The sequence below is a fragment of the Chenopodium album genome, chromosome 24 (genome assembly GCF_948465745.1).
Source record: "Chenopodium album chromosome 24, dcCheAlbu1.1, whole genome shotgun sequence".
NCBI classification, from domain to species: Eukaryota; Viridiplantae; Streptophyta; class Magnoliopsida; order Caryophyllales; family Amaranthaceae; genus Chenopodium; species Chenopodium album.
This window is the reverse complement of record NC_137857.1, coordinates 8,469,933-8,580,677: the sequence shown is the minus strand read 5'-3', so window position 1 is coordinate 8,580,677 and position 110,745 is coordinate 8,469,933. Positions and strand designations below refer to the sequence as shown.

Below are 110,745 nucleotides of genomic sequence, written 5' to 3'. Positions count from 1 at the left end.
ATAAAAATATTTTCAGTTCAATAAAATCAGCAAATTTAAAGAAGAAGAAGAAAATTAATTTTTATCAAAAAAAAAAAAGAAGAAAATTAATTTTTATCAAAAAAAAAAAAGAAGAAAAACAATAGAAAATCAGTAAAAAAAAAATAATTTCATTTTTCAGCAAAAATAATTTTAGTTCTGTAAAATTAATTTCAGTTCAGCAAAAATAATTTAAGTTTAGCAAAAATAATTTCAGTTCAGCAAAAATAAGGTAAAGTGAATGGGACCGTATCCAATAGTATTTTTATTTTCCAAGCAAAAAAATTAAAAATATGGGTTTTATTCAAATTTTTTTCGTTAGTATCACTGATACTAATCCTGGCCTATTAGAGTTGTATCCGACGATCCATGTGGGTTTCAATTCTCTGGGGTATACATGAACCAAGCCGATCAATAAACTATTCAGGTTCGAGCTCGGTTGAAGCTCGTTAATGTTCGTTTATTTAATAAATGAGTTGAGGTCAGATCAAATTTTGAGCTTGTTTAATAAATGAGCTTGAACATGAACATAGATATGTTCGTTCAGATAAGTTCATGAACAATTCGTTTATTTATGTTCATGAATCATTGACTTATTCACATCTGTTAATTTAATTTTTAGGTTTATAATTAAGATTTAATTATTATGTTACTTTTGAGATTTTCAAATATCAAATATATAAAGCTCGTTTTTTATTATTAAGCTTGTTCATGATTAAACATCATTTATCAACTCGTTTAATAAACGAACTGTTCGTGAACATATATATATTGCATTAAATGAGTTGGGTTTGAACAAATTTTTGAGCTTGCTTGAAATCTCGAATCATGCTCAAACTCGCCTAAATTAAATGAATTGAACATGAACAAGGTAGTACTCGGGTCGGGTCGGGTCATTTACACCCCTACCTCTGATGCTTTCTCCATCATTGATGACATCCATGATTATGACGCTGCTTGAATTTTCCTAGGGTTCTTATTTAATTCTCTACTAATGCGATGTATAGAAATATTTGCTTGTTTTTAGGTTTACACAAATTCTTGGTTAAGGCAGACTGTCATTAAATTATTATAAGACGAGTTAAAATTACTCTAAAAGTATTTAAAATTACCCTTATATACTATAATAGTTACCATTTTTCTAACATAAATTTTACACTTAAAAAATACTTGTAATGTATTAGATCAATCATATTATCCATTTAAAGTTACCCTTATATACTATAATAATAGTGGTTATTTTCCTAATATAAATTTTACCTTTAAAATACACTTATAATATACTATAATAAATTAATCATATTAGCCTTTATATAGCATGTATCCATTAGAAATTACACATTAAAATACAATCAAACTCTTTACACATTAAAAGTTACCCTTAAATTATGTGTCAAAGTGATGTGTAACATGTGTTACAAGTAAATAAAAAATAAAGGAGAAAATATATGAACATTGAAAAAAATTAAGTTAGAAGTGTGTTAATTATCAACAACACGGACGGATTATATAGATATCAAATTCTATATTTCTTTTATTTAATTAGGTGGAAAATGATGTGGAAAATATATTAATTAAAATGGGGGTTATAGATTTTTAGCAATATGTGAGCCGAGTCATCTTAACCTTGCTTAAATGGGTTGATAATGTTATTGTTTACTGGTTTTAATTATTTTCTACTCACATTTTGATGATTTTCATTCTTATGTAATGCATGCATTTTAAAGAACACCTTTTGATACATGAAAAACCACCTTATAAGTATGCAAGGATATATGGGCAAATAATTTATTCATTTATTGTACATGTGGTTGCTTAATGTTTTACTCTCGTATGACTTTTTCTAGCGAAGTTGGTGAGTTTTTGAACTAACTTGTATCAAAGGTCAATGTTAATTGCTTTCTTGATTAGAGTGATGTTGATGGACTAAACGAGGGTCATGGGAGTATTTTAAATCAAATAGTGGATGAGGATCCTAGATAGATCATATGGAGAGATCATATGTTTATCTAATAATACCTACTCGTATTTCGCAAGTTAAAATGAACATTAGTTCTTTTGTGACCGATCTTGAGATTATATATGAGTACAAGCCTTGATGAAAAAAAATTTAATGGGCAAGGTCAACGACTTACATGATTCAATTCTCTCAAGCTTGAATTGGTGTTGAATTATTTGGTGTATTCTCTTTAACTACTAACTTTGTCTTTATTATATTGTTCAGTTACATACTTAAATTGTATGATAGAGTATATAAACCAATTCTCGGCTTCAACCATATAAATCAATCTTAGGCTTCAACCAAAAGCTTATGCTGGTGGTTGAAGCCCAGGATTGGTTTATATACTCTATCATTAGCATATTTTCATATTAGATTACGCATTAAATTGATCATATTAACTATACGTTACATTGATTTGATTGCCACAAAATTTAATTTATTTTTTACTCTGTAAAAGTCATTTTTTTTTCATAAAAGTATTGCAAGACTTTCAATTAATTTTGAACGTTATTAAAAAAAAATACAAAATATATAATACAATATTAAAATACTTGCACTACAAATCAAATCATGAACACATATGCACGATGATCAGGTCGTTAATTGTACACCAACCTAAGAAAAAAAATAGTTGTGCGATCCCATCAATAAATAATTGTTAGTGGGCCTCGCCTCGTCATAGCCGAAAGATCTCACAACCTTCTTTTCCCAATCTCCCATACTTTGGTTGTTAAACTTTGTCACCCATTATTCTGTTATTGGCCCAACGGCATCCCAACGCTACTAATTTCAAACTAAATAATTACTAACTTTTCATAATTTGTTGAATTTATTTAATTTATATATCTTTCTTCAATTATTTTCCACCCAAAAATAGAAACTTTCAATGGGTGGTCGCACCACCTACCTTCCCTTCATCGTAGCAGCAGCTCTGATCTTCTGCTACGCTACGGTGTCGTTACCGTCCACCTTCACCGATGATAATCCGATCAGAGTCGTATCGGACGGTCTACAACGCTCGGATTCCAGGTACATCTTTTACAAATTTGTGTTTTATGTAATGTTCAAATTTTGTTATATGGTATGTGACTATGTTCATATATTGCATATTTGCCGATCCATTTGTTGATTAGTGAAGTTACTATTAGATTGTTAGTGCTAAATGGGTTTGACTTTTATGTGGTGATGCTTGAAAGTATGAAAACAATGCGTTGACTCACGGGTGTACCTTAATTGAGGTGCACTCAAATTGAAAGTGAAGTTTATGCTCTAGGATAAATGACTTTTAGTGGTCTTAGGTTCTGTCAATAAGGTATACGAGATATCTAAAACTCTGTCGATACTTTAAATATTGTATGTATAGTCGTATGCATATAGGTACTTAGTATAAAATTAGTGATACAATATATAATGATCCAAATAATGCAACTTATTTTTGATGTTTTTGTCACCTTTAATGATTATGTTGTTTGGTTTATATTAGTAGTGCTTAGATGAAAAGAGAAAATTAGTGATTTGAGTGAACAGAAATGGAACTACTTTTCGGTGCAAAAGAGGAGCTAGCTTTAGAAGAAATGAGATCGAATTTAATTAAAACGAGCCAACTTTGAGATATTATTGAGGAGTTTATGTATTTGAGAAAAAAAATAAATAAAAATCAAGACCCTTTTAAAACATACTTTTCTCTCAAAATTCAAATTAGTGGAATTACGCCTTTTCATGTTGTTCTTTTCTTCTCTCTTCAATTTCTACCTCAAACAAATTGAAGAATGGACACTTTAACACAAATGCTTTATAATCAGTATTAGTAACAATCATGAAATTAAATAAGATAAGCTCAATTGCATAACAAGTTAATTATAAAAAAAAAAAAAAAAAAAATAATAATAATAATAATAATAAAATCGAAAATAGGTCCCTTGTATGAAACTATGAATCATGATACAAGGCTTGCAAGATGAACTGCAAGCTCTCGAGGATCCCTTGGGAGGAGCCTTCCGACACTCGAGATAGAATCAAGTATTGTATTTAATTCAAAGGTCAATGGGTCGGAATTCAGTAAAATATTATGTTAATGGGTTTTTTTCAGGGAATTAACCATTACATAAAGTAGAATACAAATAGTAGAAGTAAAAATTGAGAGACTAGAGAGCAAAATACTATCTCGTTTCATATTTTATGTAATTTTGGAATATTTATATTTTTTTTTTTTTTTAAAAACTAATATTTATATCTTATAAAAATACCCTAAGTTGCAAATAATATCAAACATATGTAGTAATAAACAAAATAATAAGAGTGGGGACAAACGTATGCGTGGATTATTGAAAAACTACGACTATGTAGTTTCCTCAAAGCTACATGTGATTCCATAGCTGGTAGCTCTAACTATTATTTAACTGCAAGTTAGGAGCCTAGGACTTAGGGCCTGTTCGTTTCAGTTTGGTTTAGCTCCAATCAGTTCACTTCAGCTCTTAACTTCCTTCTCTCATAAAAAAATTATATCAGTTCAGCTTCAATCAGTTCAGTTTAGTTAAGTAAATCAAAATATGCCATCCGATGTGAGTGCTCTAACTACTCATTGGTATCACTTAAGATGTTTTGCATAATCCCGTTTATGAGTATTTTAATTGACCCATTGGGCTTATATGTGAGCCGTGAGCACATGATTACTTTCTTACGAGAAAACACTTACGAATAGTGTAAGAACAATTATATCCTTAAAGATAAATTTTTTTTTGTGCGTGATATAATGATTTAACTTTTATTAATAGTATTTAGACAATTATACCGTGTAAATTATTTATAAGCCCACATTAATGTTAATTGTTTTTTTAAAAAAATCTTAAGAATAGTGCTTGGACAATTATACCCCTAATTATTTGTTTATATGTTTTTCCTTATCAATATTGCCAACAACTGAAAAGACTCTCTAAATATAGTTAACTATGATGCGCGCATTAGGGTTGTCTATTCGGTTTTCGGTTTGGATTTTGGCCAAATCCAATCCGATCCGAAATAAAATTCGGTTTTTGATTTTCAAATCCAATTCGATCCGAATTTCTCATGAATCCAATCCGATCCAATCCGAATTAAAATTCATTTATTTGGATCCGATCCGAAAATCCGAATTAAATTACATTGCAAATTTTTAGGGTCATACATGATTAATACAAATATTAAAATAAAATTGCAATTATAAAAAGTTTAATCTTAAATACATAGATGTACATGATTAATACAAATATTAAAAACATAGTTTTACATAATATATATCAACGTAATCATCAGCATAATTTTACATGATTAATATAAACAATCCTTATTTGTAAAATCATGGTTTCATATTTCGGTTAATTTGGTTTTTTGTATCCAAACAAGGTCATTTCGAACCGATCCGAAAATCCGAATTCTCAAAAAATCTCAATCTAATCCAATCCGATCCGATTTAAAGTTTGGATCCGATCCGAATTAATAATTCGGTTTGGATTGGATTGGATTTCAGTTTTTATCCGAATAATGGACACCCCTAGTGCGCATCGCGAATGTTAATCACCCTAATTAGAATTAAATGAGTTAGTTACTTCTAACACCCTAAAACTTTATCCTTGTTTTTTCTATTTAGAATTATATTAGTTACATACTTTTTTTTTTGGTTGATATTTTATACCTACAGGCTAAGGTACGCACGTGCGTGCGTATGCAATATAAGTATTCTATCAAGCTGGGTTCTTGTGTTTATTCCAGAATTTGATCATATTTTAATAAAAAAAATATTAGTGGGCTATAAAATTGTTGATAAAATATTGTTAATAATGAAAAAAAATTGTTTTTTTTTTTTTTTTTTTTTTTGTGGTTTTAATTAAGATGGTAGTTTCGGTAGTTTTTATTTATAAAGAATGGTAGTTTTTTTTAAAAAAAGATGGTAATTCTTTTTTTTTTTAAAAAAAAAAATTGAAATAGTAAATTTGGAAATGGAGAAAGACATTTTGGAGAAAAAGTCAAATTTATCAACCAAGATACTATAGATACGGAGTAGAAACTAAACCCAATTGTTGGTGATCAATTTTTTTTTTTTCATTTATCTATGTTTACTATTCCATATATTCACAATTTATGCATTAAACAGAACAATTGAAGCCATTTATCAATTTGGAGATTCAATTTCAGATACGGGTAACTATATACGTGAAGATCCACGGTCTTCCTTTGCAAAATTACCGTATGGAGAAACTTTCTTCCACAAGCCAACAGGTCGTTGTTCAGATGGACTTCTTATGATTGACTATTTTGGTAAGAATTGCCTTGTTATTGAATCGATCACAAGTATTTAATTAACTACCTCCGTTTCTTATTATTTGCAACAAATAAATTGAAGAATATTTTGTTTTACAAATAATACCCCTTTATTGCAAAAAAATAAGAAAAACGGAGAAACTGAGGTAGTGTTAAGATTTATTTAGTTGTGCCATCACATGAAGACTTCTTTCATTTCATTAAGTTTAATTTTAAAGTTAAAAAAATAAACTATAAGTATTGCGATTCTAGTGAAACAAAGTATATTATAGGATAACAAGCCGAGTTTTTCATATATTGTTGGTTGTTATTGATGCAGCCGAGTTCTTTAAGCTGCCATATCTTGATCCGTATCTTAACGAAGACGGTAACTTTAGTCATGGGGTTAACTTTGCTGTTGCTGGATCGACTGCACTCAACACCTCTACTTTAGCTACGTACAATATTAGTTATCACTCCACAAATAACTCCTTATTTGTGCAGCTTGATTGGTTTAAGTCTCATCTTCATTCCATTTGCTCTAGTCCTTCAGGTACATTATGCTCAACATTTTTTTTTTTTCTAATTATAGCTATAGAATTGCATGCTCATTAAATCTATGAAACTTGTGTATGCAATTTTATGGCTATCATTAAGATAGGGAAAATTGTGTATGCAACAAATGTAAGTAATATAGCTTAGTATTCCTTATGTGAGTTTGCATGAGAAATATATGATTCGTTTTATTTACTTGAGTTTACTTAAAAACTAAATTTAACTGAGCTTAGTTGAAACTTAGGGCCTGTTCTGATTGACTGAATTGAGCTGAACCAAACTAAATTGAAAATAATCGATCTGTAGTGAACAGGCCCTTACTATACATTAAGGTGCGTTCTATTCACCCGATTTTTACTTATCTGAACTTATTAGCCTTTATTTTAGTTATAAATTGAACTTAGGTATCCCTGATTAACCCTTATCACAACTTATCTGAATTTTTTTTTTCCTAAACTTATCTTATCTAAACTTATTAACCCTGATATGAACTTATCTGAAATTATTTTTCCCGAAATAAGTGAAAATAAGGTGAACATAACAGGCCTAAATATGTTTGAATTTCTAATTTGAAACCTATCAAAATTTGATATATTTGTAAATTAAATTTGAATAGTGCTTTTATGAGCTTAATTTTTCTTGAATTTATAATTTGAATAGTCAGAACTTATGGAAGATCTCCTAATGCTAACCTTTCTCATTACCATTTAGAAAAAAATGGTGTTAATACACTAGTTCAATTCATATTAGGAGTATCTCTCATGAGAAAGGTTTCCTAATATTTTCCTGTTGTTTTATTTATCTGAACTTATTAGACCTTATTTTAGTTGTAGTTTGTACTTGAAAAAACCCTTATTAGAACTTATTTTTCCTAATTTGAACTTATCTAAACTTATTACACTTGAAATAAGTGAAAATAAGGTGAACAGAAGAGACTCTCTTGATAAAAATACCTTACTTTAGACCTTAAAGGTATAGTAATCGAATCTAATCAAGTGAGGATACTTGGAGCCTTGGAGGTATTGATCTCGTTACTCCACTTCCCCTACTTTCATGTATTCCTTTGAACCTCAATGTGATAAACTGATAACTGATAACTGATAACTGCATATGCGGACTATAATTTATAGGAAGTATTTTTATTTTGTGTCAAGTCTTAAGAATATTACTCCTAATATATTTATTTGATCACTAACATATCTGATTTCATTTATATACTTTAGAATGCAAGGGAAAACTCTCAAAGGCACTTATTATGATGGGTGAAATTGGAGGAAATGATTATAATTGGGCCTTTTTTCAAAAAATGTCAATAACAGAAATCTATAAACTAGTGCCTGAAGTTGTGCAAGCTATAAAATTGGCCATAAAGGTGATCATCTACTTACCCTTTTATAAGTACTCAATATTTATTACTCGAGAATATACACTTAGTTCCGTTTCTTTTTAGTTGCAACAAAGGTATTCCTTACTCGTTTATCCTTATCTGTTAAGTCATTGTTATTGTTCTTGTAGGAGGTGATTAAGCTCGGTGCCATTCGAATTGTTGTCCCGGGAAACTTTCCCATTGGTTGCATGACAGTCTACCTTAACATGTTTAAAACAAACGATGAAAGCATGTATGACGATCTCCAATGTCTAAAAGATTTGAATTCTTTTGCGGAATTTCATAACAATAAGTTGCAAGATGCTATTAAAGAAGTTCACGAGGATCACCCAGATGTAACAATTGTGTACGCCGACTATGTTTTAGCCTTACAAGAACTTCTCCAACATGCTACTTCCTACGGTTAGTACCTATATCCTTTCAATTACTACCTCCGTTAATTGTTATGTGCAACTTTGGAACTTTTAATATCTCACAAATAATATAATACCCCAAAGTTGCAGATAACAATTAACGGAGGTAGTGTATCGCTTATACACGTATATTAGAGTGTAATTAACTAAAAACAATGTGATTGATTACATGTAGGGTTTGACAAGGATGTTATGCTCACTGCTTGTTGTGATCATTGTGGAAATAAAGGAGTTCCTGTTTGCAATGATCCTTACAAACGCGTTAGTTGGGATGGAGTGCATTTGACTCAACATGCTTATCAAGTTATGTCACAATGGTTGATAAAACATACTAGTGTTTTCAATGACAACTCTAGTGTTAAACGTTTGAAATCTTCTTTTCTATTCTTAATTTTCTCTTCACTAAGTACATTTATAAGTTTGGGATAAAAGAAAGTTATACAACATATTTTCATTTTTTTTAGAAGGTTCCATATAGTTCTAGAGAATGATAGTATAAACATTTCTTTAGTTATTTTATTTTATTTTTCCTAATTTTTTTTTTTGACACATCCTAATATTATTGTCAGATAATATAAACTCCTTAATTAGAGTGATTTTCATTGATCAATATTTATAGGGTTACAATGAGAAACCTAATCATATTAGGTAACTATAAGATATGTACAGATATCAAAGATAATCTTATACAAAATATATCCTAAACCTAAGATGAGAATATTCTATGGATATTCTCTATCACACCCCCGCAGTCAGAGCGGGAGAAAATCGGATGCTCAGACTGGATCTGAATCACGCATCAGCGGTAAGGATAGTATGGTAACCCATGATCAAAAGAGAAGTAGTAAACATGTGTCGGTGATGACGATGAGAAGCAACAGCCACGACCTACATAGAGTAGAGATAAGCACTGCTAGGCCGGAGGAGAAGGAGAAGAGCCGTACACAGACTTGGGCTAAGTTGCAGATCCAGAGAAGAAGAAGCTAAGGGATCAAACCATCATCAGGGAGAAGACACTACACTACTACGTGAAATCACAGTTGAATAAAAACAAATAAAATAGTGCTAGAAAAGATTAAATTTCACCGCTTGAAATTAATCTCAAAAGAGAAACCAGGTAGCAAGAATCAATACTCCACAAAGATTCCAAGTGCTGCAACAATAAGAGGAGCCAACTTGATAGCAAAAGAGATGTGCAAAAGTAGTTGACCTTATTCTGATATACGACCACCAAAACAAAATCTATGTGATTATGTATAGAAAAACCAATGGGGCAATGTAAGAATCATTGTTGGTCATGAGGAGGTGGAAATAGAGTGCGGCACATGGAGAAGGTTGGCAGATGTGGTTACTGCCAGTAGTGGGAGGCGGTAGTGTATGCGATTGCCACCAATGATGGAGGTGGCTTTCGCAGTTGCTACTGTCGGTGGGAGACGCAAGGTTACATAAAGATTCTAAAAAAAACTTTGAGAAAAGGAAAAAAAAATCTATATGTGTGTGTTTGCGGAAGCATAAAAAATTTGTGTATATCCCGCCGGTGGGTTTAATTTTCCAACCCACCGGTAGGAGGGTGAGAATTTTTATATATGATCCCAAGATCTCACCTAAGCTCTGATACCATGTCAGATAATATAAACTCCTTAATTAGAGTGATTTTCATTGATCAATATTTATAGGGTTACAATGAGAAACCTAATCATATTAGGTAACTATAAGATATGTACAGATATCAAAGATAATCTTATACAAAATATATCCTAAACCTAAGATGAGAATATTCTATGGATATTCCCTATCAATTATTATCTCTTGTATTGCCTAATGAAGTTGATAATATCTTTGACAAGATCATGTAGGAGTATTTACAAATTTGTTGTAATACGTAATTATATCAGATCAGTACCTATTAAGGCCATTGTATTCCTTTGAATCCTAATGTTTCTGTGTATTACTATATGAATATGAATACATCAAAAGTGACCATAATATAGATATATCATACCCACTTTGGGGGCTAGTTGTACGAGATTTACAAATAACAAACCCAAGTTACCCAACCCATTAATAAGATAGCCTACAATAAATATATGAGGCCCAAAGGACACAACAATGCTTAAATTGCTACTCTCTTACTATATACTTGTACATGGCAAGATGTCAACTAACTTGAGTTTTGGAGACTCCATCTTTGGGACTGTACCCATCTTGTGGATTGGAGGGTTGGAGGTCACCGGATCTGAGGGTACCGGACCCAAGACCGCAAATTTTAAGATGCACCATGGTGCACTTAGAAATAGGTGCACCACGCCTATATTTTTGTACATTTTGTAAAAAAATCTGAACAATTGTAAATTTTAAACATGTAATAAAAACATCTGAACATCGCAAATTTTGAACATTTAGTTAAAAATCTGAACAATCGCAATGGATCAAGCCTATACTTTTGAACATCCCTACCTTATAAAAAGTAGAAAACTACTCTTATGAATAGTGTAATGCCAATTATACCCTTTAAAATGTGTATTTACATACATACCCTCATTAATATGTACAAGCTACTTTTAATGAATAGTGTTTAGACAACTATACCCTCTAAAATATTTATTTACTTTTATGCTTTCATGAATGTTAGTTATCTTGAACATTTATACCACCTAAATATAGTTGTTTATATATTTGTGATTTAAAATCCAAAGCAAAAAAAACCTTCTAGATATGGCTAGCTATGACGCGCGCGTTAGCTGCCCTATTTTAGTAAAAAAAATTGAACATTTAGTAAAAATATCTGAACATCGCAAAGTTTGAACATTTAGTAAAAAAATCTGAACAATTGTAATTCACCACGCCTATACTTTTGAACATTTAGTAAAAATATATGAACAATAACAAATTTTTTAACATTTAGTAAAAAAATCTGAACAATCGTAAATTTTGAATAATTAACAAAAATTTTCTGACTCGTAATAATTCAATAGTTTTGTAATATAAACTGTACAACTGTATATAAAATGAACATTTATATATAAAATATGAACATAAAAAATGCATATTTATGTTCAGTTTTTGTGACGTGTTCATATCTATATCTATAACCATTATAAAACATGCAAAAGAATTACTGTAGCTGGTGAATAGTACTTTGTGGTGCTATTACAGCCTTGCCCCCAACATTAATAAATTGCCCATTCTGCCCCTTATTCCTACTGTTTGTTGCCTGCTGTTTACTTGGCCTTCACTCCCTCACCGACTTCCTCAGTAGTTCCTTAATCCCCCTCTGTATTTTTATCTCAGAAGGAAAAAGGGGAAACAAGGAGAGAGAAACTTAGAGAGAGAAACTTTAGCAACTCAAGACCAACGATGGTGCTTCGATTGTTCTCAGCGTTTCGATTTTTCGACTCTGAGGTTGTGGAAGACGATTTTCCGATCGTTACATTTATCAGGTTCGATCTCGTTTCTCTTTCTCGATTTAGTTTCAAATTTTTGGGCTTTGCTTGTTCGATTTGTCGTGGATTTTTTTGCATATATGTTCCTGTTGTTTTCGAATTTTTCGGGTTGAATCTTTGTGGGTGTATTTGTGCGAAATCGTTTCGTTTTTAATGGGGTTTATTTGATCGATTTGTTTTCGATTTTTTGGGTTTATTTGTTTGATTGATTTTCGATTTTTAAAGGATTATTTGTTCTATTTATTTTCGTTTTTTGGGTTGAATTTTAGTGCTTTCTTCGATTGTGTGGTGGTTTTTTTGGGTTGAATTTGAGTGATTTATCTTTTTTTAGGTTAATTTTTTATATTTTTAGTAGCATTATTGTCTGATTTGTAACAGAATTGTTGATCTCCAGGTACAATTCTATCTCTCCTTTATCTTCCTTGTTCAAATTGGTTCAATTTTTATCTAACCTTTAATATGAACGTTGACTGTTTTTTTGTTTTTTTTTTGGTTTATTTCTCCTCTTTTTTCTTTTTTTTTTTTCCTTTCTTTTCTCATCCTCCAGTTTCTCTGTTTTCTTTCTAAAATAGGCGGAAGGAGTAAGACAGAGCAAGGTTTGGTGGATTCGAGTTTGAGGTGAAGAAACTCATATATTATTGTATGGTCGATTTGTTATTTAAATATTTAATTTCTAGAATGTAATGATTTATTTATGATCTGTGTGCTGTGATTTGTGTGTTGTTGTTGATGTTTGTTTGTGTTTTGTGGAATTGATGGAATTTTAATTTGATTGATTGAGAAACAAGCTCAGTTGATATTAGGCTATTTTTTTGTCAAATCTAAAGTGTTTTTAGTAGATTGGTAAATAAATTGGTGAGAGTTATGAGCTCCAACTATTGGAAAAGTCGAGAACCCTCATCGTTACCATCCTGGAAACAAAAAGCATTAATGTGTAAGATCTGAGTTTAGTGTGATTATGCCTAATTTATAATTGTAATAGGATTGAATTAATGATGCTTGAGTTTAATTAGATTTCTCGCTTATAGTCAATAGTATTGTTAAATAGTGGCCTGTGTCTGAATATGGGTAAAAATTTTCTATTTATTTTATTACCTCTTGTTCTGCGTAGTTTGCGGTATTAGGTGGTTTGTATAGAGCAAGGCCGAACGCGTCGTCGCCTGAGAGTACCCCTGTGGAGTATGAGGTTCATATGGTGGAAAAGAAGGTGGTTGGTGAGGAGGGGAAGTCGGAACAGCAAGGTTAAGGCGATGGAAGACCGAGTTTTAAGAATGTTTTCGAGGTTGTGAGGGAAATTCAGGTGCAATTTGAGAGGCCTGCCACTTCTGGGGGTGAGATTGCTAAGGTGCTGGAGGTGGGTAAACTTTGGCATCAAAGAAAGAATGCAGCTTACCAGGGGTTAGGAGATTGCATTTTACATCAATTTGTTGTGTTTGTGAGTTATTTTTGTTTCTTGATTGCTTAAACTGTTTGATTGTTACCAGGGGATAGGATTATTAATTTATTTTAATCCTGTAAGATTTTTTGTTTTACTGATTATAGTTGCTTGTTTTATCTACTTGAATGTGCTTAATGGCTTAATATCTTGTAATTTTCTTGTAGGAACATGGAGATGACTTTGCTGCAAGGGATGTGAGACAGGTGAAATCCTATTTCGTGTTATGTGCCTCTTGTGCTTTGATTTTGTTCAGGGGTTATATATTATGGTAATTGGCTATTGAAGGAAGCTTTTATGCGAAAACTATAATTCTTTTCGTGTTTCTAATTTTACTTGTGTTGTGCTTCTCTCCCTTGCTTTTGCATGTGCATGTGGTGGTAGCATGGCAAAGATCCTATTTTGCTAAGCTGTTGTAAACTTGTAATTATGTACAAACTTTAATTTGTACTTTATATGCCTTTTGGTTTTAGGGTCAATGTAGATTGTTTTAACAATGATGCTTACACTTGTTGCTTTACAAGGTTTATTTATTTCTATTTTATTTATTTATTTTTTGGTTCAATTGAAGAGGGAGATATGAATTGTCTTGTCTTTAATTTTGAGTATATCCTAGCAGATATTGGTTATTTGGTTGTAAGTAATTAATACTCTCTACGCGTCAGATTACTTACAAATCAAGTGCATGCTAGCCAAAAATGGATTGTGCATGCTAGCCAAATTACTTACTCATCTGCTTGAGCTTGCTATTATGCTTGACTGCTTGCTGTATCGTACTAGCTAGCTTGATTTTTTACCTTGCCAACTCAATGAGATGATGTACGTGATTATTAGTATCGTTCATCAAATACAAAGACTATTTGCATGCAATGAAGCATTTGTATCCTATTTCCCTGCATCATGTATAGTAGAGAATCGTTTCTGAATCTGTCGGATCTTTACTGTAAGGTGTATAGTCAGATTGGAGTTAAAGTAACTTCAATCCATTTGGGAATGGATTTGCACCCACTACTTATTGGTATATTAGCAGATGATTTGTCAGAATTTTTTTTTTAGTTTCATAGGTATGAGACACATTATTCCCTTTTTTTCCCTTTTCTACATTTTAGTGCCTTATGGGGTAAGATGGATCTTATGATTTTTGCAATGAAATTTTTCTGTCATCTTCTGAGAAGTTGTGTAGTAGAGGGGTGAGATTGAACTGTTGATGTTGGTAAGATAAGTGAGTTTGATTTTCACTACTTGTAGTTTGATTGGGTTATCATTGAGGTGTTGATAAGACAATCTTATTGCCAGTGTTCAGTGTTCTGCCACTGTATGCCTTTTTTGGGCAACTTTGGACTCAATTTACACATCTCTTTACAGTTCCATAGTGCATCAGCACCATGGCTCCACCTTGTTTGAATTTGATTTTCCTGTTTAGTACTCTCACCATCCCTTTATCTTTGCAATGATTTGATTTTTGTTAGTCTAAATTATATTTCGTATGATCTTGCAATTTTGAAGAATACCATCATTATTATCTTAAAAATGGTTTCAAAATTTTGTCTATTTTGTAGTTTCCTCTTAAGCCTCTAAGAATGAAATGTCCATATATTGATTGTCCGTCGTAGTTTTGTACTTGTTAGGTGTCTGAGAGTTCAATAGTGTAATTATGTCTCAATCAAGAATAACAATTTAACATTTACATTGATGATGCTTTTTTAATGTTGTTCTAGACTGTTTCGGAAGGATTTAATTGAGCTTCTTTGCTGGCGTCTTTGATATGATTTTTTTGTTAACCTGAATCTCACCATCATCAAATTAAGTTAATATTATATTGATGGTGCAGGTATTGAAACAAATACGGAAGGAGGTCCTCAAAGATTGTAAGATAGTATTCAGTAGAGTTATTCCAACAAAATATCAAGCTGCAAACCACCATCTGTGGAAGATGGCTGAACAGTTAGGAGCGAAGTGCTCCACTGAAGTTGATTCCTCCGTTACACATGTTGTTTCAACTGATGCCGGTACAGATAAGTCGCGTTGGGCACTTCAGCATGGCAAATTTTTAGTCCATCCAAGGTGGCTTGAAGCTGCAAACTATATGTGGAATAGAAAATCAGAAGATGAGTTTCCTGTCAGTTTAACAAAGAGCAAATGACATTTGTAGCTGTTTGTAGGACTTGAGGTTGTTTAATATGTGGTGTACATGTAATAGGTTTTGCTGGCTGACATAGGATTTTCTATTTCTTGAATTTTGTTATGAGATGTGAAGGAATCATCCATACAGTGATATGAGTATTTAGAAGATCTTTGTATGTTGACAAATTAAGATTAAGTCAAATGAAGTGTGCCTACCTAAGCATGTGGTGAATATGTTTGACAATCATAGAAAAGGAGATTTCACATATTACGATTAAAGACAAAAAAGTAGAGAACAGTCAACAAGTTTTTTAAGAATGTGTAAACTATTTATGTATTTGGTCCACAAAGAATTCAGGGTTTAGGGTTCGGAGTTCGGGTGTCCTAACTTTTTACGGTTTTTTAGTGTAAATTTAATGCTTATACATAACCCTAAGGGCTATTTATAGCATTTTCCTAAATAATGACCATGAGGGTCTTTAAAATTATTGCTTTTTCCTTTAACAAAAATGGATGATTTTTTTTAAAACTTATGAGAAATAATTAGGGGTTTTTAAAGCTTTGGATGATCTAATGTGATGGTGTGTTCTATGTATTTCTTGATAATTAATTCTCTCTCAATTTATGTGTCCGAAAATCATTTTGGTTAAATGTCGAATAAGTTATTCGGTAAAGATTTTGGGAATCATCTTCGCCGTCAAGAGTTTACGTTTTAGTAAAAAATGACATAAAATTAACAAAAAAAACTTTAATTTGCGTGTAAAAAAAATGGCTCATACCATAAATTGTTCTATACATTAAGAGTTAGATGGAAGGTAAGGGTGATAAACTCATAAATATAAGTTTAAAATTGGCTTTATAAAAGTAGGAAATTTTTCTTAAAATGAGAAAAATATTAATTAGAGAAATCATAAAATTGAATAGAAGTAGGAATCCTAACTAGAGAAATCATAAAGCAAACGGAAGCAGAAACAGAGTAAGCAAGAAGCTGGAAGAAGATTTCAACAATTAGATCTCAACAAACTCCTTTCATCAAAAAAATGTTGTGATTAACCCTACATGGATTTGTGACAATTATGAGGAACTCAACTAATCAAAAACACCTTTTATAATGAAAATTTCAACGTTATGGTAGAATCGTGCTAGATTAAAATATAAGTGTTTTTAATTATGTTTATACAACCATAGTAATAGATACCTTTAGAAAAAGAGATGGTGGAATTGAAGCATGGGAGAGAGGGAGGAAGAGAGAGAGAGAGAGAGAGAGAGAGAGAGAGAGAGAGAGAGCAAATGGGATTAGAATAAGAACAATGTTTTGAGAGAGGGAGGGAGGGAGGGAGAGAGAAGTAGAGAGAGAAAGAGGGGGAATATGTGAAAGGAAGATGCTTTGAGAGTTGGAAGGTCAAGAGAGCGGAAAAAGAGAGCATGAGAGAAAAAAGGTCAGGGAGAGAGGAGCCGAGAGAAGAGAAAGAGAGAGAGAACGAAGAGCTAGAAAGAACTTAAGAGATAGAGAAGGAGAGTGAGAGAAGGAGAGTGAGAGAAGGAGGGTCAGGAAAGAGAAATAGACGGGGATTAGAAGAGAGACAAATATATCGATAAAAATAGTAAGAGATAAAGTGAAACTGATAAAGAGAGAGAGGGGGGGCTGAACGAATGAGCGGAAGAGAAGTCGGGTGAGATAGAAGGGTCAGGGGGAGAGTAAGGCTAGGGGAGAGGGAGCAAATACAACCTATTAATTTTCACAGCCTTTTAGAGGATGGAACAAGGACAAGAAAGATTAGGAAACAAGAGTGAGAGAAAGAGTTTAGGTCAATAAAAGAAGGAATGAGTGAGAGAGGAGCAAGTCGACCAATAACTTTCAAATCCATAGAAAAAGATTAATTAAGACAAGGCAAGGGGAAAAGAAAAGGAAAAAGAGAGAATGACAATATAGGGCAACAAAGAAATGAAAAGGTTGGACTTGTTCCTCTATCACTTGCTTCTTACCACCCTTTTCAAAATATCCTCTTTTTCCACTCATTTCCAATTTACTATACTATTCGAAACTAATAAGACACTTTGTAGAAAACGAGTGAGTAGTTATACTCTACTTAATACTTTAGAGATACATATTTAATTAATTACCAAATTCTAGATAACTTTTATTAAAATTGTTTTTCCATAGATATTTCTCCATAGCAACCTTATCACTACTCCTTATTACTAATTGCTATTACAAAACCCGAATATAGCCACGAATATCATAAAAACCAAACACAACTTAACCACGAATTTTATTTATCTTGCCGTCAGGGAGGGGGGCACGGAAGAGAGAGAGAGACGATCACTCAATAAGTGCAAATTTGTGCTAAAAGAGGAGAGCGCATCCTAAAAGAGGAGAGACCTTGCTAAGAGTGGAGAGAACGGCTGGAAGAGAGAGAGAGAGAGAGAGGGTAGGCTTAGAGAGGAGATATGGAAGAGAGAGAGAGAGAGAGTCATTCAATAAGTGCATTTAAGTGCTAAGAGAGGAGAGAGCATCCTAGGAGAGGAGAGACCTTGGTAGGAGTGGAGAGAATGGCTGGAAGAGAGAGAGAGAGGGCAAACTAAGAGAGAAGAGCTAGAGCATGCTAGGAGAGGAAAGGTTTCGGGAAAGAGAATAAAAGGAGAGGAAAAAGGGTTGGGAGAAGAGAGAGAGAACAAGGGGTAGGAAGAGAAAGAAAGAGAGAAAGACAAGGGTCGAAAGAGAAACAAGGGTCGGAAGAGAAAGAGAGAGAAATAGATAGAGTGATAGAGAGAGAGAGAGAGAGAGAAGCTAAGAAAGATAAAAGGGTCGGGGGGATCGATTATAAACTTTAGTGCTAGCTACAGTTTTCAATAGAAAAACAACATTATACACATAGTCACTCGAAATTTTTTTAATCTTACAGAGTCTCACTAACAACAATATAATTCTTTCATATCTTTTACGTTTAATCCATTTTACATAACCTTAACCTTTAATATTGCATTTTTTTTTATTACTACTCATTATTATCACAATCATTTTAATACAGAGCTATTTGAAAATTATTTAAGTAATAAGAAATTGTATTGCGTTTTAAAATATATAATGGCGTTCTAGATTACCTCACTTTTAATAATTGTTTATTCATAGATATATGTCCATAGCAACTTTTTCACTACTTATTACTACCTACAAATTCATGTATCCTTGCTATTACAAAACCCGAACACAACTGCGAATATCACAAAAAAAAGAACACAAACACGAATTGTACTTATCTTGCCGTCGGGGGGGCACGCGCAACGCGCGTGCTCCAACGACTAGTATTTACTAAATGTTCATTTTTTGTAAAGTGTTCAATTTTTTTTACTAAATGTTCAAATGTGTAGACGTGTGTAGGGAATATTTCAAGCATTATGATCCCAAGCTTGAACCCCACCGTGATCATACACTTAAGTATGGTGGCGTTCCAAAGGGAAAGAAAAGAGAGCAAAAAAGTCGCCAACAAGTTTTAGGAACTTGTAAACCCAAAAACGATCCAAGAGATCGTCATCTCCATAAGGTCTTGAACCAAATAGGGTTCGGGGGTGAGGGTACGAATCCAATCTACAAAAGAAAGGACCCGCCCTATAAAATAGGCCTCTACTTTGTTCTGCTCGTATTCATGTGCGCTTTCTGACTAACATGCAAACATTATATTAACCCTAAACCTGTTTATCTATGTTGGTTGAATATTAATGCACAAATAAATCTATTATTGGCGATCACTTGAATTAAAATCATATTAGCCTAAACCAAATTATTTATTATCTTATTAAGCGTGATTTCAAGTACAAATTCCCTTTAACAAGCATAAACGGCGTGATCAAGCAATAACAATAAAATATATAATATCAAGCAACATAATAATAATCAACATAATAATAATGATAAATAAGCATAATGATAATCATGATAAGGCATAATAAAGCTTAAATATAATAGCAAGATCCTAGGCATGACACTAACAAGATTAATAACAAATCCTAGCATGTCACTAAGCATTAAAGATCAAAGCTTTAATTTAATCCTAACATGATACTAACATGATAACATGATATTAGAAAAGAGTAAAGGCACCCTAAACATGATACTAGAAAGCAATAATAACATCCTAACATGATACTAGGAAGCATTAAACAATAATAAACATGCTTTCTACATTGTGAAAGAAATAGGGAGTAAGCTAGTCTACTTACTTTGAAGCCTCGTACCTCTTTCTAATAACAAAATACACAAGTTAGTAAACTTCAAGGAAAATAATAAAGAATTAAAGGAATTAAATTAGAATCAAATTAAATAAGGTTTTGACTAGATTTGGACCAAACCCTCAGAAAATATTAAACCTTGCACGTCTAGGGCGAAGGCAACTTCGAACTTGGCTAGATGATTCTAAGTCTTGTGAATGCGGAATTGTGTTTGTAAAAAGCTAGCTTAGAAAGAGAGAAAGAAAGAAAGAATATATTGCTCAAGAGAGAATAGAGAGAATTGGGTGATTGTGAATGAATGAAAACGGAGTTTCGGGACCCTATTTATAAGGAAAATAATCCGAAAAAGTATAGAATTTGATAAGGAATAAAACTACACGCTGTAGTCAGAAATACACGCTGTCGCGAGGCGACAATGTCTGTCGCCAAGCGACAGACTTGTCGTTTGGCGACAGTCTGACTTGGACGCGTTTTTCCACGCGGAATCCGATCTTTAATCAACTTGATCTACGGAATCCGTACAGAAGATAAAACGTATTTTCAAAAATAATAATATAATAATAAAATAATAATATTTTATTCCAAATAAAAATCCATCTTAAAATAATTATTAAATCTAATAATATTAAAATTAAAAGGAACCTTCTAGAAACTTCTAGAAAGTTATAATTAATCCTAATAATTTTAGGAATAGTAATTAACATTGGGCCCTCCTCTAGATCATTGGGCCGTATGTAAATAATTAACCGGGCCCAGTTTAGTATTTTGGCCATAACTTCCTCAATATTCATCGGAATTGGGCTTATAATATATCGTTGGAAAGGTCTCTTCGAGCCCCATCCAACTACACTATTATTGGACCTTAATTATGGACCAAACTAAACTGGTTTGGTTATTTCTAATAAATAGAGTTATTTTCAAAAACAGAGAGGAGAGAATTTTAAATAAAACTAAACCGCAACACTTGGCTTTTCCACACTCTCACCTCATTCGATTATGGTTTGACGCGAAAGGCATTCATCACTGGGTTTGGTTTTGGGGAGACACAAATGAGTGTCTACAACGTGGTGTATGCACATAATACTAATTGATCTTCATCATCTTTGATTCTATATTACTAGGACAATTTAGAAAAATGTCAAATTATTGTTTTTATATTTTGATAGTTGAGTTGCTCTTTGTCAAGCATAGCATTGAGGCTCGTAAGATCAACTCCTTAGGGTCTGTTTTGATTGACTGAACTGAAAATAATCTGAAAAGAACATGCTCTTAGTCTTAGATGTACAACTATATCTGTTTTTCGTAAAATAATTTCTTATCCAAAAGATCTACTCATTTTGTTCCATACAAAAATTCATGTAAATTTTAATTTCACATTTCAAGCAACATATATTAATGTAGACGAGTCTACTTTTTTTACTTTTAGGATAGGAAAAAAAGATGTGTTTAGAGAGATAAGTTAGATGAGTATCATCAATAAGTAAACCCATATGGTGGATTGAGGGAGGATAAAAGAGAATTTCATTATTATATAACAAATAAAGTATATACCAATTACCAACTTACAACGGAGTATAATGGAAGGGAGAGAAAATAGGTTCAAAATTTTCTTCATTTTGCCTTTTATATTGGGTATTATATCCTTTTATAAATCAGATCAGGTTATTTGCAAGCTTAGTAATAACTGTATAAGTTTTTTTTTTTTTTTTTTTTTTAATGTCGGTATAATAGCATAATTAGAGTACTAAGTATCAATTACTAAGTTTAGTGGATCATCTCATTTTGGATTTTCTACTCCATCATGGATAACAATCAAAACATTTTTTTAATATAGAAAAAGCCAATTGAATAAAATTTAGGAAAAGTCACACCAATTTATCAATAATATGATATGTTAGAGAAATAGGGAACATGAAATTCATGCAATCTGTCTTAGAGTTATCTTGCATTTCTGGTTGTTGCTTTGCAATTATTTACGGCCTAACAGTGAATAGATGAAAGAAGAAGAATGTAGCTAATTGGACATTGTGCACAAATCATACACACATTCTAATGCCAATTAGGTCAATTATAATTGCTTTGTGATCCACAACAAATCCATTGCACAAATCCAATTGCATATGTCCATTACATTCTGTGCAAGATTTGGAGTTTGCTTATGCCTTTACCTACAAAGCCTTTTTGTGTGTGCAATGTTTCCATACGCTACGAGGGCTGCCTAAAATAAATATTTTAAATGCCTAATAATAACTATAATATTACGGGAGAATAAAGTATGAAGTATCATTAAACCTACAAGATAGATATTGATAATTTTTTTTATAAAAATTGATATAACTACAATGTTATTTTTTTCAAGTTCAATCTTATAATGATTTCAAGCCTTTTTGCTAAATATAACCATAATAGAACAATGTTTCTTGTCATATGATATGATGGAAGTATTTGAAGGCTAACTGGCTAAGTAATATCCCTATAAGATTAAATGGAATACATTAGTTTGTTTTGTCATAAATTAGTAGCTAATTAGCCACTGGATTAATAATGTATGTTCTTATGTGGTGTAAACAATGCATATGTATGAGTAATATAAAATATTTTTACATACATGGATAATATTGGAAGAGTGTTATAAGAAAACAACTCCAAATGAGAATTGATCTTATGTCCCACCCTAAGTGAGCTAAGACTTCAAACATGTAATTTTATATAAGACGATAAATTCAGCTCTATTCTCTTCACCTAAAAAAATAATATTTTAGTTCAGTAAAAAAACAATCTTTGAAAAGAAGAAATATAATAGAGAATTAGTTAAAATAATTTTCATTTAGTAAAAGTGGAAAGAGCATGACCTTCATCTCTTTTTTTTTTTTGGCTACATTGAACTTTGTTAGCAATCTATAGCTAGGTGAAGTTGATAAGAAAGAAAATTCAAGGAATCTAATAATATAGTGAATGTGAGAGTAAAGTGTTAATCCTCATATCTTACGACAAACTCAATAAAACAAACTAAAATAAAACTAGAAAAAACATAAAGGAACAGAGAGAGCAACATAGTCGATAAATGAAAATGATCAAACATTTGAGTAACCTTTTGCTTTTTTAGATTTTACCTTTAACTTTAGACAATATAAATTTCTAGATTTCTAGCAAAAGGCCTTTGATATGGACTGTGGGTGTATGCAAAAGAGTCAAAGTAAGAAATTCCTCTGGCCCATACAAACTACAAAAATGTGTATAAAAATGCCCCCACAAATCATCAATTCCTTAATTTACAAAACTTCTCTTCTCCACTAAAAAAGTTGATGATCATATTTCTCCCAATCTCAAAAGAATCCTATACTATACTCAACTATGGCTGACCAATTCACAACAACAACCGAGTCCATTATCATGGCTGCCCTCTCCTCACTCACCTCTTCTCAACTAAACTCATTGTCTCATTCCCTTTCCTCCACCTTTCGCCGCCACAACCACCACCTTGTGTCCCTCCTCACCTCGCCCGCCCTCTTCACTCACACCATCAACCATCTCTACTCCCTCTCCCTCTCTGAAAAATCCCTCCTCGTCGCCCGCCACCTCCTCTCCTTCCTCCACCTCCTTACACCCTTCTTGTTCCCTTCATTGTCCCCAAAGTACATATCCTCCTCCAGTAGGGTTCGCCTTCGTGACCTTGACTCCGTCCTCTTACTCTTATTCTTCTGTGAAGTCCGCCAGCACCAGTCGGCAACCCTAGAGTCAGTATCCCCTGCACACTGGCAGGGAATCCTGAAACTGTATGGCTCTGATACCATGTTAAATAACTTATCCACTGGGTTTGCAATGTCCCTAACACCATACCAGGTGCTAGGGGCATTTGTAGACCTGATAGTAAAGTGCAGGAGATTTGTTAGCACCAAAGGGTGTGGCAACGTGATCGAGGCCGGGAAGGAGGTAGCCGCCTCAGTCGACGCAGTGGTGGCATTGCCATCGATCGAGAGCGGTGGTGGAGTAGAGTGTGTGATATGCAAAGAGGAAATGATAAAAGGGAGAGATGTGTGTGTATTACCATGTGAGCATATATTCCATTGGAAGTGTGTGTTGCCTTGGCTTACTAAAAGAAACACTTGTCCTTGTTGCAGATTTCAGCTGCCCACTGATGATGTGTACGGAGAGATTCAAAGGTTGTGGGATGCCATTGTTAAACTTGGTTTAAGTACAGAATGATATATCTTCATATTATAATTAGTGGATGTTAATTTAAGTTTAGGATCAAATATTAACAATTAAGTAGATAGAATTACTGGTAAATTGGTAATATGTATGTCCCATGTACAGCTTGTTTTCCTAGCTGTTTATACAACTATAATTCGGTGTAGAATTTTTGTTTTATTCTGATTTTTCTTTTTTTTTTTTTTTGTTTATAAATATATATTTGTGTGTGTTTGAGGGGGGGTTTTAGGATAGAATTTCCTTGGATAGTAGTAATCCTGCAATTGTTGTTATGTTCCGTATATGACAGGTTATTTGTTTGGAGAGTGCTGTATAACAGTAATAGCTTAGACATCCAAAATTCCAAATCACATGAAATTTCACTCTTAGCCAAAATTGTACATGAATTTTGCCAAACTTGCAAATACATGTGTTTTTTTTTTTTAATCTTATACGGGTCATTGTAAAGTTTCGACTTCTACCTTTGTTACATATTATTTGCACCGATTTGACATAAAGTAGAGTGAAAAAATATCTAATCGTTGCAAATAATATGAAATAGAAGTAGTATTAATATTTGTATAAAATTATAACACTGAAACACCGAACACCTACATAATGTATTTTTCATTCTTATAAATTACACACGATGGTCGAAGTGAAGATCAATTAAGAGGTCCTTTTTTGCTAAAATGTAGTAACAGTTTTTTTTTTTTTTTTTTTTTTTTTTTTTTTTTTTTTTTTTTTTTTTTTTTTTTTTTTTAAATAATAGAATGAGCTTGATCTAAACACCATTTAAATTTGTCAAGATATAATTGGGCTAAAATAGAGTGGTAGATGACAAGGAATTTTTATGTGCCGCATGTTGATGTGTGTAAGTGTATGCATGTGACGTAGAGTATAATAAATGGCCACAAAAATGCTTTCTACTTTTGTTATATTTTTTTTTTTTTTTGAGAAATTCTACTTTTGTTATTTTACGCCACCGAAAGGCACTTAATTAAGGCAGGCAGATAACAATGCTAGAATATCTTTTGTGAGAATTGTGACTGTATAATGTACTAATAATGCATAAAATTAACAAAAGATATAACCTACAGCCTCTTTTCTTTGCCTTTAATTTTTTATATATACAAGTATACATTAGTAAAAAGATATATTGGAGAGTAAATGTATGATCAAAATTAGTACTTTTATATAAATTAAATAGTACAGTAGAAAACTCAAACTGTTACATCTAAGAGAGACGTAAGTACTGTGCCATTACAATAATTTAGGATTGGCTCACAACCATTGATTCTATAACAAGTGTCGTTTACTTCCTATTTATACACGATTAAAAGACATAAATGCAAACATAATTGGAGTCGACGAAAAAATGATCTCACATCACGGTTATCACCATAGCTAAACCTGCATGTATCCTCTCTATGCTTGATCAGAGTATATAGGCAGGAGTTTAGACGAAGGGCAGGCCAAAAACATTACATTGTTCATTTAAATGAGAATTAAAGGTCATCTATAACACCAGCTAAAGTCAATCATTGAAAAAAAAAAACTGTCAAGTTTGCTGTGCGTCTGTAGAAGCTGGGTTCTCGAGAGGCATGGAACTATCAAGCTGGGGCTGGGCTTCAACAGGTTGCACTTCTATTTTTTTCTTCTTCTCCTTCATAATCACCTGTCTTGGCATCACTTCTAGCACAAAGCTTCCTCCATTCCAGACAGCAGCAGAGACCTTCAGAATTTGGAAGATCACAGACACCTCATATGACAGGAAGATGGGAACAGTGAGTGCCATGGTTGCCACAGTAAACAGAGCCTGAAAAACTATATACATCCACATTCGATTCTGGTCCCCGAGCAAGCCACTCAGTCGCCACAATATACTGTTTGCTTTTTGAGCTTTCTTTGAAAGTTCCCTACATTATTCAATAAATAATTCAGAAAGTGGACAGCCAAACCAATTTAAGTCTTGGAGTATAAAATGGGTGCCCAAATACTCCTTCAATCATTCTAGTCACCGTAGGAATCTACACTAAGTTACAGGCTTCCAGTCACTGTCTCTTTCAATAACACAGTTCATAGTAATATCATTAATTATCAATACCTGTAAGAGGTCATGACTTCTGGATCTCGCATAAGCCTCTGTCTACGCAGCACATTAACTATCAGAAAATAGAGAACTTGCCAAAGGGTGTAAGCAACCAATGGGACTAGAAATAGCCATGTCCACAGGTATGATTGGTTTTCTACATAAGGCCATGAGACTCTACGATCAGTTCCTTCAGGATGCATGGCTGCAAAGGTGGCTGGATTCCACCACCGAATCGTAAAGAAAACCAAACCTGAAAAACAACCACATAAGATATTCAAGTTCTGAGCAGCTCAAGAAATAGGCTCTACCCTCTCTGTAATAGATTAGACAATCAAAGGGAAAAAGAAAAGAAAAAAAATTGAGGAAGAAGAAGATGACCTTAGGGGAAAATTGATAAATAATTGTATTAGCAATGCAATCAAATCTATACTAAGAAAATAACAACCCCTTTGAGTGGCTGGACACTCCCATAACAAACTAAACAAAAGTAAAACTTAATTGCAATATTTTCATTTTCCCATCTTCGTCTAATCTCTTCAATATATATAGAAGCTCCCCTTCCTTTCCTTCTACTAACTCATTTATTTCCTCCCCAAGCTAATCCTAACAGAATTATTATGCACTACCAATATTACCCCATTCCCTATACCCTATGTATTACACTCTCCCTTGTGATCATGAAAAAAATTGTAACCTTCAAACATATTTCTGCAATCACAAACTGCAAATAAACATTCCACTCTACCTTAAAGCTCTTAGAAACTCCATGCATCATGCATAAAAATTACTTACAACTACCAGATAATTAGATATGGTATTGGTGGTTTTATGGCTCTAAAGTTAATGTATTCTGAAATATCTCTGAATTGTTCATCGACCTGTCAATTTGCTGAAGCTCTAGAATTATCATAGCTTACTGATACCAACCAACCTAATTGCACAAGCACAATACCCTCCCAAAATGTTAATGTTACCAAAAAATGCCTCAGCAACCAAGTTATTTTAAGATTTAGAACAACAGATAAGCTCTAAGGTGCAGGTTTCTGATTTCAGAGCCAAAAAGAAGGAACAAGCAAAAAAGACATGCAGAAAGAAGACTATGTAGCTCATACATTTCCGATTCAACTAGGCATAGATAGCCATGACATATATACAGCAAATTGACACATCACATGAACATATGTTATTAGTTGTTACATTTCGAACATTCTTATACAAATCTGTACACACGGCCCATATATAAAGTAAGTTTCTGAGAGCTAAGACTTCCCACAAGGAATTAAGAGGATAGAGTAGAAAAATGACTGATAAAAAAACAATTCATCAGTCCATTTGAACTCTTAACTTACCAGGTAATAGGTGTATAAGGACACTTGTAATTTTGTCAATGGAATTAAAAACCAAGCTACATCTCCACACAATAATTGCCCATGCTAAAGGTCCCTGCAGTTGCAAGTCAGGAACAGATTAAGATGGATGAAAGGATCTCCCCAACCAAATCTAAAGTAGCACAAAATAATATAAAATACTACGTAAAAAAAATCACGTACCTCAGCAAATGAAAAGCAAACCATAAAGAGCTTTTCATTTTTCGGATACATGAGAAGTGTAACCAAGAATATTGTATTTGCATAGTAGCAAAAATCCTGTTAAAATATGAACAATCCATAATGAGGCATTTCTTCATATCTTTCATTAAATAGTAAATTGAAAAGAGATATGACAGCGCCTATCAGATATTTCCAATGAAAGCTAATCTGTACTGTTTCTCGTGTTCATCAAGTGTCAAGATACAATAAAGAATCAAATATAAAATAAACTTATTGGCCTCAATAAGCAGCAACGTGAAGTAAACTAGCAGTCCAGCAACTGCATTGTGATACAGTCTTGTATAATGCACTAGTCTCAAAAGAAATATTCAAACTTCAAAGATAGTATATAGGCATAAAGCTCAATTCATATACCTCCATTATTAAACTGTTGCCCAAGATAGTTTCAAAGATCAATTATCACCACCCTTTCCTTGTAATAGAATTCTAATAATAGTGGAAGGTCCAGATGAGAACATTATTTACCTAGATTCTAAGAATACAGTCCTATTTTGTCCATATATTCTTTCAACCTTACCACATCTAAAATGACTCAAGTAACTGGTATATTCATAGTTCAAGAAGAATTTCTCTTCCATCTCATAGTGTATTCAACTTACGCCTCAGTATCCCTTTACAAATTCAAGGCATCAAGCTTTGCAGTGTAATTCTTCAGAAACAATTAGAACGCTGACACAAGTTCAACTTATGGGTAAAAACTTAGTCACGAGGTTATACTATATAAAATGAATCCATGAATTTCAAAATGTAAAATAAAAAAATTATCCCACATGCAAAATAAGAACGGATAAATAATGTCAGAAGTCAACCTGGTACAGAATTTAGACAGTACAAATCAAAATGGTAAAAAGCATAGTATATAAACCTATAAGGCCATTACAACATTCACAGTGAGCTCAGGGAAAGTAGCTGACATGGAGAAGGTATATGTAAAAATAGAATCCATTAAGCCCTTAGGTTCCAAGTTTCCTTCTATAACAAAGTCGTTATCTAATCTCCTTTCTCTGTATGTGAGTCAAGTCTTAAGTGGATCGGGGAAGAAGAAAACAAAAAAGCACAATTTGATGCATGGAATCATTTTCTAATTAAATGGTAAGAAAAGTAAACAAAGGTATGTCCTCTGAAAATATATAGCCTCTCAATCGAAAATTTTCTATTCATTACCACTACTCACTTGATATGGGTAACCTTCTTAAAGAGAAGGCTAATAAGACCTTGCCATACATATCTTGTCTGCCTTGAGTCATTCATTTCTTGAAAGTTATTTCAGGGTAAATCTAGAAGGGAAAAAAAATGCTTTATACGGAGTATTTATTGTCCTTTTTATCAAAATTGGACAATGACTTATCATTAAATTATGTCTTTTGAGTTCCAACTTTTCTTCTACTTCCATTATCTCAAGAACGATCATTGGTCATAAGATCTCAACAAATATGGACATATAATGATACCATACAACATATAGAACAGAAATTTTTATATAATTAAATGCAATTTCATCATCAAACATTGATGTTTTTTTCATTACCATCCATTACCACTTGGGAGGAGGTATTAGGTGGAAATGAAAATTTCTAAAGAAAAATGGTCAATTTAAGGGTGAGCTAGCATTACCATGGGAATAAACCTTGATTTTTCTTACAATTTACAAACAAATTCACTCCCATTGCCATCATTTATGGCCACCTACCAAACGAGCAGATCAGAGACGCACAAATCCCTTGGATCTCCAAACCACAATCTATGAGTCAAACATTACTCTGAATTGCCACAATGATTTTGAGATGCTTACTTTGCACTTTGTTCCTTGGAAAAATAAATCTGCTTTAAGGATAACAGGTTTAATGTTACCCACAACAAATTAAGCACAACAGCACCTCCACCTACAGCCTTACACGGTCACATCGATATTATTCACCAATGCATCATGTACTGCTCCCATAGTCCCGTCCAAGTTGAAAACACCAATTCAAAGTACATAATTTTGGATTTGGTTGCATGAAATTACTTAGCTAGCCTTTTTCAATAACTATATGTAATTTTGTTGGCAGAACTTCAAATTACATTTACTTGAAAATGAAGCTCTTAATACATAAACTTTTCATTAAAGAAAACTGAGTCTGTCACATTTGTTACAAGGATGTTCATACCACTCTCAAGTCCCTCCCCCCCCCCCCCCCCCCCCCCCAAAAAAAAAAAAAAAAAAAAAAAAGAAAAAAAAAAGGTTTCATATGGGTTTGATTTCGTTGTTAAGGTTTCAATTTCTCCTCGTGCAATTCACAGCCTACGTATGGACATAAACAACACTAACTCACCTCTCTCTAAAATAATATAAAAAATCAGAGAAAGAATTGCTATTTCAAAGAATTCAAACTAACAAAACAGATCAGGGGAAAGGCCAAGGGATTCTCAACTTTTATAGTTTATGCACAGTGATACTTGGTTAAGCTCCCATTCACTCCACAATACTTCTCCTCCCCACACGAAGATTTAATAGACAAAAATAACACAGCAGGTCTATCCTGAGGTGACAAGCAAGTAAAAACTTTTTGAGGGGGCAGGATATTTTTTGAAGTGCTTCTAAAACAATGCACTTTTATCAAAATAAGCCTAGGATATTCAACATTTTCCAAAATAACAGTTTGTTAGAAAAGCCAATTCTCTCAGACAAATGTCTAACACCAACAGTACTGCTTTGAAAATGACAATTCTAACCACATTTTGAAACTTGAGAAGGTTGGGATAAAAGGGGTTTTGAAGTAAGAGAAGTAAGGGATGTAAATTCTCTTTATGTTTAAACTAGATGATTGCAGCATATATGAACCGCTAAGATATGAAATTTTCTTCAGTGTCAATAACTTAAGGTTGCCTATCTAAAGTATTCCAGTACTAGGGGAAGTGAATTAGCAAGCTTCACGACCCATCAATTTGTACTTCTTGTACAAAAATAACTAAATATTATTTAGAGAAGAAAAAAAGAAAAAAAAAACAAAGAGTATTGCTTCCTTTCTTCTTTCAACTTAAATATGTTCTACCAACTTCAGTATGTGTTTTCAAAAAGCACCAAAAAAAGAAAAGATTTCTTGATCACTTCATCAGTTATTAAAGTACTATAATTCAGTAAATGTCAAAGATAGGGGTTTCTATGAAGCACCCTTCCATTCATTAAACAACTTTGGGACCACTAATGACTAACTAATGGCTGAATTGATTGATCTTAGAGAACATTGCTCAATTAGGGTACACAACACATATTAGAGTTAAACTTCACATTAAAAACTGCAATTGGAAAACCAACAAGATTTTAGGCCCGGCGTACTGAATTTAAGTTGTTTAACCTACCAATAGAAGCCATGTTTTATCATCCATATTAAGAAGTCCAATTTTGATCAATAAGTTTCAAGCATAATTTGCCCGATTTCTCCTTCATTATTTATTGAAATTTTAATGAGAAATGCCACCATGCATTCATAAAATGGACTACAATTGTTCAATGGCATTTAGAGAATGCAAACTCACAAAATTATAGACTAGACAATGCCTTTCAACATACTTTACTACTCCCTTAAACATACCTTTAATGTGCAATGAAAGTATTTAATTGTAGGTAGTTGAGACCAGACTTACCAAAAGATAGTAATGCCACTTCTTATACCGATAGTAAATCCATCTCAGTGGAACAAATATGACATAAAATAGACAATACACAATAGGAACATCTTGTGGCCCTGAAAATTAAAAATTAGACAATAAGTACTACGATTCAACAACCTAAATCTACACCTAAAACAAAATAAATGCTGCAAAACCAAAATTCCAGATTGGTAAGAAATTTAAGACTCACTTGCCCCAAGTAGAAAGCAAAATCCTCCAAACCCAAGTACACCACACAGATAAGTAACCTGAGATCAAACAATAAATCACAAAAAACCCCACAAAACTTCAGCTGCGCATTTAAACAAACATCTTACATACATTCAATAAATCAAAACTATAAAACCAAAACCCAAATGCCAAAACAACTCAAAATCTATAAATAACCATTAAAAATACCTTATTGATGAATCTTTCGTGTTCTTCAGCTTGTTTGGCAATCCTTTCTGCATGTTCAGAGATAATCTTCTTCGTTTTCTCTCTAGTTTCAGCAACTTTCTTCAATAATTTAACATACCCATTTCAGAATCAATCACAAAAATCACAAAAAACCAATCAAATTTGAAAATAATCAAAGAAAAAACCAGAAAAATTAATGGGGTTACCTTAGATCGATCCTTTAACCTCTGTTTAACTTTCTCAAATGAATGTTCATATTCATTTGTTTCTTCAAATCCCTCATCACTGCTGGGCATTTTGATTCCTTTACTTCCAAATAAGGTTGCTCAATTGCTCAAAATTGTTCAATCGATCAATAAGATTTCATAAATTTCTAAATTTGGAAGTTTTAGATGCAATATTTGATATCGAGAATATTCAATTAAGTGAGTTTTGGGATTTTTGACAAGATTATTGTTAGCAATACACGTCAAAATAAAATATGTAAAATGAAATTATAAAGGTGGTAAATAAAAAAATTATCTATCGATTGAATCTGTTCATACGTGGAGTCGTGGACAGTTAGATACTGTCCACGTATGAATCTTGGAACTTACTGTTATTTTTTGCCAAATTATTGCAGATTTTTCTAGAAAGAATATATTGTTTTAACTTTGAAGTATGGTCTCATTTTGATTTGTCCCCTTTTTTTGTTGAATTTGGGTAGACTCACCCATCGGGTTGGGCTAATTCGGGTCAGTCGAACTGGGTTTTAAGTCTGATCGTGTCAATGCGAGTTTTGGTTTTAATTTGATTCTATGTATTATATTCGGTTTTATAGATTATCAAGTGGGTCAAGCATCGGGTCAATATTTTGGGTTTATATCAAATCGAATCAGTTCGGATCAGATTGATCTTTGAAAACTGGTCAACATAATGTTATACATAAACTTCTTGGAGATAATTTGTGCATTTGATCATGCTGACTAAAATTATACAATGTCACAACTTTTATAGGAAGTAAAGATTGTTTCTTGTTATAGGCCGAATACTCTAGTTAGTAGTAAGTCGTTATTCTGACCCCTGAAAGTTATCAACAATATTCTCATTATAATATTTTATTTCAAGTCTACTATGTATGAAAACAACTTCAGCATTGCAATTGGATTAATGACTTCCATGTTTTGAGAAGTATCCTTTGTTCAACATAATTTAGACAATTTAATCATCAATGAATGATTTGTACTGGTATATACATAGTTACCAATCTTAACATTTTTGAACCAACAATAATAAAACCCAAAAAAGAAAGTTTTTCTCACAAAGAATGTTCTACTGATGCCCTGTTCACTTCACCTTTAGAAAATAATATTCGGTAATAATAATTTTAGTTTAGTAAAAATAAGGAAATTTCATATCAGTAATAATAGAAAATCGGTAAAAATAATTTCAGTTTAGCAAAAATAATTTCAGTTCAGTAAAAGTAAGGTGAAGTGAACGGGGCCTAATTTAAACAAAATACAAGTATTAGATTCTTACGTATCCTTATAAGATCATGACTTTGTTAAAAGCAAAAAGAGTTCTCTTTGCATCTTAAACTTGCATCTTTCTGATTCTATTCACTTAGTCTTGGTCTCTTGGAAATTCATAAACAAACCCAAAGCGCACCACTTCAGTGTTTTTAAAGGTTCATAGTTCCTGTTGTAAAGTCTACAGGTTGTGCTTGGTTGGTGGATGTTAGCATGAAGGTAAACCGTAGCCTAAAAAAATGGCAAATTGCTCTGTCATGAAATACTAGACTTCACAACTTTACATACATCGTACATCGTTGTCAAATGTCAAGTTGCCTCTTACCTACCGAAGTTACTTCTGTAGCAGTTAGGGCATAGCTTGTCGTCAATGTCAGATTACAGGAAGGATAACAGGATCAGACACCAAGCATTGGAGCAATCCCAACCACATATTGTTAAAACAACTTGGGGCTGCATTCTGCCAGCTTGAAATTTGGTAATTTGCTCTTCACTATGTCATGGTGAAATAAGGCTTATATGTAATGCAGGCTAGATCGTGGAGACACCAATTTTGCTGAAGTGCATGCTTAGCTGCATTAGCTGATGAACTCAGAAAATTCTGTTGGGCTATGACAGTCTCTCAATCCCACGAATACCATTCGAGTTTAGAGTCCTGTCCTAACATGTAAAAAAGGTAATATGCTGTCTACCTAGATCACAGCCTGAACAGGGTTAGAAGCACAAGGGTAGCAATTTGGAGTACATGGATTCATTACACAACCACTCCCAATTTTCAAACAATAAGAATCGAATCAGAGCAGAAACATGCACATACAGAACAGCAACTTGAAAATTCTCAATTGCAGGTTTGGTGCTCCAGTTGTTCTCAAGGTCAACTGGGGTTTGACCAACTTTCTTACCTGCCTGGGAAAATCCATAAAATAGCACAGAAAATACCAACACTTAAGAAACAGGAAGCAAATTAAAGAACTCTGGACACACAATAAATTGCATTCTTCTGAAAATCAACAACTGATTTCAGAATAGTGGAAAATAGTTAGTCACCGAGTACTTCCCTACGACGTAGATTACAAATCTGAATGCACAGTTGATAAGATAACACAGCGATCTGCAAGCTAGCTGATAGAATTAACATAATTCTAGACACACGTCTGGACATGAATATAACACCTGATAACGCATGACACTAAGAGCTACCACCTACACAATTAGCAGAATAACCACAAACGAGTGGAGTACAACAGAAGTGATGTAGATTGCCAACTTGAAACAAAAACATCAAGGCCTTGCTCTTTTGTTGCTGCATGATGGGCACTTGTACTGCTTGATATGCTCAGCCCTAGCTGGAGTGATCTTTACACATTTCCCATGGAACCATCTCTCACATATATCACAGCAAATCCAGAACTCATCAGAAGCATAATTATCTCCACAAGCCCCGCAAAGCGTATCTCCATGTTCCTCTTCAAATTCTTCATCCAAACCATCTTCTTCATCCTTTTGTGGTTGTGGTCCTTTTGAAGAATACTTAGCCTGCGATTCAAAGTCTCTCATTCAATAACACAAATGAAAAGGGCAATTGAAAATTTTGATCACAGCATTTGGTAACAATGTAATTTCAAATATTGCTACACCTTATGACCTCATGACCTGTTCAATACACGACTATTGAATGTATAGAGGTAAAATGCAAGTATGCAACAATATACTCCAAGACCATTCATTGACAGGCATGACAGCTACATAGCGTAGTCATGCAATACAATCAGACTTAAACATTGATATCAGCCACAGATTTTCCGAAAGATAATGCCCCATGTGACTATAATAACAAGCACTGCAAAATGAGCCTTTTACAGAACCCGATGGCCCCACTAGCAGATGCAAAAAAGGTTTAAACATGAACTGATGAACACAGAAAGCAGGTTCTTCATGAGCAGACCTAACCTTCACTACCCACCATTCTTTTCTACCAGTGGAATAGCAAAAAATTACCAAGTCCATAAGTGCATAGTGAGGCTTTACTAAATAAATTAGGTGCTTGTCACTTCACCTTGTTTTTTACTGAAAAACTGATTTTTATTCAATAAAATTTTAACATTCTTTTGATTAAAACTGATGATATTGATGAAACCTAATTTTAACGAATTAATGTGATCAAACTTGAGTTTTGCAAATAAGCTAATTCAGTGGTGCTTTTATCACATGACCAAAACTGTTAAACTAGTTTTTTCTAATGAAAACTAATTTAACTTATCATAAAAAAAATTTAATGAATTTGAATTTCTAAAGTCCAAAAGCACCAACGCCACCAAGCCTTACTATATCATTATCAGAAGACCAATTTGCTAATTACAGACAAGAATCCAATAAAAGATAGCAGTGACACGTCACATTATCCAACCAAGCAACAATAACTTATATCCCAAGTTCTAGAAAAACAAAAATCACATCAATGGTGATTTACTCCAGAATAAGTGGTTTTAATCAAAAAAATCAAGCAAATAGTCTAAAGACACAAAAGATGCTTCGATAATAATACATTTAGACCAGTATTTATTATCAATTAGAGGTTGTGAGCCAGCACAGCACAAGCATGACATAGTATAGAACTTTTCTCATTGCAATAATGCCCCTTACTCCCACAAAAGAAAACATGGAAGAATATAAAACTTACAAGGGAAGGTTACATCAACGAAAAAAATGTAGTTACTACCTAATCCCAAAGTTCAGTTGAGAACTTGATTTGTTATTTCTGAAAAACTATATAAAAAGAATGGATTTGCCCAAAATAGTATAAAAGTATCACCAGGAAATAACTCTTAAGCATGGGTCTACCTGGCTAGTATCATCAGGAACAAGAATAGGTCTACCCAAGTACCCAGCTAGCCATGGGATGAAAATTAATAAAGCAACAATGATATGGAGTTATGGACACAACACAGCATAGTGTGATAATTCCATTCAAGAAGCTTTGACTAAGTAATGCAACATTCCCCCAAATGGAAGGAATACCATATACAAAAAGATGACTAAAAATCTGAAACAATACTCATATACTTTGTGTATAACACTACAGCATACAGTTGAGATAATATCATGTGGAAATATAAGATTTAAAAAACCCACATAATGATATCTAAGATAAATAAGATAAAGTAGTATTCGAGCTTTTCTACAGCTGCCTGGTACTAGAAATCTACATGACACAAATAACAAGATATGGAGGTTCCATTCTCCAATACTCCAACTGCAGACAGATTATATCATTCACACAAAAGAATCACTAAGGATATACTCATCCATGACATATTCTATCCCATAGACATAGTAGTATAGTACCAACATAATAATTACCCTAGGATGATTAACTTATTAATTCTCCAATAGACATACATCAGTTATCTCCAATTCTAATTGCACATATCAATTTCTGTAATTAATGCAACCTCCCATACAGTCATGTACAGTTTGGAAATATAACTAACAAATATCCATGACTTACTGATTTCGAATTTGACTTGGATTTGGTGCTGCTGTTGTTTGAAACTGATGTCTTCTCTTTTGAATTTGATTGCTTCTTTGCATTTCCACTTACAACCTCAAATATTGTAGGCAAGTCATTGATCATACTAAACAGACGCTTCCTGCAATATAGATGAGAAAATAAAAAATTGATATTGATGATAGGTTGATAGCAGTCCAATATTATCTATAATAATAACAGAAACAATAACAGCAATAAGCACAAAGATAAAACCCATCTGACCAAAAAAAATTAATACAATTGAAACTACGCATAATAATGTCCCAAAATTGAGAAAACTTTTTTTATAATGATGAAATAAAATATTGCAAAGCTGAAAGGCAAGGGGGAGATGAAGAAATCATCTGCGTTCAATAATAATGGCTGCATACTGATAATGCTTACCAAACCAGCAAGTTACCGTCAAAGAAGAGGCCACTTGCAGCTGATAACAATGCTAATTGTACAGAACTACAGAGTTTTCAATGTAAAATATATTGATACAATTGGTATGCTCTATCATGGGAACTTCCCAATAAACCCCGAATCAGGTATAGCAATAAATTCTGGCATTACATAATTTGCGTAGCAAGGAGAAAATTAAATACCTATCAGATTTTTCAAAACCAAATCTGGCACCAAAGTAGAAGGCAACAGAAAGCAACCATGCATCACTATGAACAGCAACAAGTGACAGCCAGTCCTTCGATTGCATGCCATCTCTGGCGAAGTTAATACCCAAAGCAGGCTCAGGGAGTTCTGGAGGCACCTCTTCTGCTGGCAAGTTCACTTCCCACTGCTCATTTGGAAATCCATATAGACAAAGGTTCTCCTTCTCTGCAAAATGCACTAGTTAAGCAAGCCAAACAAAGAATTTGCTGCCAACCTGCTGCAACAATTATTAAAGCAGGCAAACCAATTGGTGCTAGGTAAAGAAAGAAGGAACGGGGTGGGGGGGAAGCAAAGAGCACAGCAACTACCACTACTTGGACAGCAGAAAAATTTATTACTCAAATCGCAGGTGTAGATAGAAACTTATATACTCGGTAACAGATACAAAAACTGTACAATTTTTTCAGAGTTACCAAACCTGAACAGAAATCAGAACTAACTCATCAGAATTCACAACCTTTGACCACCAAATCTTTCTACACAAAATGAACGCTGAACACCTTTTCATACCATAAATGGATAAAAGCTTGACAGCATAGGATCATTAGTTAGACTAAAATAGCTCAAATATGCATAAATCATACTCCCTCTGTTTCTCAATAGATGTATCGCTTTAACTTATTACATAGTTTATATACTTACTTTGACCACCAATAACTTTAATTATATATTAGTAAAAAAACTGAAATTACAAACAACAACAACAACAACAACAACAACAACAACAACAAAAAAAAGTGTTAATTTGAAAATATTGTGATTAACCTAACAACAGTTAAAATGATGTAATTAATTTTAAACGAAGTATATTAGTAAAAATTAACATGGTTAAAGTAAATATATAAATAGGGTATAAATTCAAAGTGATGCATCTATTAAGAAACACAGGAAGTACTAAACAAACATGGACATCCACTCATAGTGTATAGCTGATTAAGAAATCTTACCGTAATATAAGAAGCAAGCAAAACCCGAAAATGAAAACGATGCAAAGAAGGAAACATAAAGGAAAGGTAGTTTTCTAAGGCCAAACAGCAGCAAAACAACCAATCTACCAATCCCAATTTCCTCATAGTAGAGTTACTCTTGAACCCAAAATTCTCTACTGTTAGAATGCAGCTTGTAAAAGCTACTCTAATTCTCTAAACATGAAAGACCAAAGCTACTCTAATTCTCTAAACATGAAAGACCAATCATTCAAGAGCTCATAAAAACTAACATGACAAACCCAAAGTATCAAGTTCGAAAGCTACTAAACCAATAAAATTGCGAAAATGTAATCGAAAATTCCAGCGAAGCATAGACAATAGAGTAATCGCTACAGTTTACTGAGACAACACAACAAGTCTTATTTATATACACTAAAACAGAAATAATCAAACAGTAATCAACTGCTAAAAAAAACAATATATATAGCATTATCATTAAAAAAACAAAAAGATTAATTCCTTTTCTTAATTTCGGGACCCAAAAAGCGAAAAGAATAATCAATTGAACAAACATTACATGCTAAATCTACACATTAATCAACATTCAACAAAATCTAGTGCACACTATAATAATAATTAACTCCCAGAAAATTTCAAAAATTAAGCAGAAATTCAAAATCAAATTCCAAAAAAAATTATAAGAACCCTAACCTGGGTCACATTGCTGGTAAAATTCTTCAACATCTGCAACAAAAAAACCCAGAAAATTCAACTATTATCAAACACAAAATCAAAGAACCCTAAAAAATTACTGCGCTGAAAAACAAAAATCAATAAAAGGGGTTGAAAAATCTCGAGTAATACCAGTAGTAAGAGCTTTGATCATGCCAGCTCTTCGACCCTTGAAATCTCTGAAAACCTCTTCAACGGTTCGAGGATTGTACTGCGTATTTCCGTCCATATTTTTTGATTTTCCCTCGAAATCTAAAGAGGGGTTTTGGTTCAAATTTGAGTAGAAAGTAGAGAGAGAAAGATAGCAAGGAGGAGAGAGAAAGAGAGAAGAAGAAGAGAGAGAGTATTCAAAGTGTGTGTTCTGAGAAATTTAATTAGCAGAGAAGACCAGAAATTATTAACATTCGGTTTATTTTAAACGGAAGCAGGAGCAGCAGCAAGGTACCTGAAGCTGAGAGGAGAGAGAGAAAAAAGTTAATTTCGGCCTCCGCCTTGGATGTGGATGTCAACTAGCTGTAGTGCCGTGAAAGGCGCCGATACGGAGTAGTACTGTAGAGGTTGGGTGTAGGGTTGTATTATACGGATTGTGGCTCGTATTTGAGTCTTGTGTAGACTCTAGACCATTGTTTTTTGTGGCTTTTTAAACACGGAAAAAAAATTACTCGTAAGATTATGATAATCGTTTAAAAAAGGATTAGGAGTTGGAAGTGGGGATTAAAAATTTTGAAAAATAAAAATAAAATAATTGATGAATCAAAGATGGGGGCTGGATTGACTGACGTGGATGGTTAGGATTTAGGTATGGGATTTTGATTATTTTAATGTAAGTTTCAATAAAATTTATGAATGAAAAAAATAAAATGTGTGAACAACCTCTTCTTCCTTTTAGGGAAGACTTTGAGAATTGACCCGTGATGGCCCATTGAAAATTGGCCAATTGACCTTATTTTTTTTTAAATTCTATTACTGTAATGTTTAGCATTTCTAGCTAAAATTCACAAGTTATATCAAAAAAAAAAGTATGAGATCTTCCACTGTACTAAAAAGTTGAACATCCTCCTCTTTTTGTTAGAAGCTTTCCAAGTTAGGTCTCGTACCATGCACGATAATTTTTTATAACTATTATATACAAATACCAATTGGTTGTGGGTATAGTGGTAATTGAGACTGCACTTGGTAGGAAAGATGTAGTGTTCGATCCAGCAACAACAATTAGGAGGGGTTGAAACCTAACCACCTAGAACCAAAATGGTGTATCGGGTGGAACACCAAAAAAAAAAAATCACCTACAAATTTATATTATTTTCTTCTTATTAACCAAATGAATATCTAGGTAATTTGTATTTAACCCGTAAATAGATTTATTTTTTTACACACTATTATTCATTCTCTCTTATGCGATATTTCTTTTCAAAGCCAAGCTTTTCGTACATAATTAAATACAAAATTTTTTAAAAAAAAAACTTTTTTGTGATAATTTACTTAAGTGTATAGTATAAAGAAGGATACACTAAATCTTTTTTATTCTTTTATTTATGAAATAGATTTCCTTCCTAAATAGATTTTTTTTTTTAAAAAAAAAAAAACACCAGAAAATTGCATGTGTCTTTTAGTATATAATTATTGATTATTAATTGATTGATGGATGGTTTTGTTTCTTACGAGGATAGTTTATCAGTATAAAATTATACTTCGTAACTTTCATTTCGACGGAACATAAATAAGAGCAACTCCAATGACAAGCTAATTATTAAACTAGTTTGTCATGTCACATAAGCTTTTAAGCTAATCATCATTTTAGCTAATTTGAGCCCTAATGGCTAGCTAATAGCTTACGATTTAAATGAACCACACCTCCTTAATTCACGTGTTAAAATTTTATTTTAAAAATGATAAAGTATTGTGTAGAACGGACTCATGTGAGTCCGGTTATACAAATAGAAAATAAAAAGTTAAAAAAAAATGTCATAAATTAGATAATAATAGACATGGATTAAATTATAAATATTAGATATTAGGTTATAAGTGTCAGGAATTAGATAATAATAGTCAGATATTATATTATAATTATCAGGTATCATATTATAATTGTCAGATATTAGGTCTTAATTGTCAGATACTCCGTATTACATTATAATGGTCAGATATTATATTATAAATATCAGAAATTATATTTTAATTGTCAGAAATTAGGTTATATATATATCAGATGATAGGCTAAATTTGTCAGAAATTAGCTATTATAGTCATCTATCAGATCGCCGAAAAATTTTGAACCTGGCTGGAACTTCACGTAAGATTAGTTCAGTATTTTGAGGAATCTATCCTTTCTACGATGTACAAGAGTTCAAGTTGCCTCTGAAAGATGGCTTATACTGCATCGATCAGGATCAAAGATTCTTCGTATTCAGTTTTTCCTCCTTGTATGACAATTCTATGAGCTATAGTGATACGAGGAGTAAAGACGGTGAAATCTTGATTAGTGCAAGGATGAGAGATCATTATCTAGGGAGTTAAAAACGGTAGATGATTTGCAATATGAGATTTATTAAGAAAGCTCTTTAAAGTTTAAATGCTTCCACAAAACAATTATTATTGACATCAAAAGGCAATAATCGAGAAGAAGACGAAAACCCATTGATAGTACCACCATCGACATGCTGCTTTTGAGATTCGCGATTAAGACAACAATCTTTATTCATCTCGTCGTGGAATGAGTGGGAGAGGGTCGCCAGCGCCGGAGGATGGGAGGGGGAGGGTGGTCGCCGGCCACCGACAAGTAGCTAGGTAGTGGTAGTGGCAGTAGAAGTGATAGTGGCAGTGAGTGGGGGATGGGTGTGTGCATTATAAACCGGACTCACGTGAAACTGTCTCACGCAAAACCTTCACTTTAAAAAATGCAATTAAGATTCTCAATTACTACATAGAATTTTCAATAGTCTTTCAATTTCAAACTATAGGATCTAACTATCTAAGAGTAGTCACACAAATCTCATCCACAATTTCCTTTTATCTTACTTGATCCTCTTCCCCATGAATTTAGCCTCTTACATTTATGATTCCATAAGGTTATTCCTTTTGTTGTTATAATGGAGTAGTCTCACACTCTCACAAAAATTTCACATTTGACATTACACAACTTTTATTATTATTTACAAAATATTCCCTTAATCTCCAATACATGTTTCTATTTTTATATTTAAACTTTAAAACTTTGACCACAATTCTCACTCATAAATACAATAACCATAGTCATGTGAAATATCATTGGATACCTTAATGTATGGACGTATGGTAATAGCGACTTTTTATAAATTATTTTAATTTTTAATTAAAGATATTAATAAACAAAAACGAGTCTTGAATTCTTATTAAAAAATAAAAAATTAAATCCAATAATGTCCTTATAAATGCTTTTATGGTGCAACTAGATGAAGCCCGTGCAATGCACGGTTTGTTTGATTTTTTTTATTATTTTTTTTATGAGCTAATATTTGTTATATATTTAGATAAAATTCCTAATATTAAAAGATAATATTTAATATTTTATTAATTTAAACTTAAAAATCTCATTCGCCAATTTTGCTTACGTGGCATTTGAATTATTTAATTTTAAAAGAAATTAATAATCTCTTATTTAATTGGCTACTCCTAAGATTTGGAATCCTACATGGCGCGCTGAGAAAATTAGATCCTACGTGGCTCTCTAAAAACTCGGGAAAAAACTCCTCTTTATATATACTAGGGGAGCCAACGCGCGCGATGCGCGCAGAGCGGTTTGCCTTTTTTGTTTAGATTGTGTTTTGTTTATGAGGTTATGGTAGTTGTTTTTTGGGTTAATTATTTTTTATTTGAGTTGTTTGTGGGTTGTTGTTTTGTAAAGGGAATTGTGATTTACGTGGCTATCATATTGGAGTGGTGCTATTAGCTTGAAATGTACAGTAATTGAAATTTGTAATTGCAATGAGTTGGTGTTGTGACTATCAATTGGAGTGGTTCAATGATCTTTAAACTTGCCATTTATTATTTGATTTCAATAAAAGAGTATTTACATGGCACATAATTTAAGATTAATCCTAGTAGTACGGAGTACTTAGATAGATATAATGATATGCAGAAAGTGTTCTTATATGGTAGTACTAAATTATTGTAAATATGTAGCTAAGTATAAGGTGTCGTTTTAGGACAAACGACTACTTCTTGTTTTTTGTTGCAGCACTTTCATGTGTCGTCAAATCTCAACGTATTTGATAGCCCATTTGAGCACCCCGATTCCAGTTAGAGAAGTTGTTGGTGCTATTTGGAATTTGATGGTCCTCACCTGTAGGTTGCTAGCTATATCTTCAAATTCTGGCCAATTACCCTGCCCAATAATGCACAAAATAAAATCAGAAAGCGGGATTCGAAGGACTGTTTTTGTTGAGTTTTTATTTGAATTATATGGCCTTTCCCCCTTTTTTTTCCGTTCTTACCGCCATTTTCTTCTCATATATCTCTGAAGTAGGGAGACCAATGAGCTTTTCACAGTCTTCAGCAAAAGCAGTGAGTCTTAGTGTCCCAGTGGCGTCACTCACATCGATTGTGAAATTTACCCTGTGTGTAAAGGGACATTAGTATTTTGGTTATTGTAGTTGTTGCATTTGTTGATTTGAATTGATTCTTACCTGACTGCGGCAGTACTGTTTTTTTTTTTTAGCAGTGTAGGCATTTGAAAGTTGCGTCCTTTGCTTCTTGGCAGCGCTTTCCACAGTTGTTACATCCTAGGTAAGCAAGCAGATTTTCCAACTGAGCATCAGGGACAGTGGCTTGTATCCAATGGCGTTCTTCTTGAATTGTGTTTGCAGCCTGCGATTTATGAAAATGCATCAGTCCTCTGTTAATAGGTAGGTATTTGTTATGTAGCGGGGTGTGGGTTGTTGTCCTTACATTTTTTTGCTCAATTTCATTGATAGTTTTCGCTGCTGTAGTTCTTGATGGTGTTCTGATGTGGAGTATTTTTGTTTCCTGGTCAAGAAGCATTTCTTGTTTTTCTTTCATCCTAGGATGTTTTGAACGAATTTAGTACAGTTGATTAGCATTAGATATTGTAAGTATATCGTGTTTTTCATTGCTTACCATGTTCGAAGAGCATGTGCTTCCTCCCCCGTAGGATCTGAGATGATAGTAGTTGACATTGAGCTTGCAAGGGAGAACCCTACATGTTTTTAAGGTTTTGAATTAGGCAGTGTGTTAAGGTATTTTAACAATTTGAGAAGATATGATAGGCTACCTTTATATGTGGTTGGTCGTAAGTGAGTGAAGGCTGCAACTATTGGGCTTAGCACCCAACCTGCAAGCTTCTCAGTGTCAATAATAGCAAGGCCTCCCCACATTGAGATGGTGAGCGGCTGTTCAGTGCTGTTTATCATGGCATATAGAGTCATGGATACTTTTGTAGTTTTGTATAAATGGTGGATTACATTGTTATAATAGGTTATTATCGTCATTGTTTACGTACCTTTGGTCAGTGACTATGATTTCACGTACATCCATCATGTTTCCTCCTGATGTTGGTACTTTCCTGACCTCTTCTATGTAAAGGACAACAGCAAGCAAATCTGTGTGACATGTTACATACGGTTAGTGACTGCTACATAAAGTGTTGTTACCAATATAGTTGATGTTGGTTAGCACTGTACTTACCAAAGCGTTCATTTTTTAAGCTTGTTTTTGGAATTGAGTTGATGGAGACATAATTTGGCAGAACTGGACCTGTAGTTGGGTCTAGTGGTTCAATGATCGTTTGTCCGCCGAATGTCATCTGGCACTCATCTTCTCTTTTTTGGTACTTTGGATCTATTGGTTTCAGTGGAGCATTTGCGATCTCATATTCTTTCCCTAGTTGCAGGACGTCCTTGAAAGTGTCTATTTCATCACCAAAAAGAGTACCTCCAAGATGGTTACCCTGCATAGCACAGTTCAAGTGAATATATGTGCCATAAAAATCCAATCGACCTGATCATATCTAAAGTGACCCTGCTTCTTTAAGTCTTTTTACTGCATGGCAATGTAAATTATAGTGTTTAACTCATAGATTTGTTTGCTCGGCAATCATGACATTTTGTATAAACTAATTTAATAAATGTCATGTTGAATATGTAAGTGATTTTTAGGTGTTGAAGTTGTGAGTTTCCTTTTTTTTTTTTGGTAATTTGGTTGTTGATTAAATCTGTGAATGAGATCTGTATTTTCCTCATGTTTTTTGGTTTTATGGCCGATAGCAGAATTACAAGCAGTTGTAAATTTTATATTACTGTTTTTAGTGCCTAGTAAGAAAGTGAACATACCTCAGTATCCTCAAATACAAGGCGTTGGTAGCGCTTCTTGTTTGGTGATTGTTGTGGCTGAGATTTTTCTATCACTTTGGCTCTGACTTTGTAAGCTTTGGTGCTTGGAGTTAGTTTCCCGAGTGAAGTTTGTTCTGGCTTCATGGTTAAACTCTGCAGCAATATATATGTACAATGCAAAACAGAAAGGGTAAGTTAAGAAACGATATGGATATGACCAATGTGATATAATACTTGTTTACTGAACAATACTGACCTTTTTTAAAAGTGAAGGATACTTTGGATGGCGTTGGTGGAAATGACAGAGAATAAACCACATATATATAGATATATATTGTTGTTTAAGACCAATATTTCAGTTTCAAACTTTTGCATTTCCTGTGCTTGGTTTTAATTAGAGTTTAATTGTATTGATAATAAGATCTAAATGCAAAGAATTTGAAAAGAATTATACTGTAGTTATTTGTAATTAGGAGTAATTATTGCTAATTATTTCTAAGTAGTATTTGAAGCTTCCTGTGACTGTTTGTTAACAGAAGATGCTGCGCAATAAATGTACTATAACCTCTCAATTTAACAGCCTAATGAATATTATGTGGAATGCCAACCAAAGAATCATATGGAAGTGAAGTTTGTTCTGACTGAAGAAATGGTAGTCTATAGAGTAGAAATGTCAAAATGAATGAACCAAATTATTAAAGACCCAGTATATTTTCTGTCATAATCTGCCATTACTAAGTTAAAAAGAATGTATCAGCAACTCAAAAAATCAAAATTACAGAAAATAATAGAGTTAATCAAAGCAAAACAGCAAGATTGTAATAACAAGAGTAGGAAATGTCAAATTCTTTCAGCAGAGTTGGTGGGTTTATAAATCACAGTAAATTATTATTATAAAAGAAAAGTCGCTTAGGACAAAAATTGGAGTTAAGAGTGGTAAGAATTGCAGTTTCCCCATTGTAAATTAGTGATTGGCAATTAGCAGTATTTATTAACCAAAGACAAAATATTAAACCTCAACCTGCTGAAAGTTGCTATCTAGTGAATTAGACCAAACCTTAGCCCACCACCTTAAGTTGGTTCACCTACTCAACTCTAACCAATATGCCAAGCAAACAGATTTGGGTTGGAAGTGACAAGTATTGATTCGTGAAACCAAAAAAAGAATGCAGACTATTATATAGCAGTAATACAGAGTATTGGAACTCACTCTTCTCTGATCTGGAGAGATAAGAGTAAACCTCAAGATATTCTCATTATGCATATAAATGCATCTGTCAATGGATGAACCTTTATTGGGCTGGCACAAATTATGGAATCTAAACCAAAGGAAAAAAAAAAAGTTAGCGCATGTACAAAATAATGTGATTCTCATTTCATCAATAATATGCATGAGCTGAAAAAAGAATAATAGATTATATCAGAAAACTATGATGTCAGAGATAAAACAGAGAAGCATTCAGAAATTAAAGTATCTCGATAATTAAATAAATTAATGCAGGCAAGAAATTCAAACACACAACTGCCAATCCTTAACTCAGCATAACTTTACCAAAAGAAGAGAACAAACAAAATCAGTGCACAACAGCTACTTGACATGAAATACCTGTAGTTTTTTATTATCACTAATAATAAGAGGTCTTTGATTGACTCCCAAGTAAAACATGAACTCACGACAGTTGGCAATACAAAGTCGTTTTGCTGCAGAGATGACATGAACTTGGTCACAGTGTTCTACTCTTAGAGCCTGTTGACATGATCATTGTCATAACAACTGTGCTGCCAGTTTCACATCTAACTTAGAATTTACATTTATGCATGCTCGAAGAACTATAGTTTCATCAGAGCAGCCATATATGGTGGGTACCGTCCTTGCACCAAAATCTTATACTCTTGTTATGTTTAAATGATTTTGAAAGAAATAAAGGGGTAATTTTGAAGCAAGACAACATTCATATAATGTAGATATCATTCCAAGTAGAAATCTTAACAAAAGACACAGTAATTAGGAAGTAGTTGCTTGTCATTTTCAGAAGAAGAAGTAATAGATTGTTTCAAGAAACAACAACATTTTGTTAAATTTAAAGATGAACTAAGTTTATTGAAATATTCTCCTTCATTTGGAATTTTAAATTGGCTGAAATTTTGGTTACGGGACATCGTGAAGATAAGCAGACCGAAGTTCCTGTTTCAGTTGTTCCTGTCATAAAAGAATGGTTTTGACTTTAGCAGCTACACATTGTGAGCGGCATACATTATTAAAAATAAATCAAGAGGTTGTAATTATACTGACCTTGAAGGAGATTGTTGTGTAACACCTGATCGTAGTAAGATCTCAAACGAAATAACATTTTTTGCACTGTATACATGCTGATCTTCAGTTGTAGGCTTGGTCAGTACCCTTACATGTTTAGAATTCCGGGCCCGAGAAAGGGCAACATATAGTTGTCCATGAGAGAAGCAAGGTCGTCTAAGGTATATCCCTACTTGAGTGAGTGTTTGTCCCTGGGCTTTGTTGATTGTCATAGCAAAAAAAAGCTTGATTGGGAATTGTTTTCGCTGGAACTGGAACGGGTAATTAGCTGAGGCAGAGGGCCGCAAGTCAATGCGTGGCAGAAATACATATTCACCAGTATGATGGCCAGTTGCAATTACACACTCAATCATGTTGGGTAGAATCTTTTGCATATGAGTCGTGTCCCATTGCATAAGCCAGAGGCTGGAGCAAGGTTCCTCAGCAGAATAACGGGGCAATTTTCCTTTAGAACCAATTCATGTGGACTCATTCCTCCGGGGCATAAAGTGTTTAGGAATTCAGTTGTGTAAATTTTGCAATCTTCATCAATCAACACATCAAAACTCTTGTAGGTTACAGCCTGACCTGGGTGTTTTGCAATTAGCAGAGTATTTATCTCATCAACATCATCGTTGAGGGGAGTCAAGATTGCACGTTCAGCGAAGATGCTGGAACTGAAACTACCTGCGGTCAGTTCCGGGAATATTTGGCTGAGAAGCTAGTCCAGAGAGTAGTTTTCATCCTCAAATGGCACAACCAGTTGTCTTGGTAGATGAATGTCAGCTATCTCTTCTGTTTGCATACGGTCGTCCCCTAAAGCAAGCAAGAAATCAGAGAATGCAGGATCTGTCCGTGCTCGCATGTTTTGACTAAGGCGTATTCGTTTGAAACCATGCCATAGATAAGAAGAGACTAAGCTCGCTTGTACGACTTCTTTTTGTGATTTTTTGGGTACCACAGGCAATACTTGCCGAAATTCCCCACCGAAGACGACAACCTTGCCACCAAAAGCTGTACGGCTATCACATAAATCCCTAAGAAGCAAGTCTAATGACTCTACGTTTTCCTTGATTGCCATTGATGCTTCATCCCAAATAATCAAGGAGCTTTCTCGTAGAAGACCAGCTAAGCTGCTTTGTTTAGATACATTGCAAGACATGGAAGCTGTATGATCAAGGGGGATTTTAAAACGTGAATGGGCTGTCCTCCCAGTCACTATGTTTGAGGCAGCAATTCCGGACGTAGCTGTTGGAAGAACTATTTTGCCCATTTTTCTAACAGCAGCATACAATGCACAGTAAAGGTATGTCTTGCCAGTGCCTCCCGGACCGTCAACGAAAAATGAACCGGGTTTGTTAAGCTGCACATGTTTAATGATGCAATCAAAGGCATTGCGTTGGGCAAGGTTGAGCTTGTCAATGGCTTCAATGTATTCAACCGGTATTGTGGCATTGAGTGCATCAGCAATATCCTTTGTTTGTCGTAGTCCGGAGTGTGCATTGCTTATCAACACCCCTAGGCCAAATTCTTCCAAAGTTTTCCCCATTTCTTCTAAGAAACGCTCAACCCCTTGCACAGTAAGGGCCTTCACTTTGTCTTCCATTCCTGGATTTTGGTGTCTGATATCTTCAGACAAATGAATGTAGTACTTCTGCCAAAGGGCTAGGGGATCTCTTGGCATTCCGAAAATCAATATTGTAGCAAATAATTTACGCAAAGCTGTTGGCATATGTGCAGTAACAGCCTCTGCCATACATTTATCAACGGCGTCATCTTCTGCCAGGAGGCCAAGTTTCAAGGCTGCTTCCTGAAATGTTGCACAAAGGTGGTCGTTGACTGTTCGTAAATCTTCAAATGATTTTGGTCCCCTTACATTGATTAGTAGCAGCCTGAGAAAATATCTTTCCCCTTCAGATGGAGCCACAAAAGTCAGACGCCCTATTGCAGTTCGCACATTAGCCCGCTTAGACCATGTTTTTGTACCATGATTCCACACATAATGCTCACAAAATTCTGCATATGTGTATTTTGGTATGTTTGGGACAGTGTTGTTCATTTTGAAGAACTCGGTTAATGAAGTACGGGCTCGGCGCCTATCTGAAACAACAGAGGCTAGTTCTTCATTGGGAGAGAACCTCACACTGTGCTGATTAGGCAGGTGAATTTGCAATGTTACTACTGGTGGGCTCATTTCAAACAGGTCAAACCCAAAGATTCTCCATGCGGCTTCACAAGGGGATATCCAACGGCCTGCTTGGAATTGCTCAATCTCATTTACAGGGCCTGATGAAGCTTGTATGTTATATGATACCCGATCATGTCCTTTATAAACGTATTTGTAAAGGTACTTAACTGCTTGAATTGTTGAACATACCTCCACATTCAAGTGACAGTCGAATAAGGCAGATAGATAAGGGTTATATGGAACGACCCAACGGTTGTCCAACCTTTTCCTTCGAATCACAATAGACTCCCCTGTGTCCCGACGTCTGTATTCAGGATACCCACTTTCATGGCTTGTTGTAATATTAGAAAAAGACTTAGGGTAGTCGTATTTGCACTTCCCTTCCATTCCTCTATGCTTCATGCATGGGCATTCAGGGTTATCCTTCCCACATGGGCCATGTATCACATGGTTTAAGACCACTTTTCGTAAGTGTGGGTTTTCATGGGAAGGAATTTCAGCGGACACGTAGTTGTCAAATGAGTCTGGATGCTTTATCTTAAATTCCGGCTTTACAATAATGAGCATATGAACATGTGGCAAGCCACGTTTTTGGAACTCAACTACATAAATGAACGCAGCCACCTCTCCAAACACTTGTTCTTCTTTTATTTTTTTTTTCCAGTGCTATAAGCTTTGCTCTGAAAACACGAGCTACAAGATCGGGTCGGTTTTGTGCTTTTTCCCCGTGTGCCAGCTCTGCTTTGATTTCTGGCCAATTTGGGTTGCAGGTCATTGTTATGAATAAGTCCGGTTTCCCAAAACGCTGTACAAGAGCGATAGCATTGAGATAACGTCGTTGCATATCACGAGGCCCCCCTAAAAAGGAAGGAGGGAGGATAACACACTGACCTACATTCGATGCATTTGCTTCACCGCCTTCAAGTGTATCTACTAAACCTTGATATAGCTCAGCTCTAATTTGTGCCTGATTTTGTCTAAAGAAATCCAGCCGAGTATTCTCTATCTTCACATACATGTCTACAATATATTGCAAGAACAGCCGCCCAGCCCGTAGGATGAAATTTCCGGCACGCATTTGAAACTTGTATGCATAGTACTCCCTACAAGAAATAAGCTTGCCTTTCTTCCCCCGAGCAACAGCTGCAATTCCATTTGTTTTTATAAAAGTAGTTACATTTACATGATTAATACGGGAATGACATAAATGAAATAACATGTTTTTGGTGTAAGTAGTCACAATTAGTTGTCTTACCAGAACCTTCTTCAGTTACCAAATCAGCTGCCTCTTGAACATTGTCTGAAATGACAATATTTGAAAGGTCTTCCACCTGGGACCGTCCTCCGTGAGACATTTTTAGTAAACCGTGATGCCACCCACAGTCACCTCGAGGAAATAGAAGCGGGTATTGTAGAGGGTCGTAACAGCCATAATAATGATATATCCTATGGCTCTTGTTTGATTTCCCATGAACAATGATATGTGGGTTGTTGCTTTGGCTAGATGAAGTACCTTCACTCCATATTACAGCTACTTCTTCGGATGTCGGAGCATTGTAAACACGTTGATCAAGAACGGGGTGTTTATTGAGCCTGATTTCAGTCTCTTCAGTGACTTCAGTCTCCCGAAGAGACTTGAAAAACCTGGCATATGGATTCAAAAGCATAATAGCCATGATCAAGGAAATTATACTCGGACGTAAGTTTGGAAAAAGACGATGTCTATTTTCTGCCTCAAACATAGCATCGTAGAAGTAAAGCTGTAAATATTGTGGTGGTTCATTATCAGGCAAGAGGTCAGGAATATTATGATAAATTTGGCCATGAACCTTCAAAGCATATATTCCTTTATGAATATCCCCATCCATTGATCCACCAATTGAGCTAAAAGCAAAGAGGTTATTGTAAAGGCGAGAATATGTCTGAAAATGATCCGAATCATCGTCATTAGAAGTATAAAGTTTATCTAATTCAGGGGGTAAAGCATTAGAAGCAATTTCAACTTCACCATCACAGCAACAAAAATGCAATGACTCAAAGGCTAGTTTTATGGCACGACACTTATCACAAAAATGAGGGGCAGGCAACTCCATGGGCTTAGTAGGCAGCGATTGGCCGATATTTATTGCAGCACCAGCTATAAGCAGTTTTGAATAAACATTCAGTTGAGACAACTCTTTAAAAACTCAGAGAAATGCATAGCTTATTATTTAGAGACATTCACCTGTCTTTGATTGCTTTTGGCGTTTAGGTTTTGGAATCCCTAAAATCGTCCGTTGTCGAGCACTCATTCTTGTCTTTGATGTTGTAGGATATTTTGGGAAATCTGCTACAATATGAAACACCCTTATTTAAATAATGTGAAGTTTATCGGTTTTTTAAAAATGGGAATTCATGGGGTAAAAGAAACATTGTGCTTACCCATCACATATAGAAGTGAAAATTTCAGTTGTTGGACAAGTAAATTCGAGAACCTGCTGCTTGTAAATAGCTCTGATTTGTACTCCTGCTTTCTTGCTTTCTTTTAACCTTTGATTATTCCCTTGAATCCCTACTTGCTTTCTTCCACCTTTCATCGTAGTTATTTTGTACCATAATCCTGCATCAACAACCGTTTGGTTCTTCAGTAGGCAGTAACTAATGTTGTCATGGACTTATTCTATTTCTCATTTAATTACTTATTAATTGAGTAGACCTTTCAAATTCATCCATTTAACTGAGTCACCAATTAGAGATAGAAGTTAAAATTAATAGTAACTGAGAAATTGTAGATATAATTTATCTTCTTTGATAGAAAAGAATAGTACATACTGTAACGCTCTTGTCCAGAAGTCTAAGATACTAAACAAAACACAAATTTTGCAGTGACGAAACACGTTTATATTGAGTGGAAATTCAAGCATAAGAAAAGGCACACCGCCAACAATGCATTAGCAAGAATCAATGAAAAGAATCAAACCTGGTAAGCGGCAAGGCTAGAGTTGATTCCAGCACCATTGACGTCTCTACCCTGGACATACAACCTCCTTACAGAAGGCACCATTCCCTTTGGGCATACAACAATCACACTGAAATTCTTGGGAAACTCCTTTCCCAAAGACTGCAGATGCCCCAAAACAAATCCATAAGACAACCCAAGAATGCTAAAGACTTCCACGCTAATTCAAATATGCAATTGAGAACTAATTCAAATATGCAATTGAGAAATGTGAGAAAATAAAACTTCCACGCTAGAGGAGCAAGATTGCAGAGAGACATAAACCTGAGCAGAGTCAGAAATCAGCAGCATCACAAAATCACTTTTGGAAATGGTCTCCCACATCTCACCTAAAGTTTTATTCTCTTCACTGAACCCAGCAGCGCGTGCCTCAGCTAAAGAGTTACATCCTTTGCGGAGTCCAATCTGCATCACAGAGGCAATAAAGCCATGACAATATATAACTTGGAATCACACATTTTCGTCACATAATGACAGAAGCTTGATGAAGGGATGATAGAAATTTAGTATTCAATAAACCTTCACTTGAATTTTTCTGATGTGGTCTACTACGATCATATTCGAACCAGAAGAAGCAATAATTGATAGATAGGTTATGAAGCCTATCGATGCAGACATTGTGCTTGAAGCTCTAATACTCTCAGAGTGGTTTTAAAGGTTAATCAAAGGCTTCTGGATACAAGTACTCAAGTCCTCCCTCCCCGAACTGAAATTGTAGAGTGAACCAACTAAAAGGAAGCCTTGCTCTAAAGATTGACATAAGCTGATAAGATACCCTACCCGAATATTAATAAAGCTTAAAGTTTGATCCTTACCAAATCAACATCCCCACATTCTTTCCTTCAGACCCTGTTGCGGACTAAACTTCAAAACATATATATATGCCCATAAATGTAAACTATCAAGACTAAACAATGTTGGCGCGTATAACTAATTCAATAATAAAGGAGAATTTCATGACAAATCAAAAACAATAGAGCGGGGCAATTGACTGTAGAATTGTTTGCTTCATAAACTAAAGCAATAAGTACCAACAAGTAGCATAAACAAGCTAATAATATCCAAGATAAGTTTTATAATTGTAAGAGATAAAGTGAAATCACCCAATGTAAAAAAAAAGAGCAAAATACAGTAGATGTATTGAAAGTTTGAAATCATATACCAAATGGTGTACTTTTACACATAAAAATTGAACAAAAGACTCACACTAATTCACAAACATGCCATTGATTTACACGAATATGAACTACATATCAATTTCACTTTATGAATTTCCCAGCTAGAAAAATCAATAATCTAATCAATGTATTTATACTATTACAAATATAGCCATCAAATAAACAACAATCAAAAACCATTTTTGCCTATCCAAATTTTATTCACAACCTTCAAATTTATAGTCACAAATTTCAACAGTTGAAAATGAACAATAGCCCAGACCTGATTGGTGGCAAATTCAGGAGCAAAAATCAATACTCTATACTAAACTATGCGACTAAAAAACCATACTCAATTATTTATCAACTAAGTACTATAAATCAATACTGAGCTATCAAAAGAAGAACACAGTCTATCTCTGATTGGTGGGAAAATTGTGAGTATAAATCAATACTAAACCAATTGTTGGCCACAATTCAGAAGTAATATTTTGTACAAACCTTGTATTTTTGCACTGTATAGAGAGGAGAGAGAAAGAGGCACCGGTGACCCACCACCCATAAAGTCCGACCGTCATCTTCCGCCGCCGCCCCCTCGACAGGCAGCTGTGCTGTCGTACCCCCTTCCTCACCGTGGTCGTCACCAGCCGATGGACCACGAAATGCTCCTTTGATGTCATCTCTTGTATCATTTTTTCTCAATTGGAAATGTAAATTCAGAATTTAAAAATTCAGCACTTCAATGGAGAATTGTAAATTTAGAATTTTCTTGTAAATTTAGAACTTTCTCCATTGAAGTGATGAATTTTGCAATTCTGAATTCACTTCTCTTCGGCAATTCGGATAGAGATGAAATTCAGCACTTAATACTTCTCTTTCGCAGACACATGGAGAGGAGAGAAAGACACATGGAGAGGAGAGAGAAAGCTGAAGGCAGAAGGTGTTAATTATTGTGGGGGTAATAATGTAAATAAACAATTTTGAGGGTATAAAGGTAACTTCCCACTTTTTATAAGGTCGGGATAAATTAGATTTTAAGATTTGGCCAGTCAACATAAAAAATAAACCATTTATGAATATTCTTCAAAAAAAAAAAAAAATTCTCTAATGACTTAGTTCCCTACAAAATGAAATATGTATGTAAAGATTTACTCTGGAATTCCTCACTCACAAAGAGAGGTAAAATCAAGTAAATTTAGGAAGATAGATCTGCATTCTCACCAGAAACATTCTTTAACACCCACTAGCCACTGCTACTATCAAAACCAAATGCTAAGTGTTGCTTAAAAGTCACATGTTGATCTATATATTGGAGCAAAATGTATATGGTGCACGTTGCTGCACAAGAATAAAAACTCGCCAGCGAGATATTGCAGGTTTTACAGTCAATACAAAAACTCGAAATTTCAATCACAAAAACTGAACTAGCAACGATGAGCAGGCCTCAATATTGTACCAAAACAACACATTATACATCATCCAGTAAAACTACAGAAATCCACTTTACTAACAGCATAAATGCATTGACTACAACAATTCAGCATCCAACTCTCGCCGAGTTAAATCATTAAATGCTGGATCAACATTTTGAGTCAGATCCTAAAATCCCAATCCACGAAGATTAAGTAAGACCCGATCTAACACAATAGAAAACATTGAGTTTCTATCTTCAGAGCAAAAACTATACAGTGTATGTTTTGCATCTCCCTTGCTACTATCTACTGCATGGTGAACACAGGCTGATAAATTTGCTCACCACACATTGTTAGAGATATTGAACACAAATGTGTTCAGTTCTTGCTATAAGAAGTTCAACAAAAACAACATCGACAGCAAGAACGCAAATCCATTAATTAGAATCTTGACCAGAAGCAACTCTTTCCAGATGGCTTTTACACATTGCAATAACAGGTACAAAAAATTTCAGCCATGTCTACAGAAAAATCTACTTATCAACCTCTTTATCAGCAACTGTTTAACCAGCAAGAGAATCTGTCAGCAAAATGGACCAATATTAAGAGCAAATTCAATTAAAATGGACATTTAAAAATAAAAGAAAGCACCTACTAGGCCACTAAGGGTCACCAAGATGGCAATATGTCGACAATAATAGTGACTATGAAACCCAGATTTCACATTTTTGGATAAACTGCGGCAAATAGAATAGCTTGAATTCAGAAAATAAATAGCTTCTTCCCTCAACAAAACAAGGAGCAGTGTGCAAAACAAAAAGCTGAAACTGAACATAATGATAAAAAAGAGAGAAGCATTCTCTAAAGCATACTGTACAAAGAAGGGGGATTGAAATTTTGAATGGCAATGCTATCCACATTATAATAGCTTTTGAGGTTTGAATGTCAAGTTTCTAGAATGTGCCAAAAACTAGACCACCGGGAGAAACAGGTTAACAAAATTTTGATGTTGATCCAATGATTGAACACTTCAAACAAAATGGAAAGCTCAAGCAAGTAATGAACAACAAGCCATGATAACATGAGTACTTGAAAGAAGCCAAGGAAACAGCTCAGCCAAACCCATGGTACAGGAATTACAGATCTAGAAAAGGTCCTTCAAGAGAATAACAATTATCTTTTAAAAGAAACTCAGTGATGTCATGGGCTGGTGCAGTAAATTCTTATATTAGAAAGCAGTGAATTTGATAACAAGATATTCTCTTTTCAGTTGCCCCAACTTATTAACATTAATACTATCTACAATATAATGACTATGACGGGCAATATTTAGAAACCATTGAACTTCCTTGACTTGTATTGATACAAGTTGGTCAATGGCTCATAAATTCACATGATTACCACATAGTATTCAGCACTAAGAAATCCACAATAAATAGAAATTACAAGGCAAACAAAAGGTATTAGTTAGCAATTTGCACTATTTGCTCTCATGGCCAGTGGACATCAAAATGAACGTGTCCTTGATTCATATATGAAGTCAATATGCTGGTGAAAACAAAACTAGCAGCAAGCTCAGGATAGATTACCATTGGTACTAGAGATAGACTCATCATGTTGATTTTCAATTACGTGTTGTTCCATAAATTCACGAACTGTTCTCCAATAACGATCTCCACCAGTAAGCCATGTATCCATATGCATGCCAGTAGGGAATTCCACCAAAAAGCAATGTCTATTGTGGACAGCTGCTTTGGCATACAGCATTTTCATGTGGATTGGAGGAACCATCTCATCTTGCAATCCAGAGATGAAAAGGATAGGCTGTTTAACCTGCAGATTAATTTAGAGAATTATATATTTTCATTAATAAAAACGCAGGTAGGAATCGAAATCAAATAATTCCATGAAAGAAAAAAAGAATGGGGAGCAAAGATATGCCTTAGCTTTACATCAATAATGGTCCTCATTCTACGTACAAACACAACAAATATAGAAGAATACATTATTGGAGGGAACTTAAATTGATTAAGACTCAAGTTCTATTGTCAGATAAGGTGACAAACTAGGAGAATTAAAGAGTATATGGTACACAAATATTCAAAGGATCAGTCACATGAAATTTCAAGAATTACTTCATCAATTTATTGAAGCAATTGCAAATAAGGGATGTAGGATTGATAGATAAAAATTAAAATGAGCAGCGATGGCAACAAAAAAGAAATAGATAGTCCAACATGTATTGATCCAAACTGCTGTTAGCTCCAAAAATATTCAACTCTTGGTGTTTTACTCTTACAATAATCCCCATTGACCAGGGACATACATTTCAAGGGACTATTTTGAAAATCCATACTCCCTTTGTTCCATGAAATTCTTCCCATGTCTTTTACATGTCTCCAATGCACACCTTTGACCATTAATACCTTCGGTTCTTACTTAATAAATTTAATGACAATTACCAACAAGATCCCACATAATGATGTTTTTCCTATACACATCAATTTTTAAACTTTGACTACATGAATATTTAGTGGAAAATATTTCACAGAATGGAGAAAGCATAGGTACCACTGTGAGATAAGACCTCCAAAGTTAGGATTCTCCTTGGTTAATTTAATAATTCCAATTGGCAAAATGATCTATCAGAGCAACATAATTTCAAGGTCCTTATAAGCATCTTTTTATAAAACAACCATAAGATACAAGAAGCCCAAACTTGGACAGAACCGAAGACTAATTCATTGAGCAAATACGACTAGCATATTTTCTAAAATGAGTCAGCCAATACACAAGACTTTGGCAAAACTACCTTTTAAGAAGACAAGGAGAAAATCAACACAAATCCAGCACACATAGCTTTACCTGACCAATAACATCAATGGTACTCCAAGGGGAACGGACAACACAGTTCAGAATCGTAGGACCTTTGCCAGTGCTTCCACCAATAAACCATTTCAAGAAAGGCAGTAAAACTCCAGCCATGTCCAAAATGGATGTGAATGTATTCTCCAAAATCAAGGCAGAAACCTGGAATAAGCAAATTGGAGTTTATAAATAATGCAGCAGTGAGCCTTTTGAGTATAAGGTTGCATGGTGAAGCAGAATTAAGCTTTGTTTTTTCACCTAATTTCCACTTGTCTAAACTCATTAGATCTTTGTTCTTTTCACTTATTTACTCTTATCTAAAACTTATTAGACCTTATTTGAACTAATATAAACTAATTTTTCCATATCTAGACTTGACTCTTGATCTCATTATAATGTGAATTGAATATGGGTGAAAGAGAGTCAGTTTGACCCTTCTTCAGAACAGACGGAGTATTAAAGATTGCTGGTACACCTCGTTAGGAGCTTTTACTTTTCTAAAAAAAAAAAAAAAAGATTGCAGATGGATAAAGGTCAAGGAGCAGAGTAGAAACAGTTGACTAGAGAAGGAATTGTAAGTGATCAGACACTGAAGTTCTCTTGTCCTGATCAGAAAAAATTACAAAATTGCCAAATAAATGTGGTAAAGTTAAGTAACAGGCAACAGCTAACTTCTAACTTAATACTGACTACAGACAACTTCTCAGCTAAGATAAATATATTAGGAGATGAAGGCCTTCCAGAATTACAAAAGTAAAAGGTGGGAATGATATTATCAAATGAGTTTATAGAAATAAGAGAGCTTGAGAAAATGAGCTATTTTGATTGCCATAAAATTATATATTGCCAAACTTCCTGAATAATCATTTAAGTTGATGTTGATTGACCCTGATAATATCATTCCACAATGTAGACGGGAGACTTCTTTGGGAATAGATAATGCCACGAATATGAAAATAGGCTTACTCCACCTTCAACCCATTAGGGCCAAGAAGCATATATGGGAGCCAAATCCCCAAGAAGTGCAAATCTAAGAAGGAAATTAATTCCTAGTGAAGCAAACAATTAAAAAATAAAATAAAAAACAAATAAAATAAAATAAAATAATTAAAAAAAGAAGAAAGAAAAAAAGAAGAGAATTATGGGATGCAGAAGCGAAATATAGAGACAATCGAGACATGATAATTAAATGTCATCAGAGAAAAAAGAATAATGACTTCAATTTATCTAGCCTCTCAAAACCCCACCTACCAAAGAGTCCTAAAAAGTAAAAACAGAAATTACTGGATGATCTGAATAGACAACTTATCAAAAGAAGCAAAAGCCAAAGAAGAAACTTAGTTGTAACAATGGCATCATGAACTGGTTGGGAGAAGGTAACAGTATATAAGAAAATTTGATTAAGATGCTTGAAATTTTGAAATGACACTTATTTTGGATAAAAGTGGGTTTAATTTGAATTCAAATTTTAGGAAAAAAATTTCATTATGTTTTGATAAATAATTGATACCTTATCAGGATTGTTTTTTGCAAGAACAGTTCCAACTGCACCACCCAATGACCTCCCAAACAAAACTATCTGGGACGTGTCTATATCAGTCCTTTCCATTAGATGATCCAATGCAGCCTAAAAAACAAGATAATTTCCATCAAGAAACGCAATTAATCACTATAACAAAGATTCAAAGTAGAAAAAACTATAAAGTGAAGAAGCAAACCTGAGCATCATTGGTGATTCCATGTTGAGAAGGAGAACCATCACTAGCACCATAACTAGAAATCAAAACACAAACAACATTTTTATTATTAGGGCAAATGAATACATTTATGCCACACATTACATATTAAAAGGTGTCAGATAATCCACTGGCAGCCAAAGGAACATACCCTCTGTAAGAAAGCATGAATACATTGCACTGCAACTTCTGTATCATAATCCGAACCATTTCAAGGCGATGAGCAATATCTACACAAAAGAAAGTTAAGGCCTTCAAACAATAACAGCAGCATAAGAGAAAAACAAATATTAATCAAGGCCATTTCCAAATTAGTCACATGTGCAGCAATAAAAGAAGGATACTTCCAGCATTTTCTTGAAAAAACAGAATAGTTGGACCTGAAATCAGTAGCAGAAGTTAATTGTCTATTGTAATTCGTAAAGATACATAGCAGCAAAAATATGTTACTTCTTCAAAGTCACCATAACAAACACCAAGTATATGAAGAAAACAAGCATGAGAAGAACAAAGGAGAGAAAAGACGTGACTTCTTAATGATGTCCTTGAAAATACTAGGACACTGAATTTGCTATAGATTGAGCTTACAATCTTGAAAGGAAAAAAAAAAAAAAAATCCGAACCCAAGTATACATTTCTTATATCCATCAGAAGAAACATTGGCATGAAGACAGATTTCAGCCAACAAGGGATGATTAGAACAGCAACTTCTCTAATCTAGTATACATCACCAACCACCAATTCTCTTAATTCAACAACAGGCTAATTTACAATTGAGAAAAGTTAAAAGGTCTGGAAGATAGTGAAAACTAAGGGCAGATGTTCCCACAAAAAGCAACAATTTCTCCCCATGATAAATCAATTCGCTACTCCTCCACGTATCAAAAAAAGCAATTTATACATAAAGTGGTACACTTATGGTTTATTTTTACAACTAAGGCAGAAAATTGCGTACAGGACTACAGGGTATACATACCCAATCTTTCAATGGCGAATTTAGTAACACTACTTTCTCCCACATCCCAGTACAAATAGTCCACAAAAGTCCCAGGCATTTTTCAAACCAAATAAACACTAAGCCAAACCAAATAAACTGAGTATAATACTTTGGTTTGATTCAGCATCAGAGTTCTCAAATTCAACAACTCTCTCCCATTCTCTAATTTTTTACTCTAGTAGCTGATGTCGCAGGCAAACCAGACCAGTATAACTTTCAACATAATGTTTCCTTTATTTATATTCATTGGCCTATATAAAGTCCTCCAAAGTGCAACAAATTTAGATAATATGAAATAAACTTCCTCTGTTTCACTAGAACTGCAACACTTGATGTTGGCACAACATTTAATGCAAGAAAAGAGAGAGCGCAAAAGTTTAAAGTAAATGCATATTTTAAGGAAGATAGATAGGAGAGGAGGGAGAAAGAGTGTGCCAAGTATGAATAAAGTAGGTGTGAAAATTGTAAAAATTGTCAAAAAAAAAAAAAAAAGGAAGTGTTGCAATTATTTTGATACGTCCCAAATAGGCAAGTGCTACAATTTTAGTGATGGAAGAAGTAATAGCTCAAACATGCAAGACCCCTAGTCTAGAGCGAAGATTCATGGACCCTCAATTTCCATCACCATGTGGGAAAATGGTGAGGCAACCAGAACACCAAGTTCAACAACATACATAAACATAGTAAATGGTAAGAAATGTTGAGATAGTGACAGTGTTTGAAAAAGTGCGCCTAGGCACTGAGGCGCAAGGCGATAGGGGGTAAGCGCTTTTTTTGGCCTAGGCGAGGCGATTTTGATTAGGCGCACATGAAGCAAAATTCTGCCAATTTTTTTCAAAAATTTTTATAGTGCGCCTCACTTCAATGAGGCGCACCAAGGCGCAGCATATCCCTTATCGCCTCAGCGCGCCTTGAGCTTTTTTATACATTGGATAGTGACTTAAAAGAATTTGGGGTTTGATAAATTTAAAAATTAATGTTGGTATCTTAGTTGAGGCTTGAGGCCGGCTATGTTACATGGACTCTTCATTTCACCTCAAGTATGCATGTCGGACTCTTGACACTTGGACATGGGTATGACACTTGGACACTTCACTTTTGGTTCAAAACCATGGATTTTTTTTCAAAAAATAGCCGAGTCGGTCACTTAGACACATACCCGTGTCGGACATGGGTACCCGAGTCCATGTAACATAATTTGAGGCTTTCAAAAACCTAGGTCAATGGTTGGCTAGCCATTCAGACTTCAGCAACGGCACTTGGCACGTGGAGCCATGGAGGTTGTACTAGTAGACTGCACCTCATCCAATCAGGTTTAGTTCATACAGTGGCATTTATCCTTAGGAAATTGGGAATTTTGCTGACAGTATTTTTCTTTAGTGGCCATTTATGTAAGTCCTAGGAAACACAAGCTAAGGAACACTAGACATCCACCACAGTGGGATGTCCTCAAGCTATGCTAGCCTGCCTGTTGGCTCATTATATTGGCAATAATATGTCAAATCTTTGAGGTGCTCAACCATCTAAATAGCTGTGAATCGTAGCCAATGAAGGCTTTCGAGGTACCCAAATAGATGATAAATGTCTAGATTTGAATGGACGACAATATAAACATATGTGTGTCCAGTTGTCCACTTTGACTTGATTCTGAAGGAACTAACACAATCCTCATGTGAGAGTGGAGTGATCATCCAAATCCTGATTTGTGACAGAGAAATCTAGAAGGATGAACTTTGTCACACCAGCCTAACTCCAAATGGTAATTCCATACCACAAAAAACCCTCCCTCTTTCCATTGTATGTTTGTACCCAATGTAGCAGGAAACTTCCTCCTGTTTATAGTATTTCAATAATATTTTGTAGTGATCTAGTTTAGAATCTATAGAGTTTCCGTAATATTTTGCAGCGACCCAGTTTAGAATTTAGGATGATAAAGAAAGTGCCATTTACTACAACAGACTAGCCTGCAAACAATGCTCAAGATTTAACAAACAACTGAAAAGGGATCAATTAACTGAACCCACTTTAAGTACATTTGCTTCAATTCCACACTACATCTCACCCATCCCGATATTATTCGAGGGCAGTTTTCATCCAAAACACGATCACCAAATCACGACTGTCAAGTACAGGCAAAAAGCTACCAAAATTACTGAAACATCTTACTCAGAAAACCCTCTACATCATACAAATAGCACAATTTTGCACACAACAACGAATCTTTCCTACCAACATACCAAATTGCAGAAATCAAACAACAAAAGCATAAACCCAACAATTTCATCAACTCAAACAAAAAATTCCACCAAAATTCATTTCAAAAAATTTCAAAATCCAAGATTGCATCATAGCAAAAAATAAACAAATACCCAGAAATCATCAGCTCAAAACGAACCAAATTAAACAAAGAAACCCAGAAAATCATTCGAATTACGCATCAAGAAAAACCCCATATACAAGAGAGAAAGAAATCAAAATTAACCTCGGAAATCGGGAAGAAGCTTGATGAACCAAGCATGAAGTTTAACCCCATCAGAAGATCTGAGCCAAACATCTTCATAAAGAAGACGCAAACGAGCAGGAGTAATGGGGTAAGACTTGGTAAGACCAGGCAACACAGGAACATAAACAAGTCGCTCTTGAAACGCAACCAACAACGCCATTCCAGCCATAACAATCCCTCCAACTCCGTAGAGCAACGCGTTTATGTACGACACCATTGTTGAAGGTGGGTTTTCTCTCTCCTCTGAAGAAATACTGTGAATTCTTCAATTCAATCAACTGTAGAAAATGGAAGAAGAAGAAGAAGAAGAAGAAGAAGAAGAAGAAAAAGGGTGTGAAATTTTGTTGTGTTACCTGGTTTTAGTTGTTGCAATGTTGAGGACTCGCACACTGCCGGAGCTGTAAAGTTGTGCTTTGGAGTTCTGGTTTAACCAATTTTAAAAAGCCACGTTTGAGCTTTATGTACTCTTTTATTTTATTTTTTTTCCTTGATTGAAAAAAACAAAAAAAAAAAAAAAAAAAAAAAAAAAAAAAAAAAAAAAACCAATCCAATTTGATCCGATATTTGAAATACTCGTATTCATTTTGATTGAAAATTGCTAAATGAGTAAAGTTGTTGAGGGTGGTGACGTGATTTCATATATAAAGGTAATTACTTAATTAATAATGTGATTTTAGGTGGTGATCAATAGAGAACAAGTTAGTCATATGGGTGTAACTCATTTTTCTTATGCTAAATGACTAAACTTGTTTTGTGGTTGAATTAGAATGCCCTTTGATTAGAGGCAAGGTTTATTTTATTTTGAAGTTATTAAAGATACTGACGTGATTTTATATGTAAGGATAGTAATGTGATTTTAGGTGGTGTTCAATGGAGAACAAGTTAGTTATATAGATAAAATATAACTCATTTGTTTTTATACTAAAAGACTGACTTGATTCGTGGTAGATTTAAAATTGTCTTTGATTAGAGTTCAGTTACATTTACTTGGAAGTGATGTGATTTTATAAGTAAGGATTATGACGTGATACCGTGCGGTGTTCTATGAAAAACAAGTTAGTCTAATATTGTAGCCTTTTTATTTTCAATCGATACATAGAGGTAGAGTTGTTTCAAACATTTGAGTATTTGACAATTTTATCTCAGTTCTAGTTAATCTACTTTGTATTTTGTACTTTGGATATATTTTTATTTTATTTTTTGGTTTTAAGTTTATTATTTTTCAAAGGAATCAAAACTCAAAATGAATTAGACAACAATTGAGCCCTACGAATCAGTAGAAGAAGGATGTGTAGGTTTGAGGTTATTACTCGAGATTTTGAAAGGAAGGTCATATTTAGGAAAACGAGAAGAGTGAGGGTTTGGTGGCTTGCTAACATTGTGGAGGATAATTTAAAGTTATTGCAATGACCATAACACTTTGAAGGATGTATGGGTATGATTTATCTTCTTGGAATCGAATTGTTAAGCACTAATCAATCGCTTGTCAAAAGTTGAAGTATTCTTCATCGACCTAGATGGTGTGCTTGCAAATATATTATCAATGTATATTAACTTTAATTAATGTCTTGGTCTAAATAATAGAAGAGTACTAACCCATATTTACATTCTGGCACTCAAATAAAATATGACAATGTAATTATACGATTGATACAAAAGACAAGGTGTAGCAATTAAATCGGATATGATGAGATAGTATTGTTGTGATTGATTCAAAATTCATCACGTAACAACAACAAGAATAGTAATTGCTTATATGCCCTAAGCTCTTGAAAATATGACTCACTTTGCATTTGCACGGTCTTCAAAGAATATCTTTGACCATGAATATCTTCGGCTATGCATGAATAAGGGCCTTGTTGACTCGAATGAACAATACAAGAGGGGGGGTGAATTGTATTGTGGAGGAACTAGGGTAATTTTTGCGAAATTCTAAAAGAAACTTAAACAAAAACTTTAAAGTGCAAGAGAGATTTTATGTGGAAAACTTCTTGGCCCTAATCAAGAAGAAAAACCACGACCACAAGGGATTTTAAACTCAACTCTTAATAATAATAGGGCAAACAACCTATTACAAATTAAGACTCTAAACTCAAGTTCCTCTACGAACTTAAGTTCCCCCTCAACTGATCCCTCAATCAGTTGAGCTCTCAAATCTCTCTCTTTCTCCTTGCTTCACTCAAAGCAATCTAAACACTCTAGAGTTTACCCAAACTCTACCCCAATACAACTCAAGTTAAAACTCTAAGATGCTAAGTACAAAGACACTCAAGGACTTAAGTGGGTTTTGACTCTTTTCGAAAAGCTAAGAATTGTAATGCTCAAGTGTACTTTTCAAAACAGAAAACTAATCCTATTTATACAGGAGGAAAGCAGTTGAAAACCTTACGTTTGCCTTAACTCCCACTACACCACAACTTCCATGAAATAAGGAAGTGTAGTTCGTGGATGCTTGGGCAGCAAGCTGAAGCACACAATAAGGAAGTGGTTCCTTTATTTTCTCAACCTCCTTGACCAAGTAAAAAGCCGTTTTAAAAATAGTTTTACCGAGTCAGATTTTCCAAAATATTAGGATGAAATCAAAACAGAAAATCTTTTAATAAATAAGATATTTTTACTTAAAAGATAATTTTCCGAAATAAGATAAAATCTTGTTAAATCAAGGATAATAAAATCTTGATAAACTGAAATTAAATCCACTTAAATCCTATCAATTAATAATGTACTTAACATATATACAAGAAGCCTAAAATAAATAATGAAGATACAATAGAGTATAGACTCCTTGGAACTCAGTGAAGCTTCGACTCTGGAGCTTCAGTTCCTCACTAAAGGAACTTGGCTTCTGATTGTCTTCTATGCTTGTCCACATCTCATCCTTAGACCTTGTTCCATGCTCCATTCTGACTCTAGAACTTCGTTGCATATAAAACGACAAAAGTTAAAGTCCTTATGGGTTTGCTTAGGTTCCTTGAGTCATCATCAAAACTTAAGATCAACATGCCTGTTCTCTTACGTTGAAATTCAGTTCAGTTCAGCCGAGTTCAGTTCAGTTCAGTTCAGTTCAGCTCAATTCAGTTTAGTTCAGCTCCTAATTTCCTTCTCTTATAAAATATTCATTTCAGTTCAGTTCAGTTCAGTTCAGTTCAGTTCAGTTCAGCTGAGTTCAGTTCAGTTTAGTTCAGCTGAGTTCAGTTCAGTTCAGTTCAGCTGAGTTCAGTCAATGAGAACAGGCCCTAAAACTTTAATTTTAAAAAGTTTATATGAAAATTTTTATAATATGGTATTATGGTGAATCTAATAAAATCCCACATGCAAATTTGTTTCTATTGTATAAATCATAAGATATGGTCAAAGTTATTTAATTTTGACTATATAATAATAAGCGAGTCAAATTTTCAGAAACGGAGGTAGTACAAAAACTTGAACTCGAACTTGAACTCGAAACACACAAGTATGACATTACAAGTCTTACCACCTTAGCTAGTGGCGGAGCTAGGAATTTCAAAACCTACAATTGTAGCAAGAATTGAACCATGCTTAATTGTACTAACTCATGCAATGACATGAGCACCCTCGAGATCATAACCATTTGAAGAATGATGTTATTAATGATTAGCAAATCAGTTCAAATGAAAATTAAGATCATTCATTTACTTAAGTCACTTCATACTTTTATTCAGGAAGTTACTCCTCAACATAAAATTAAGTCATTTCAATATTGCAATCTCAAATCGTGGCCCTAATTAATAAGTAATGAAGAACGATCGGTTTCAAGGGTAATGTTAATAAAAGAAAGGTGCTTTTGTTACGTTTAATTGATAACCTTATAAAAATATCCACAAAAGAAAAAAAAACTTGTAAGTTGTAATTGATATATATAAACATATTGCCAGGAATGTTGTTAATTATTACTTATTAGATAGTAATCTCACACACACACACTTAATATAATTTAATTCACTTTCATGTGAACAACTTATTGATTACGTGATTAGCAATGAATTAATTACTAAATTATAAAATATTAAATTTTTTGACAGATAAAGTACAATAAAATAATATTTACAGTTACCAAAGTATGAAAAATATTTGAAAATATGACCCAAAACTTGTCGCTCTTATTGGCAATTCCAATTAAAATCTATCCCTTGCTACTGATATAATGATGTTATTGTTGCCTACACTTCCTTGCTTTCTAGTTTTCAAACCCACACCGTCATCACTAGACCACAACACAAAGTACCTATTCTTTTACTGGATTTCTCTATTAATTAGTCAAATTTCTCATGTATTCACAAATATATAATTCTCCATTTCAATGTATGAATTAATTGGAAATTTGTATGAGTTTTAAATTGGGAAAGAAGGGGGCGGTACTATTGAAGATTCCAATTTAGAAATCAATATTGATTTTGACTTGTAATTTATACAAAACTAATGTGTGGTTTGTCAAATTTGCAAGAGAAATATAGATAATAATTGACTTCTCTTGTTCTTCATTTTTGGCACATACCTTTTTTCTCTCTCTTTTTTATGCCCTGCTCTTGCTACGGGTCTACCTTTTACCAACAACTTCTATTATTATCTTCCAAATGCTTTTGTTTTCTTCAAAGTAAATTTGACGAATATGCTTATGCTTGGGTAGGGGAATTGTTTCCTACTCAGTATTCGAGTATTCACATAGAATTACTCGAAAAACTCAAAGATTTTCTCCAATCATAAGCATTTGAAGAATGATATATAAAGAACGACGTCACTTCATATCTTTATACTCATATTCGAGAACTTAGTCCACAACACATGATTTTATCATCTCAATATTGCAAATGAGTTAATCTTATTACAATCACATAGTTCGTATATCACGTAGTATGATCATGATGTACTCATTTTCCGAAACTAGACACATATATGTGCAACTTTTTCACTCTTGCCGTTGTTCAAATCCTTGGAGAAGGGCACTTAAGTACAACAACGTTTAGAGGGACTCAAATCAAAATTTTGGCACACACCTCACATTCTAAGCTTCAATGGATTCCTTGTTCGCAACCTACGCTTCTTCAGACGAAGAAGAAGACCAACAAAAACCACAACAACCTTCTTCAAAACCTTCTCTTTCTCTCTTCTCTTCTCTCCCCAAACCCCAATCTTCTGCATCATCTTCTTTTTCTCTCTCTACTCCCAAATCTTCCTCTCAAATCCAAAAACAACCCCCAAATCAAGAATCTTCAACCCTACCCCCAAAATCATCTGCTCTTTTCTCTTTCCTCCCACCTCCAAAATCTGAAACAACCCCTAATTTACCTCATCCTACCCCTAATCCCAAAAGGGTTGTTCAATTTCGACCTCCTGTTCCAACCCCACCTTCCAATTTCGATGATGATGATGAAGATGACAAAGAAGATGAAGAGGAAAGAGAGAGAAAGAAGCAAAGACAATTGGGTCAAGATGTGTCTGTTAAATCCTTCCTTTCAAGTATGCCAACCCCTAAAAATTCTGGGCAAAACTCACTTGGTGCGCTGCCGCCTTCATTGGGGGCGGGTCGTCGATCTATTGTCGAAACCGAGGGACCGGCATCGGTCCCGGGGAGTTCGGAGGTTAATGGGGTGAATTCTGAAGTGGGTTTTGATCCTATTGTTGGGAGTAATCAGCAGAATTTGGTGGAGGAGTCTTATAATTATAATTATGAAGTGGGTGTTGCAGGGGATCATAGTCAAGGGTATGCTAATTATGATGCTTATGGAGGTAGTTCAAGTGATTATAATAGTGGTTATCAGGGTTATGATAGCAGCAATTGTTACAATGGTGCCTCAGCTGAGGAGATGGCTTCGACGATGGCGGTCAGTGGGGTTGACAGCTTTGCTAGTTTTGGTGGGAGGAGAAGAAAGGATCAACCGCCAGCTGAAATTATTGAGGTGACGCAGGATGAATTGATGAAGAACCGCCCAACTGAGGATAAATCCAAGCTTACTGGAATAGCATTTGGACCATCTTATCAGGTATATTATGGTGTCAATACTCTTTTGTACTTATGATTTTGCAATCTGTTTGTTATATTTTGATTGTTGGGTTGTTGCTTATGTTGTTAGTTCCTTAATTGGTGAATTGTGATTGTTTGTAGTGTGTGTGTTTTTTTTTTTAGTTCCACCCAGTTCACCCTTTCGGCTAATTTGGATCCGGGATCAATTCTGGGTGGTTAGTTTCCGGTCTCCTCCCAATTGTTGTTTTGGGGGATCGAACACAGGTCATCCCTACCAAGTGTAGTCCCAATCACCACTGCACTAACATCCAATTGGTTTGTATGGTGTGTTTATTGGGCTGAGAGTTGATAACTTTGAGAATTCGGAGTCCTTCACTTTACATGTTGTGGGATGCTGCAGAAAGTATGAAGTCCTTTTGTGTGCTTGTTGTGCTCATTGCTTTTACTGGATCTGTTTCAATTGTAGGAACCATGTACCTTGTTTTGGAGCTTTTGTGGTTATCTTGAACCTGCAAAGCTTTATGTTGTTATTGTTCATGAGCTCTTAGGTGTTGCACTTATTAGTTATTACCAGTTCGCTGTTGTTGATAGTATTCGTGATAAGTGTATCACAAAGCCTAAAGATGCTTTCTTTTCATTTGCTAGATGCCTGCTTGTCTCACATATTAAGTTTGAGGTTCATGGGCCATTTTGAGGGTGTTACTTTTTCTTAGCATGCTATGTTGGAGTGTGCTAATCCTTGAGATTTGCTACTGCCTTATGCCATAGATTAGGACCCTTTTACTGCTACTAGTCAATTTGTAGAGAGAATTGAAGAAAAATTGTCTTATATTAGGAATACATGAACTTAATATCATATTATGATGCTACCTATACCTTATTTTTTTATCTTAGGCTGGTAAAAAGAGATATTGTTTTCTTAAACTTTTGAAGGCTTTCTACTGTGGGTTGTAGGTTGGGACTTGCTGATTATAGAGGAAATTAAATATATGTTTTACTTGTTTCCATGGATTTTGGAGAGTTTTTGATGAGCTAGACAATGGATTTAATCAGAAGATTGGAACTATTTTCATATGGAGGTGGTAGGGACCTTAGGATGCTAATAGTATTCATGTTTTTATGGTCTGAGGAAATTCTTTTCTAACATAAGGAATATAGTCAACTTTGGTCTAGTTGCAGGCTTCTTCCATAGTAATCTTTTCTATTTGAAATCATGTCAGTGGCCAGAATATGGGTAACTAATACTGGTAAGTGTGGAGAAAAATGTTGAAGTAGAATCGTCAAATTGATACGCAGAGAAAGACAAGATCAATTTGAGGTTGAGCAAATTAGACATTTGAAGGTTGAACTTGCTTCATACACTATGAATACCATTTGCTTGGCATTCGTAGTTCTTTCATTTTTTCTTTTGTTGGATCTTCTTTTTGTTAGAGGAAAGGGGGGTGGGGAGTGGAAATTTAAAATATTTCCCTAGGAATTGCAACTATGTTCATGTAACTGATGTTTGATGGTTTGGGTAGGAATTAAGAAATATATGACTGAATTATGCATCTAAGGATGGTTGAGCAATGGGCGAAATATCAATAAATTTCTCTAAGTCTCTCTGATTTTGATGATTTTATTAGTAAAATCTCTCCTATCCATTTCAGTGGGGTGCAATATCCACTAATCTTGACTTTTAACTTTTAACGGAATAACTTCTAATGGTTCAAAATTCCATGGACTCTCGTATATACTTTTTGGTAGTGTATTATAGTAGTTATGTCTTTATGTGTTTGAGGTCAATAGTCTCTCGTTGCATGCAACTCTCTTTCCAACTTGATCCATGCCTTTATCTTCAGATCAATTTAATTGTATTGATAGTGAGGGAACATCTTGTGTTACATATTGACCTTTGTTTGGGATTGTGGAGTTGTTGGTCACACTGCAAGCGATTTTTATATTTTGTATGGTTGAAGTATAAGTACTGCTACTTGACCTTGTTGTATATCAATCTTTACGCTGTGTTATTAACTATGGATCATGCTTATCTAACCCTCTCTGGCCATCTGAATTTAAAATTGAACTATAATCTGTTTTAAGGACTGTGTGATTGACTCTAGGAAAATAAAAAGTAATCCAGCAAGGAAATTGACTGGATTTATTCAAAGAACGGGATGCTCTTACAACTCTCTCTCTCTCTCTCTCTCTCTCTCTCTCTCTCTTAGGGCTTAATTTTGGATAGGATGTCCGATCCGAAAATTTCGGATATCGGATACCTATTCGGATATCAATTTTTGGATTTTCGGATATCTGAAATATTTCGGATTTCAAATATTGGATAACGGATATCCAATCCAAATATCCCAATTTTGGATATCAGATATCCAATCCAAGTATCCAAAATTAATTTATATTTTCTTTAAAAAAATAAAAATAAAAAATGATCATATATTGTATCGGATATTGGATGTCTGGCTTATCCGATCCGAAATTTTTCGGATATCGGATATCCTAAATTTTCTGGATTGGATTCGGATATTGGATTTCCGATCTAAAATCCATTTTGGATTGGATATCCGATTTGTGCCACCCCTTTGTATTTTTTTATGTAAGCTTATAATTAGATCTCGATCTCTCTCTCTCTCTCTCTCTCTCTCTCTCTCTCTCTCTCTCTCTCTCTCTCTTCATGGTGGATGGAGGGTGTGGCAGTGCTTATTGAGGAAGGAATAAGATAATAATTGTGGTACAACATTGGGGTGAGATGTGAATGACCCCATAGTAGAGAATTGAAGTTCCCAAGGGCGGCAGGGAAGACGGATTATGGGTAATTCTATTGAGGAGAAATGAGAATAGGGAATGATGACAATGGAATCAAATATGCATGAAGGGAACTAAGAGCTATATTTCTCTTTCACTGCCCATTAGTGTTATTGTGCTGATTGTATGATTTAATTTGGTAGCATGAGTGAGGGAAGAGGGGGGGGGGGTCATTTATTGAAATAGCCTTCTTTTGTACGGTTGTACCTCATTATACTTTATCTGATTTGTGGTCTTATATGTTTATTTTTTTCTAAAATTTGTCCAAGCTTTGACACATTTATAGAGGAACTTAGCGTGTACTTTTCCTGTGGTCATGGATCTGCTGGTATTGGGCTGAACTCATTTGGATCCATGCACGTAATATGCATGGTTATAAACTTATAATAGCACTATGACTACAAAGAGGGGGGGATTGATGATCCGGGTGATTGCATATTTGCATGCATCTCCATGCTTGCTGTATGTGCTTCTCCATTTTTTACTAGTTATAGAATTGTTAAGAAGATCTTCATAGTATCTGAGGTCCCTATTTGATGTCATGAATAAGGCTTTTTCTTCCTGGAGCATCTATTAATTAGATTATCTAGATATCTCAAATGTTAAGAGTAATCATACTATTTTGTCATTGGCATAAAAAATGGTGATACAGTTGGTTGAATAGTTTTTTTTTTTTATTACTATTATTATTATTTTTTTTTTTTGGGGTGCTGTTGTTGTAGCTGGCATCAATTCACCTTGTAATCTTTAAACCATCTGAATCACTATACCTATGGCGAGTCCACCTATTCTGGCACCAGTTTACTAGTATGCCTATATATACCGGCTGACCATTGAGCAACTGTCTTATATAAACTGCTTCAACCTGATTCTTTACACTCATATTAAATCCCTTTAAAGAGACTTTTTGTGCTATGCTTCTTCTGATGATTTAACCAATTTGTTTGTTATGTGTGCCTTAACCTTTTTTTGTTTAGTTCTATCATGTTATAAGTATTCTGTTACTTTGGATTAATACATTGATTTACTTCTATGAGTTCTGATAGTAAACACATATGTTTCACAAGGGTGTTTGGTTAATTTTGCGATAATTCTTAAGTTGTGGGCAGGAAGCCTAACTGAATTGATAGGAACAGTGGCAGTATTTGTTTTCTTTTGATACCTAGGAATGAATTAGTCTTGCAGGGAGGAAATCTTCTTGTTTATCCTCTCCATTCTTTTCTATGCCAAAACTGCAAGGTTGTGTTGCTTGCTAACTTTTTCATGAGTTTCAACTCATTAATGCAGTTTATAACAGTTACATGCTGACAAAAAACTAACAAGCAGTGAGCAGGAAAGGTATTGTACTGCTATGAATAACTAGTACTTCGTATAATATAGGAGACGAGGCCAAATTGTTCTATGAAAGTAGATGAGAGGAAAATTGGGACTTTGATGATCTCAATGTAGGATTTTCTGTTGGTGTTTTTGTTGAAGTTGTCTTTTATACTTGCCTGATATACCTCTGTTACTGCTTGGTGGTTAGTTATGTGCTGAATATGGTTTTGATTTTTTTTTTTTCTTTTCTGCAGCCGGCTTCAACCAAGGGGAAACCATCTAAGCAGCACAAACGAAAGCATCAAATTAGTGCCTTGTACTTTGATATGAAGCAAAAGGAATTGGAACTTTCAGAACGGCGTGCTAAAGGGTTTCTCACTAAAGCAGAAACACAAGCAAAATATGGATGGTGAAATGGTCTTCTAGTTAGTATCCACCCTACCCGGTCATGTTTATCTTGGTGATTATACCATTGGTCTTTTGTAATTGCAAGTGCATATTGTGAAAGTTGAAATCTTGAGAAGTAAATTTTGAGCTTTCTGATGACATAAGTTCTTTCCAATCTTGGGGACATATTATGTTCAGTTCCCATACTGTAACAATTCTTTACTGTGTACGTGCCTTTCGTATTATTTATATGAAGTTGTTAGGAAGCGGAACATTAGGAGTTCCACTTTGAATTCACATCCTGTCTAATTTCATCAATGAGTTCTGAATTCTGGTTGCTCTCAGCCCTTCACCCTTGATGACACAGAGTTCTGGGAGATGGAGAAGTCGATTATGATCCATCTAATACTGGTTTTCATGGATTCACTGTTGGATCAGTATTGTAACATTTGTAAGTAGAAATGATTATTATTAAAGGCCTTGTGTAATGCTGTCCTTACCCTGATCTAAAACATGATTGGAAAAACATCTTTTTTTTTTTTTTTTTGAAAATTGGAAAAACATCTATGTTAAAAAGAATCATTGAAAAAATTAAATTTCTCACAATCTTTTCTGTTTTTTTTTGGCCCAAGTTTAGACCAAAAACGGAAAAATAGCTTCCTATAACTTTCACTTTTGGTTATCATGATTTGTCTTTCGTTCCAAATTGGATATACATTCCATGCAATTGCACAATTTCACTCTATATGATGTTCACCAGTTCCAAATAAATTATACAAGTAGGTTTTAAACTTTAATATAGAATTCAAGAACAAAGTGACGAGGTGATTTTTCAATTCTCTAGTTTTATTAAGTGAAAAACGTAGGATTTATACTTAATCATATGATTGAATATGTTAGTGTCATGTCATCGTGTGAGTCACTGACTCGTGAAATTGTGATTTTGACCACTTTGTACATTTTTTAAAATGTTAATTAATTATTACTCTCTCTATTTCTTTTGTATTGTTCGTATATACAAGTATTATATATTATCGATGAAGAAAAAATTAAATATTGTTGACAAATATATTATGAAAAACATACTTATGTGATAATCTATATGAATCTCGGCGTGTAGATCATTATCTCAACTTCTTTCAAATTACTTTAATATTTGGATTACCCTTATATATATATAATAAACATTAAAGCAAATAAAATTAATCGCCGCTTTCCTAGCAAAAAGCACAAGAATAATAAGTAAGATTTAAAGTTAGTTACTACAAAAAGCACCAATAATAAGTAATGAATGATTTGTTTGGGGAAGATTATGTGTCTTTCCTTAGGTTAGTTTAATCTCTCCATTTTGACTAAGAAAGTCAAAGTCCCCAAATAGAAGGTTCACTTTAATTGAAGAACATACAGGCTATGAAAACCAAACAATAGAAGCATATCCATTACTTATCTGAAGTACAATCTTATTCCCTCTCAAATAGACTTATGGGAGTGTAAACATTACACTAATATAATGGCAGAGTGGTGGATTTTCTTAGCAAATTAGACATCAATCAATATATACAGAAAATCATAACTAGACCTGGTTATTGGGCGGGTCGGGTCAGGGTCGGTGCGGGTCGGTTGCGGGTCAAAGAGGGTCACATTTTATAGGGTCAATATAGGGTCGGGCCAATGCGGGTCGCGGGTCGATAATGGGCGGGTCTACAAAATATCAATTAAAATAAATATTGGACAAAGCCATTATTAAATACATATGAATACAAATTAATCTATATAATTATTTTTACATTATGTATTTTCTTTATCAACTAAATTGGAAAAACATGTTGGCCCTATATTGACCCTACCCAATAAGGGCCATGTCCATTAATAGCCCTGTTCATTAAAAGCCCTATAAGCTTGGCCCTGACCCTGTTATCATTGGGCTACCCTGTCCAATAACCACCTCTAATCATAACCATTTCTTGTCATTTTACAGATCATCACAAAACAGGAAGAGAGGCCAGCTTCACAAGAGATAAGAGAGATGGTTGATGTTGTAAGAAAAAGAATATTGTACATAAAGAATTGAAGTTAGTTCTTGTAAAAAGCACGACATTAATGGATGATAAATAATTTACTTGTATAGTACTCAAAATCATTAAAAACAACGGTGTATAATATATGAGTACTTCTTATCAAGCCCTTTAAAAATAACACTTGAAGTATAGTACTACAAAGTTATTTCATAGCATGTAAATTGTCAATTAAACATCCAAAATTTCATTCTAATATATAATTATGATTACACTTCTTATATTATTTGGACATTACACATATATTGTACACATAATATCAATGTACTACACGTCTACACATATGTTAAGTTAAGTAACCCTAGGTTTTTTACAGATAAAAATATAATATAACTCTTTTTACCGTGTAGGTTTTTTTTTTTTTTTTTTTTTTTTTTAAAAAAAAAAAAAAAAAAAAAAAAAAACTCAAAATCAAGTTTAAGTTGCCACAAATTGATTATAAACGATTGGACAATTGTATGGTAAGATATACACCAAGTGCACCGTAAAAGTTATTTTAAAACAAAAAAAACTACCAATCAAAGAAAGAAAAACAAAAAAACAAAGAATAATTTCAACATTTATAATTATTAAAATAAGATTGTCCTGCTAATTGGAGGAAATACTAGTATGCTTAACAATATTACAAAATACCAAATTGATGTCCAAATAGTTTTGATACCAAGTTTTTACCAACTTTGACACTACTGAGAATGTCAAAAGATCATCCATATCAAATATTTTGAATACTGAAACATATCGAAACTTTTAAATACAGCAGAATATTTCATGGCATGCGAAATCAATGCCAGAAGGCTAATACAAGCAAGAATAATATGAAGTATTAAAAAGCCAAGGATGAGTTGCCTAGTCACGATGTGTTGGTTGCTCCTTCCAATTTCACCGGACCACGGGAGCCTGATGCTGGTTCGGGTTGTTTATAAACCCGTCATTGTGTTGCATGGCTCCACCTGTATGTGAAGAAGAGATGCCTAAGAATCCACTGTCATGTTGCTGGTAAAAAGAATTGCCATTGGTGGAGATGCTTGAGGTACCCGTTGCCATGCATTGTGATTGATGGGATTCAAACACCATGTTATTATATGCATTATTTGAGCCAGAGATTGAATGATTCCCATTTACAGAGGTTGAGTCGGATTGTTGTTGCTTCTTTGTACTAAGGAAACGACCACCTGATCCTCTGACCCTATTCAAGGCATGAAGATGCCTTGATTCATGAAGATAAGGCTGCCAAACAATGAAAAGCATTATATAATACTTTATCATGTCCGTTAATAGCTATCATGTTATTAAAATAATACGAAGTATATCATAGTTTATCATGTTTGGATTATCTTATAAGCCTGTAAGTAATAGGAAGGTTGTAAAAAAAAATCAACATCCTCTTAATTTTTTAAATTAACATCCTCTTAATTTTTTGATAGGAAGAAACCATTAGATTAGATTAGATTACATCTGTATGTGTCAATAAGAAAATAACAAGTGGAAAGCACAATTACGAATAATCAAAAGCCATTGCAACTAACCCTGAGTGAATAATTACATATGAACATGAATAGGAAATTCAAGAGACCTGGGAGAAACGTCTTACCTTTCGAGCTTTAATGAGCTTGTTTTGGGCCTCCATCTTTGCTCTTGATTGTCGCCTTCTTAGAATGCCATGGTATTGCTTTGCATTGACAAATATCGGTTCATCTTCAGATATATCAAGAGGTAATGGGACTCTCGTAGTTGTCATGCCCATCATATGGGGTTGAATCTAGATAATTCAAGGTAAAGAAAAGAATTAGTTTTCAAGATTCTACAGGAAGGATTTTAAATTTAACCCAAGTGTAAATTGATATTGAACATCATAGTATGGCGTAATGACATTAACTATACATAATAATTAATCAATTGACATAGTAGAAAAACAGGTGGTAACAAATACAGAAGTTTTATTTCCATAAATGTCAAGGAGTGGATGTATTTAACAAACAATTTTTGGTACTTTCAATCTCTCGGAATTATAACTTTATAGAAAAAGATACTTCTTATGTCTAACCAAACTACCATAAGTTACCCATTAGAAAATTCTCATCGCAAAAGTGTCCTAACTTTAGGTAATCTAATTAAACACCGTTAAAAGGGAATCAATTTGACCGATTTAACCCCACTAAACTCTATCAAAAAAAAAGTGTAGCAAACAATTCAATATTTCAATAACAAATTGCAATTGAATTACTTATATATAAGGAATACAATATGCAATATACGTGCAATAATATATATGTAATGATTCGTATAAAACTTAATTTTAATTACTTAGCACCCACTAGTAAAAATGTTACCCTCCACTACTAAATATATACATCCATGCATAAAATTGGAGACATTACGTATTATGAAAACAAGTACAATATAGCATGAAAAAGCAACTTAAATGAAAATTTAAAGAAACTTACAATGGGTGTTGTCCCATATGTATTAAGTATCCCATTGTAATAGGGATCACCACAAGGATATGGCATGCATCCCTGCCAAAAGGAAGAGAGTTCTCTCAGCATCTTCCAATCATATAAAAAAAAAAAAAAACAAAAACAACAACCACCGCTTACCATTGCACGATTGTAATCCATTTGACCAATATTAAAACCAGCTTCTGGGTGACCCATTAGATACATTGGTTTCATTTGTCCAAGGTTCTTGCCACAATTAACTTCTTGACCTAGAAAAAAAAAAATGAAAAGCGCATGATACCATTACGAGGGTACACTTGAAAGATTGACACTCCATTAGACAAACATACAAAAAGAGACAAGATTAACACCCACTAGACATACATCCAAAGACACGCGAAGTACTAAGTAGGAGATGAGATATATTTTGCACAAGCTTCACATGTACTACTTCATTACTAAATATGCAACTCGCCATAAATTCATCACCACCATCACCCCCAACAACAAAAGAGAAAGATAAAGGGATAGAAACAAAGAATACAAAGGAAAGGATGAAACAAAGAATACCAGATTCAGATGACATGCATTGGTCCTGAGAATTGGTTCCGGCATTAGTAGTCATATCATGATTTGACTGAGTTGATTGACTTGAAGGTGAGTCTTGATCTTGCAAATGAAAGCCTAATGACCTTGCATTGAGATGAAGTTGAGGTGGGGAATCCATTTTCAAGCTCAAGCCCTTCGATAAAGATTCGGAAATTCTGTGGTCATCTGAATTCCAATGTGCAGGGTAATTGATAAATAAATTGGACATTTGGATAAACTAGCACACAACACCAAGACAGATTCTAAGTGAGTGGTTACAATGCAGCCGGTAGATTAGACCTGCAAAAGGGGGCAAATTCCTATCAAATAATCAGCATTAAATTTACAAATCAATTTATCAACATAAAATGTTTTGTCTAAGATTCGACATCAAAGCCTTCCTCCTTTCTCCACAATTCAATCCATGACAAATAAAATAAAAGTATGTCTATGGTGCAAAATCTGAAAAGAAAACCTCAAAATATTTAAGAACAAATAGGTTAACAAAAACACCCACATATACATACAAACACATTTGTAGGAAATCCAAGAAAACAAAAAATTCCATTCCTAGGTATTTGTCTATTGTCTCCACACCGCCTCACCGCTTCACCCCCAATATACAAATCAGGTTTACCTAATATGTTGATACACTAATTGAACACACCTCACTCCCCTAAAATTCATCATGTTGCCTCATTGATAGCTACGTACAAGGATACAAACGACTCATACATGTTGGCATAAGAGCATCTTCGATAGGGGGCTTAAGACAAGAGAGGGTTGCCAAATATAACATATCATGGGATAAATAGGCAAAGCAAGAACAACTAGCACAATTGAGAACATTTTTCAAATGATTTCATTTCATTCTCAAATTAAATGAAATTTATCTTTTTCAATAAGACACATTAGAGCCACAAAACAGGTCACCAAAAAGTATATGTAATACGTACATTGGGTCTCACCATTGGAGATAAAGGTTTTGACACCCCAATAAGAACACAGGACATCATCAACAGAATAAATAAATACATGAAGGTAACAACATATATAACAGAACAAATAAGAAACAGAAACAGTTGGATGTCGATTTCACACCACAATTAAGCAAGTTCATCAACGAAATGCAACTACTTTCAGGGACGATAAGCACACAAGATTGACCAAATTAACAAGGCTACTCTTCAGTCAAATTGAATCAAAACAAATTCAAGAAGTAAAATCACACTCCTAGATTTCGACACACAACTCGATAATTCAGATAACTTATACAACAAAAAATTTATACCCTAAAAATAATTGTGTAAAACACATCAACTTCAAATGCAACAGATTCCAGAGGAGCAGAACTCATGTGGTTCAGAGTCATAAACTGAAGTAGTACAACTTTGTACAACTCTACTCATGTTTCAAATAATCTGCAATTTCGCATCCAAATATACGCTTTTTTCTTAAATACTTCGTATTAACCAATCCAGAAAAATGAATGTGAAAGGCGCATACAATTAGTGCGCATAAAACAAACATGCACACTTAGCACAACAATAGAAGGACTTGACCATTCAACAATATTTACCTGAAAAGAAAAGGAAAAACACGAGCACAAACACGAACACGAACAAGAGCAAGCTTCAGTCACCCAACACTCAACAAGCTGCAAGTTAATTAAGTACAACAATTATCAGCCAAATGAAAGCTAACTAGCTAAGCATACAACAATGAATGAGAAATTTGCATGCAAATGATCCAATAACAAGAGCAAGATTATATATAACAAAATTAACCAAAAATAAACATAGGATGACTCAAAGATATGAATTTTCTTCCCTACCAAAACTGGTAAGAAGATAGTAAGGAAGGTAGAGCTAATGAAAAACCAAGATTCCAAAAAAAGAACAATCCGTACAGAAATAAGCCCAATCATATAATCCCATAAAAAGACTCTCAAAAAAAAGGATGACAATTGACAAAGAATCTCAACCAACCTATTGACATAAACTCAACCCCCTATGACTTTGGAAGAAAATAATGATCAAACCCCAAAATAGATTAAAAAAAAAAAAATTACAACAAACTTATACCATAAATGGGAAAAAATTAAATTTTAATATAAATTATTATTATTACAAATAAAAAGGGTAAAAAAATATGAACAAAATCTAACCCCCAATAGGCAACAATCCAAATTATCAACACCTAATAAGGAAATTTCTAGAAAACAAAACCCACCAATAATAGAGAAACACATAACAGTCACAAAACAACAAGATTAAAAAAAATTTTACCATAAAAGAAAACTTTCCCTTTTCTTCTTCTTCTTCAATAACAGAAATTATAACAGTAATGATCCCAAATAAACCCACATGCAGTAAAAATATAAACACCATAAAAATTTCATACCCAAGAAATTTTAACAAATACCCAGATGAAAAAATGGCTGAAATTTAATAAATTTCAGTCAAAAAAAGTAAAAAATGAATTAAAAATTTAATTTTGCTTAAAAAAAGTTAAAAAAAAAAAGAAAAGAAAGGAAGGACCTTTGGGATCTGAAGAAGGAAGCAAAGAATAGAGGTGCTGGGTTCAAGTTGGGCATGTTTCCCCCCTTGAAACCCCCAATCCCATCTCTTTCTCTCTCTAAACTTTCTCTCTCTACAAATTTTTTTTTTATAAATTTTTTTTGGGTTTTTTTAAAAAAATAAAAATAAATTCTCTCTCTGAATTTTATTGGAGTTTGTTTAGCTAGGAAAAGAGGAAAGACTAGTTAGAGAAGTAGTGACCCTCAAAAATGATGGTGCCCCAATTACCAACTGATCATAAAACTACACTACACTAACTACTTTAAATTAATTAATTAATTAATTAATTAATTATAATAAAAAAAAAATATTTTTTAAAAAAATTTTATTTATATTAAATTAAAAAAATAAAATGAAGAGAGAGAAAATGGAGAGTAAATAGTACTCCGTAAAGCAAAAGAGGGGGGCTGATGACTGTGACATAGACAGTGGTGCATTTTATAATTTTCAGTATAAAATAAAATAAAATAATTATATTTATTTGGAGTTTGTCGTTTCCCAAGAAAATGTAATTTACTCCGTATAACGTCTTTTTCTGAATCATCAAATGTCGCGCCATTTGTTACTGTTGTTGTCATTACTCATTCTTATCTTAAGTCTTTTGGTTAATGGTGACTTTTTAACCATTTTCAAATCATTTTCCCATGTTTTTTTTATTGAAAAAGGGAGAAAATTAAGAAATATCTTCTTCTACTGTGTAAACTTATTACTCCGTCATGAAAAATCTTTTTCTTTACTTCAATATTTTTTTGTTTGAAATATTTTTTTCAATATAAAATTATTACTCCCTCCGTCCCAAATTACTCGCAACGTTTTGACAATTTGCACTATTCACACATCTCACTTTGACTATCTTTTCTAGCTATTATATGAAAGTCAATGTAATCATGTAAGATGTTGTTAGGTCTCTTTTAATGTATAGTTTCTTAATATAAACTTTTTATAGCTTTTATAAATATATAATAAAAGATATCGACGGTCAAACATGTGCATCGGCAAGCGTGTCCAGTCAAAATATTGCAAGTAATCTGGGACAGAGGGAGTACTTTTATTGTGAAAATATTAAAGAAATAATAATAATAGTAATAATAATAATAATAACAATAATAATAATAATAATAATAATAATGAAAACCTTCTACTCCATATAACTCTATTCGATCTTGACAAAAGGATATGTTTGGTAGTTTTATACGGTTAATAAAGAAAATAAAATGGTAGAAAGATTGCTTCAAAAAAAATGGAAGAAATAATAATTAGATGTCACATGTACTTCTTCCATTAACTCACTTTGACTTTTACATTATTCACAAAATATATTTTAATTAGATTTTGTGAGTTATAGCTACGATAAAATATAGTCATGTGGGATCTTGTTTGAATCGTTTTAAAGTAAATTTAATTAGTATCCACTTTTTATAATTTTTACAATGTTGATAACTAGATATTAATCATTAAAATTGTGTGTTGGCAAGCGTGAAAAAAAAACGTGTCAGCTAAAAAAAACGGATGTAGTATCAAGTACAGTATTAATGCATTAAATTAACTTTGAAAATAAATAATAGTCCCTTATGGACAATTTTCACGGGAATTAATAAAAATAAATGAGTATTAGTAAAAATACATTGAAAAGATAAATTTACATTGGATATGTAAAAAAGTAGAGACAGAAAGTAATAAAAGTACATGGAAAAACAAAATTTACATGAGAAAGTTAAATTTGCACAAATATTGTTGCAAATTGGAGGAAATTTTGGTAAAAATTTAATATTAATGATACTTGAAAAAAAACAAATGGGGGAGCCCCAGTTGATCTCAGAGATTAACAATCTAATTTATGTCCTCTCACAACTTTATGTGTTGAAATCTGTGCCACTTTATTATTTTACTTTTATCATTTAAAAAATAAAAGAAAATGAATAAATTGTGAGAGGAGATTTATTCACATAATTTATCTCAGAGATCAACTTGAATTTACCCCTATTTTAGGACTTAAAATTGACCATAAGGGACGAAGGGAGTACATGTATAAGGAGTTGATAAAGTTGCATTGGAAGAATGCAAATATTTTGATAATAGAAGTTGCATTGAAAAAATGTATGTACAAGAAATGGCGTAAAAAATAACAATTTTAATCTAATATGAAATACTGTATATAATTAAAACATAATCATTAAAGGAGAAATCAAAAAGGCACACGTAAGTACGTAACCCACTTTTCGAAAGGAAAAATTGCGGAAAATAATACAACTTTTGGCCCATTCTTTTTTAATAATACAACCTTTTGATGAATTCTTAATAATATAACCTTTGGGGATGTCAATTTTAAACAAGACAAAAAACTTGTAACCTTTAAAACCGGTTACCCATGACACATGTCATCAGATAATTGGTCTAAATATAAATTAAATTTTTTTATTTAAATAATTAATTTTAGATTAAAAAAAAAAGAGAGGAAAAAAAAAAAGGCAACCACCTCTTCCACCATTCCATCACGGCAGCCAGCCCTTCCCTGGCGAACAAAAACCACCCTAATCCCAGCAACCACCACGCCACCTCCTCTCCCCTCCCCCTTCTCACGCTGACTCTGCCTCGCCGTACCCCTCCTCCTTTCTCTCTCCTCCATTGCACTCTACTCTCACTCCTCCATTGAAGCACCTTCTGAGCTTCGTCTCCTCCATTGAAGCACCTTCTGAGCTTTTTACCCTCCATTGAACCAGCAACATCACTTCTCCGCCGCCGACCGACCCAATTACCCCCTAACCCCGATCGACCCAATTACCCCCTTTCCCCCTGTCGATTTCCCCTTTCCCAACCACCACCAAAACGCGAATGCCACAATGATGGGATTTTTAGGGGAAGTGGAGGGGCGGTTTCGAGCAACAAAAGGGGAGAGAGGTGTTTATCGGGATCTGGGAAAGGGAATGGGTGATTTTTGTGGTGTTTCGGGGGGGTTTTGTGGTGGCGGCTGCGTGGATTAGGGTGGTTGTTGTGGTGGTTGGGAAGGAAAGGGGGTTAAGGGGGTGGTCTGCGTCGGGTTAAGGGGGAAGCGGTCTGCGTGCCGACGGTGAGGATGTGGCTGGGTGGTGGTGGTTGGGTGGTTTGGGGTTTAGGGGGAAGGTCGGGGTTAAGGGGGAGGGGAGAGGAGGTGGCTGGGTGGTGGTGGTTGGGTGGTTTGGGGGGTTTTTTTTTATTTCTTTAATAATAATTATTATTTAATTTATTAATTACAGTGAAAAACCAATAAAACAATGACACGTGTCATGGTTACCTTCAAAAACAGGTTACCAACAAGTAATGTCTTGTTTAAAATTGACACCCCCCAAAGGTTAAATTATTAAGAATTAATCAAAAGGTTGTATTATTAAAAAAGAACGGGCCAAAGGTTGTATTATTTTCCGCAATTTTTCCCTTTTCGAAATGGAGTGAGTACTATGTACAAAAAAACAAAAAAAAAAACACATTAAATTTTTTATTAAAAGGGGATTGAAAAATAAAGGGAGACTGTTTTAGGAGAACACGTGACGAGGTCAATGTCGAAAAACAAGTCACGCTCAGATTTCGGCATAAGGTGTGTTCTCTAAAAAGAAAAGTTAAGGTGTGTTCTCGTAAAAAAAAATAATAATAAGTTAAGGTGCGTTTTCGCAAAAAAAAAAAAAAAAAAAAATGGTGTGTTGTTACCAAAAAAAAATATAAGGTGGTTTCTTAAAAAAAAAAATGGTGTTTTATAAGGAGGTTTTTGGCAAAATTTCCAAAGAGAATAATAATGTAATAACATTATTTTTCTAGTAAATATCTTATACACAGGCACACAGCGACACAGCGTAAATAAATTTTAATCCTTTTGATATGACTATAAGAAAAGTAGAAATATATAGAATAAGAGATTAGAGACTTACAAATAAGATGAGACAGAGCAATATTAATCTGATGATGGTAAAGCATTATCTATAGTGATGTCGAAACTCAAAAGCGTGCAAGGGGAAGGGGGAGATATTAAGGTGAATTCATAGTCTCATACTCTCATAGAGCCATAAAGGTGTAATATTAAGCCAAAGGCCCAAAGTAGAATATTTGAGATGTTACAAATATAGGAGATGTATCAAATCACATGGGTTTTTTTTTTTTTTTTTTTTTTTTTTTTAAAAAAAAAAAATATTATGATTTCTTACCATATACTAGAAGGAAATAAATCTCAAATAATTGTTCATACATTGATTGTTTTCCTTGTTTAAAAGCATGAAATAATAGCTAGTCTTTGCTTTTTATAGAATTTAATCACTTAAGTTACTTTTAACACTGAAAAATTTGTCAAAGAATAAGCAAACCCTTGCGCGGTAAGCTCAAAATAAGCAAATCTTTTGATTAACTAGTACTATAAATAAGATGACTTTTAATAAGCATTTTCTTTTAATTGGTCAAATGACCTATAACCTACCAAACAAGTCATTTTCTCCTTTTTATTTGATTCAAAATAATTAATTATTTTTTTAAAGAAAAAACCCAACCATGTATTAAAATAATATGTTCAATGGCAAGACAATTATTATATTATATTATATTATATTACACTCCATATTTTATATTATGAATTTATGAGTGACTATCTGGCTTTAAAAATATAATTTCTCTCTGTTATAGAGTATTCCGTAATGCATAGTTTGCTTAAGTTTTTACTCTTTAAAATTATAAGATCTAATTATCATTGCAATGACAATTAATGGTTATGTTTCTATAATTTATCTCATATGAGGGACATATATAAAATATATATTATTTCAATGATTTTTTTATGTCGTGCATCGCACAGGGCTTATCTAGTGGATTTAACATTAGTTGGGGTCATATAATGTCGTTTGGAACCATATATGACCATTATATGTTGTCATAAATGTCCGTGGTTGCCTTGAGTTCACGAAATTAGTGCAAGTTGCGAATTGGTAAATTGACCGTTTTAAGGCAAATTAGATGGTTGCACCCACCCAAATAAACTCCCGGGGTGTATTAGGGACCACGGTAAACATCTCGAAAATTTTTATTTCCAGGCGAAAAATGGTTAAAAAATTCCAAAATTAAAGGCTATCATCCACGTTTTTTGAGGAATTTTGGAGGTTACAGGGCCCGATGGCGAAAACTATTGAGACCCTTGGGATTATATCTTAGGGTCATATAATGTCGTTTGGAACCATATATGACCATTATATATTGTCATAAATGTCCGTGGTTGTCTTGAGTTCACGAAATTAGTACAAGTTGCGAATTGGTAAATTGATCGTTTTAAGGCAAATTGGATGGTTGCACCTAGAGGTGATCATTGGGCGGGCCATGCCGGGTTCGGGCGTAAAAAATTATGCCTACTTTTCGGGCCGAGGCGGCCCAAGCTTCGGGCCAAAACTTTTGTGTCCAAACCCGCCCAAAATGGTCGGGCCATGCGGGCTTTTCGGCCCGAGCCTAAAAAATCAACTACATATGCCTTAAAATGCATTTCCAAACCCGTCCAAAAAAAACAAATTTTTGGGCCGGGCCGACAGGCCGGGCTTACTTTGATCACCTCTAGTTGCACCACCCAAATAGACTCCCGGGATGTATTAGGGACCACGGTAAATATCTCGAAAATTTTTATTTCCGGGCGAAAAATGGTCAAAAAATTCCAAAATTAAAGGCTATCATCCACGTTTTTTGAGGAATTTTGGAGGTTATGGGCCCGATGGCGAAAAGTGTTGAGACCCTAGGGGATATATCTTAGGGTCATATAATGTCGTTTGGAACCATATATGACTATTATATGTTGTCATAAATGTCCGTGGTTTCCTTGAGTTCAAGAAATCAGTGCAAGCTGCGAATTGGTAAATTTATTGTTTTAAGGCAAATTGGATGGTTGCACCCACCCAAATAGACTCCCGGGGTGTATTAGGGACCATGGTAAATATCTCGACAATTTTTATTTTCGGGCGAAAAATGGTCAAAAAAATTCCAAAATTGTAGGCTATTTATCCATGCTTTTTGAGGAATTTTGGAGGTTATGGGGCTCGGTGGCAAAAAGTCTTGAGACTCTAGGGAATACAGCTCAGGGTCATATAATGCCGTTTGGAACCATATATGACCATTATATGTTGTCATAATTGTCCGTGATAGGCTTGAGTTCACGAAATCGGTGCAAGTTGCGAACAGGTAAATTGACCGTTTAAAGACATATTGGATGGTTGCACCCACCCAAATAGACTCCCGAGGTGTATTAGGGTCCATGGTAAGAATCTCGGCAATTTTTATTTTCGGGTCAAAATAAGTGGAAAAGTGTCCAAAATTAAAGGTTATAATACACTATTTCAGATCAATTTTCGAATTTTTTTCAAAAAAAAATGGAATGTGTTGGATGAGTCATGGGGTCATATAAGGAGGTTTGAAACCATAAGACACCGATAAAGATGTCCATAAAGTACCAAGAATGAGTTATGACTCTATTTTGAAATTTATGAAATATAGTGATGTCATATAAGTGTAATAATGTGATGTGCTTGAATTGATTATTATAATGTCATATATTTATTAAATATTTATAATGATGTCATATAAGTATATTGATGTGACGTGACTTGACTGTAATGATTTGACTTGAGAGTCGTAAATAGTGCCCGGATTCCGGACACAATTATTGAATATTAATTAAGGAATTGAAACAAATCATTTATAAAAATAATACTCCCTCTATCCCCTTTTGATAGTCCCTTATTGGCATTTTTCATGGGAATTAATAAACACAAATAAGAATGGTTAAAGTACATTTAAAAAAGTAATAAAAGTACATGGGAAATCAAATTTACATGAGAAATTTAAATTTGCACAAGTATTGTTGCAAATTGGAGGGAATTTTGGTAAAAAAATTAATATTAATGGTTGTTGGAAAAAGCAAATGGGGTGAACATTTGTCCATAAGGGACCATCAAAAGGGGACGGAGAGAGTATTATTTGTCCATAAGGGACCATCAAAAGGGGACGGAGAGAGTATTATTTTTTATACATATTTCATATTAACACGTAGTAATAATTATATTTAAAATAAAAAAGATTTCACAAATCTTTCAAAATAAATTTGGTAAAATTTTAAAATAATGTGTCCTATCTATAACTTTATACTAAAGGCGAAACCAGAAATGACACATGTCATCTCCTGGTTAAAAATTTTCCCTCCAAAAGTTTTTTTTTTATTATTATTATTTTTTTTGGCCAAAGCTTCTTAGAGAAGTTTTTAATACAAACTATACAATAATATTTCACTTCCTATTTGATAAGTATATTCCACATTTGTACACATTCAAACAAAGATATTATTTTTTATGCAATAAAAGTTTTCTGTCTATAACTTTTGTTTAGTTGTGTATTAGAAGCTACAATTAAAAATTGCAAATACCAAATCAATAATTTAATATTTTTCGACTAATTTATGATTATAATACTTCTCAATCAACAATCTACAACTATATATAACTATAGGTCATCGTGCATGGCACGGGATCTAACCTAGTATAAATAAAAGAAAACCCCATTATAGACCACTCCCCACCCACGCCACCGCACGCACCTCCCCCACAATTCCCCTCGCTAAACCCCGACCTGCCCCATTCTTAGCCTCCTCTAGCTCTTAAAGCCACCATTCTCTGCCCGAAACCCACCTGAAACCATCATATATACCCACCTCAAATCCCTACCCTACCCCCCCCCCCCCACACCTCCTAACCACTAAAAACCTACCCCTTAACCACTGAAAACCCACTCCACACCCCGAATCAACCCAACCTGAAAAGCTTTTAAAATAAGAGATAGAGATAGGCGAGGAATAGAGGTGGCGGTAGGAGGTGTGAGAGAGAAAGGGGTTGGCGGTGGGTGAGGGACGGGTAATCGACGAGGGGTGGGGGTAGGGGGCTATTCTACGGAGATTTTTAAAAAATTAATATGAAAATTTTAACCAAACAACTAATTTTGATTAAATTTTTAAAATGTATGAACCAATAACATTAAAAACCATGGCGTATTTAACCTAAGCATTCGGTTTCTCCCAAAATTAACAAGTCATAATTTATTTTGGGAAGATATCTTATAATTATCGTCTCTTTTTTTTTTTATCAATCAAAAGGTTAACTTATTTTGAGCTAACCGTTTCCAACATTATTTACTATCCTGTTTCTAAAAGTTTCTTTTGTTTTAAGTTTATTATTATTTTTATTTATTTTTGTTGTTGTTGTTGTGAAACCATGACCATCTAAATAGAAGGAAGTGTTTAGGCTGGATGATATGATTAGATCAGTTGGATGACATGATTAATTATTTGGATGATACTAATAATTACTTGGATGATATCTTTGATGTCTAGTTTGGATGATATGATTTATTGGTTGAATGACATGGTAAATTGTCTAAATGATATCAGGTATGTAACTACTTGGATGTATCTTTTAATTGATTTAAGTTTTTAAAAGGCTAGACTTTCCTAGTTATTTTGTGTTTGTCTCACGAAGCCATATATTGGTGAGACAAGTCTCACCCAATAGTTTCTCTTATAAAAACACAACATTTTGAAAACCATGATTAATGTAGTTTTTTTTTATTAAATGAAAAGAAGAATAATATCATTAATGAATAGCCTTACGACATCTACAATAATGATATATGGATTTGTAAAGCATAGATTTAGAGAAAGTAGCATAACTTTAATAATGAAAACCATAACTACACCGCTTTAAGCTTGACACGAGCAATGATTTTTTTATGTTTCCGATGTTCTTATTATAGAGCTGATAACAAACCCTAAACCTATATGAATCCAAATCATGTCTCAAATCATTATTAGAACCATAAAAATAAAATTCAGATCAAAATTTTTAAAAAATTAGGAAAAACCTAATTGGGAAAGACTTTCAAAAATAGAGAGAACAAAGCAAAGCAAAACAATGCAAAACGCAAAATAATGCAAAACAAAGCAAAAAACTGAACTTAAATAAAAGAAAAAGGGTCAGAATAGTCGAATTTTCAGAAGGAAAAAAATAGACTATTAAGCCTAAACGGTCCAAAAAACTAAAAATCTAAAAGAGGATAAAGGAGAGTTGAGAGAGAATAGGGAGAAGATGGGGCATATGGGAAAGACTTTGAAAAGGCGCAGATGAGAAAGGACAACAATTAATCAAATCGGAAAATCGTGCAGGCTAAAAACTATAGTACTCCCTTTATCCCAGAATAACTAATACGGAGTATAGTCAAACTTTATACACATAACGATATACGAGTACTAGTTTAAACTTATTTTTATATGCTTAAATTTTAATGAAAATTATATATAAAAAAAAATGTTATACTATAAAATTTTATATCTAACAAAGTAACAATATATTTTATGTACTGTACAATAAAGTCACTTATCAATTATTCTACAACGGGGGAGTTGTTCAATAGAGTACCTAAAAACTATCTTAACTCAAAAAATACATTAAAAGTTGGTGATGGTGGACCTTCCTAAAGCAAAAGTTGCATTGATTTGAGAATGAAAGGAGTACTGTAAGCTTGCATAATATGGTAAGCAATGCAAACACTTGTTAAGGAAATCTAACATTTCTAAATAGATGACGTTAGTGTAGTTGCATCAGCTATCGACTGTCAATCCAATAATTGGTAACACATAATGAATGATTGGATGCAGAGAGAGACCCAAAACATTAGCAGCCATGGAAATTCTAGCGTCTAAACTTCGACAACTCAATAGATAAATTTTGCTTGTACTCTATACTCCTTGACAGAGTAGCGGTACTCAATACGGCTTTTTTTTTTTTTTTTTTTTTTTTTTTTTTGGTTGTTAAGGAAGAGGTGTAATCACTGTAATGGGCCGCTATTAGGTATGGTTTATAGTTCCATACTAAGGAATGAAAATAGTATAAAAATCATTAATAACAATATAAAAAAACTGTAATAGTTTAATAAAAAAAAATACGCTCTTTTCTCTTTTCCTCTTTCTTCATTGAAAATCTCGTTGGAATAATAATAGAGTAGAATTAAAAAATAACATTATAAAATCAGCAATAACATTATATTTATCAATAACTAGTCGTTGGAAAATTCGTTGTTGTGTTCGATTTTTGTGATATTCGTGGTTGTGTTCGGGTTTTGTAATGCTACCTCCGCTAAGTTTTAGTTGCAACTTTGGAATATTTTATATCTCACAAATAATATCCCAAACTTAACGGAGGTAGTAGCAAGGATACAAGAACTTACAAGGAGTAGTGATAAAGTTTCTACAGGAAAAAATTTCATGGATAAACAATTTTAATAAGTAAAGTTATCTAGAATTTGTTAGAGATTTTTTTAAAAAATTTGATTAATTTAGATATTATTTTAGAACGCAATATGGTTTCTTATTGAGTAACTTAATAATTTTCAAACATCTTTATCTTAAAATGATTGTGATAATAAGACAATTTCAAACATCTCTTTTCCAGCCCCCCTCTCTCGATCCCATTCTATCTCCTTCCCTTCTCTCTCTCTCGTATGTGACGAGCGTCATTTTGACATTTATTTTCTAGTCATGTTCCTAGACTTTAGGTTAGTTCCTTTAAAATTTAGTGTCTTTATTTATGTTTTTGATATTTTATGGCTTATTTGTCCTTTGTGTGTTTTTTTTTATACATAATTGAGGTCATTTTGGAAGGTAAAAAGATGAACAAAATAATGGGATTTAATGGCTTTGCAAAGAAACAACATGTAAGAAACAACATGTATATTCATTAAAATTGTAAGGAATGGGGATTAATTGGTAAAATTATACTTATGTATTAAGTAATAAAAATGTTTTTGATACATGTTTATTATATTTGATTTAATAAATTTATGATAATTATAAGTTATGCTCACTTAATAATTATGTTCAAGATTTTTTTCCTGATTAACATTATTAAGTTGTTTTTGTATAGTTTTACAAAAGAGCTTCTATAGGTTCGAATAGTAGAGGATATTGACTTTGAATATTGTTAGCTAATTAAACATGTAACTAACTCTAAAAGTGCTAAATTAAACAAAGCATGTTTGTGTTATGTTCACGAGCATTAAGTAGGTTATAGATTCCTTAAAATTAATTATTAAGGGTACATATGTGTAATGTGGAGTTAGAGACAGAAAAATTAGTTGAGAATTATTATTGAGAGGGAAGGAGAAACTAATGCATCACTTCTATATTTAGTAATTTTATACAATATTTTATCATTTTAATCTCTTACTTTAAACCTCACTCAAATTATTTTATCATTTCTCTCTCTTCCATGGTCCCCATTTAAATACTAAAAATATTTATCCTCTCCTCATATACTTTCTATTTCATGGTCCCCATCTTACTTTTACTATAATAATTTTAGAAAAAATTGATAAAAATAATCCCAACTTTCACTTGTTCGCCCAAAATAATTCCAACTTTAGATTATTTTTAAACAATCCGAACTTTGGGATTTATTTTCTCAAAATGATCCTAGCCGGTCACTTAACCTGTAGTTAACACGTGTTACTATTTAATTGGTTAAAAAATAAAAGAAAAAAAACTTAAAATATTTAAATAAAAAAAACCAACTCTCAAACCCACGACCACCTCCTCACCACCCCAGCTACAACCCCAATCGGAACCCCTACACACCGCCGGCGCCTAGGCACCCTTTTTCCCACATCGGCGACGACCTCGTCCCCTTATCCACTGAACCCACCACCCGAAACCCTCAGACCCCCAATTTCGAAACCCCTAAAAAAACCGTCTAGGCGGCAGCGGGGTGGGGGCTGGCTGGGTTGTCGAAATGGTGAGGGTTGTAGGGATGCTGGTGGTTGCCGGTGGAGTTGCAAGTGGATTTTTTTAAAAGAATTTCAACCTATAATGCCGCACTGACATGAGTCACTTAATACAAAAAAATAAATTAACAGGTTACAGGTCACCTGGAATCATTTTGAGCAAATGTTCCCTAAAGTTCGAATTATTTAAAAATAATCCTAAGTTAGAATTATTTTGGGCAAACGGGCAAAAGTTGGGATTATTTTTTAACTATTTTTCCAATTATTTATTCACCCACTTACAATATTATATTACTCTCCTTAAACTTCATGCATTCTCAAGTAATGAAAAAAAAATTTAAAAAAAAAAAATCAAAGGGAGTAATGAGTATTAAGTTAAAATTTGAGATGAACACATACTCCCTTCGTTTTTAAATACTTGTTCCACTTTCCTTTTCCGGTCGTTTTTAAATACTTGTTTCATATCCTTTTTTGGAAAGCTTTTACAATATTTAATTCACTTCTCACACTTAGTGGACCCAACATAATACTCTCTCTCCTCCTACTCTTCCACTACTTTTTGCTTTTTACAAATTTTTATTTTCTCAATTACCCCACTATATCCATATTTTATTACTTTCTCCAATTTCAATTGAGCAAGTATTTAAAAATGGAGGGAGTACTACTTAATTATTTTAGGACCCTTATTTTTGTATATACTTGGGGTCAACATTGTCAATAACTACAGATCCACAACTATTAGATGAGTTAAATTTCCAATTGGTACATATTGATAAACACAACAAATCTTACACGTGATGTCTGTAACATCATAATCTAAAATGACTATTTATACTTTTAAACCTTAAATTAACTTTGAACAAAAAAGAGTGTTTTGACCAATTCACGGGTAATATTACTCATATCAATCACAAACGAGCTTGTCTTAATGGAGTTTTGTTATGCAAATAGAAATGCAGACAAGAGGCAAGGGTGTAATTATACGTAGATGCATATTATGAATTAAGAGTAGCACTATTGGGTGATTTTTACTACCATTGGATGATCAAAGAGTACCATTGGACATTCAGTGGTACAAGGTATGCATGCAGTGGTATTATATATGCATTCAGTGGTACTAACTATGTGTAGAAATAGTATCACTAAATAGACAATGGTATTATATAAGCTTTTAGTGGCACATCTAAAAGAAGTCCCACTTACCTATCTCTCTCTTCCTTTCTCTCTACTAGGGTATCCTACGCGCGCGATGCGCGCAGAGGGGCTAGCTCTTGCGGAGAATTTGTATTGGCATGTATTTATACAGTTGGTTTGGGTGGTAGACCTGATAATTTTAATACGTATACTATCTGGTTTATGTGTCTATGTGGTGAATTTGTAGAATAGTATAAGAAAGCCACCAAAATCTTTTAAGACAATTATTTTTTAAAACCCTAAAAAGTTTGATAATGTTATTTCAAAATTATTTATTAAATAATATTTAATTGATTTGCATCCATTCATATTTTAAGCGCCGAGTGTTAGTTTAGAACTCTTAAATTGATGTGCATGTTTCAATAATACTTAGTGTAATATTTTTAGGGTGTTTTTCTTCAAATGATTTTTTTGTGAGCTTTGGGACTATGGTCATATGGACTATGGAGTAATAATATGTAAAATGTTGCAGCTAAAAACTTAATAATGTATATTTTTTCCTCTTAAATTCTCTCACTAATTACCACCTATTTTTTTCCTACCATCGATTGATTTTCGTTGATTTTAGGATTTTTAAGTTCTTTATACCTCTTGATAACATACGTATGCTCAAATATCACTGTACAATTTAATATGAATCTCATTCAAATTCTATAACGTTTTTTATATTTACATTTCAAAAGCTAATAAACTTTAACGATAGTTGTAATTAAAGGACAACAAGATAGTAAACTTTAAATAATAATAAGGAAATAAGAAGATAGTATTGATTTGCAAAAAAAATTTTGATTAAGGTGTGTCATTGCAATAAAAAAATTTATAAGGCGGTTTCTTGCAAAAAGTTGCTTATAAAAGATGGTTTTGCAAAATTTGTAGAATTGTAGAATTAATAACAAAGAAGAATAAGATAATATTGTAGACAAAGAGATATTATGATTTGTTGTGTGCAAACAAAGAGATATTATTTGCCTATAAATAATAATATTGAGAAGATAATATGTTATGAAGTGAGATAATAATGTTAATATTTGTTGGTGTATTGCTTCAAATAATTAGTGGTTATTGTTTCCTAATCCTAATCCTAATCCTAATCCTTATGTAGTTTGTAGAATTCTACCTAAATATTATCTTGTACCTTTCATCATATATATAAATACTTGATACATGTTAAATTAATCTCCGTTAGATCATTAAAGCTACGCTAAAAGTTTAGTTTTGGTTAAAAAAAAACTAATCAATGGCGGCAGCGTCAAGTGAATCAAGTTCCATCGAAGGGCTTCCTACGGACATACTCTCGCAAATACTAGTACGGCTTCCCAACATAAAGTGGTTATGTCGCGCAAAACTCGTGTGTAAGTCATGGTTTACCCTCATATCATCTTCGGAATTCACCGATCTTTATAATCTCCGCCATAAGAACAATTCTCTCCTTGTATTTACCAAATACGATCTTAAGCTTTACGGAGTCGAAGTCAATGACAACGACAACGACGTTTGGAAGGCGGAGGAGAAAATTGAACTTCCTCGATACCTAAATAATTTGGGAATCACTAAGATTGTTGCTTCATGCCATGACTTGTTACTTTGCATCTTTGCTCACTCTACTTTGATCTTGCTAAATCCATTAACTAGATATTATTCCTCGTATAATTAGCGATAAACATAGGAACGATACAATTATTCATTCACTCCTCAATCCCAATAATTATTATGAGGACTATTATTTCGATATTGGACTCGGATATGATCATATAAAAGATGACTACAAAGTCGTGATTTTCGAGGGTGGTTCTTGGTTTGCTATTAACGAAATTTTACTATACAGCATAAGATATGGGTCATGGGAACGTCAGTGCTATTTTACGGATCATTTTGTACGTTCAGGTAATATTATTTATAAACCCGCGGTTTGTTTGTTGTATTTTATATATCAACGCAAAAGAATTGTAGTGTTTAATGTTTGCGACGGGAAATGGAGTGAAATTCCGGCACCCAGCGTCGAAAGTGACATAAATGATATAGGGGTTTTGAATGGTTGCTTGAGTGTCCTAGAGGGAGGAATCAATTGCAAGGTATGGGTGGTGAAAGAAGAGTACACTGTTTTAAAATCATGGGTTGTTAGATCATGGGTTCTATTATTAAGTGTTTCGGACTTGTATCCAATTAGGGCTTCGTTAGCCTCTACTCCTTTGGCAATATCAAGTGATAAGAACCAAATTCTACTGCATTTGAAGGACGAGGACCAATGGATGTTCAGCTGTGTATGGTATTATTTCAAAGAGAAAAAGACTAGAAAAGTTCAAATTAGTCCACGGAATAAATACATTTCACTCAAGAGTACATTTCCTATTACGGATATTAGTAAATTTAATAAAAAAAAATAAGGTACGTATGTAATCTTTATTCATGCTCTTGATTTAACTATTTAATTTGTTGAACCCTATATGAACATTATTGTTGTATTTATACCAATTCATTCATAGTTGGTTTTTGGATAAGTCATACGTGTCTGATATAACCTCGTATGTATTTATGATAGTAGTATACTATATGTCGATATACTGTTATATAGAGTAACTCATCATGCAATGTAACATACCTTTATAGTTTATAGTGTGTCACAAATTATTATCTCATTGTTATAATTTTTTTTTCGCTCTTATGCAGATTAATTGGAGACGGTGGTAACGAAGTCATGAAGATGATGAGATTATTAATTACAATCGCATACAATTATATACCTATTACGTAATTTGAAAGTTAATAATTTTTTCGAAATTTTGAAACACTAAAACATATTGATATTGTTTCAAGTAATTTAAATTTTTAGTTAGCATAAAATATAAATATATGTATGGTACTATGGTAGTATCAATTAAGTATTTGTTGGTGTTGCTTCAAACACATCTTTTATTTCATTGATCGATTTCAATTTTATAAGCTAAGGAAATCGATCGAGTTTATGTTATGAGAGGGTCCTTGACCATGCAATAATTCCTCATAGGTGAGGCCGTGAGGGTTAAAGTTTTAAACAAGGTTGAATCCAGATGTTGCGTTGTGTATCAAGTTATTGGTTCAAATAACATGCATTATGTAATCTATGCTGATACCATTGAGCTAAAACAATTCTATGAATCATATGCAACCAACACATTTTTTTGTTGATCGATTTCATACGGTGTTCACGTTAGGAATACCCCACGTGAGGAGGGCAACTTAATGATTTGTTATCTTACCATTTTAAAAAAAGGTGTTTTTTAGAAAATAACATTACAAAATAGTAATTTTTTTTTATTATAACACAGAAAATTTCAAATTTTTATTATAACACCACAAAAAAAATCCATAAATTGGATTTCACCACCACTTAATGGTTCCTTGGATAGAATCTGTTAGTGGGGCCGTTAGGTACACGTGTAAGTTGTTTAACAATTAACAAGGGGTATGGAGGTCATTACACGTAAGTCTACATTCTAAATTTAGTGTAGTGCCATTGGGTGATCAATAGTATTACCGGATGATCAAATAGTACCATTGAATATTCAGTGGTACTATTTATGTATGTAATGATACTATATATTCATTTAGTAGTACTCACTGCGTGTAGAAATAATATTTTACTATATAGTTAGTGGTACTATATAAGCTTCTAGTGGTACATTTAAAAGTGGTCTCACTTACCCATCCCTCTCCTCCTTTCTCTCATCCATATGTGTTTTTTAATATATTAATACTCCGTATTTGTTATGCATTTTCAAATACATAACAAACGTGCATTAGTACTTCCTCCCCATTTAGTGTGAAACACAATGTGAACGTTTTAGGGGAGGCGACCATGAACATGCAGGGCTTGTTCATCGGTCCAAGACTGGATCAAAGACCGAAATATTGAATTTCAAGAACTGAAGACTGGACCGATTAAGTTAGGAACGAATCTGGACTGGACCGAAAAAATTGATCCAAAACTGGACGAAACTGGTTCAGACCGATTTTAGATTTTTTTTTTTTAAAAAAAAATTCCTAAATTTTATATAATTTATGTAAAATTCGAAAAAAAAAAAGAAAACCACGTCTTTTTTTGTATGTTTATTACAAAAAAAGCTCATATGACTAAAGTTTTTCAAGCTTGTTAATTAATCATTATTAAAGGTTTTATGTATAATTTTAAGCAAAAAAAACTGGTTCGATCCAAGATTGGTTTTTATAGAGTTTTGGACCGGATCGAAGATCAGGATAATAAATTTCTCGATCCAGAGACCAGGCCGATTAATTTGGTCCGGTCCATTTTTTCGCTCTGGACCTGTGAACACCCCTAAACATGATAGTGCACCACACAATTTTCTTCTATTGCACAAACAATCTTCGAATTGTTATTGTTAATCAACTTTTGAAGGTTTTTTTTGTTTATTTATTTATTTATTTTTTTAGAAATTATCAACTTTGAAGTTAATTAACTTTGTAAGATAAATAGTAATTGATGGATTTTTTTTTTTGAAATAAAATTGATTCATAAGTCATACGACATCTACAAAGAGATTTAGATCTAACAAATACATAATAATTGAATCAAATAAAAACATTTCGTAAGCAAAGCTACGTTCGTTGTTGCAAATCGTACATTCTTCATACCCTCTTTCAAATCGCTGTGATTGACAGTCTTCTTCGGTGAGGGGGTCTATCGATCTGTTGTAGCCGTGCAGAGAATTTCCGTCTGGTTCGTTCGATTTTTGTCGAAATATTAATCTCTTTTTCAGTCCCGCACAAAATTTTACCCATGAAACAACTCTATAGCAATCCATGAAATAAAAAAACAAATCCTCTCTCATCAAAAGAGAGAAGAAAAACCCGGTCTTTCGAAGGAGTCAAATCCTCCTAAAGAGGAAGAAAAACCCTGTCTTTCGAGGGAAAAATATTCCTCCTAGAAGAGGAAGAATTATTATAAATCTAAAGGAAGAGAAAAAGCACAAAAGAAACAACGATTGGGGCTTTCCACCGGTAAATCCGATGGAAGCCCCTTCAAAATTCAACAATGGAGGCTAGGGTTTTAGAGAGAGAAGAGAGGAAAGAGAGGCTAGGGTTTTATAGAGAGAGAAGAAGGATAATTGATGGCTTTAGAAATGAGCTACATTTTGCTATGTCCTAAAAGAGAGTAGATTTTGCTTTGTAACATCATCATAGTACACCAAAAATTAGACTACCAATTAATTTAGGGCATGTTCACATTTACTGAACTGAACTGACTGGAGCTGAATTGAACTGAAGTGAACTGATTGGAGCTGAATTGAACTGAACTGAAATGAATATTTTATGAGAGAGGGAAATTAAGAGCTGAAGTGAACTGAACTGAACTGAAGAATTACTGCTTGCCTATAATATAACCTGCAAGCGGATCTTGGATCTTGAGAAGGAACAAGAACAGCTCATCTAGCCCAAAGGAAACTGATTCAACCAGAACTACGTGAGAGTTTAACTGAAATTAAGTAAATGTGAACAGACCCTTAATTAGTTAAACTTTTGGGTAATATTTGAGATTAAGATAAAATATTCAACTTGAACATATATATATATATATATATATATTTATTTATTTATTTATTTTTTTATAAATGAGTTCAAACTAGTTCGGGGTTTTAGATAATTTTTTGGACCGATAAACAGGCTTAGCAATAGCTTACACTACAGGTCTACAGGTCTCTTGACCCAAAAGAAAGAAAAAAAATCTAATGAAGTATCAGCCATTGAGTTCCACTCACCGCAGTCACGAGGCAGGACTAATCAAAAGTGGAGAGGGTCCAATTGGTAGCAAGTAGGGGTAATATCGTATTTTCGCCACTTAAGTTGGGGGGGCCAGCTGGGTCAGCATAACGGAGGTCGTTTTGCTGACAAATTATCTCAATTTTGTATAAGTGGAGTGATGATATAGCTGAATAGGAGTGAATGATTGATTTTATATATGAAAGATGATATAAAAATTAAGAGTTATCTAAAATCTATTCAGTATCAATTATTATATATAATTTCATGTAATTTGTTAATATATGAATAATTTTTATAAAATTTATTCATGTTATTTGAACTTACTTATAAAAACTGTTAGATTCGTCATTGACTGAGTTATTCATTTACATCATCACCATCTTCAAGTTACTGACTTAAATGTGTGCCGTTAATCGTGTACAATGGTTCCAATCCGTTACAAATGGCCGATGATCCAACCGATTTTATATATGTTGCAGATCTGCCTCGAATTTCGTGCTTAGATTATGATGGTTTTAGAGAAGTCACTGGCTTGGTTGACGGCATAGTAATGCCATCAAATAATCATCATCTTGATTGATGACTTAGTAATACAATCAAATAGTCCTTATCTTCAAACTCTCCATTAGATGGGTGAATTTCAGTCAAAACTCACCGCTGCCACTTACGTCCAAAGAGTATGTCAATTGCCGCTTTACATATGCTGTTGAAATGTTGCTCCGAGTTACGGTATTTTATCACGATGAATACGAACCTGACCGTGCGAATTGGATGAAAGTTGCAGAGTTAAAATAATCTAATATTATACTAATGGGTTATTTTCGAGTTGAATCAGTTTTGATATATAGTTAATGTTCTAGTGTTCTGCCTTAATCTATAATTGTCAACCCACTGTTCGTTGATCGTAGTTAAGCAATAAATCCTAGTTTTTTTTTCGTTATTACAGTATTCTTATATCATAAATCAACTGTTTAATTAGGTATTGTATCACATATATTGACACTATTACAGATTTACAGTAGAGTATCATTGTACTTTTTACCTGTTAAATTAGGGCACCTCACTTGTTCTTTTTTTTTTTTTTTTTTTTTTTTCTAGTTCTAAATTGCTCCTCCAACTCCAAATATTGTCCTCTAAACAAATTCTTTTTTATTTTATCTTATTAGTAAGCACGAGTCTATAAAATATCGATCTTTACCATTTTTTAAAATTTATTTAGCATTTGCGGATCAAACACTTTAGAGTTGAGAGGATCATAAGAAAATCTCCATTCCTGATTAGTCTCAAACCTCTATGATATGAGATAAGCGATCAACATACCAAGTTAGACAACACTTTGTTGGTTTTGTCCACTAAATATATGATTACTTTCAAATGTGATGTATGTGTGAAATACCATCCATATAGAGTATCATTTGTGGAGTTTGATATAAAACAACTTTTAACATCGGGTGGTGATCACATGGGTTAGGCTTTGCCCAAAACCAACCTAATTCTTTTCTGTACTAAACAACTATGACAAAAACATGGGAGTGGAAAGGATTTATAGAGGGTGGAATCGCATCCATTATCGCTGGATGCTCAACCCACGCTCTTGACCTTATCGAAGTCCGAATGCAACTCCAAGGCCAACCCAGTCTCACCCCCACCACAATCACCACCCTCCATGCCACTCTCGCCTTCCACCCGTATTTCGTGCCCCACACAATCACCCTCCCCACCCAACCCCCACACCCTCGCGTCGGTCCCATCGACGTCGGTGTCCATATCATCCAACAAGAAAGCATCGCCGCCATGTTTTCCGGTGTCTCTACCATCATACTCTGACAAACCCTCCACTCCACCCTCTATGAAGTGTATGTAGTATACATAATGACTTATAATATGGCACATTAATGCGTCGATAACTAAGCTGTAAATTAAAGGAGCTAGTAAAAAAGTTAAGGTTCTACTACTATACAGTGAAATTGACAAAATTCACATTTACCATTCCCTTTAATAAAATAATATACTATTCTTCCCCAAAAAAAAAAAAAAAAAAAAATCTAACTGTGTCACAAAAGCTCAAATCTGAATAAAACATTTGAGCTAAATTTTGCTGTGCTCATAATTAGCAAAGCACCAAGTGTGGAACTCACAAAAGATATGTAGCTAAACACTGGACTAAGTTATTGTTAGTCCTACACTCCCATTGGAATGTATGGGAGTTACCCAACAATCTAACATATACAAAGTATATACCTATAGGCTATAGCAGAACTTCTCTAATACTTCATCGTCCTTCTTTCCTGTGATTACTATCTGTTCCCGGGCATTTAAAACTCAAAAATGATGGACCAAAAGTCCAGAATAAGGTCTCTCCAAGAACCATTTAAGCTTAACGACCAAAAACACTGCCTCTCCCAAACAAGTAATCAGACTAGCAGAATCTTTGGTGCTTGGTGTACTACAATGTGCCTTCTTCCGAACAGCTGAACAAGGAAGATACCTCACTTGATGAGTCTACCCTCGGAATGCTTTCAACAGAGTGAGTAACCCACTCCTCTACATATGAAGAAGGGTCTTTTGCATAACCGTTTCTGCTTGACTGATGCTGCATCACCCAAGGATCAACACTAACATCAGATCTTTTATACCCGACCTTGGTCAATACGTCTTTTCCACTGTAACCAGATTCAAAAATCATGCCATCAAAAAATTCCCTCCTTGATGCTGGGGATCTTGGAGTACCCCTGCAGTAAAAAACGTTTTATAATTGATAGAGAATATCCATAGAATATTCTCATCTTAGGTTTAGGATATATTTTGTATAAGATTATCTTTGATATCTGTACATATCTTATAGTTACCTAATATGATTAGGTTTCTCATTGTAACCCTATAAATATTGATCAATGGAAATCACTCTAATTAAGGAGTTTTCCCGAAATCTGACATGGTATCACAGCTTAGGTGAGATCTTGGGATCATATATAAAAATTCTCACCCTGCCGGTGGGTTAAAAATTAAACCCACCGGCGGGATATACACAAATTTTTTATGTTTCCGCAAACACACACATATAGATTTTTTTTTTTTTTTCCTTTTCTCAAAGTTTTTTTTTAGAATCTTTATGTAACCTTGCGCCTCCCACCGACGGTAGCAACCGCAAAAACCGCCTCCATCATTGGTGGCAATCGCATACACTACCGCCTCCCACTACTGGCAGTAACCACATCTGCCAACCTTCTCCATGTGCCGCACTCTATTTCCACCTCCTCATGACCAACAATGATTCTTACATTGCCCCATTGGTTTTTCTACACATAATCACATAGATTTTGTTTTGGTGGTCGTATATCAGAATAAGGTCAACTACTTTTGCACATCTCTTTTGCTATCAAGTTGGCTCCTCTTATTGTTGCAGCACTTGGAATCTTTGTGGAGTATTGATTCTTGCTACCTGGGTTTCTCTTTTGAGATTAATTTCAAGCGGTGAAATTTAATCTTTTCTTGCGCTATTTTATTTGTTTTAATTCAACTGTGATTTCACGTAGTAGTGTAGTGTCTTCTCCCCGATGATGGTTTGATCCCTTAGCTTTTTCTTCTCTGGATCTGCAACTTAGCCCAAGTCTGTGTGCGGCTCTTCTCCTTCTCCTTCGGCCTAGCAGTGCTTATCTCTACTCTATGTAGGTCGTGGATGTTGCTTCTCATCGTCATCACCGGCACATGTCTACTACTTCTCTTTTGATCATGGGTTACCATACTATCCTTACCGCTCGATGCGTGATTCAGATCCAATCTGAGCATCCGATTTTCTCCCGCTCTGACTGCGGGGGTGTGATAGAGAATATCCATAGAATATTCTCATCTTAGGTTTAGGATATATTTTGTATAAGATTATCTTTGATATCTGTACATATCTTATAGTTACCTAATATGATTAGGTTTCTCATTGTAACCCTATAAATATTGATCAATGGAAATCACTCTAATTAAGGAGTTTTCCCGAAATATGACAATAATCAATAGTGATCTAAAAAGCATTGAGATATTTTCTCCCAAAAAAAAACTGTAGACGCTTGAACTTCCATTAAATAAACACCATACTTTGATATACAACCAATTAGCGGTATTCCAAGAGGGAAGTAGGGAACCATAAGCATGTAACAGGTAAATCCTAGTTATAAATGACCAATATCTAGACATATTTCGTTGAGGTTTGTCCTTTTCCTCTTACATATATAAGCTCTTCAGTAAAATCATACTTCATATTAACATGGAAGGATGCAGAACGAAGCCAAAACATAATACATGTTTTTAGTTCAGTAACATCTTGGCACCCAAAGTACCATCATCTCCCCCCAACCACATGCACCCAAAAAGAAAAAGGAGTTCCTAGCATACATCATGCCTCATTCAGTAATGCTTGTAATTTGGAGCAGTACTACAATATTGTACCCACTTCAAAGAACTCATCTATAGTCATTTGACACTGATTCGTTACCAAACTGAGCATATATAGATCACTCAACTTCTCCACTGGGTTTTAGATGAAGAGCGGTAGCTCAATTCAATTCAATTTAGTGTTGGTGAAGCTGTGTATGATGTTTGTAGAAGGACCATTACCTCAATTTAGTTCAATTTTGGGTTTTAGTTTACTTCCTTGCTCCATGGCAATCTTGTACATTAATTTTATGGATTGTCAGCTATCTTGTACTCTTGGTATTTTAATAAATAAGCTAGTTATTTCTGTTGTAAGTTTACATTTAGTTCTTAGTTAGCCAGTGGGATCAACCATTGGAAAGAATATCGGAGACATTGAGAAAGATCTGATTGAGAGAGATCTGATTGAATCAATGCGTGTGTTTGCATGATAGTTTCACTTCAGAGAACGAGACAAAGGTGAACTACGACAGACTATCTGTTTTAGATTCTGATATCCGCTCTTATGACAATCTGTTTATTGAAAATTAGCTTTTTATGGTGAATATATCAGTAATAGCTACGTTTGATTTCAGTATTCGAAAATAGCATTGGTTCTGTGTATTTGAAGAACAAAGAGTATCCTTTTTTTAGGTGCAGGACATGTGGTGGCAGTGGGCTTGGATACTGCTCTCGCTGCCTTGGAACAGGGATGTAATGGGTTTTCATTACTTGAAAAGGGAATCTAACCACCCTCCAAAGCCTACAAAGCATCAGACTGATGGAAACGCTGAGCATCTAACTGCTGCAGATTTGCGTTTTTCACCTACACCCTCAGAAGCAGAATAGTAATATAGTGTAAAGACTGTTCTTTAAATTATCTATTTGATCAGAAATGCTTGTTGATTGTTATTACAGACAACTTTCATGTTGGTTTCATGTAGCCGGTTTGACTGCAGGTTGCTGCAAACTATTTTGCAATGGTTCCTTCCGGACAGATTTTTGACAGGTAATAAATATGATTTACTTATCAGATTACTTTGCATCATTTTATCACATAGCATCATTTTATCTTTGTCAAATTATGGGGTCAATTCGAATTTATTTTGTACAAGTATTTACAAAATTTTAAGCATCAGTGGTTTATTACTGAACCTGTTGCTGCAGTTCTCTTGAGAAGAATCAGCTTTACATCTTTCGAGTTGGCTCAGGCCAGCTAAATACCTTGCTTTATACTTCTCGTGATTTAAAATGTATGTTATTCATGGATATTTTCTTCCTTCCTGTTAGCTGTTTTAATGAGATAAGTTACTGACGATTTGTGGTAGGCCACAAGCCTCATATCTCCAAATCTCCTATATGATTTTCAAATACCTTGGTCATTTTGGCAAAGCTTTTTCTGCTTTTATGTTGTGTTTCTCACTGTTTAAATTGAAATCAACAAAAATAGAATAAAAAGCTCTACAACATGCATCACAAAATGTCCAAATTTATAATTGGTTAGTGATAATTATTCTTTTACCTATTTAATACTTAATTTCCTAGTCTGTTGAGATATCGAACATCTCCAGTTCTACTTCCCTTGTCCATTTTGTGCAATATTGTTGTTCCGTTCCCAACAATGTTATGTGCTGTTATAACCTGGATTGTAAGACCCTCCTTAGTTTTTGGGTTTTAACTTTTTTGGGCTGGGTTGAGGGTTTAGGATTAATGAAATTAAGGTACACTAATGATTGCAATTAACTTCATGAGATCGCATAAGCAGCACCTTGTGATTGTAACATGATTCCTTGCAGCCATCATTTAACAATTTAACAAGTCATCGTGGTATAAAATATTAATTCATCGAAGTTTTTGAGCATGTAATTGGATAATACTTGAATATAAACTTCTTACTTAGTACCTTAAATAATTTTTTAATCTTTATTAATTGAGGTTTTTACATAACAACTAATGAAGGGGACACCTCAATTTAATTTCATGGTTAGAGTAGTATATACAATAGTCTGTGAGAACTGTCATATAGCCGATCTTTGCCAAGATTTGTTTAGAGCAAAAAAATAAAAAATAAAATAAATTCTGAAGCATGGAGCATGCTTCTTAGAATATATGAGGCTTTGCCAATTGATTGGGTTTTGAGATGCTACTCAGAATGATATTTGTTCAGTGATTTGATTCAAGGTTGGACTGAATTCTCCTAATTGCAGTAGCACATTACTTGTCTGGAGAAAAATATATATAGATATAGGACTTACTGACCCTTTTCACACTGTCACGCATATATATATATGCATGTGTTTGCGTTTTCTGATGTTTATGGAATTGGAGAGTGGGTACGCTTCTCATAAGTCAAATTCGAACTCTTGAGTTTTTTTCGTTCTCCTTTTCATGTACTCTCTCAAGGCCTTTGAAATTCCTTTCTTTCCTTTTTCCACTCAGAGCATGCTTGTTATAAATGCAGATGAAAGACTAAATGATATCGTGGGAAGTGCTTACTATGTTGCACCTGAAGTCCTTCATAGATCATATAGCCTAGAAGGAGATATGTGAAGCATTGGCGTATAGATCATAGTTCTTGCTGCCTCACAAGGGTGCTGCAGCTGCTGCCTCGCACGGGTGCTGCAGCTGCTGCCTCGCAAGGGTGCTGCAGCTGCTGCCTCGCACGGGTGCTGCAGCTGCTGCCTCGCAAGGGTGCTGCAGCTGCTGCCTCGCAGGGTATATTGCCGTGTTGCTGCTGCTTCTGCTGTATTGCCGTGTTGCTGCTGCTTCTGTGTTGCTGTGCTGCTGCTTTTGTGCTCTTGTTTCTGCTACTGTGCAGCATGCATAATGCATGCTCTTTGTTTGTAACCTTGTATTTTATTTTATTTCTTTGGACGGAAATTGTAATATTACATTATTTTTGTATATGTTAGTGTTTTTTTTTTTTTTTTTTTTTTTTTTTGGTAACATGTATATGTTAGTGTTTATATATCAATTTAAGTGAAAAAAATGCAATTTTTTTTTTATATATTTTTTATAATAATTTAAATAAATTCAAGAAAAAAATTACAAATAAAATTTAGCAAAAACTCATCTATATGATGATGAATGTAACAATTGTTTTAAGACCACTTATTAAATAAAATAAAATAATTCATTTAAAAACAAAAACAAACAAACAAACTTCATGCTAAAAATTAGGTAATTATGTGCAACAATTAGGTAATTATTATCGTATGTTCTTTGAGTTTGATCAGTGTGTTCTTTGAGTATAGCAATTAAAATTCCCGGGGAGTTATACATTTGTGTATTGATAAGACCATTCACTATTTGTTGAAGCTTGATCTCTCCACCGGATGAATTATATTCTTTACACTATAACTTATGTTCTTTTTAACATATGTTATTTTGAATTTTGAAAATGAAATCTTGAATCATTTTCAATTGAAAATAATTTTATAGAGAGGAAACTATAATTACATTTTTAAAAAGTTCATAATGAGACGAATCTAACAAGATCCATTTTAATAATGTTTTTCTTTATAGATTAGTATTAAAATGCGATCAAAATTAAGTCAGATTATTATATCAGATCAGTCCAGATCAGATAATAAAAATTCAGATCAGACCAAATCAGACCTTATGAAAATCACACCAGATCTACTTGTTTCAGGCGAAGAGAACAAGTCCTTAGTATGTTGATGTTGCTTATTGGTATTTTATGGAAATAACCAAGGGTTCTCACAAAAAGCCAAAGGGTATGTATAGAATAAGGGCCTGTTCTCATTGACTGAACTCAGCTGAGCTGAGCTGAATTGAACTGAACTGAAATGAATATTTTATAAGAGAAGGAAATTAGGAGTTGAACTGAACTGAATTGAACTGAGCTGAATTGAGCTGAGCTGAACTGAAATGAATATTTTATAAGAGAAGGAAATTAGGAGCTGAACTGAACTGAACAAAACTGAACTGAACTAAACTGAACTCAGCTGAACTGAACTGAACTTCAACATAAGAGAACATGCCCTAAGTTTAGCCAAATTCAAATTAAGTAAATTATATCAAATCATTTACCTTTATTTAAATGCATTTGACTATTCATATGAAAAATGTGATTAAAATCCCGATTATATCTTAGAATCTTACGATTTTATGATTTAAGAATGTTCATGCAATTCGATTTACGATTCTATGATTCAATATAAATTTGGATATGACGTCTTGATTATGCATGTCTGTCGAATATTTCGATTCTATGATTCGATTTTCAGATTTGTTTCTTATAGCCCCTTCCAATTCAAATTAAAATCCCGATTTTAATAAATTAAGCAAATCGAGACATTTGTTATTCATTTGTTGATACGCGTGTGGTTAGATTCTTTGTTAGTCATGTGCGTTCAATTGTTTACACGCAATTATTGTATATAGTATGATCTACAATATACATTTCATATATTACTAGAGGGATTAAGAAACATTAGAGTGACGGTATCAATGCTTATAGTCAAAACAACATTAATACCTTATTGAATTCCCCGCGAATAGTATATATTTCTTTGTTATTTGATCTAATATACTAATAATCTAATTACTTCATGTCACATATATATTAGCAATTGAGTTGAAAATGACTATAAGTCAAGATATTTGCCATTAAATTATCATTGATCATTCATTTTTTTATTAGGTACCCTCGGTTGTGAATTTGGTACCCTTCATCTTGTTTTTAGTACATTCATTATCATACTAGGAAAATAGCTAAATACACTATGTTTTACACATTAAGTACCAAGCCTTCAACTATAATGCATAATAGTGAAAGTCTTTACATTAATTTATTATCAATACTAATACAACATCTATTAGTAATTAGATGGAGTAATCACATTTATAAAAGGTTGATATTTGTTTTCCTTAAGATTTTTTAAAAAGGTTTTTAAAAGAAAAAGTATTGAAAACAAAAAAGTCTAATATATGTACTGTATTAAACTACTTTGCAATCAGTACTTAGAAAAATAAAGAAATTGAGGCGAGAAAAAAATGAATGAAAAGCTGACACGTGTACAATTTGAAAAAAAAAAGTAGTGATATAAGCGGTTGTTACTTTAGTAATATTTATTTATATATAGATAGATAGATAAATAGATTTACAAAAAAAAAAATCTCTTTAATCAATTTGTTCCGTATTTCATATTATGCGTACATTTAGAATACTCATGTAAAGAAAAATTTATTTTTCATACAAACAAGGTATGAGTAATTTTTCCTGGTCAAATATATTTACAATTCATGTATGTGTGTTTAGGAGAGGTATGGTGGAAATCAAAACCCAAAAACTAATCCCCGAATTCGGATTAGTCCTAAGGGCCTGTTCTCATTGGCTGAACTCAGCTGAACTGAACTGAACTAAACTTAACTGAGCTTAACTGAACTAAGCTGAACTGAACTGAACTGAACTTATTAATTAGTGTTTTTAACTATGGATTAGTGATCTTTGATTATTTATTGATTATTTATTATTATACATATCTGTATAAACAAATATACATATTAAAATATTTAAGAAAAATATACTATTATTATTATTTATTACGTAGTAATTATTATTATTATTATTATTATTATTATTATTATTATTATTTATTGATTATTATTATTATTATTAATAATATTATTATTATTATTATTATTATTATTATTATTATTATTATTATTATTATTATTATTATTATTGTTATTCTATGATTCGATTTAAATT

At 33.7% G+C, this 110,745-nt stretch overlaps 9 protein-coding genes, 1 long non-coding RNA gene and 1 pseudogene across 12 annotated transcripts; 5 read left to right on the top strand and 6 right to left on the bottom strand.

Moving 5' to 3' along the window:
• The first annotated feature begins 2,829 nt into the window (after window positions 1-2,829).
• LOC145612157 (GDSL esterase/lipase At5g03980-like) lies at window positions 2,830-9,185 on the top strand. The gene is made up of 6 exons (XM_081667530.1): window positions 2,830-3,049; window positions 6,150-6,313; window positions 6,636-6,848; window positions 8,074-8,222; window positions 8,366-8,639; window positions 8,826-9,185. Exons 1-6 carry the CDS (start codon window positions 2,907-2,909, stop codon window positions 9,077-9,079), a joined length of 1,197 nt encoding a protein of 398 aa, XP_081523656.1. The 5' UTR covers window positions 2,830-2,906; the 3' UTR covers window positions 9,080-9,185.
• A 2,700-nt stretch (window positions 9,186-11,885) lies between these two features.
• On the top strand, window positions 11,886-15,872 carry LOC145612429 (uncharacterized). The gene is made up of 4 exons (XR_014106603.1): window positions 11,886-12,090; window positions 12,666-12,711; window positions 13,696-13,734; window positions 15,360-15,872. It is a non-coding gene; the product is annotated as an uncharacterized LOC145612429 (long non-coding RNA).
• Window positions 15,873-23,062: 7,190 nt separating this feature from the next.
• On the top strand, window positions 23,063-24,253 carry LOC145612103 (E3 ubiquitin-protein ligase SGR9, amyloplastic pseudogene; annotated as a pseudogene).
• A 1,293-nt stretch (window positions 24,254-25,546) lies between these two features.
• Window positions 25,547-32,303, bottom strand: LOC145611331 (glycerophosphocholine acyltransferase 1-like). Its single transcript, XM_081666651.1, has 8 exons — window positions 32,038-32,303; window positions 31,832-31,930; window positions 31,623-31,680; window positions 31,406-31,506; window positions 27,719-27,814; window positions 27,518-27,611; window positions 26,181-26,418; window positions 25,547-25,992 (listed from the first exon to the last, which is right to left on the bottom strand). The coding sequence occupies exons 1-8, from the start codon at window positions 32,125-32,127 to the stop codon at window positions 25,635-25,637; spliced, it is 1,134 nt and encodes a 377-aa protein (XP_081522777.1). The 5' UTR covers window positions 32,128-32,303; the 3' UTR covers window positions 25,547-25,634.
• Window positions 32,304-34,303: 2,000 nt separating this feature from the next.
• LOC145610020 (PHD finger protein ALFIN-LIKE 5-like) lies at window positions 34,304-39,597 on the bottom strand. The gene is made up of 5 exons (XM_081665264.1): window positions 39,334-39,597; window positions 39,181-39,213; window positions 37,477-37,705; window positions 36,848-36,989; window positions 34,304-34,875 (listed from the first exon to the last, which is right to left on the bottom strand). Exons 1-5 carry the CDS (start codon window positions 39,428-39,430, stop codon window positions 34,621-34,623), a joined length of 756 nt encoding a protein of 251 aa, XP_081521390.1. The 5' UTR covers window positions 39,431-39,597; the 3' UTR covers window positions 34,304-34,620.
• A 3,835-nt stretch (window positions 39,598-43,432) lies between these two features.
• LOC145610514 (uncharacterized) lies at window positions 43,433-47,878 on the bottom strand. Its single transcript, XM_081665838.1, has 12 exons — window positions 47,821-47,878; window positions 47,705-47,727; window positions 47,134-47,274; window positions 45,528-45,680; window positions 44,884-45,145; window positions 44,699-44,798; window positions 44,531-44,598; window positions 44,317-44,395; window positions 44,128-44,239; window positions 43,988-44,046; window positions 43,674-43,794; window positions 43,433-43,564 (listed from the first exon to the last, which is right to left on the bottom strand). Exons 1-12 carry the CDS (start codon window positions 47,876-47,878, stop codon window positions 43,433-43,435), a joined length of 1,308 nt encoding a protein of 435 aa, XP_081521964.1.
• A 312-nt stretch (window positions 47,879-48,190) lies between these two features.
• On the bottom strand, window positions 48,191-53,624 carry LOC145610513 (uncharacterized). Its single transcript, XM_081665837.1, has 9 exons — window positions 53,526-53,624; window positions 53,271-53,411; window positions 52,968-53,108; window positions 52,437-52,629; window positions 52,233-52,334; window positions 51,264-52,145; window positions 50,706-51,151; window positions 48,628-50,557; window positions 48,191-48,507 (listed from the first exon to the last, which is right to left on the bottom strand). The coding sequence occupies exons 1-9, from the start codon at window positions 53,622-53,624 to the stop codon at window positions 48,191-48,193; spliced, it is 4,251 nt and encodes a 1,416-aa protein (XP_081521963.1).
• Window positions 53,625-55,699: 2,075 nt separating this feature from the next.
• LOC145611655 (alpha/beta hydrolase domain-containing protein WAV2-like) lies at window positions 55,700-64,099 on the bottom strand. 3 transcript variants are annotated; one of them, XM_081667002.1, is made up of 9 exons: window positions 64,033-64,099; window positions 63,659-63,933; window positions 60,524-60,559; window positions 60,331-60,409; window positions 60,162-60,216; window positions 59,954-60,070; window positions 58,441-58,605; window positions 57,165-57,408; window positions 55,700-56,155 (listed from the first exon to the last, which is right to left on the bottom strand). In XM_081667002.1, the coding sequence occupies exons 2-9, from the start codon at window positions 63,894-63,896 to the stop codon at window positions 56,139-56,141; spliced, it is 951 nt and encodes a 316-aa protein (XP_081523128.1). In that variant the 5' UTR covers window positions 63,897-63,933; window positions 64,033-64,099; the 3' UTR covers window positions 55,700-56,138. The 3 variants fall into 3 exon arrangements, with proteins under 3 accessions (XP_081523128.1, XP_081523130.1, XP_081523129.1); XM_081667004.1 differs by having other exon boundaries at window positions 63,659-63,922; window positions 64,033-64,097; XM_081667003.1 differs by lacking the exon at window positions 55,700-56,155 and adding an exon at window positions 56,231-56,312.
• Window positions 64,100-68,638: 4,539 nt separating this feature from the next.
• On the top strand, window positions 68,639-74,644 carry LOC145611791 (uncharacterized). The gene is made up of 2 exons (XM_081667159.1): window positions 68,639-69,681; window positions 74,033-74,644. The coding sequence occupies exons 1-2, from the start codon at window positions 68,713-68,715 to the stop codon at window positions 74,189-74,191; spliced, it is 1,128 nt and encodes a 375-aa protein (XP_081523285.1). The 5' UTR covers window positions 68,639-68,712; the 3' UTR covers window positions 74,192-74,644.
• Window positions 74,645-76,788: 2,144 nt separating this feature from the next.
• Window positions 76,789-82,184, bottom strand: LOC145611786 (nuclear transcription factor Y subunit A-3-like). The gene is made up of 7 exons (XM_081667155.1): window positions 81,807-82,184; window positions 80,846-80,923; window positions 79,249-79,566; window positions 78,838-78,947; window positions 78,685-78,756; window positions 77,832-77,999; window positions 76,789-77,467 (listed from the first exon to the last, which is right to left on the bottom strand). The coding sequence occupies exons 3-7, from the start codon at window positions 79,493-79,495 to the stop codon at window positions 77,120-77,122; spliced, it is 945 nt and encodes a 314-aa protein (XP_081523281.1). The 5' UTR covers window positions 79,496-79,566; window positions 80,846-80,923; window positions 81,807-82,184; the 3' UTR covers window positions 76,789-77,119.
• Window positions 82,185-96,084: 13,900 nt separating this feature from the next.
• LOC145610509 (putative F-box protein At1g50880) lies at window positions 96,085-96,501 on the top strand. The gene has a single exon (XM_081665836.1). The coding sequence runs from the start codon at window positions 96,085-96,087 to the stop codon at window positions 96,499-96,501; it is 417 nt and encodes a 138-aa protein (XP_081521962.1).
• The last annotated feature ends 14,244 nt before the right edge of the window (window positions 96,502-110,745 follow it).

Excerpts from the sequence above, each read along its gene's own strand:
- LOC145611331 (XM_081666651.1), bottom strand. The coding sequence starts at position 32,127 with ATGCCCAGCAGTGATGAGGGATTTGAAGAAACAAATGAATATGAACAT. Across the intron at positions 27,815-31,405 it reads AGTGGCATTACTATCTTTTG|GATTTTTGCTACTATGCAAA; the intron begins GTAAGTCTGGTC and ends ATATTTTAACAG. Across the intron at positions 27,612-27,718 it reads TTTGCTTTTCATTTGCTGAG|GGACCTTTAGCATGGGCAAT; the intron begins GTACGTGATTTT and ends TTGCAACTGCAG.
- LOC145610514 (XM_081665838.1), bottom strand. The coding sequence starts at position 47,878 with ATGTTATTTCGTTTGAGATCTTACTACGATCAGGTGTTACACAACAAT. Across the intron at positions 44,240-44,316 it reads GCACATGCTCTTCGAACATG|GATGAAAGAAAAACAAGAAA; the intron begins GTAAGCAATGAA and ends AAAACATCCTAG. Across the intron at positions 44,047-44,127 it reads ATGAAATTGAGCAAAAAAAT|GCTGCAAACACAATTCAAGA; the intron begins GTAAGGACAACA and ends CATAAATCGCAG.
- LOC145611786 (XM_081667155.1), bottom strand. The coding sequence starts at position 79,495 with ATGTCCAATTTATTTATCAATTACCCTGCACATTGGAATTCAGATGAC. Across the intron at positions 78,757-78,837 it reads TGGATTACAATCGTGCAATG|GGATGCATGCCATATCCTTG; the intron begins GTAAGCGGTGGT and ends TCCTTTTGGCAG. Across the intron at positions 77,468-77,831 it reads AGCTCATTAAAGCTCGAAAG|CCTTATCTTCATGAATCAAG; the intron begins GTAAGACGTTTC and ends ATTGTTTGGCAG.
- LOC145611655 (XM_081667002.1), bottom strand. The coding sequence starts at position 63,896 with ATGGTGTCGTACATAAACGCGTTGCTCTACGGAGTTGGAGGGATTGTT. Across the intron at positions 60,560-63,658 it reads GCTTCTTCCCGATTTCCGAG|GTCCAACTATTCTGTTTTTT; the intron begins GTTAATTTTGAT and ends TACTGATTTCAG. Across the intron at positions 60,410-60,523 it reads TTTTCAAGAAAATGCTGGAA|ATATTGCTCATCGCCTTGAA; the intron begins GTATCCTTCTTT and ends TCTTTTGTGTAG.
- LOC145610509 (XM_081665836.1), top strand. The coding sequence starts at position 96,085 with ATGGCGGCAGCGTCAAGTGAATCAAGTTCCATCGAAGGGCTTCCTACG.
- LOC145611791 (XM_081667159.1), top strand. The coding sequence starts at position 68,713 with ATGGATTCCTTGTTCGCAACCTACGCTTCTTCAGACGAAGAAGAAGAC. Across the intron at positions 69,682-74,032 it reads CATTTGGACCATCTTATCAG|CCGGCTTCAACCAAGGGGAA; the intron begins GTATATTATGGT and ends TCTTTTCTGCAG.
- LOC145612157 (XM_081667530.1), top strand. The coding sequence starts at position 2,907 with ATGGGTGGTCGCACCACCTACCTTCCCTTCATCGTAGCAGCAGCTCTG. Across the intron at positions 6,314-6,635 it reads TCTTATGATTGACTATTTTG|CCGAGTTCTTTAAGCTGCCA; the intron begins GTAAGAATTGCC and ends TTATTGATGCAG. Across the intron at positions 8,640-8,825 it reads CCAACATGCTACTTCCTACG|GGTTTGACAAGGATGTTATG; the intron begins GTTAGTACCTAT and ends GATTACATGTAG.
- LOC145610020 (XM_081665264.1), bottom strand. The coding sequence starts at position 39,430 with ATGGACGGAAATACGCAGTACAATCCTCGAACCGTTGAAGAGGTTTTC. Across the intron at positions 39,214-39,333 it reads GATCAAAGCTCTTACTACTG|ATGTTGAAGAATTTTACCAG; the intron begins GTATTACTCGAG and ends TTTTTGTTGCAG. Across the intron at positions 37,706-39,180 it reads TTACCAGCAATGTGACCCAG|AGAAGGAGAACCTTTGTCTA; the intron begins GTTAGGGTTCTT and ends TGCATTTTGCAG.
- LOC145610513 (XM_081665837.1), bottom strand. The coding sequence starts at position 53,624 with ATGTCTGCATCGATAGGCTTCATAACCTATCTATCAATTATTGCTTCT. Across the intron at positions 53,109-53,270 it reads TGATTTCTGACTCTGCTCAG|TCTTTGGGAAAGGAGTTTCC; the intron begins GTTTATGTCTCT and ends GGGCATCTGCAG. Across the intron at positions 51,152-51,263 it reads GGTAACTGAAGAAGGTTCTG|CTGTTGCTCGGGGGAAGAAA; the intron begins GTAAGACAACTA and ends ATGGAATTGCAG.